Source organism: Pelobates fuscus, chromosome 11, assembly GCF_036172605.1.
Source record: "Pelobates fuscus isolate aPelFus1 chromosome 11, aPelFus1.pri, whole genome shotgun sequence".
Lineage (NCBI taxonomy): Eukaryota > Metazoa > Chordata > Amphibia > Anura > Pelobatidae > Pelobates > Pelobates fuscus.
This window is the reverse complement of record NC_086327.1, coordinates 38,111,473-38,219,905: the sequence shown is the minus strand read 5'-3', so window position 1 is coordinate 38,219,905 and position 108,433 is coordinate 38,111,473. Positions and strand designations below refer to the sequence as shown.

At 40.9% G+C, this 108,433-nt stretch overlaps 1 protein-coding gene across 1 annotated transcript; it reads left to right on the top strand.

The window, feature by feature from the left end:
- The first annotated feature begins 30,816 nt into the window (after nucleotides 1-30,816).
- Nucleotides 30,817-106,155, top strand: LOC134577894 (excitatory amino acid transporter 2-like). The gene is made up of 10 exons (XM_063436809.1): nucleotides 30,817-30,915; nucleotides 60,208-60,382; nucleotides 75,992-76,144; nucleotides 78,234-78,484; nucleotides 88,112-88,295; nucleotides 90,983-91,109; nucleotides 96,829-97,062; nucleotides 101,419-101,613; nucleotides 103,551-103,685; nucleotides 105,005-106,155. The coding sequence occupies exons 2-10, from the start codon at nucleotides 60,250-60,252 to the stop codon at nucleotides 105,267-105,269; spliced, it is 1,677 nt and encodes a 558-aa protein (XP_063292879.1). The 5' UTR covers nucleotides 30,817-30,915; nucleotides 60,208-60,249; the 3' UTR covers nucleotides 105,270-106,155.
- Nucleotides 106,156-108,433: the final 2,278 nt, after the last annotated feature.

The window sequence follows — 108,433 nt, the reverse complement described above, 5'->3', positions numbered from 1 at the left end:
CACCGCAAATTTTTCCTTTTGGATTACTTTGGTATGCTGGGACAGAGCTTGCTACATGTGATATGAGTAGCCTATGTAATATATTTTATAGGACCAATGCTTGAATGCATGTTAAATTATATAGTAGCTTCCATTAGGTATACCATTCTTAACAAATGCTTAACCCATTCATACCAGATTTCGTGCATGCATGATTCCAGGGTATTCAGCCCTACCCCAGAATCACTGAAAATTAAGTTCGTTTTTTGTAAACAAATTTACCCTTATACACACAAAGTCACTTATATAAACACACAGTCACCCTCTGACATACACAGGAAACCTCCCTACATAGTCAGCCTCCAGGGCTGGTGCTAGGATTTTTAGTTACACAGGCGAAGATGCATTTTGGCGCCCCTCACCCTCCTTTAAAAAATAAAATAAAATGCATCTTCACCTATGTATATTTCCTCCCAAGCCACAGGCATAATTTTTCAGTCACACAGGTACACTGTCATACAAACACAGAAATAATCATACAGAGACATACAGACACAGACACATACAGTCAGAGACATACAGGCAAAGACATACATGCATACAGAGACATGAAGGTATATAAAGACATGCATACATACAGAGGCATACCATCATACAGACACATACAGGCATACAGAAACATACATACAAAGACATACAGGCATACATACACATACATACGTACATACAGAGACATACAGGCATACATAAACATACATACAGGACATACAGACACATACATACAAACATACCTACATACAGAGGCAAACCGTCATACAGACACATACATACAGAAACATACATACAAAGACATACAGAGACACACAGACACATACATGCATCCGTACATACAGAGACATAAAGGCACAGAGTTACTAAAGTGAGAATTCAAAGTAAATTTGAAATTTAAGACAAAAATGGCTGAAATGAAAACACTTTCTAAGTTAGCTATGCTTTCAGATTGGCTATTCTGGTCTTTAATTTGAAATTCACTTTGAATTCTCAATTTAGTAAATAACTCTGTGTATGTTTGCGATGGACTCTGTTTTCAACACAGCTGTGTTTAACCCCTTAAGGACGGAGTCAATAGTACACGTTCTGATCAAAACAAAACGTAAACAAAACCTTAAATTTGCGCTATATGTCTGTTCAACCGTAGTTCACCTCTTTCATATTACATGCACCCACACTTATTATATATCATTTTCTGCAGAAGAAATGGGGCTTCCATGTCACATCAAATATGTATATAAGAAACCTAATTTAATATGAATAGAATATAAAGAATATGAGAAATTATGAAATGTTATTTTTTTAGTTTTGCATGGCAATTTAACTGTGGATGTTATAATATTGTTAGCAGCTACTGCAATAAACTACACATATTTATATTCAGCGAAGTCTCCCGAGTAAAACAGTACCCCCCATGTACAGGTACAGGTTTCATGGTGCCTTGAAAAGTTACAGGGTTATATTCGGGACTTGCAAACCACATTCTCCTGATGTTTGCCTGGGTTGTCAGTCAGGTTTCTCAATTTGTAATTAACAAAATGACTTAATTATGTAAAAATATTACATAAATATAAATATATATGTGTGTATATATATATATATATATATATATATATATATATATATAATCCAAAGAAAAGGGTGCACTCTCAGGTCTTTTCAATGCGATTTATTTAAACATTACACATAAAGTTTGTCCAGATCGATGTTTCGACCCTGGCGGGTCTTCCTCAAGATCAAATATACAGTGAAAGTGATACTGTTATATAGTAAAGTGTGTAAATGAACATACCAATTGCATGGTGCGTGCTGCCCAATCCCCCTCTAACCCAGAAGTGCACAGACGGGACACATGCATGCATAAAATGGTTGCTAGGTAATACAAGAAAACAGTGAATACGTGTGGTGCCCGATCATGTGTTCCTTTGTGCTTGAATTAAATAAATAAAGTCCATATTATATGGAGGACTAAAGTGAAATGTTGTTTGTATTTTTATTTATTTATATATATATATATATATATATATATATATATAGATAGATAGATAGACATATTTATAATATCATTCTAAATGTATTTTGATATAAATATATGTATATTAATATCAAAATACAGTTAGAATGAAATTACACAGGTATATAATTGTTTTTTAATGTTTTTACTATTCTTGTTATTTTATTTTTTCCATTTTTTACAATTTAATAATGGTATGTGTATATAAAAGTACTTTATATATATGATGTAAGTACTTTAATTTACTTTATTAAACTTTTTAATAACTTTTATTAACTTTCTAAACTTTTTTACATGCATGAGGGGGGCTGCTCAGGCAGTCCCCATATAGGCACTGAACAAGCCAGCTGTTCCGGCCATGTGATTGTAAGGACACATGGCCGAGAGGGCCAAATTGGATGGAGAGGGACTGCCTGAGCTCCAAGGCAGACCCCAGGTTTGCGACCGCTGGCGTGGGATCGGTGGGGACCCATTAAGTCCCCTGGGCGGCGGGGATGTTCTATCCTGCCCTGCGGCATTTAGGACCGCCCCAATAAGGACGCCATAGAACACTTGCCGCCCTTAAGGGGTTTGAACCAAATCGTGGGCTATAATACAAAAAGATCAGTGACCAAAAGCCAGCTATGGACTGCAGTTTCATCCTTGTGTCGTCTACACAATATGAGAATATGTAGGATAACATAAATGTAAAATATGTGGGGGGAAATGTCTATGTTACATATTCAGGAATGTTATTTATTTGCAACACTGTTTTCTCCTCTGTAGCTAATAATTATTTGGTAAATGATTTTGAAGTGTGTCTGTCCAACTAAATATTTTATTTTTATATTAATTAAATAATGCGCCATGTAAACCTACTGAAATGAAAAGTACATTTAAACATTAATTTGTCGGGACACCCAAAATACTCTTCTCCTGATTCTGGGGTTGTTTTTTGCAAATTACTTGGTAGCGAATATTAGCAATCTAGCACAGTATTCACTAAAGTGAATTTCTAATTTTAGGTCAAAACTAAATGGAAAATCTAGCTGTCTACAGTTCTTACAGTGTGACTATTGTGGTCTAAAATGTTAAATTCACTTATAGGGTGAATGAAGTGAACATTCGGAGCGAATTTCACATTTGAGGCCAAAGTAGCCAAACTGAAATAATAGTTGACTTAATGTTTCTAGTTCCGGTATTTTCCTTTTGAATTTGAAATTAATTTCAAATTCACTTTGACGTCTCACTTTAGTGAAAAATCTTTTGAGAATTAATTCTGAATTCTTGACATTATATACTGTAATGACCTGGGGAAAACAGCTGAGTAATAATGATTATACAAGTCTTTGCAGACAAAGTTCAAATGCAAAAGAGTATATAGATAAGGATTGTACTTTATTATTTTAGGAACACAGGATTCAGGATTATGTTAGTAATGCTGCCAATCAGTTCAGGTGACTCTTAACCCCTTAAAGGCGGAGCCATTTGTACATGTTCTGATCAAAACAAATCCTAGAATTTGACTATATGTTTGTTCAACCATAATTTACCTCTTTTGTATTAAATTTTGTATTAAATGCACCCACACTTATTATATATCATTTTCTTCAGAAGAAACATAGCTTTCATTTCACATTAAGTATCTATATACAAAACAGAATTTTATATTAATAAAATAAAATAAAAATTGAGAAATGTAGAACTTTATTTTTAGTTCTGCGTGACATTTTAACTGCAAATGTCATAATACTATTAGCCTTCACTACAATAAAATACACATATTTATGTTCAGCAATAAGTAGTATAAGCATAAGTAGAACGGTACCCCTTATGTACAGAATTTATGAGTTTTTTGGAAACGCACATTTCCTTTTTCAGTTTATAGACATTGAAATTTGACAGATTGGTTATGCTGCCTTTGAGGCTGTATGGCAGCACAGGAATGAAAACAATACACTATCATGGCATACTATTTGAAAAAGTAGACAACACAGTGTATTCAAAATGGGGTATGTCCAGTCTTGTCTAGTAGGCATTTAGTTACAAACCCTGACCAAAGTTAGCGTTCATATTAGTTTTTTTTAATTTTTCACAAATAAACTGCCCTTTTCACAGTAGATAACATTAGCATTATACATTTCACTGCTCTAAAACACTTATATTTGTGTTCAGTAATGCCTCATGAGTACAACATTACCCCCCCTAGTCAGATTTGATGGTGTTTTGGAAAATTACAGGCTCAAATATGAGACTTGCCCATTTCCGTTTTTGAAATTTGCCAGATTAGTTATGTTGCATTTGAGACCATATGGCAGCCAAGGAATGAGAATTACCCCCATCATGGCATACCATTTGAAAAACTAGACCATCCAGGGTATGCAAAATGGGATATGTTCATTTTTTTTTTAGTAGCCACTTAGTCACAAATCCTCACCAAATTTCGTTTTCTTTTTTGCATTTTTTACAGAAAAACTGCACTTTCACTGATGATATTTTCGTCACGATACATATTTGCGTTCATTGCAGTCTCTTGAGTAAAACAGCACCCCCGATGTACAGGTTTTATGGTGTTTTGGAAAGTTACAGGGTTAAATATAGGGCTTGCAAATTCAATTCTTTGGACTTTCTGCCTGGGTTGTCAGGCAGGTCCCTCAAATTGTAATTAATAAAACCACCTAATTATGTAACAAGATTGCATAAATATACACATAGAATTTAAATATGTATATACATATATATTTAAAGTCTACGTGTATATTAATGTAATTATCTATGTAATCATATATGTGTGTATATAGCTAGCCAGTAACCAACCTCATGCTGATGATTTGCATTAACAATGAAACAGCTGTCTATGAGTGGTTCACTGGCTTCGCATCTTTTCCTAAGTTGTGTTTCAAAGCTGTTGTATACAGCAAACACAGAATCCATGTTTAAAATGGAATGAGGCAAAAATGCATTTGCATATGCCATTTTTCATGCGCTGAACTCAAAGATCCAAGACTTTTTCTCGGTACACAAAAGGCCTATTTCTCTCAAATATTGATCACAAACACAAATCTGTCTAAATCTGTGTCAGTGAGCACTTCTCGTATGCTGAGATAATCCATCCACCTCACAGGTGTGGCATATCAAGATGCTGATTAGACAGCATGATTATTGCACAGGTTTGCCTTAGGCTGGCCACCATAAAAGGCCACTCTAAAATATGTAGTTTTACTGTATTGAGGGCTTTGGGGGGGAGGGGTGTCCGAAAACCAGTCAGTATCTGGTGTCACCACCATTTACCTCACGCAAGTGCAACACATCTCCGTCGCATAGAGTTGATCAGGTTGTTGATTGTGGCCTGTGGAATGTTGGTCCACTCCTCTTCAATGCCTGTGCGAAGTTGCTGGATATTGGCAGGACCTGGAACATGCTGTCGTATACGCTGATCCAGAGCATCCCAAACATGCTCAATGGGTGACATGTCCGGTGGGTATGCTGGCCATGCAAGAACTGGGATGTTTTCAGTTTCCAGGAATTGTGTACAGATTCTTGCAACATGGGGCCGTTCATTATCATGCTGCAGCATGAGGTGATGGTCGTGGACACAACATTGGGTATCTCTGTGCATTCAAAATGCCATCAATAAAATGCACCTGTGTTCGCTGTCCATAACATACGCCTGCCCATACCATAACCCCACCGCCACTATGGGCCACTCGATCCACAATGTTGACATCATCAAACCGCTTACCCACATGATGCCATACATGCTTTCTGCTACCTGCCCTGTAGAGTGACAACTTGGATTTATCCTTTAAGAGAACACCTCTCCAAAGTGCCAGATGCCATTGAATGTGAGCATTTGCCCACTCAAGTCAGTTACGATGACCAACTGCAGTCAGGTCGAGACCCTGAGGAGGATGACAAGCATGCAGATGAGCTTCCCTGAGACGGTTTCTGACAGTTTGTGCAGAAATTCTTTGGTTATGCAAAACAATTGTTTCCCCAGCTGTCCAGGTCGCTGGTCTCAGACGATCTTGAAAGGTGAAGATGCTGGATGGGGAGGTCCTGGTCTGGTTTGGTTACACGTGGTCTGCGGTTGTGAGGCCGGTTGGATGTACTGCCAAATTCTCTGAAACGCCTTTGGAGACAGCTTATGGTAGAGCACTACAGAATCTTTTGGCGTTATTTATATAGTGCCATCAAATTCCGCAGCACTTTACAATGGGTGGACGAACAGACATGTAGTTGTAACCAGACAAGTTGGACAACGAGGAACAGAGGGGTTGAGGGCCCTGCTCAATGAGCTTACATGCTAGAGGGAGTGGGGTAAAATTACAAAAAAGGTAAGGATAGTATTAGACTAGTGACAGTTTCAGAAGGGGAATCAGTCGGGAGCTATTAACAGTTTAAGTTATAAGCTTTTATGAAGAAGTGGGTTTTTTAAGATTTTTTTAAGGAGTGGAGACTGGGTGAGCATCTAATGGAGGAGGGAAGCGAGTTCCACAGGAACGGTGCCGCCCTCGAGAAATCTTGAAGGCGAGCATCAGAGGTGGGAGTACGGACAGAAGATAGACGTAAGTCTTCAGCAGCTCGTAAGGGCCTAGATGGGACATACTTGTGTATAAGGGAGGATAGATAGGTGGGAGCAGCATTATGTAGAGATTTGAAAACAAGACTCAGAATTTTAAATTGAGCTATATATCTTATGGGAAGCCAATGTAGGGACTGACAGAAGGGTGAGGCGTGGGCGGTGCGGGCGGTCAGGAAGGTGAGCCTCGCTCTCGCATTCATTATAGACTGTAACGGTGCAAGTTGGGAGCACATAAGACCACTGAGAAGCGGATTACAGTAGTCAAGGTGAGAAAGGACAGTGGAATGGACCAACACCTTAGTCGCATCTGGCGTAAACTAGGGGCGGATGCGCGCAATGTTTTTGAGATGGAAATGACAGGATTTGGTGATAGACTGAACATGAGGCTTAAAGGAGAGGTCGGAGTCAAAGAGAACACCTAGGCAGCGAGCCTGCATGGTGGAGCTGATGGTAGCACCGTTGAGTTGGAGGGAGACAGACACAGGAGTAACAACACTTGAGGGAGGAAAGACCAGAATTTCAGTTTTGGTCAAGTTTAGTTTAAGGAAGTGGGCAGCCATCCAGTTAGAAATAGCACAAACAAGCTGGTCATGGCCTAGAGTGGCTTACACAAGTAATCCTGTTAACTCACTATAGTAATCAACAGCCTCCCCCCGTCGTATCTCATGGAAGCCATGGTGTCCGACCAGCCACAGCTTAATTAACTGTTGGTTATGCAAAACTGTAAGTTGGTTCATTCAAGGCAAATTCCACTACTAGTGCAAATTCAGCCTATTTCAATCATACATAGCATCACAGCGATGCCTCTTTCCACTTACGGTATTAGGTCCTCTCTAGGCCATACTGACTTTTATCATACGCAATTCTATGTAGTCCCCTTCATGACTAGGTGTCGCAACGGACTGTATAAATTTATGTCAGGCTCAAGCTTACATGCGGTTAAAAAAACATTAAGATTAATTGGTATAAACATTCACTGTACACATTTAATGTAAGCCCCTCATAGGGCTCATCTGCTAAATCTGTTTTTACTTTGGTTTTAGTTTTTTACTTAGTGGTTGTTGGTGTTGGTTTACTTCCAATACATTTTTAGCATGATTACAATACTGCTGAACATATCTGTCCACATTTTACGTTCCATGTAAATACTTTCATCATATGTTCTTGTGCATACAACGTGTGCGGTTGGTCAAAACTTTATCCTGGTGGTAATTCGGCTGTATTTGTGGGATCTGAGCGCTATTTGGATATGTTTGGTGCTCAGATCCAGGCTATCCGAGGATATAATATTTGTGGGGGTTCTTCTATGTGTTATATATATTTTGGGGTATTTTATGTTTTATAATTTGTACCTCTAGTGCCTGGGAGATAATTAGTTTAAGCAAAGTACACTAAATTATCTCCCAGACACAGAGACGCCTGGTAGTGTCTTGTGCGTGTTTTGGACGTGTTGTTGGAGTGTTATACTAAGTCCTTGCTTGAGACCCCATGCTGGGGGTCTGTGTATATAAATGGGCCACCTTACCATATTAAAACATTCCAGTTGTACCCTTCATCAAGTCTCGACTGATGTTTGGGTATGCGAACGGCGAACCGATTGATTTTTTCTCACGATCAGCTTGGATTTAGAAAGTACGAACCAACGTACTATGCGAACAGGCTATAATCACTAAGCCTCTAGCATTTCGGGAGTGTGCGAATGAACGTACTTCACGAAGTACATGAGGTTCGTTACACTCGCTTATTCATCCCTTATTCATGTGACGTCAAGAGGCTTGTCTCTTTATACTTGACCCACACATGGTTCACCCTACTTTCCCTATTCCCTATTATCTATTCACATTTCATGCTAATCTTGTTGTCCGATCTCTGTAGGTGTGTACTCTATAGGTTCTCTCTTAGAGACCATCTTGTTTACCAAGATATGTACGTTAACCATTATGTTCAAATACGATATGTATCAAGCCCTCATATGGGGACAGAGAACTAACCTTTAGGTTCATGCGCTGGTCCAGGAGGGAGATAACATCATATCACATAAGCGCTAAGGAATCTGTTGGCGCTAAATAAATGGCAATAATAATAAATAATAATAATAATCACAGCAGACGCACTATTCCGATCTCAATTGCAACAATTTTCAACTTACACCCACCATCAACATACATCCAACCCAAATTCCAGCATTTCCAGCAGCTGGTTATGGATTTATGCTATTTGCATGGTCACTATCCCATCACACTCGTTCCATGAATACCAAAACATCTTACATCAGGGCATGAACAGATTTCCGTAGGTTTTGTTTTAGAGTCCCCCCCACAGAGAATTACTACATCGAGACCATGGTGACTTTTGGAACTTGCTACCATTTACAAAAATAGCACATAACACCATTAATCCTTATTTTACAGAAATACTACATCACAACCTCACAACTTTTCCTAACATACCCCCTTTCTTTCCTCATACCCCATTACAACAATCTCCTAAGGCATCACAAACAGACCATTCTCTTTCATCAATTAGACTACTCATAACCGAGCATATTTTCAGGAGCCTATGCGATTTATCGGATACCAAACCATTCGATAGTAAAGATAATGCAGTTAGTTACATAACAATTTCCATTGCCTTACACGGTTTCTCGAGGCCCAGAGAATTCACAGTGGTAAACCAATATGAAGTCAACTACATCCTTGTCAAATACAACGACCCCTACATTCTCCCCCTAAAAGACTTCCAAACTAACCATCCAACCACAATATCAATATTCCTGACAGACAACAGCTGAACCCCTGTTAATACTATATACATTCTGTAATGGAACGCCTGGCACCCTGACTGGGTACCTTCCGTTGACGGATGCTCCTAGTCCTTCCCGAGGGCTCCAAGCACTCCACCAGACACCATAACCACCGCAGACCCCACAAATTGCCACAGCTCGGTTGGGGTCTCGCCGTCTTCCACCCACTCTGAACCCAAGTCCAGGATCCAGCTTCCAGTAGGTAGACCTCTTTTAAATCCAGAGAGCAGGAACAGGAACAAGCTCTTACCAGAGCTCAGTGATTATACCCTGGGGAGTATAGTGATTATAGCAATCCCCAGAGTGTAGTTCTCCAATCCCCCAAACATGAGCCAAGACTTCATGAAGGTGCAAGATGATCTGTGTAATGGTGGCCACAGCTTGGCCTTTTATGCAAGTCTTCCAGCAAGGGATACTCTCACAGGGACCTTGTGGAGGACTGGAATACAATTACAGTAGCCAATCAACATACAATACAATGTGAACCACTCCCACAGAAACAGTAAAATCCCTGCTCTCTATCCTGGAGATAATTGGCTTAATTAGTTAAAACTAACAAAAACACAGTAAAATACATAACTTATATTTCACCGAACGGAACCCCCACATTCGACATATCCCCAGATAGCTTGGATCTAAGCGCTCAATATATTCGAACAGCGCTCAGATCCCCTGAGCACAGTCAAATCGCCATGGAGCCAAATAATTTTTCACCGACTGTTCGGCAGAAATCTGTCCATAATTAGGTCCATGACTTTTAGCTATCAGGGTCGGTCTATTTTCAATGTTAAAAGTGCACTATAGTACAAGGAAGGGTGTAGTCAGACAATAGCAAGGGCTGATGGGAGATTTAGGAGGGACAAATCAGCCAGTTTAAACTGGTCTGGCAGTGTCCCAAGGACAACACCCTGTTGAGGAAACAATAAGACAGGAAAAAGGGGGACGGGAAGAGGCACATTTTCCCATGGAAATCACTTTTTAACATGTGTTTTTGCAGGGCCCATAATCCTGGGGCAAGAGGCTGGCCAATATAAATTACACATACGATTGTTTTAAACATAACCATAAACCATAAATTAAACCCCAGCACGGCTCAACTTCAGGTTTAATTCACAATAATTTACATATCACATCAAGACCAACAGTGGTTCTATCAACACTGCCACCTACAGGTCTGTCAAGTACATTGACAATTTTCATGGGGTTTTACAAACACCAAAACACTGACACCTATAGGTCAATAGACAAACAACATTTCACATACCAATCAGTATCCAACTACACTGCCACCTATAGGGCACTCGGCAGATCTCCATGGCACTTGCATTTTGCAACACCATGTTCACTGACCCCTACCATTAAATAAGACATACAAAAATTCACATAGCAAGTACTATATAAAACATCTGGTATAAATACATATATTATTACACAGTAGCAGACGCATCTGTAGATACGTAACTGGTAATATAGTTCACATACATTTTTCACAGCACGCTGCTCACACAACAGACTTTCCCCTAGCAAGGGGCCATACAACATACAAGGTGGGGGCAGACCACTTTTTCACTTGTACATATGGCACGTAATGGGTTAAGATACATATTTAACCAGTATGGCTACGATGTTTAATATATACACATCACGGCACTTTACTTTTCCCATATACTGTACGTATTAAGATAAGCTTCGTCTATGCCACATTTCCTTATGCCATACGGTTTTATCCATTCAGGTTACAGTTACTACTAAAAAACCTATCCGGATTGTCAGGTTCAATACCATACTACCAGGTACATACACCTGCTCATGTAGTTATCCATCTCTTACCTTCCCTGGAATAGTAATAGTGTACTGGCAATTAGGGTTCTAGGGCCCAATAGGTATTACCCCCTTTTTTCTCTGCATTATGCTTCGGTTTGTGGTCCCGCGATACAGAAGGGATTTGGTCCCAAACAAATGGACGAGCACTCTCAGGCTCCAGGTACCAGCACCTCTGAACTACCAGAGACAATTGATATGAGTAGTTGCATTGCATATAGACTGTTGCATATATGTTCAAATGGTTCAGGGCACATGACAAACCATGTGTCCCAATACAACTTACAAATAACGTACTCACCATCTGTACACACCAATGCATTTTCAACACTCCTGACTCATCACCCTTCCAGACTTGTAGTAGATTTACTAAAGCTCTGGAACTTCAAAGGGCTCCCTTACAGGTATCATAAATACACCTTCAAGGAATATAGCATGCCCTCACTTACAGTCAGCACAACAGAAACATTGGCATTGGCTGTAAACACACTCATAGCCAAAATTTGCAGAGGGGTCTTCCAATCTCCACCATTTACAGCATGGCACCAAGCACAAACACATTGGTATTGTTACAAGGAAATCTTCCCTTAAACAAAGACTAACCATAGACTTATTGGCACCACGCACCTCCGCTACTCCAAGTCTCAACTCCCTCATACCCTCCAAGGAGTTTCCTTACTATACAACACCATTAATCTACCTTTACAGCTATCACTCAAGCATGGGTTGAAGCTTGGTTAAGTAAGACCAATATCATCAACGCAGTAAACGGCTACCATCTACCCTACACACTGGCACTTACATGGCATAAAATGGGCAATCCTTTCCCCGCTTAACTTTCGGGCTACAGGTTAGCTTACTATCGATATTCTCAGATACTCTGTGCTGGTTATGATAACATATCCAGAGGCCTTACAGTCATACACTATCTAGAAGACTTCTTGTTGATCAAAGATAACATATTTTTCACTAGAAGCCTTATGGCAGCTTAGTCTGGTTGACCACTTGGGCGTCCCAGTACCCCATAAGAAACAGAAGGCCCAGACACTATCATCACATTACTGGGCATACGACTTGAGTCGGAATCCATACACGCAAGTTACCACAAGACAAATAGGGAACATTCTCAACTACATCAATCACTACCTCCTGCTTAGTACTTATAACTGCAAGGAACTACAATCCCTTCAAGGTTCCTTAATTTTGCCATGCCAATCATACCACAAGACCACACCTTTTTTCCACACTTCCAACATGACAATCAGAGCATGTCCCTAGACACTCCAGCAACAGCAGACCTACACATGGGGGGGGGGGGGGGATTTCTTAACCACTTGGCATGGTAAAAGCATGTTCCTTTCAGGATTGTCTGACACTTCTCCAACCAGATGGTCAGACGCGGCTTTCCACCACCTCAGCCCCTTTGGGGGATCTACCCCATTGTAGCAGCTGCTGTGGCATGGGGTAAATCATGGTCAGGGTCATCAATCCGTTGTTACTCAGACAACTAAGCACATGTCATATCATCAACAAACGCCACTATTCATCCATAAGGTCATATTTCTGGGGAACTCACTTGGTTGGCAACTTATCACATTGCTTTTACTTTCATGTACCAGGCGGGGGTATACATCCCTGCCGACAATTGTCTCATTTATATTCCAGGCATGTTCATCATACGCTTCCTACAGCCGCCCATACAGTCATGGCCACTCTTTCGTTCCAGAGACAAAATCATGGATTAGACATACTCACGCAGCAAAGCATGCACTATCCCACCTAGCACTTTTGTCCCATACTTGTAGAACGCATAACACAGCTTTTCACCTGGCTTAAAGAATCTCATTGGAACACGACATAGCACAACCTATGTCATAACATTTCTCCTAGGTTTTGCTTCTTTTTGCCACCTTAAACTTAAACTATCTGACACACCATTAATCATATATTTTACAGGCATTCAACAACACAGGATAACCTTTGGCCAAAACTACCATAACTTCATGCTATCATACCAGACAAGAATATACTCAGAGGTTTTCAGGAATCCGTTCCCCCACGTTCCTCTCAGAGATTACCAATAGCCATCCAACTTTTCATCCTTATCGGACCTATTAGATCTACAACCATTCAATTATACTACCAAGTCGGCCATTACCAGCCATGCACATTGCCTTTTATGCCTTTCTCAGGCCAGAGAATCCACTACCATCACCACCACTCAGACAGATCATTGTCTTTAACGATCCCACGTACGTAAACACATATATCACTACCTATTGGCTCTACCACATTCCGAAACGAGTCAACACGCACCAACAGTAGAGATAACATACTATCCTACTCACAACAAATGGTGTCCACTTTCGGTCCTAGATTCCTCCCTTCAAAATCCTTCCAGGAATTAAATACTGTAATGCATTTAAGGAAATGTCTGGTTAATTTGTATATAATTGTTGACTGTATTCAGGGCCGGACTGGGAAAAAAATTCGGCCCGGGCATTTTTTTATCACAGCGGCCCACTAAGAAGGGGGCGGGGCAGAGAGAGTGTGTTTTGTCATCATTAATGACAAACACTGAAATACAAAAGAGACTCAGGTAGAGAGACAGTGTCAGGTTGCTAGTGGTAGTTGGGGGGTAACCCCTATGAGAAGTAAATTAGAAAAGTAGAGCCAAATACTCGTACCCCACATTAAAGGAGGAGAGGTGTCCTATAGGATAAACCACTCTCTCTTCTCTATATGGAGCGAGTATATAGTTAGCAACCCATTCACAGTATTCGTTGATTAACTAAAATATAACCTTTAATAAATCATTAAAATAAGTAATAGAGAAAAAATGTAGATCGAGTAGAAAAAATATATATATACACACAAAAATCTAAAAAGGCTGTAATCAACTAGCCTTTATTGCTATAAGGGCTAAATAGCCTCAGTCTGTTTGCAGCCGCGGTGGTTGCAGGTAGAGGCAAAAATGTAGTGGTTATTAAAGTTGTAAAAATTATCGGAGTTTTGACTTAAACACCATCCACATACCACAACAACTTGCCACTCTGGAGGTAAACAAACCCAAACAAATCCAGATTTGAACCCCCTCTTATTTACTGAAAAAAATGTCACAGCAGCTAGGACACAAAGTAGTAGTCTGTAATTAGCGTAACACACAGGGCTAAGTAGTGACCAGAAAAAACCTGATCAAAACCTCCACATCCCTAGTTTTTAGCGGTAAGTATAGTTGGGCTAAGTGTCCCTGCCGCCGGTTACAAAGAAACAGCTCCCTGCTTCAGTTTAATTATTCAAAGATTCTCTGGAGAGTAAAGGAAACATACTGTCGGTCCCTACTATTCAACTCCATAAAGTTACGATAATTAGTAAACAGGCGTCCCTGCGCTAGAGAATCAACTGGAGAGTATTTCAAAGAAAACTTCTATCTGTCCCTAGTTTTCAAGCTCCATCTCTAGCTAGTTTTAAACATAAAATAATCAGGCGTCCCGACGCGCGTTTCGCCAATACTTGGCTCGTCCAGGGGACGTCCCCTGGACGAGCCAAGTATTGGCGAAACGCGCGTCGGGACGCCTGATTATTTTATGTTTAAAACTAGCTAGAGATGGAGCTTGAAAACTAGGGACAGATAGAAGTTTTCTTTGAAATACTCTCCAGTTGATTCTCTAGCGCAGGGACGCCTGTTTACTAATTATCGTAACTTTATGGAGTTGAATAGTAGGGACCGACAGTATGTTTCCTTTACTCTCCAGAGAATCTTTGAATAATTGAACTGAAGCAGGGAGCTGTTTCTTTGTAACCGGCGGCAGGGACACTTAGCCCAACTATACTTACCGCTAAAAACTAGGGATGTGGAGGTTTTGATCAGGTTTTTTCTGGTCACTACTTAGCCCTGTGTGTTACGCTAATTACAGACTACTACTTTGTGTCCTAGCTGCTGTGACATTTTTTTCAGTAAATAAGAGGGGGTTCAAATCTGGATTTGTTTGGGTTTGTTTACCTCCAGAGTGGCAAGTTGTTGTGGTATGTGGATGGTGTTTAAGTCAAAACTCCGATAATTTTTACAACTTTAATAACCACTACATTTTTGCCTCTACCTGCAACCACCGCGGCTGCAAACAGACTGAGGCTATTTAGCCCTTATAGCAATAAAGGCTAGTTGATTACAGCCTTTTTAGATTTTTGTGTGTATATATATATTTTTTCTACTCGATCTACATTTTTTCTCTATTACTTATTTTAATGATTTATTAAAGGTTATATTTTAGTTAATCAACGAATACTGTGAATGGGTTGCTAAATATATACTCGCTCCATATAGAGAAGAGAGAGTGGTTTATCCTATAGGACACCTCTCCTCCTTTAATGTGGGGTACGAGTATTTGGCTCTACTTTTCTAATTTAATGACAAACACGCCCCCTCTCAAAGTGAGCATGTTGGTTCAATGCTCTTCCAGGGCAGACCATGCGCAGAGCTCTGCTGAAGTGCTCTAGCATGAGAAAAAAGCCCTGTATTTGTTCTGCACAGCGCAAGCAAATTTAATAACATGCTTGCACTGTGTTTCCTTGCAACTTGTCTCTGGTGTCTCTATAAATGGATACCAGGAGACAAAAATGCCAGGAAAGAGTATTGTGCATGTTTTTGGAGCCTGCCATTGTGTGTGTGCAGAGTGAGCTGATTGTGGTGTGATATTGTGTTATAAGGTCGGTTTTAGTCGTGTTGTGTTTGTGGTGTAATGTAATGCATATGTGGCTAGGGGCTGAAGAGAATGTGTGTATAGGGGATGTAGCAAGAGTGTGCATACAGGCTATAGTGTGTGTGTGTGAATATTATATATATATATATATATATATATATATATATAAATATGTTTGGAAGTATTGTGTGTGTGTGTGGTGCAGTGTGTCGGGGGGGTTCTGTGTGTATGTGAGGGGTGCAGTATGTGTATGTGAGGGGTGCAGTATGTGTATGTGAGGTGTGATGTGTGTGAGGGTGCTGTGGGTGATTTGTGTGTGTGGGTGCTGTGTGTGATTGATTTGTGTGAGGGTGCTGTGCGATGTGTGTGAGGGTGCTGTGGGTGATTTGTGTGGGTGGGTGCTGTGTATGATGTGTGTGAGAGTGCTGTGTGTGTGAGAGTGCTGTGTGTCAGAGAGTTCTGTGTGTCAGAGAGTTCCGTGTGTCAGAGAGGGCTGTGTGTGAGAGAGGGCTGTGTGTGAGAGAGGGCTGTGTGTGAGAGAGGGCTGTGTGTGTGAGAGGGCTGTGTGTGAGAGAGGGCTGTGTGTGTGAGAGTGCTGTGTGTGTGAGAGTGCTGTGTGTGTGAGTGCTGTGTGTGTGAGTGCTGTGTGTGAGAGAGTGCTGTGTGTGAGAGAGTGCTGTGTGTGAGAGAGGGCTGTGTGTGAGAGAGGGCTGTGTGTGAGAGAGGGCTGTCTGTGAGAGGGCTGTGTGTGAGAGAGGGCTGTCTGTGAGAGGGCTGTGTGTGAGAGAGGGCTGTGTGTGAGAGGGCTGTGTGTGAGAGAGGGCTGTGTGTGAGAGAGGGCTGTGTGTGTGAGAGTGCTGTGTGTGTGAGAGTGCTGTGTGTGTGAGAGTGCTGTGTGTGAGAGTGCTGTGTGTAAGAGTGCTGTGTGTTTGAGAGTGCTGTGGATGATGGGTGTGAGAGTGCTGTGTGTGATGTGTATGTTAGAGTGCTGTGTGTGAGAGTGCTGTGGATGATGGGTGTGAGTGCTGTGTGTGAGAGTGCTGTGGATGATCGGTGTGAGAGTGCTGTGTGTGATGTGTATGTTAGAGTGCTGTGTGTGTGAGTGCTGTGGATGATGGGTGTGAGAGTGCTGTGTATGTTAGAGTGCTGTGTGTGAGAGTGCTGTGGATGATGGGTGTGAGAGTGCTGTGTGTGAGAGTGCTGTGGATGATGGGTGTGAGAGTGGTTTGTGTGTTTGGGGGGGTAGATAACAACAAAAAACAAGTAAGCATTATGTCCCCACCTCCCTTCTTACCTTTTAGCCTGGGAGGGGGGGACCGGCATGGTGGTATCTGGGAGGGGGGGACCGGCACGGGGTAGAGTTCACTCTCGCGAGATCCGGTCGTTGCCATGGCAACGCTTCGGATCTCGCGAGAGGAACCCAGCGGAGCTGCAAGATAGAGCTCCGCCGGGTCCTCTCCTGGCTCCCTCCCTCTCTCCCTGCTGGCGGCCGGAATATACCTGTATGTGGGCCGGTGAGGGAGATCTTTGATCTCCCCACCGGCCCATCATTGAAAACAGCAGGGCCGGCGCTCGGATAGTGCCGGCCCTGCATAGACCGGCAGGGGAGATCCTGGGACTTCCCCTGCCGGCCTCGGCCCCACGGCCATCGCGGCCCACCGGGCATTTGCCCGGTGTGCCCGATGGCCAGTCCGGGCCTGACTGTATTCGATCTTTGATTATTCATTTTTGTCCTATTATTTACAGGCCTACCGTATCGTCGGTCTCGGCACACCACAACCGACTTGCTCCCTTTATACTATCCTACGCTTATGCTGGATCCTTAGTCCATATACGGCTATTTGCCCCTTACATATATATATTTTTTACATTTATTTATTTTTATGTATTTATTATTTTTAAACACTCATCTCCGCCGCGATCCGCTTCTGGGGAACTGCCTGACAGTCCAGGCATTCCATGCTGCCACAACGGCTTTAAAGTCCATTTAATTGCGGACAGCATGGAATGCCGTTACGGTGTTATGGGGTTAAAGGGCCATTCCAAAAATCTAAAGCTTGCTCAAATGCTTTATTTGTAAGAAGTATTTATGGAAATGTTTATTATTTTGAGAAATCAACACTTTATGTAAATGTTTATTTTTTGGGGGGAGAAATTAGCACTTTCAGATACTCTGGTTTTCTTCCTCTTACGTTATCCCCACTGAGTTAATTGAAGAGGCAAGCATGCTCCGCTAAAGCTCTCCTGCCATGGCCTCTCTCGGGCCATGGTGAACATGTGAGTGGACTTCCACAGGTCTCATTGTACCTCGGAATTTCCAGATTTTACTAGTAACATGACGTAAAGTCATGATTTTATTAAAGACACGGAGGCGAGTATTATGCATAACTCTTTCTTTATTTCCTCAGCAGCAAAGATAGAGGAATATAAATATTATCAAAAAATGAAAGAAAAAACTGTACAGGCATAACAGGTAGCCAATCACATAATAGAGGAAGTAGCTATATAAGTCCTGTGTCTCCCACAATCCCCCTCTTTCTTGCGAAACCGAAGACCAGGTAAGATAAAACGATGTCCCACTTGATCCAAACAGGAAACGGGAAACAAACGATAACTTCAAGCTAAAAAAGATAGAAAAATATGGTAATTTCCAAACTCAAAACTGTAGACTTACCAAACATAACCGTGAGGAGTCCTACATGAAACAGGATTCTGGAATAGAAAATATATAAAATTAGAAACCAATATAAAACTGTCAAAATCATCTAAACATGATAAAATTACATGATATAGATACACGATCCAAATACAGACCTAATTGACAACATACCTGCATAGTATCGAAGCATCTCCTATCCCAAATCCACACCGGGAGGGTGGGAGGGAATAATACTCGCCTCCGTGTCTTTAATAAAATCATGACTTTACGTCATGTTACTAGTAAAATCTGGGAATTTTATTAAAGACACGGAGGCTCATATTATGCAAGTTCAAAGCTGTGCTATCACCTGAGATGCGATGTGCTCAATTGGTCTGAAATAGAAGTCCCTGAAGGTCGATTCTCGGGACCAGTCCGCTGTGCGCATGATGTCTTCCAGACGGCAACCAACTGTGGATGCGTTCGAGGCCATAGCACCTCGTACAGAATGAGGTGTAAAGATAGACGTGTCTATACCCGCTAGGGATAAAAGCCAACGAATCCAACGCGCTAGCGTCGGTGTCGAGACTGGGCGATGAGGAGCCTTAAAAGAAATGAATAGGGGATGTCGGTCAGGCGGACGCAACGGTCGCGTAGCATCCAGATAGGCCTTCAAACAATCCACCGGACAGAGTGCCGGACATAACGAGAATCTAGGATATACGAAGGATTTGGATGCCGACTTAGTCCTCCTAGATATGTTGAAAGTAACGCCTTCAGGAGTAAACACAAAGGCACCCCAGTCAAGAGCCCTGACATCGGAGACTCTCTTACAAGAGATCAGGCAAAACAGCATAACCATCTTGGAGGATAGTTGTTTAAGAGTCAAGTCATGGTTAGGATACCACTCCGACAGGAACTGCAACATTATGTTGACGTCCCAAAAGGCCGAAAAACGTGACCTAGGTGGACGGACGAGGCGAATACCCTTGAGAAGACGGCATACAAAAGGATGTTTGCCGACGGGTAAACCTTCCAAACCTCCGTGACCGGCAGATATGGGCGAGCGAAAAACATTGATAGTTCTGTACGCCTTGCCCGAGTCGAACAGGGCTGTGAGAAACTCCAGGATCAAATGGAGAGGGGCAGATACGGGATCCATTGCCCGTTCCATGCACCAATCAGACCAAGACTTCCATGCAGCTCGGTAAGCTGATCGCGTGCCCGGAGCCCAGGCGTTATCGAGGAGCAAGAGAGTTGTCTGTGGAACGTCAGGGACAACCCAGCGTCCCCTGAAAGGAACCATGCTACCAGGGGCAACTGGTGCCGTAGCACCAATTCGTGCGAGTTCCCATCCGGATCCAGAAGGAGGTTCTGAAAGTTCGGTAATAGACGAGGGAAGTCTATGGACAACTCCATCAGTCGAGGGAACCACGGACGGGATCTCCACAGAGGGGTGATCAGAGCCAGACAGCAGTCGTGACGAACCAGCTTCGAGATCGTACGAGCAATCATGTTGAATGGAGGAAAGGCATACAGGCGGCCCGTTGGCCATTCCTGAAGAAAGGCATCCGTCGCCACAGCCGCCGGGTCCGGTCTCCAACTGTAGAACTTCGGTAACTGAGTGTTCAGTCGAGAGGCGAATAGGTCCATCTCGAATCGTCCCCACAACCCGGTTAGGCTGTGGAAGACCGAGGCGTGCAAGCGCCAGTCTCCCGAGTCTCTTAAATGCCTGGAGTTCCAATCCGCACCTGAATTGTCCAGACCCGGAATATGTTCCGCCGTCACCGAAACGTTGTTGAAAAGGCAGAATTGCCAAAAATCCTTCGCCAAGAGAGCCAACATCCTGGACTTGGTGCCGCCCAGGTGATTTATGTATCGGACCGCCGATACGTTGTCCAACTTGAGGAGAACACAACAGTTCGCCCTTCCAGGGGTAAGGCTGCGAATCGCAAAGGCTCCTGCCAGAAGTTCTAGGCAGTTGATGTGTAACGACTTCTCTGCGTCGGACCATCTGCCTCCTGTGGAAATGTTGCCACAACGAGCCCCCCAGCCGTGCAAGCTGGCATCTGATTCTATGATCACGTCCGGAATGGAACCGAAAATTGCCCTTCCATTCCAGGCTTCCATGTGTGCTAGCCACCATACCAGCTCGTCTCTGGATTCCTCGTCCAGACATATCCGAGATTCGTAGGAGTGACCCGAATGTAGGTGCGACCCCTTGAGCCGTTGGAGAGCCCGGTAATGCAGAGGGCCTGGGAATATCGCCTGAATGGAGGAGGCCAGTAGACCGATGATCCTTGCCAACTGTCGAACCGATAAGTCCGAAGCACGAAGAGCTTGACGAAGCTCCTTCTGGATGGCTTTTATCTTGGATTCCGGCAAGTACAGGAACTGCCGTACGGAATCCACCTGGAACCCCAAAAACTCCATAGACTGGGCGGGGTTCAGGACCGACTTGTCCCAGTTGATCAGAAAACCTAGGTTCTGTAAGAGATTGACTGTCCAGTCCAAATGCAGTCTCAGGCATTCCAACGATTGGGACATGATTAGGATGTCGTCTAGGTAAATAATCAGTCGATCCCCTCGGGTACGGAGGAACGACACCACCGGCTTCATTACCTTGGTGAAACACCAAGTGGCCGAGGAGAGACCGAACGGCAGGCATGTAAAACGCCAACGCCGTCCGTGCCAGGTGAAGTGTAAGTAGTCCCTGGACTCTACTGCTATTGGAACCGTGAAGTACGCATCCTTCAGGTCCAACTTGGCCATCCAATCCGACTGTCTCAGAAGGTCTCTGAGACAATGAATGCCTTCCATCTGAAAATGTTGGTAGCGTAGGAAGGCGTTGAGAGGGCGAAGATTTATCACTGGGCGGACACCGCCCCCTTTCTTGGGCACTAGGAAGAGATTGCTCGTAAAGCCTGGAGTGGCGAACGGCAATTCCTCGATGGCGCCTTTCGAGAACATCTCCTCGACTTCCGCGGAGATCATCGCGTCCTGCTCCTGTGGGAGAGACAATTCCCTGGGGGCATACATTTGAACAGGCAGGGAGACGAAATCTAGTTGATAACCCTTTACGCATTGCAGAACCCAAGCATCTGAGCTTATATCTGCCCACCTTAGGTAGAATAAAGCCAGCCTCCCCGCCACCCGAACCTGATCGAGAGGGGAAGAAGGGGTACTCACCATAAGGGCGTCTGCCCGAAGACCCACCACGGGGGTATCTGGAGCCCCACGATCTCCCTCTTGCCGGGAAGAAGGGAGGCATTTTCGGATCTTGGAACCCTCGAGAGGGGAAAAAGGAACCTCTGGTGGCACGGAATGAGCCTCGGAAACCACGGCCGGGTGGACGGTTCCTGCTACGCCCGGCCCCACCGAAAACCTTGGGCGCGAATACGCGCTTCATATTTGCCTGCGCCTTGTCGATTGCCGTAAAGGTTTTAACATAGGATCCCATGTCCTTCACAAAGGATGTGCCGAACAACACCCCCTCATCGGCTGAGTCAGGTTCAGCTACGGTCATAGCGGCCAGTTTAGGGTCTATTTTTAAGAGAATAGCCTTGCGTCTCTCGGAGGACATGGCCGTGTTAGCATTCCCTATAAGGCAGATAGCCCGCTGGACCCACCCGATGGCCACATCTACATCCAGAACTGAGTCACCATTACGAGCGGCATCAAGAAGCTCGTACAGCTTTGACAGGGGGCCCAGCGTATCTAGAATCTTGTCTTGGCACCCTTTCAGGGAGTGATCAAGACCCTTTTTAGGCTTCCACCCAGACTTATTCAAAAATTGGGCAATTTGAGGATCAACGTCTGGGGTTTTACAGGCAGCGCCAGGGAGGGAAGGTCGTGGGCATTCGGCACGCAATTTATTGCGGCCTTCCTTGGACAGAGGTGTGCGTATCCGTTTAGCCACATATTGGGTGATATGGTCCGGAGGGACCCATTCAGCAGACCTCGGGTGACGTAGGTCATCCGGATCGAACAGGGGGTTACCCTGTGGGTCTAAAAGCCCTTTATTATCATCCCCAGTGGGGTCTGGCACTTTTCCTCGTGTGTTGGCAGAGGACCCAGAAGGGGTTACACCCGTAGGGGGTTGATCCTCGCCTGACTCGCCCTCAACATAGGAGACATACTCCATAATATCGGAATCATCTTCCACACTCCGGTCGGTATCCGACCCATTATCCAGGGCTCTAGCCCGTTTCCACAACCTAGCCTTTTTAGCCCGGCCAGGGGCTCTTGTGCGCGTGGGATGCGCGCTATCTGCGACCGCCAGAGGCGTGTCAGTCATGGCAGGCAAGGCCTGCATCGAGGAGTGGGAGCCGATATGTTCAGATTTTGCCTTAGCCTTACGGGCACCCGGCACAGTTTGGGCAGGGGAAGGGGACCCCACACCCAGGGGGGTAGGGGTAGCCATGGAAGGCAAAAACACAGAGTGAAGTGACTGGGTGAAGGAGGATGAAACAGCTCCCATAGCGGAGGCAATAGCCTTCTGAAGGGAGGACGCCATAGTGGCCTCTAATAAGGCCTGGAACTCCTGAGAGGCCATAGCACCCTCAGGGTTATCTACTGGGAAATCCCCAGAGGGGTCAGTAGGCCCATCCTTATTATCCTGCATAATGGCGGTAGTCACTTAGGGTAAAACTGCACCAAGGCAAACCTAAAGAAAAATTGCCAGAATATGGGTTGATTAACCCAGCAGAACAGCAAACGGATTATAACCCGATCGTTGGTGTAGCAGGGGAACCCGGCAGAAACAGGGACCGACCGCACGGCAGGACAGGGCGATACGAGTGACCGCCCAAAATGGCCGCCGCACGTGTCAAAGTGCGCTCGCGGACCGGCTCCAGGCGGGGGAAGGGGCGCGTGCACCTACCCGCGCGGGCAGCCCGCGAGAGGGGAACGAGCACAACTCAGCCGCGGTCGCAGAAAGAGGACCGTAGCGGCAGAGTAACTACGCTGAAAAGCGATCAGAGAGAACAGGGACGGGATGGAGGGGAAAAACACAGCCCGCGATGGCGGGCAAAGTCCCAGGGGGGAACACCCAAATACACCAACGATGTGGTTAATAACAAACACCAATTACAGATAGTACCATAATAACAATAGCGATAAGCAATAACTGTAAAACACATGTAAATATCACAACACAAAATGTAATAAGTAGGAGAGCTCAAGTAAGATACTTAGCTGTCTGAGGAAGCAGCAAAGAAAGAGGGGGATTGTGGGAGACACAGGACTTATATAGCTACTTCCTCTATTATGTGATTGGCTACCTGTTATGCCTGTACAGTGTTTTCTTTCATTTTTTGATAATATTTATATTCCTCTATCTTTGCTGCTGAGGAAATAAAGAAAGAGTTATGCATAATATGAGCCTCCGTGTCTTTAATAAAATCCTCTTCTGCTCCCCTGACTATTAGAGACTCTTTACACTGAACACGTGCACTCTGCAGTGCATGATTATCCCAGAATCAGAAGCCTTTGATTGGTCATATGATGGGGCAAAAGGGGAAGACTTGCAAATGTTTCATGCAGAAGATCTGCAGCTTTTGCAAACTGAGTTTAAATAAACCCTCAATGACACTATTCATAAATAAATACATGCCTGCTTCCATTATAACTACTATATAGCAATATGTCTGTCTTATGATGAAGGCTCAGAGGAGATGCAGACAGGCAGAAGGCACTGTGAATTAAGGGAGCTTGTACATTTGCTTACCGTTAACTCAGATACTTAAAATTCCTGGTTTTGTTTTCTTAGCATTTAAATCGCAGCATCTCCAAACTAAGATATCTAAACTCATCAACTATGTAACCCATGTGCATGTCACAATTAAAGGGGAACTGTCGCTTCCCAGGTTTTTTTTTTTATATTATGATTATTTATCCCAACATTTAACAAATATGTATTTGTGAGATGCGAAAAATAAAATTAAAAGTAAAGTCTTTATCACATGACTGGGTGACTCCATCTTAGCTCTCTGTCAATCAATATTATAAGCTCCTTTGCACCTGGTAGTCAGTGTAGAGAGAGCATACACGGACGAGAAAAAAAATAATGTTTCTATGTATCTTTATTTACATTATTTATTTATAAAATATTTTACCAGGAAAGATACATTGAGATTTCTCTCGTTTTCAAGTATGTCCTGGGTCCACAAATCATTGTATTGTTACAATTAGGGTACAATAAAATACAAAAACAATATTAATACACAATAAATACAAAATGTAACATTGAACAGGTAGGAAATATATAATCAACCATGACAGGTGCATTCTGTTTTGAGGCATGTAGAGAGCGATCTCTTAAAGGACTTTAGGCTTAGGGAAGGTTCTGTTTTGTCAGAGCTGAATTATGATGTCATTTGTAAAAAATCTTTAATAAAAATTTAGTAGAAAACGGATCATTTCATGAAAAAGGTTTACCATACGTTATAGGTGATTTTCAATATTTTATTCAAACCAGAAAAGTAGCAGTTCCCCTTTAATAATCATTTGAATTTTTCTTGGCTACTTAGCTGCTTATTTCCATATACATTATAATCTAAGTCATATCTAGTTTCTCTGTATTGTTCCCTGTTCTATATTTCTGCCAACTCCAATAATTATTATTTATTTTTCAATGCTAGTTTGTTTACTTGTATCCAATTCTCTACCTCCATGTGTCTGTTATTTTATTGTTGGGCAATTCATTTGTTAACGTTTTCAAACTACTCATCCTATTAGAATTAGAGTCAGTTGGAAGACACATGCCACATTTAGGAGCATAGCTATTCCTGTCTTGAGTGCAAATAACGCTTTATTCAACTAATCAATTTACATAACAAACACGACTGACAAGCACTTCAAGGACAACACAATTTCCGTGTAGTTGATTCTCGGTTGAGTGTACATTTAATTGATTCTTGGTTGGATGTACGCAATTACCCAATCGTAGATAACTCTTTTAAATGGCAGTGCTGAGGGCAGAGGCGTAACTAGAAACCACGGGGCCCTGGTGCGAAAATTGACCCGGGCCCCCCCCATATGTATACCCACCCTGCTACTCCCTATATGTCTACCCTCCCATACATTGCCCCCCCGACACACATGCAGACACACACATAGACACACACACATATACAGAGACACATACAGAAACACACACACACACAAATAAACACACACATACTGTCACGACACTCCTTAGTTAATATGCCCTTGTGCAGTACTCACACTCACCCTGTTTCTGTTTGGCACTGTTTCTCATTTCTTTTCGTTAAGCACTTCACCTGGCCCTTGTTTAGCACCTATATAGTTTGGTTTCTCCCCTCACTCCTTGTCAGATCATTGTCTCTTGTCTCCTGTTTCCCTGGTTCCCTGTGATTCTGGTTCCTTGCTCCTTGATCCTGCATACTGTTCCTTTGTCCTGTGTCCTGCACTTCCTGGTCTTCGTCCTATGTCCCCCTGATCCTGCGTTCCTGTGTCCTCCTGGTCCTTCGTTCCTGTGCCCTCCAATCCTGTGTTCTGGTTCCGTGTTCTCTACCTTATCACCAGTGATCCTGACCCTGCAGCCTTGTTCATTTATACTGCTTCTGACCTTGATTCCTGGTGTCAGTATATTAGTCTAGTGACTCTGGATTCGTGCCCTACCTACTACTCGTGGTAACTGCACAATCCTGCCCTTATACCAAAGGACTGTTTCAGTATACATTGCCTGCATTATTTGTGCTTATCCTGATTATTGTATATATTTTGTAGCATTGTGTATATATATTGTTTTGTCCTTTTGGTTCTCTGTAATATATATATATATTTCTTTATTTAATCTATTCATTTGTGTCTTGGCATTTAATTATTTGCTGTATTGGTTCCCACATTTAAAGGGACAATGTTGTTCCAGGGCAGCACCCCTTCATGTCATTACACATACATATATATATATATATATACACACATATACACACACACACATACACAGACATACAAACAGACACAGACACACACACACATACACACATTCATACAGACACACATTCATACAGACACATACAGACACACAAACACACACACATACAAATACACACATACAAACACACACATACATAAAATGTTTTCGTCACCCTCGTGTTTCCTAATTTTTAGATGCAGGAGGGTGACTTCCCTAGGGTAAAGTATTGGCTCAGCCTGATGGGAGTCAGAGTTCCCACTCTGACTCCTTCCTCCTTCCTCACGCGCGGCTCCTGGTGTTAGCTGGGAGGAGGGACTGGGGCAGTTACTTCCTCCCAGCTCTGATGTCATCTCCGGGTGTGCGATGGCGCTGTTAAAGGGCCGCAACGCTAACCAGGCTCCCTGGAGATACATTTCCATCAGGTGGCCATAACAGCATGGGCCACCCGATGGGACCCAGAACCTGTGGCCCCAGCGGTTTTACTGTAACACATAGTGGCAGGCACCGTGGTCACAGCGGTCCGCAGGATGGCCGAGCGCTCTGGAGTGGCGGGCCCGGTCGCAGCTGCGACCCCTGCAACCGCGGTAGTTCTGCCACTGGCTGAGGGAGGGATCACCAAGTAATCTGACAGTTTTCTTTAATTTCATTCTTGTAAGTAAATCCGTTTCTTCAATGACATTGTCAAATTCCTACTGTGAAACGTTTTAGCTATAAATATTACAAACACCCCTTACACTGAAAAGGTTAACGTGATTAAATAAATATTTCAGTGAGCAGACCATTTAATGTTAACACCTTAATACCTCATGCCTCAATACCTCATTTTGTCAATTGCATTATGTTTGTATTTGATTTCTTGAGAAATCAGAGTGAAATATGACTGCATCTACGTCCGCTTCACTTACAAATTAAGTACCTATTTAAAAACGTTTCTGAGATAATGCCTTTACACTATCTGCAGGTGCAAAAATGTGTCCCACAATGAATAAAATAATTAACCTCAACACGACTTGGGTCAATTTAGTGATTAGAAATTGGCACGTCCATTTGTAAGTAGTTAAAAGTAAGCCCAGGGAGGGAATAGCGGCTGAGATCCAAAGTTCATTACACAGTAACCTCGCTGTTCCTTGAACTCTCTCTGTAGCACCGCTAGGAAGTCTATCCCATATTGAGAGAGGCAGCTGAACAAACTGGCAAGCAGCTGCCAGACTCGTTATTGCTCTGAGCACAAGAGCAAGAATTCTAATCCTGATACATACTTTTCCTTCTACCTTAATATACAGCTTGATTTTAGCAAGCGGACAGTTTAACCCTTTGTAATGAATACAGATACAACTCTATTCACTCTCAGCCTGGTAGAGGCATGAACATCAATAGTATCTCCATTTGCTATTCTACAATAAATTTTGGTGAGCAGTCGCCCTTCCACAACACTTATACATGGACCAAAAATATGAAAAATTTAGAATTCTTCACCAGAATTGTGCATTCTAGAAAGTATCAGTAGCCAAAGATTACCTCAAATGTATATAAGTGTGTTACTCTATTGAAATTAATTATGTTGTTTTATCAGGTCGGTACTTTCTTAAGTACTGTATATACTCGTGTATAAGTCGATCTCGTGTAATTCAAGTGCAGTTTTGTGACCAACAATTGTGAAATATGCTATGCCTCATGGATAAGTCGAGGGTAAAACTTGGGCCTATGAAATTCTGTGATTTTTATAATTATATACACACACACTCATACAAACACATACTCTGCATTATATACACACACACACTCTGCATTATATACACACGCATTGTGTGTATGTAATGCAGAGTGTGTGTGTGTTTGTGTAGAGTGTGTGTGTAGTGTGTGTGTGAACTGGGTGGGGGAGGGCATTTTTATTATTTACAAAAAATTATATTTTAATATTTTAATTTATTTTAATTTTAATATTATTATTATTTTATTATATTTTTATTATTTTATTATTGAATTTTTTTTTTAGTTCCCCCCTCCCTGCTTGTTGCCTGGCCAGGGAGGGGGGCTATCTTAATCCCTGGTGGTACAATGGCATGGGCTGTGCAGGGGGGGAGCCGGCAGGAAGCGTTTACTTACCTTTCCTGCAGCTCCTGTTAGCTCCGTGCAGCTCCCCTGACAGCGGGCAGTATAAGTCTTGCGGTCTGCGTGCCGCGCAGAGCGTTACCACAGTAACCTGTGGCAACGCTCTGACGCCCGCGGGTCTCGCGAGATTTACACAGGGAGCTGACAGGTGAGCTGCACGGAGCTGACAGGAGCTGCAGGAAAGGTAAGTAAACAGGACCGCTGGGCTTGTAATGAGCCCGGCGGTCCTGGTCTGTATAATGGCAATGTAAGTTGCCATAATACAGACAGTGACTCGAGTATAAGTCGAGTAGGGGTTTTTCAGCACAAAAAATGTGCTGAAAAACTCGACTTATACTCGAGTATATACGGTAGTACCCCAATGAAAGGACCAACACATATATAAATACAGTATAGTAAAAATTTGACATAAAATACTTTAGAATATCATAGCCCAGCATCCATTTGCTATGTACCTATAGCGACGTAATCGACTAATTCATCACATCCCCCAACAAAATGTAGGTAATTCAGACAATATGATAATTTAGATAACTGGTCAAGTAGAACCAAGCCTGAGCATAAGAATCATGGGAATGGTAAGAAGACCTCATTTTTCTCAGCTCCTCTACCCATCAGTCCTATGTGTTGGTTGTTGTGTTTCGTCCTATCATAGAACGCTATTAAGACCTTGTCTATGTATGAATGGTCTCTGAGTGAGGCAAGCCTAATACATAGCAAGCAGATGATTAATGCCTTAAGGGAAACAATATTCCAGTGTATCCAATATAAAGGACCAGCTACAACTATAAATACAAGTTAATTTACATGTAAAATAACTGTTTTTAATCAAATATATTGTATTATTGATTTATTTATTGCTCTTATATATATATGCTATGGCAATATTGCAATACTGCACTAGGTGGTTGTACATGCTTCTTTCTAACAGGTCCACAATTACCACAGAGACTTAAACAAGTATATTTACCACACGTTATACGTGTGTATACAATTATTTTAGATTGTATTTCATTATATTTATGGTCCCCCATTTTTATATGCTAACACGTGTTTTATATAAGATTAGTACGGCAACTGTAGTTGTTATAGTGCTTAGAATGTTTAACATCAATATATATTTTTGTGCATGGGCTCACATGAATATATGCAAAATGCATCACAGTTGAAAAAAAAAAGAATTAATCAAAATCTTCTTTCCTGAAAAGGGATGAAAGTCTTCAATAATATTCAATAACATAATCACAAATATTGCAGATATAGCATGCAACACACCTAGAATAGTACAGTAGCTTACCTCCTAAAGCTCGTTGTCATGCTTGCTGTTCCTTCTGTATGTGTTGTTTTTCATGCCTACGATGACGCTCTCTCCCTAACTACTCACCTATCCACAGGTGTTTTCTCTCCCCAACATGAAATGCTGAGGAAGCCATGTTGACAGAGAGAAATAGATTAAAAAAATAAAGTTGAGCATTTAAGAGAACATAAATCGAAGCAGGACATTTACAACTGCTACACTCCAGCTGTATGTGGCCTACAGCTTGCATAAATATCTCTACCAGAAATAATAATAAAGTATTTAACCAGGAAAGGTACATTCAGATTACTCAAGTACATCCTGGGGATGTTACCATTACCCAGTTTAATGGTACTCATTTTATCTACCTTGGAAGGATGAAGGGCTGAGTCAACCCTGCCGGGATTTGAACTTGCGACCCAAGGATTGAACAGATTCTACTGATGATGCACTGGCCCACTACCGTGGGTTAGAGCTGACCTAATGTATCAGTTTGTTTTAGATAATGATATTAGGGTTACAACATGACATCAAAGCCTTATCACATATTGAAGCGACAAATGCTGACTCATAATTGCGATGTCTCTGTATGACATGTTAAACATATATTACATAGACAGTATGAACTCACACTCAAGAAGAAAAAACAATCAGGGATGAGAAAGTAATGGGGTCATGCAGTGGTTTGCTTTGAGATTGTCCAGAATTACTACTTGAACCATTAATCCCCCTAACGGGATTCCTTTCAGAAAGATTTATTTGTCAGTTATCTGTCTTTACTGCTGTGCTTCATACCATAGAACACAGAGATGCTGGAGATTCCAATTCCCTTCCAGATGTGTATTTTTGGGTTCTATTTTTCTTAATCATTCCTTAGCCTGTTGATTATTTTTTTTTCTATCTACATCTGCTTCTTTTGACATTCTTTTGGAGTCACATTTCCCACTTGGCTGTAGTCACTATTGCGGAAGATAGACTGGGCTGCCCATTCAAGGTACCGTACGAATTTATGAGGGAAGCAGCTGTACTGTTGAATAGTATTTTTATTTGTTCTGTTGCAATTTGACACAAGCAATTTTGCAAATAGGCCAGGGTTAGGCAATCCAACTAACTGAATGCGATAGTTAATTATTCATTAACATCTGTCTCCAACATCATCTATTATAGTTATTTCTTATTGTTTAAAATAGTGGTTAATAATATAATAATATTTATATTGCTACATAAAATGACGAATGGCTTCTATGTCAACTATAAAATAATTATAAAACATAATACGAAATGGAAAACAAAATTACAAAATCTAATTTTATAACTGTACTTCAAACTGATTAAAATAACTTAAAATGCTATACGATTAATTATCCTATTAATAGCAAACATGAAAACCAAAAATTATGAATTTTATTTAGTACAGATGTCTGCATTACAGGACCTTGTAGTTAGAATTATGGTATGGTATGTATAAGATTTGCAAATGTATTTTTTTAACCCGAAATTTCAAAGTTCATATACTCAGAAGAACTAATTTACAATCAATCTGAGTTTATAGTAGTGCATCAAAGTACAGAATTTAACCTGGCAAACGTTTATATAAAATGTGATTGATTTTTATATTTAATTATTTTTAGGCTAGAAATGTGTTGTTACATAATCCTCCTACGCTGAATATAATAAGATACAAAAAGTTATATATAAAAAAAATTATCAGCATCTATATAAAAAAATAAATTAAATGTGGTTCATACAAAAAAAGGTTTTGGATAGGATTACAGACAATTCTAGGCTAATATTTTTTTTTTTACTTAAGGGTATATTTGATTTAAAAAAAAATGGACAGAAATATTTTTCTTGCATTCACAAGAAATAATAAAATCTAGAATACGATGTTCTCTATAATACTCTGACAGACCAGATATTGTATATTTCACATAGAATGAAGGTAACAATACAATTAACAACTTTGATGACTGAACAAATGTATGCTGAGAACCAAAATAGTAAAATGCAACCTCTTTATAAACTGAAATACCAGGAGATGCCTATTCTAGCTAAATGTCTTCTAGAGTTAATGTTCTAGACAGCTAATAGGCTGTGCAATAAATTCTCACTCATCATCTTGTTGCCAAACAGCTCTACCGAAATTCTGCATTTCATGCACCTCTGCATATAGTGCAGTTAAATGCCACAGTATATTTTCTCATCATAGTTTGCTGCATTTTCTGATTCCATGCCAATAACAATATAGAGCACAGAGACTGTCCCCGCAAATGTCCCCGCATAAAAGCATGAAACCAGAGGTGCCCAGATGGTAGATCCCCAGCTATTGTAGAACTACAACTCCCATTGTGCTTTGCATGCCTCTAGAATGACATAGCATCATGGACATATAGCTTTCATACATCTGGGGGAATCTACTTTTTGGGCACCCCTGCATTAAACATTTTGCACAGCCCTATTGACAAATAGAATTGAAGAGGTGATTCCAAATCCATAAGTCAACGAAATCAAATCAGTTTATTTTATGATGGCAACAATCTGACATCACATCAGATCACATGATAATAGTGTAGAATCATAGAATAAAATAGTGAAGAATGATGGCTTTCATGAGTCTGGCTCAATATTGATAGTTCATTAAAATCATTAAATATACATGGGATATAATGTGTCTTACATTATTATCACATAATGTATAATGTTTAGGAGAATCAATTAATTAAAAAAAAAGGGAGATAATTCATTTTAGAGATCAGCTGTGTTGAAATCTGTAGTGTGTGACACAATTTGAGGTATATCCAACAACTAATTTTCAAAGAAAGACAGTTTAAAAAAAAGATTCGGGGCAAATGCTGGCCAATATTCAGGTATTCACCAATTGCAAGTAAAGGGAAATAAGTAGACTTAAGAAAAAGGCATTTAAAGTCATTATTATTTGGTTCTGTGTTTTTGATTTCGACCGGCTCCCTGACTGCCAACTTGAAAAGGCACCAAACGTCTGTAAATAGCATAAGGACCAAAACTACCAACTGGCGAATCGTTAAAATAAACAGAAACACGTTGAAGAATTGAATGGAGACCCTTTGTTAAACTTTGAAGCAAAGATGCATCTGCCTCATGATGTCAATTGATGTCCTACATATGTGCCACAGTGGGGATATTTTTTTCTATAACTGAAACCCCCAGGATCCCTATTAATCAACGATTTGAGGCAGATGTTTCCTCACATCCCTGAGAACCCGCACTCAGTTTTTTCCATGTATTTGTAATTATTTATCATTATTTTGTTTTGTTTGTTTGCAGCTCAATGTCACAACTAACTTGCTGTTGGTTGAATAACCACTTTGCTGAATAGACCTCTATATGTTATAGGATTATTTGCTATGATCTTGAATCATTAATAAACCAAACCATTTTAAATTGGTTTAAGCTATATCCGTCTTGAAATTTATTTTAAATCCCATCAGTAATCTTAATTATGAATACCAAAACCCCTTCAACAAAATGTAGCAAGAAAACAGATATCCCACTATTTTTTATCAAACCAAAGTGTCCTCCAAAAATTGTAGCAATAAAATACATATAACATATAACATGCATATACATATCTGGCTGGTTATGCCGAGTCACACATTGAAGCCAGCAGCCAAAAGCTATTAATGAAAATATTCAATTTCATATATTTTCCAACGCATTTTATGCACGTTCCTGAGGTTTTACAAATTATCAACGAAAAAGATATTATGAAGATATAAGCACATTGAAACACAGTACTATTTATTGTGGTGTATATTGCACTCACTGTTGAAAATTTGGGTCAGGACAATCCTGTGCCAGATGCAACATATAAAATAACCCCATTCTACGTCTATCAATAAAAATCCAGTTTTATTTTTTATTGTGTTCTGAGACAACTTTGTACAGTCATTCAGTCAAAGATTAAAAAAAAATACAAAGAAAGAAAGAAAACAAGAATTATTTCATCTTTGTGCATAATGGATTTGTACAGATTAAGGGAGATTAAAACTTTTCAACTCATCAGTTATTTATTTATTTTTTGCAAATCTTTATGCGTGAATGTACTCGACAGTATAAAAGAGCCAAAGAAGAGACAGCTGACATAATGTTAACAGAACAGATGCTTGGGAGGGTATTCTCCCGTCATGATAAACCAAAGCAATACATAGCTGGAGCGTTTTAATAATGAGACTCCGGCTGTATGGTCCGGTTATGTAGCCAATATGGGAGTCCATCTCACTAGTGTTTGAAACAGTGGAGAGATGGATTCTCCACTGTGGGGGAGGGAAGGGGAAGACGGGGGGGAGGAGGGGGGGGTGGAACCCCCACGCCAAAAGCTAAGAGAAAATAAATGTACTAGCCTTATAGATAAGTGTGTGAAAGATATGAGATAACCTAACAAAGGAAACATGGTACAAAATAAATGATAGCAGGCAACAAATATAACAAGATTTTGTTTATATATATAATGGTAGAGTATAACAACACCAGTGTCATAGGGAATGACCTATAACTGCATTAGGATTTTGTGCACATATTTTTGCTACTCTTTATGACTTTGTACATTATACAGTACATGTTTATTAATTTATCAGCAATGAATTTAGCCTGTGGAATATGTTCAGAAGGTACAATTAATTTAAATTGCTAAATATCTTTTCTATTATTTTACATAGACTTCGTTTTAAATGTCTTTAAATTTATTACTAGATTTCGAGAGGAACAAGCGTTAAGTGTTGGGTGTAGAAATACTTCCAATCTCAGTAAATTAAATAAGAAAGATAGTAGTAAAATAAGCAGTGATGTAAAGACGAACATTTTCTGCGTTCATCGAAGCATAGCAGCAGGCTCCTCCCCCAGCATTTCCTTTTTTTATTGTCAGTTTTTGGTGTCAGCTTCTTACTATTGATTAAGCTATCTTTGGTAGTGAAATGTTCACAACCAACATTACCTTGACAGATCAGCTGACACTTCCATAATCTATATTTTAAATACTATTACTAATCCTTCCCTCCATGTTGGAAGTACTTGCTTCCAACACGGACATAAAAAATGATTCCCCTTTGGCTTCTCAAATCTCCTTCCTAATGACAAATAACCTTCCACTAGACTCCCTACTTGTAGACCAGTTGACCTTTGGGGTTTTGGTGCCCCTATATCTGGCTCTATGTGTGAGCTTTACGTTTAGCTTATACTCATTTTGCTTCTCCCATGTGTCAAGTACATGTCTATCTATCCACTAAGAGGCTACACCATATCTGCTGGTAAAGTTAAAGAGGCAATATAGGCACCAAAACAACTTTAGCTTAATGAAGTGATTTTGGTGTATAGACAGTCTTACCGCTCAATTATCTGCCAATTCAAAGTTAAATCACTTTGTTTATACAGCCATAGTCACACCTCCCTGCATATGACTGCACAGTGCTCCTAAATGCTTCCTGTAAAGCAAGCATGTCAATCTTGCGGCCCACAATGGATATATTTGCGTCCCACCGGCCCTGGGATCACTTTGTGTTGTGGCTGTGACCAGCCGCAAAACATGAAAAATATTTTCTGTCCAATGCTTGTCTTCCCTCCCACGACCGATTGCATGCTCCCGCAGGCCAGCCACTCCCCTTTCCCTCCTGCTCACAGAGCCAGCGGAGTGTCAGGTCTGCTTGAGCAGAGAAGAGCAGGGCAGGAACTGGAAGCTGGGTGGCTCATCTTAAGTTAGGAGAAGAGGGACTTGGGAGGCTTTCCTGTGTAGTGTGTTAAATTGGGGAGGGGGCGGCAGTGTATTAATTTGAGGCAAGGAGGGGCCAGTGTATTACAGTAGGGGAGGAAGTGGGCAGTGTATAAATTTTAGAGACGGGCACTGTATTAATTTGGGGGAGGGAGGGGCAAGAGTATTAGAGTTGTAGGATAGGGAGGCAGTGTATTAGAGTGGTGGGAGAAGGCAGTGTGTTAATTTGGGGGAGGAGGGGGGCAGTGTATTAAATTAGAATTCTGGGAGGAGGGACAGTGTATTCAATTAGAGTGGAGGGAGGAGGAGCAGTGTATTTGAATAAGGGGCAGTGTATTAGATTGGGTGGAGGGGCAGTGTATTAGTTTGGGTGGAGGGGGAAGCAATGTAATGCATTTGTGGGCAGTATATTAGAGTGGGGGAGGGGACAGTGTATTAAATTGGGTCTGCATGGAGGAGAAGAACGCTCCTCATGTTGATGCTGATTGGCCGTGCAGCTTTTTGCCTCACATGCACAATAGCCTCCCAATGCTTTACTATAAGAAAGCATTGGATTGACTGAGATCACCAAGTTTGATGATCTCAGCCAAAGTGAAGAAGAACACACTCATAGGACTCATAGGACACAACAACGCCATTTGTTTATTTACAGCTGTGCAACAGCATACATTCACCATTTCAGTCCCATCATCAAACTTTTCTTAATATGTCAAGGTAGTTGGACTGAAACATTGGTTATATGCAAATACACGTCTCCTTAAAATAAATTCGCTCTTTTGTTTACTTTGAAGTCTTATGAGCGTGAGGGTGTCCAGTGTCAGTTAGGAACCTTTTTTTATACTGTACTTTTCTAAATAAAACTCTGTTTCTATGAAAACTGAAGGTTTCGTTTTTTTGCGACCCACATAAACTTACATTTTGTTCACTTGGCCCGTGTTAGCCTTTGAGTTTGATATGCTTGCTGTAAAGAGTGATCTGATATTTAAACTTTTTCTTCTGCATATTCTGTTTAACTTGAAATTTCTTATCTCCTTTTCTGTTAATAGCTTTTTAGGCCCTGCAGCAGTCTCCTGTGTGTGATTAAAGTTCAATGTAGAGAGCAAGAGATAAAAACTTCTAAAGTAAGTTTAAAATGAAACCATTTTTTTCATGCAGGCTGTGTCAGTAACAGCCAGGGAAGGTGTAGCTAGGGCTGCATAAACAGAAAAAAGTGATTTAACTCCTAAATGGCAAAGAATTGAGCAGCGAGACTGCAGCGGCATGATCTATACATAAAAACTGATTCATTAAGCTAAAAGATGTTTTGATGCCTAGAATGTTCCTTTAACTTAATGTAACTTAATTTTCATGTGTATCAATTATGTGTCAGGGACAGCTCTATTACAGTCAAGCTTTAATTCTTAAATGTATTCTATATTGGGCTATGATGTGAACTATCCTGTTACAAACACTGGTATAGTAGATAGCCTGTTCGCCTATTCCTCCCGAACTGCTGAGCCTGTGTGATTATAGCTGCAGTTCGGGTGTAGATTCGAATAGTTCCAGACGAATGCAGCATCCAAGTAGTTTTTCACCAGCAAGTAGACAGTTACCCAAACATGAGCCTAGACTTCATGAAGGGTATAACAGGAATGAAGTTTAATGGTGCCACACTGGCTTTTATGCAAGTCCCCATGCAAGGAGCACTCCCACATCGACCTTGTGGAGAACAGGGACACAAAGTTTACAACCAATGACAATACAATGGCAAAGTGTGACACTCCCAATACAAACAGATAATTCACTCCCCTCTGCCTGTGAGATAATTGAGTCAGCTAGATTAATAACTCAATTATCTCCAGGCAGAAAAAATATATTTTCCCCAAAACTTGGAGAGTACCCTAAAACACATCACATCCCCATAAATGTCATATCCCCTGATAGCCCTGATCTGGGTGACCAACATATCCAAAAATCACCCAGATAAGTTTAGGGTTTTTTGAATTTTATGGAAGTCCCATTTGTACTGACCGCACACAAGGCTCCTGCCCAGAAACAGTTTCTTGAGTTAAGGCTGTGCGGTCGGTCTATTTCGAAAAGTCACAAAAATGAAATAATACATGAACGAATCCCCCTGGCTCATAGTAGCGATTGTTCCCCTTGGTCATGGGAACCAAACTATCGAACAGCGCTCTCCTAGCTGTTTGGTAAAAGGAAGCAGGTGTTCGTATAGTTTGACCGGTGTTCGGGAAGTCGAGTGTCCGATTTTAGTTCCAGACACTCGACGACTAAGTCCAGCTGCCTCCTTTTGTGCAAACAAGATGACTGCCGTTTTCTCTTGCACATGGCGTTTGGCTATACGAACGGCGGCCACACAAGGAGAGCGCTTAATTGACGGTTTTCCTTTGAAGATAATAAACCAGGGGGGTGGTCGGTGTTCGGTAGTTACAGCTACCGAACCAAAATACATAAAAAGTCCCGAATGACAGGCTATTTTCTTCACATATCCATTGTTTAATTGTTTTAGATTCATGTCCTGCATAAATCTCTGATGTTTTGGAACTCCAGATTTTGCATTTACCTCATCACCAGTAATCATAGATGGTCCTATGGCATTGGTGTTTTAATTCTTTATTGGTTGTTCTTGTGAAAGCACATGAAGGATGCCTTTGCTATGAATAACATTAAAGCGGCTGAGTCAACCCCCCTCTCTCCCCCCCCCCCCCCAAAAAATAATACTCACACTGATTGTGTTGGAATTTCACAGAAATTCTAACACAGTCAAAAGATAATATATATATAAATGTAGGCACTATTTTGTCTTGTGCATTTTCCCTATTCCTAAGAAGACTTGACAAAAGGAGAAGCTACCTCTGCCAACTTTTGTTATTTCCCCAAACCATCTCTAGTCACAGTTGTGAGATAAAAGGCATTGTCTATAGAGGCTCCAGCGGTAGCATTGGACCCTTCTTAGACATCGTTTTTGTAATCTCACACATGCGCAATAGTGCAGCACTGATGGAGGAGCTGAAGAGGACCCCCGGATGGACATGGAGGTTGTTATGAAGGATAGTTTCAAGTAAGTAAAACTTGCCATTGCACTGCAAGCAGTGAAGTTACCATTGTGGGTCTTTGCAAAACATGCACAGACTCCAGAAAGTGACAAGAGCCATTTTAACAGTGTTTAGCATTAGCTTGCTTGACACAGTGGCGCTGAATGTGAATGCCTGCAGTTTTCAAGATCTTCATGAGAAAGTGAAAACAGAACACCCATTTAATTGGAATACTGATAAATAATACTGACTGACAATCACCAGCTGATCTATGTGCGTATTGTGCACAGTACAAGGCAAGGTTGTTGGCAGGAAACTTACAATTCTAACAGAAAACACAAAAAAAACATAAATTGCACTTTTAATATGTAATATGAGGTATTATGTTTCAATAAATAGTATTTTAATTACTAATGTGTAGACTGTCAAAGGATGAAGCATTTTCCTAAATGGACTTGCTTTATATGTGAAGAGCCTGTACTATTTTTTTTAATTCTACAAAGAGTGCACATTTCGATAGAAATTGGCACTTTTATAAATTAACCTTGTTACACCCCCTACCTGTTAATCAGACAACAGGTCCTGTTACTTCCTGATTTGGTTAGCTCAGTGGAGGTAGGCTCAAGAGGATGCAATTGCTCAGAGCATCTGCCTTCTCATTGAGCTCTATTGGGAAGTCTGTGATTGGACAATCACAGAAATTCTGTGCTGAGTTCGAAGGGGAAGGTTTGAGAAGGATTCAGACAAGATATCTGCAGATTTTGCAAGCTGTTTTTAGATTTACCCCCAATGAAAAAGTGCATAATTAAATGTATGCATCTTTTTCATTGGGGGTTATATCCAATAAACATTGTTTTTATTTGGGCAATGGAGTGTCCATTTAACACAGTAGGTGCTAAGTATCCCGTGTACTTAAGCAGTGTTTATATAATAGCAGATTCTCTATGGGGTTCAGGTCAGGCGAATTTGCTGGCCAATCAAGCACAGTAATCCCATGGTCATTGAACCAGGCTTTGGTGCTTTTGGCAGTGTGGGCAGGAAAAGGAAGTCAGCATCCCCAAAAAGCTAATCTGCGGAAGGAAGCCTTAAGTGCTCCAAAATCTTCTGGCACACGGCTGCGTTGATCCTGGATTTAATTGAATCACAGTGGACCAACACCAGCAGATGACATGGCTCCCCAAATCAACACAGACTGGAAACTTCACACTGGACTTCAAGCATCTTGAAGTGTGTGCCTCTCCATTCTTCCTCCAGACTCTGGGTCCTTGGTTTCCAAATGAGGTGCAAAAGTTGCTCTCATCAGAAAAGAGGACTTTGGACCACTGAGCAACAGACCAGGTCTGTTTTTCTTTAGCCCAGGTAAGACGCTTCTGACGTTGTTTATTGTTCAGGAGCGGCTTGACAAGAGGAATATAACATCTGAAGCCCATAATTAAATGTATGCATCTTTTTCATTGGGGGTTATATCCAAATAAACATTGTTTTTATTTGGGCAATGGAGTGTCCATTTAACACAGTAGGTGCTAAGTATCCCATGTACTTAAGCAGTGTTTATATAATAGCAGATATCATGCATAGTGCAACTATATAGAGCCTGTGTAGTCGAATACCATAGATTGCTTAATCTAACCAAAACAAAGGCTGTAGTTATGGACAATTTAACATGTAGTCACAAGTGGAACCAAGTGGAGAAACTCATTTACTCAACTCTTCCTTTCTGAAACATGATCTCACACACATTAGTTCCACGCTCTCTAAAATGACTGCATACATAGGCTAACATTCCCTCAATGCTTAAGTAACCTGTTGGACAGATGTCAAGTGTTAATAATGATGGACATGTCCAGCTGAAGCCAGCCATATGGTAACCCAAGTTTAACACTTATGTGATTTTCCACAGCAGACCCTTGTGCATCAATATTTCTTTGTTTCTTTACTAAAAGAATGCAATGGGCTACAAGAGAGGAGCTACCTTGCATTAGTTACAAGCATGGCTACTTTGTGAAAATTATTTAGTTAAATAGTGATACTGCTGATTTTTTTTTTAATACATGGTTTTTATAACTGTAATAATGATATATGAAGATATGGCAGTTATACTTATGATTATCATTATACAATATGATTGTAGTGGAATGCTACATTCCTTTTGAAGATTGACAAAAATGCTAGCAAAAGTCATCTTGATTAGAGATGCATACAAATCAGGATAATATAAATAAATCAAAGGAACATGATAAAAACACATTTTTAATCAAGTAAAAAATAAACAAAAACCTAAAACGGTTTACTCACTATATAGTGAATGACAAATGTAAACATTTAGGCCAAAGCAAATTAATTTATTCTAGTTTTCCAACTTAGCAGTTTGGAGCAAATTTTGAGAAACAGTTTGCAATTAACCACAATTCAAATCTAAGCTGCAAACTTTGGCGCATTACAGCGGCTACTACTCACTGTACTGTTTCCTCCATAAGGAGCCAAACCATTTTGAATGGTTCCACAATGGTCTGGAGTTCTTTCTTGCCTTCAGGATCATTGCAACTTTTTGTTAATATAAGACTTCTAATATTGTATAAAAATATGGGTAAACTTGTATTTACATAGATAACTGTCCTTTATCTGTTATCTATAAGGGCACAGTCCCCATTTATATAAGAATTTCCCAGTATAAAGTTGTCCAAACATTTGAAAGTATTGGCAGAAGATCGAACAGATGTCATAGTAATACTGAGCTGGGAAGGCACAACACAATAAATGGTAGCAATCGGGATGAATGGGGAAAGTAAGGCTGCCACCAGTATGTTGGATTTCTCCATGAGACATTCATAATATCTACCTGACACCTGACAAAAGTTAGCTCTTCTTCAGGATGTCTACCTAACCCCACTGTCCTTTTTGTCTATTAAAATTTCCATAAACCAAGTGGAGTGGGGAATTATAAATGGGGGGAACCTAAGGACATACCGCCTTACACAAGCACATCTCTTTCTCCAAAGCCAACTTCTCAAGTTGACATAATATGATGTGAAAACAATAATAATAAGTCATATGGACAAATCAAAATATAAGCTATCATGCAGAAATGACGTTGTCTGTCCAATGGGACATTTACTGCAAGCAGGGGCCTACCAAGATGGCAAAAAGACTATGAGCTTCAGCCCAAACCATTGTCTTAAATAGCAGAAGATGTGCCTGAAAGTGAAAGGTGCAGACTGGCTGAGAATAGCCAGAAAAAGTAAACAAACAGAGGAGAGTCAATAAGCTAGTTAAAAAGAAAAGAAAACAAGACTAAAAACAGCATAGCAGGGCATGGAAATATATATATATAGCTGCATATATGTATGTAAATAAATTGATCCAATAAAGGTGAAACAGGAATATTGAAAAATAACTATATAAGACATTAAGATGTGTGTTTATATAAAGTTTTGGTAGTGTGTGAGAAAGCCAGAGTCTACATTAAGTCCTTCATTTCTGGTGTTGAAATGTGTGACCATTTTCATCTCAAATATCTTTCATTCATGAGAGTCTTTAAATTCCCTTTAAGAACTTTAATCCTGAGGTTTTGGATGGAGTGATCAGTTTGGGTGAAGTGATGACCAACCAGGGGTACAATATCCGTTTTCCTTGTGGATCTTGATTGCGTGTCTGTGTAGATTCATTCTTAGATGCAGCTTAAGGCGAGTTTCTTCGATGCAAAAACCTTTGTCACACACTGTACACTGTGTCATGTACACTAGATTCGCAGACGTGCACAAATATGATCCCTTAATGTTGTAAGTTTTGTTATTGTGTCTGGCTGTGTTATTGCCACATATATGTTGACACAGTGTGCAGAGTGATTTGTTGCATCGTACAGTTCCATTTCAGCAAATCCCAGTAGCGGTCACAAATCTGGGATTTAAAAATCTTTGTCAAACTTGGAGGGTCCCGAGGTCTTGTGGGATCCTCCATAGACCTCACTGTTGCCATCCATAGAGCTCATTGTTGTACTCTCGTGCATGCACAAGATTATACAGCACTGACATGGCTCCTGGCAACTGAATAACCGAGAGCTGAAAAGATCTGCAGCTCTAACATGATGCCAGCCCCAAGAGACAGTAGGAGGTAAGTAAAATGCACCTCCCCTGCAAAGCCCAGCCACTGGATCCCCTCCAGATCTGTCTGTTTGCAAAATATGCAAAGAACCCTGAAATTGACAGATACTCTTTTATGTATTCTGTAGAGATATGTTCATGGGTTATTCTACATAATGCAGTAGAGCTTTGTAGCTATTTTATAACTAATATTGTGTATTTTTATTGTATAGAGCATTGTGGTGTTATTCAATAGTTGCTCATATTTAAGTATAAGCATACATATTGAGCAATTTATCAGCATACGTTTTCTTCTGTTTGTATCTAATAACACCTGGCCATTGCAAATTGTAATAATTTTGCAAAAATAATAAAAGAGGTATGCAAGTACACCAAAGGTGACTATGCCTCCCCTGCCTGGAGATACTTATAGTAGTCAGTTTAAGATTATATAGAGCAGGGATAGGCAACCTTCGGCACCCCAGATGTTGTGGACTACATCCCCCATAATGCTCTTACACCCATAACGCTGGCAAAGCATCATGGGAGATGTAGTCCAAAACATCTGGAGTGATGAAGGTTGTCTATGGCTGATATAGAGGATATATAGCTAAAAAGAAAACAACAATAATAAAAAGGGTATATAGCAATATGTATCTTGAGAATTGCAAGCTATGAAACACACCCAGTCTGTGTAGTCATAACCCTATAGGGTTAATTCCTATGTCCATATAAGAAAAATCAGATAGTGGTCTCAATATTGTTCCTGATTAGGTAAAAAGAGCTTCATTGGTATGGCTCCAATGAAATATATAAAACAGGAGGATTAGAGCTAATATCTGAGTATATTAGTTACATGAGTCTGAGTAATCCTAAAGTACAGCTTCCAGTCAAATGTCAAAACAGACAGGAGTTATTTAGCAAGTTGTCAAAGTACTCCTTCTGAATACTAGTGCAGGGGTAGACAACCCTCGGCACTCCAGATGTTGTGGACTACATCCGCCATAATGTTCTTACACCCATAATACTGGCAAAGCATCATGGGAGGTGTAGTCCAAAACATCTGGGGTGCCAAATGTTGCCTATGCCTGTACTAGTGGCTTGTTAGGTTGTATAGATATATATCAACAGGTGATGGCAATTATAACAACTAGTCTAACAAGCTGTTTAATGGAACTATGGTGTTGATAGCCACAAATTGTGCTCAGATAGTCACAGAAAGCAAGTAATGGAGAGGAAGGGATAGCAAGAAAGTTCTAATGTCAACAACATATTGGCATAAATTAATAATGTAGCAAAGCCTCTTTCCCTGGTAATCTTGCTAGATAGACATAGAAACAGAAGGGAGGAAAAAAAGTGAAAGTAAGGAACTAGAACAACATGTTAAATCAAAAAAGTGAGTCAAAAAAATAAGGTGCCCAGTGAAAAAGTGAACACTCAGAGCTTCCAACGCCCAACGCACGTAACGTTGGTACTAGTGGGTTAAGCCCTGGTATCTCTCATCGATGCTCTGTTAGTTTGGACCACTGAGACATAACCTATTTATGGTCTGTCACAGTAGATCCACACTGATTATTTTCTCTACATTGAATTAATGTTGGCTGCATTCCTCCAGTAGGTGTGTTTTTGCTTATTTGATTCAGTGTTTTTTTGACAGGTTCCCATTTACTCTAATAATGGTCTAAATCATTAGTGTCTCAGCACGACTTGTTTTACTTTCCATAAATGCATCCTTTTTTATGTATCTCCTACACTTTTCATACGTGTGATTGCAATTCTGCCAATATTACTAGTTTTCTAGATTTTTTTTTCCTGTATACAAGCCAGAGTTCTCTTATTAAAAAAAATCCACAAATATACCGCAGTTTAGGATATATTGAGGATTATCATTTCCTGTAAAGATTATATAATGTTTAAAGCAAATTAAAAATAAATACATGTTTATATGGATTAGAGGTTATTTAGCAATGGCCAGATGCTGAGTTCAAGAAAATTGATCCTTAAAGAAACAGATTATTGCTTATTTGTAATCCCTTGAATAGTCTTACTTAAATAATCAAAGACAGAATGGAAGATTTTTTTTTTCTAGAGGATTCTGCGCAGTTTGAGTTTTTATATGTTATTCCTGGACTAGTTCCAGGTTTCTAAGTACATTATGCCCCTCCTAGTGCCCTCCTTTGCCTGCCAGATGTCCTTGTTCTGCTCTTGACATTATGTAGTGTTTTTATTTGATGGACCTGCCATAGTAAATTCAGTAAACTGAACAACTGTGTAATGAAACTGTCCGAAATGTACTAAACAGTAAATTGTAACCTGAATTTCATAATTTAAGCAAAATGCTGACGAAAAAGAGAATTTTGATAACATTGATTTTTGCCCCAAAACACATGCAGGGTTAATGATAATTGTGCTTAGGTTAAAAGGGGGCTAAAATCAGAATTAGATTATATAGAGTGTTAAGTGTTAAAAAGATTAAAAGCTTGAGGGGGGTTGTGGTATGAGGAGCGTTTAGAGTTATTTAGGTTAGGTTTAAGTTTAGGGTTAGAGTTAGGTAGAGTTAGGTTTAGGGTTAGATATGGGGTTAAACAGAGTATTTAAGTACAGGAGGTGTTTAAGATGATTGAGTTTAGGGTTAGTGTTGGGTTTAAATTAGTATTTGGATATATGGGGTGTTCAATCTTTAAGAGGAGTTAAGGTCAATGTTTTTTGTCAGGTTTAGGATTATAATACTTATATTTGGGACTAAGTAAAAGGTTTGTTTAGGATTTGGAATGGGTTCTGTTTGGGATTAGGGGAAAAAGAGTGTTATCGGCATGTGGAGTTTAAAGGGTTATTTGCTTAAAGGGATGCTCCAGGCACCCAGACCACTTCTGCCCATTGGAGTGGTCTGGGTGCCAACTCCCACTACTGGGGACTTCAATACTATCACCTTTATGTCCTTTCTTGAATATAATTCTTATTTTATTGTTTTTGAAGTATAAGTGTTTTTATATATTCTAATTGGCCATTAGAATTTTAAATTCAAAATACCTTAATAAAAATGTGGATTTTTTATATTGGGCTATTGGTTCCTGCTATATAGGTGTGTAGTCCTTAACTACACAACGCACTGTTAAAGAGCCTATAAGAGTGGCTCCACACTTGTGAGTATATTACATATATTTTTTATACCAATACGGATTCCAGACTATTTTGCACCATATATATTTCTGCTTGAGCTCTAGCCACAGCGTGAGATCCGTCTTTCGGATACAAGAAGGGGAAAGGTCGCCTTTACGGACCTGAGAGCGTATATCCCTGAGCTTGGCTGTAAGCTCAGTAATATGTGAGTGGTTCCTTATATAGAGTAACAATTGTAATAATTTTTACTTGCAGTTTTACTTGCACAGTTTTGCGCATGAGCATTTAATCTCTCTTTCAGAATAAGATTCTTATACCTTTGACTCAGTGAATTTTGTTCGGGAGCGACAACTAAAGAGTTTGAACATATTTAAAATTGTATGTAGCACTACACCTTTTGTTATATCCCACTACCCTTAACCCTGCAAAAGTAAATATTGCAGTTTCCTCTAGTTGACAGCCACTAGAGGGAACTTCTGGGTTTATAGCACAGATTTTCTGTGCTATAGCGTCGCTGGACGTCCTCACGCTATGTGAGGACCTTCAGCATCGCTAAATTCCCCATAGGAAAGCATTGAAAGCATTTTCAATGTTTTCCTATGGGGAGGTCTAATGTGCGTGCATGGGTGGGGGTGGGAGGGAGAGGGTAATGATATTAAACTGCAATAGCTGTTATACAGCGTGCACCACTAAACCCAGCTCCTCCTGCAAGGCATTTCCTGTGTGAAAGGCTGTTTGTGGGCAGATGGGAAGTGATCCCTTCCACTTCCTGGCCAACCTTCCACACAGACACTGGAGGAGCTTGGACAGTTTTACACACTCTATAATTGTTTATGAAGCTCTATCAAGCATAGGAGGCTGACAGGACTACTGAGGATCATGGTACATATTTCTCCCTGACCAGTCCTCTTAAAGATACATTATACTGAAAACAGGCAATTGCCTACTCTGCTAATGGGAAATCCGGCCTGTAAAAATTACATAATATCTAAAGCAAATTAAAAATAATGGCATGTTTATATGGATTAAAGGTTATTTAGCAGTGATCAGATGCTGAGATCAAGAAAATGAAACTAGTATTAATGATATCAGTAAAATGATATCAATTTCAATGTCAATTTTACTGATATCATGAATACTTTAGAACTGTGTATGCCTGAGACACCATGGTAAGTATCAAAACATTCAAAAACAGTTTAACTACTTATCGTGGGAAGGTGCTAGGAGACTCCTGGCAATATACCTACTACAGCGGGCTGTAGTACTTATGTGACTTAACCCCCTAAGGACACATGACATGTCTGACACGTCATGATTCCCTTTTATTCCAGAAGTTTGGTCCTTAAGGGGTTAAACTGTTTTTTTAAACCAGTTAATTCCTGCAACAATTTCTGTAAATTGTCTTATGAAGACGTGTTTTATTTGAAACCACAGGGGTTCATTTACTTAACCTGGAATTATGACGAATTAACAACTGAACATGTTATGACTAGATAGATCGATTGGAAAGAAATATGTGCACCTCTGCTATGTTTCTCGTTTAGTAATAGTTCACATGTTCCTTGTCAATGTCTGGTTTAGTGAATCATTTTACAAACGTTACCCCACTTAAAAAGAGATTGCATTCGGTAAAAAAAAATAAAAAAAGATCATGTATAATTCTGAACACACTATCAACAAACTTAATTATAAAATAAATTATTGCATGTACTATGTTACTCGTTTATATGGAGAGCGGGATCTATAAATATATATAACTCTAATGTCAAACTGTAGATGTGTGTTTCTGTTTAATGGATACTAGCTCAATGAAAATGTTTTTTATGGCACTGTTCCTAGAGTCTAATTTATATTGTACGTTATTATGTTAAACAACAATAAATCATCGTATTTAGTTATCACATCTATAATAATTTATAAAATGCTGTGCTAAAATTGTCAGCACAATTCTACTGTCCTTCAGACCTAGGGTTGAAGTCTTCCTCCTCTTCATATTTTGTGCTAGAATAATCATTTTGGTTCTGCGCTTTTTACAGTTACTGTACTAGAAGATATATGGATTTTTAGCATGGGATTACACCAAATGTATTTAATTTAAATGGTTTTACACTGTGAAGATACTCATTACACTAACACAAAAGAGGCGCTCAGACAGGGCTATCCGGTGATACCGCATTTGTGTGGTATTATATGTGTTTTTAGGGGTTTTCTCGTACTATGGGAGATAATTGTGTTAGTGTGTCTATGTGTATAAAATGTAATTAGTTTATTATACAATAGATTTTGTGCAATGTGTCTTGGTGTCAGGCATGTAATTCAGTTATGGAATGTTAAGCTAAAGGGGGCCATGATGGAGGGGGGCACTATTTTTCTGGCACTATAGTTTCCCTTTAATATATTTATGAAATGTTATATATCAATACTGCATGAATTAGAATACAATATTAATAAAACAATACTGTTACATAATATATTTTAGTATTGTGCTGTCAGGAAGCAGTCCAAAATTCTCACTATACTACTGGCCTGTGGGGGCCAGTTGCCCGTTCCTTTCCTCACTGCTCACACTCTGGGGCTTCGCTCCTTAATATTACTATGGTGACCATATACACAGTATATAGGTTGTCATATATCTGGTGATGGCACGGCTGGGTACCTCCACCAAGGATTGCTTCCTAGTTGGAACAGTGGAAAACCTCAGAAAGCCTCTCTGTACTAGAACAGGATACGGGGTGCTTCATCTGGCTCTCAGGTAGTGTTTGTTCCCCTTTGTCTCAGGCACCTTCCCTCCAAAAAGGACTCTCCTGGCGAGTCGCAAAGTGGTCCAAAACCCCGGACCAAGTTAACTGGGAACCGCAAGGTCACCTCATGCCAAAATTAGCTCTATAGTGGTTGCGACTGAGTACCACTGAGGACCATTTGTGGGTTTGTTCATGCGAACGGCTGCCAGGGAGCTAGCGTTTGGTTCCATTCAAATGAAGAGAAAGTGCCAAACCAGGGGCACTGAGGGAAAGCTGCTAATGGCGGCTGAGCAGGGTAACTCCCGAACGGGGTCTCCGACCTGGACCGTAATCGGTGGGCAGGAGGCTAGCTTCCACACTCCTTGTGGCAAACGTTTGTGGGACAAACGCCACGGGACAAATGACAGGGATGGAACAAATCTCTGAAGCCAATCACTATGCAGTGGATAATCTACTTTTGCCAGCTAGGAACTTTTTTTATGAACCTCCAACCATTGAGCCAGAGTGTCCACATTAATTTGTGTGTTGCAGATTGTAGTTTTTCATGTGAGGTTTGTTTTATTCTAAAAGACATGTCACAAATGTAATTTTTTTCTGCATTTTTAGACTGTCAGGAGACAGTTTTTTATGACCAACATTCTGTGTTTTTCACATATTATTTTTTTTAATATGTAATATTTTTGAATCTTCCCTTTCCAAAATTCTACTTCAGATAGAGAGAGCTCGAAGAGATATTAAAGGGACACTACAAGCAAAAAAAAAAGAACTTTAGCTTAATGAAGCAATGTTGATGCCCCTGCAGTCCAACTGCTCATGTCTCTATCATTTAATAAGTCACACCTCCCACCATGTGACACAGTGGCATAGCAAAGGGGAGCGGGGTTTGGGGGGAGGCGGACTGCCCCAGGCAGCACTTTTTGGGGGGCGGGCAAGGTACCTGCAGAGCCGGCGCTTCCTATATGTGACTTAGGCAGTCGCCTAAGGCGCACTGGCCCGCAAACAGTGGCAGCTCTCTAACTAGGCGGTTTAAGCAGCAGCCTAAGACATCGCGCTGGCTGGGGCCTCGCAGCCACCTAAGCCGCCTTAGGGCAGACTGTGTCGGGTCCTCGGTCAGTGACCTACAACCCAACACCAGGAGGTGGCCCGGCGGCTTACTCAGTATGCCGCTGGGTGCAAAGCCCCTACGTGCTGTCTGCCCAGGAGGAGAGCGCCCATGGCCTCTGGTCTGCAGCTCCGCAGTGTTCAGAGCTGCAGACCAAAGGCCATGTGTCTCGCGAGATTTGCCAATCAGAGCATTGCCACTGATTACCATGGCAACGCTCTGACTGGGTCTAACAAGATACAGGATCTACAGCTGTGTACACTGCGGAGCTGCAGACCGGAAATCCCCACCAGACCACCAGGGAGCCCACTGGGTTACCAGGGAGCCCACACTGGACCACCAGTGAATGACAAAAGGTATTTAGTCCCCACTCCCTCACATTATCACCCCCATCCCTCTCACCATCACCCCCTCCCTCTCACCATCACCACACTCCCCCTTCCTCACACCATCACCCTCTGCCCCACACAATCACCCCCTCCCTCACACCACCACCCCACCCTCTCACCATCACCCCCCTCCCTCTCACCATCACCCCCGCCCTCTCACCATCACCCCCTCCCTCACACCATCACCCCCTCCCTCACACCTCTTCCTCATACCATCAACCTCCTCCCTCTCACCATCACCCCCTTCCTCACACCATGACCCACTCCTTTACACAATCGCCCCCTTCACTCTCACCATCACTCCTCTGACCTCTCACCATTACCCCCTCCTCTCACCATCACCACACTCCCCCTCCCTCACACCATCACCCCCCTGCCCCACACCATCACTGCCCTGCCCCTCCCTCAGACCATCACCCTCTGCCCCAGACAATCACCCACTCCCTCACACCACCACCCCACCCTCTCACCATCACCCCCTCCCTCTCACCATCACCCCCTCCCTCACACCATGACCCACTCCTTTACACAATCACCCCCTTCACTCTCACCATCACTCCCCCGACCTCTCACCATTACCCCCTCGCTCACACCATCACCTCCCTTCCCTCACACTATCACCCCCTCCCTCTCACCATCACCACACTCCCCCTCCCTCACACCATCACCCCCCTCCCTCATACCATCACCCCCCTCCCTCATACCATCACCCCCTCTCCCTCACACCATCCCCCCCTTCCCTCTCACCATCACCCCCTCCCCCACACCATAACCCCCTGCCCCACACCATAACCCCCTGCCTCACACCACCACCCCTCCTCCCTCTCACCATCACCCCCTCCCTCACACCATTAACTCCTCCCTTACACATTCACCCCCTCACTCTCACATCACTCCCCCTAACTCTCACCATTACCCCCTCCCTCACACCATCACCCCCTCTCTCTCACCATCACCACCCTCCTTCACACCTTTACCCCCTTCTCTAACACAATCACACCCCTTTCTCACACCACCGCCCCCTCCATCTCACCATCACCCCCTCCCTCACACCAGCACTCCTGTTCCCCTTCCTCAGTCCCTGTCCCCCTTCCTCAGCCCCCATCCCCTTACTCAGCCCCCATCCCCTTGCTCAGCCCTTGTCAATTTTCTGAGTCCCTGTCCCCCTTCCCCTGTCCCTATCCTCAGCCCTGTCCTCTCCCTCAGCCCCTGTCCCCCTTTCTCAGCCCGTCCTGTAACAGACCGTTTTGCACACAAGAGGTTAAAGCCGTTTAGGCGATATTCCCCTTTTCAGATGCACAGGCAGCTACTGCAATCACCAATCTCCCGAATTGCAAACACATGAATTCACCAATCTCCCGAACTGGAACCAGGGGAATGCTTCAAACTCCCGAACAGGAAACACACGAATGCTGTAAACCGCCGAACAGGAAAAAGCATACGAACAGCTTACACTCCTGGCAGTTGCACTGTAACAGCATACGTCCGCAACTGCACCGGACATGACGTGGGTCGAGATAGGGGTGGCAAACTTAGGGGCAGCCCTGGGCGACAAAAGCGCTAGCTACGCCACTGATGTGACATACACATTTACTGTAAAGAGAGATTGAATGTTTAAACTTCCTTTGTTGCATTGTCTGTTTATTTTAAAATTTCTAATCTCCTGCTCGGTTAATAGCTTGTTTGAGCCTCCTGTGATTAAAGTTTAATTAGCAGAACAGGAGAGAAACATTTCTAAAGTGAACACACTGTGAACACACTGTGCAGGCTTTGTGAGTCACAGGGAGGGGAGTTTGGCTAGGACTGCATAAACAAAGCAATTTAACTTATACATTATACATTGCAGAGAATTAAACAGTGAGACTGCAGGGACATGAGCTTTACACCAAAACCACTTCATTAAGCTTAAGTATCCCTATAAGGGATACTAAGGTGCTGGTTCATGCCACTTTACTCTCTCGCTTTGACTACTGCAATCCGCTTCTCAGTGGTCTTAAGTGCTCACAACTTATCCCATTGCAGTCCACGATGAATGCGGCGGTGAGGCTCAGCTTCCTGTCCGCCCGCACCTCCCACGCCTTAACCCTCTGTCAGTCCCTGCATTGGCTTCCCATAAGATATAGGGCCTAATATAAAATTCTGGTTCTTGCTTTCAAATCTCTACACAATGCTACTCCCACCTATTTATCTTCCCTAATACACAAGTAAGTGCCGTCTAGCCCCTATGCTCTGCCAAATACCTACTTCTATCCACTGTGCGTACTCCCACCTCTGATGCTTTCCTTCAAGATTTCTCTAGGGCTACACCATTCCTGTGGAACTCCCTTCCCTTTTCTATTAGACGCTTAACCTGTCTCCACTCACAAAAATCATTAAAAACTCACTTTTTTCACAAAAGCATACAAATTAAACTGTTAAAGGCTCCTGCAACTGTAATAAAAAAAACCCTAAAAAAAAACCCACACTAAGTCTTCATTGAATACTATCCTACCAATCTACTTCCCTAATACTTCCCTTACCTTTTGTATCACTTTGCCCCACTCCCTCTAGCAGGTAAGTTCACTGAGCAGGGCCCTCAACCCCTCTGTTCCTCTGCATCCAACTTGTCTGATTACAATTACATGTTTATTAGTCCACCCATTGCAAAGCGTTACGGAAATTGTTGGCACTATATAAATATAATAATAATAACCAATTTGTCCACTCTCTGTTGTAGGTGGTTCTCTATTATAGAGAATGGTCTTGAGGAACCCCTTTTTTATCATGTATAAAAACAAAGGACCGACATAAATCAGACCCTCTAATCAGAACATTGTAGTGCTAATGCTAATTTGGGAGTACAAGTTAATGTGTCTGAACAATGCTAATCTTATCGGCTTTTTTACGGTTATGTGATATAAATTATAAACCATTTGGTGTAACTTGCCTCAATGTTATATATTAATATGCATTTGGATCAACTGAATCTTGGAAAGGAGCATTCCATTGTTAATGAACACAATGTCATACCTGGACCTCTGTATCCCAGGTGTGATATGTGTGAAAAACAAATGTAACTCGAGACACTGAATTCATACCCGGATCCAGATGCTTCATGTTCAATATGTAATTGTGGCAGTCTTGTGACACTTATGTGATATTGTTCCCAAGGTCTAAAACGAAGCCAGAGATTGTTAGTTTACAAATTACCCTGATTTGGCTGTATCCTATTAACCCTTAGAAAATAGAAAAATCTGATACATTACATTGTGAGGATCGCATAAAAGATGAATATAGAAGAACTTTGTTGTCTGGTTCAAGTTTATTTTCTGTAACATTATGGAATTTATGGAGGTGAATTATTCTGATACTGATTCAAAATGTTTAATTATTGACTAAATATTGAAATTCCCTTGTTAATTTTACATAAATCTTGGTTTAATAATTCAATCTTAAAATCCTATAATTTTCTTATTAAATAGGCTACAGCATTGTCTCAGTTATATATATTGCAGATTTTTTTTTCTGACACATTCCATTTTTTAACCATATAAAATATAGCGACAACTGCAAAAGACATTAAGATAGTTCCAATTCTCAAAGTGCACTGCATTTTATTAAATTAGTGATTTATATAGTAGAGATTTGTTACATGCATAATATGTTTATATTAAATGACTAGGCCCTGCACTATCGCTATGACTAGTTTTAAAGGAGCACTCCATGCACCAAAAAGACTATAACCTGCAAGGTACCTCTTACAAGAATTAAAAATACATGGATGTTTTCTTTTGTGGTTATAACAACTAAATTTTTTAAAAAAAAATTAAAATGAGAAGCCTCTGACTGGTGAAGAAGGGTGGGGGGAGGAGATCTGCTATATCTGCAGACAATTGGTCTGCAGCATTTGCAAGCTGTTTTTTTTCATATACCCCCAAAGAAAACATGAATTACAAAAATATATATCTATTGGTATATCTACTAAATAGCTTTTTTTTTTTTTTTTAAATCAATAGATTTAAGGTTTTGTCATGTATAAATAGGGACATAAATTCTCGGGATAAAAAAATATATAATTTTGTCTCTTTATAAATCGCTGTAAGACCACATATTTAATATGCTGTGTAATTTTGGGCACCTGTTCTAAACAAGGATATTATGGCACTAGAAAAAAGTGCAGAGGCGGGCTACAAAATTAATAAAAGGAATGGAAAATATCAGCTATGAAGAAAGGTTAACACATTTAAACCTCTTTAGATTGTAAAAACTTTGCCTGAGAGGGGATATGATAACATTATACAAATATATTCGAGGCCAATACAAACCATTGTGTGGAAATCTATTCACAAACCGGACTTTACATAGGACACGATGTCATGCATTTAGGCTGAATCACTTTGTCTAAAATTATTTTTTTAGTTTGGGTAGAACAATCTACATCCATATCATGGTTCAGCTTAGCTGAATTTCAACCAAGCAAAATAATAATAATGGAATATTCAAGGAAACAAGCCAAAAAGGATGGGGAAAATGGCACCTATTAGTGTGCTACGATGCAAAAACAGCTACAACAATATTGTCTATTTTCTTAGCCAAAAGACTGTGCCATATCATACCTTTTTTGTAATGCCAATTGTGAGTTGTTTAATTTTAAAAAAGGGGTGTTGTAAAAAAATATATTAAAAGGTAGAATTGCAGAAAGGGTCATCAATGGTCCACTCAGCTTTTACTTTTTTTTTTTTTTTTTTTTTAAATAATGGCATTTTTTACACTTAATTTTTTCCATATTCCTTTCATTGTAGTGGTTAAAAGAAAAAAATGAGTGGGCAAAAAAACGACAAAACATTCTCAGTCTGTATCATTCTCATTCTGCATCAGGAATTTTAGTCATTCAGTGCGGAAAAAAACAGTGCCCTATCAGCTTATACCTAGTGCGTCTGCTGAGGTAGCAGGTGCAGCCACACTGCAAGACTCAGCCACGTAGGGAGAAACCACTACAGTGAAAGTCTTTTCAAAACATTACAACCACCACTACCACATTTTACCAAGAGTTTAATGTATATTACACATATTGTATATCATTGAGGCAGGTAGCTTGCAATTTAAAAAGCAGTGGCACTTAAGCATACCACAAATCAAATAATCTGTCTTTCAGTAGCAACAAAAAAAAAACTCACAGTGAAACTAGTCTACATCGGTGAATTAAAGTTGGTGTAAGTGGCACTGGTTGTCACTAGGCAAAAAGAACGTCTGGTTACCTCCCTGAGCCTTTACACTATCAGTGAGTTGTGTAATGAATTGCTAATGGAAAGGGCGCTGGTGGTGGTGGTGATGGATAGATGGATTAATATTGGCAGTTTGTGAGCTAGTTGTGTCCCTGGTAACAGATGATGTTACAAGCGTGTCCATTAAATGAGATGATTCAAAAGTAGATAAAGATGGACCTAGTGTAGAAGATACAGCAGGAGAAGAATGCATTTACATACTGTCATTGGTCATAGTGTTATGCTTGAGGCTGGCATTTTAATGTTGATGGTAACTATACTAAAATGTGCAAATCAGTAGCTATGCACAGATAATCACTATACTACAGTTTAAGGTATTATTTATTTTCTATATCCAGTATTAAGAGGAGTTAGAATTAACAATTGTTGGGAACACATAGTGAGGGATACTGTTTGACAGTCAACAACACATACAGTGAGGGAAAAAAGTATTTGATCCCCTGCTGATTTTGAACGTTTGCCCACTGACTATAATTTTAATGGTAGGTGTATTATAACAGTGAGAGACAGAACAAAAAAAAAAAAAAAAAAAAAAAAAAACGCATGTCAAAAAAGTTATAAATTGATTTGCATGTCAATGAGTGAAATAAGTATTTGATCCCCTATCAATCAGCAAGATTTCTGTCCCCCACGTATCTTTTATACAGGTAACAAGCTGAGATTAGGAGCACTCTATTAAAGGTAGTGTTCCTAACCTCAGCTCCTTACCTGTATAAAAGACACATGTCCACAGAAGCAATCAATCAATCAGATTCCAAACTCTTCACCATGGCCAAGAATAAAGAGCTATCCAAGGATGTCAGGGACAAAATTGAAGACCTACACAAGGCTGGAATGGGCTACAAAACCATCGCCAAGCAGCTTTGTGAGAAGGTGACAACAGTTGGTGCGATTATTCACAAATGGAAGAAACCCAGATAACTGTCAGTCTCCCTTGGTCTGGTGCTGCATGCAAGATCTCAGCTCATGGAGTTTCAATGATCATGAGAACGGTGAGGAATCAGCCCAGAACTACATGGAGGGATCTTGTTAATGATCTCAAGGCAGCTGGGACCATAGTCACCAAGAAAACAATTGGTAACACACTAAGACTGAAATCCTGCAGCGCCCGCAAAGTCCCCCTGCTCAAGAAAGCACATACACAGGCCCGTCTGAAGTCTGACAATTAACATCTGAATGATTCAGAGGAGAACTGGGTGAAAGTGTTGTGGTCAAATGAGAGCAAAATTGAGCTCTTTGGCATCAACTCAACTCGCTATGTTTGGAAAAGGAGGAATGCTGCCTGTGACACCAAGAACACAATCCCCACCGTCAAACATGGAGGCAAAAACATTAGGCTTTGCGGATGTTTTTCTACTAAGGGGACAATGGACGAGGCCATGTACCTTTAATTCTTGGGTGAGCATCTCCTTCCCTCAGCCAGGGCATTGAAAATGGGTCGTGGATGGGTATTCCAGCTTGACAATAACCCAAAACACACAGTCAAGGCAACAAAGAAGTGGCTCAAGAAGAAGCACATTAAGGTCCTGGAGTGGCTTAGCCAGTTTCCAGACCTTAATCCCATGGAAAATCTGTGGAGGCAGCTGAAGGTTTGAGTTGCCAAACTTCTTAATGACGTGGAGAGGATCTGCAAAGAGGAGTGGGACAAAATCCCTCCTGAGATATGTGCAAACCTGGTGGCCAACTACAGGAAATCTCTAACCTCTGTGATTGCCAACAAGGGTTTTGTCACAAAGTACTAAGTTGAAGAGGTCAAATACTTATTTTACTCATTGACATGCTAATCAATTTATAACTTTTTTGACATGCATTTTTCTGGATTTTGTTTTGTTATTCTGTCTCTCACTGTTAAAATACACCTACCATTAAAATTATAGACTGATTAATTTCTTTGTCAGCGGGCAAAAGTTAAAAATCAGCAGGGGATCAAATGCTTTTTTACCTCACTGTACATTGCTTATGTTTTACTATATTGAACACAGTGGTTGGGAAATAGCTAAGGAAGTTATTGGCTTCAGGGAAACTGTACAAAGGTTTAGAGGGTCCATCTCAGGGTCTGTCTAAAACCCAGAGGAAGAAGTTATGTAACCTAGCAAGGAAATTTGATCCTTTTCAAAAGCACACTTCTCTAGTTTCCAGTATAGTCTATTTTGTAGCAACATGGTGAAATCTTGATGTACTTGTTGTCTACAAGAGACTAGATCAGTAGAATGTATAAGAATATTGTCAAGATAGACAATATCACAAGGTTGAAAGAAGAAGTATCTCAGTATGTCATTAATAAATTATTGAAGAATGGCTGGGGCATTACAAAGACCCAAAGGCATCATGTTGTATTCGTAATGTCTGCCACGGGTGTTAAATCTCATTTTCCACTTGTGACCCTCCTTAATTTTCACCTAGTTGTGTGCTCCCCTCAGATCTAATTTGATCCTAATTCTTATGGGATAGGCATTCTTGTGCAGGAGGGTGCTCTGGAGCTTTACACTGGGAAGGGACAACCTAATCTTCTGGAGGGAATGCTGCCACAGTGGGAAGGTAATTTTCCTGCTTCCACCTTATCAAATACGCTAGCTAAGTCAGTATAGAGGGCTGTTATCAAGGAATATGAATTTGCCAGAGTTGATCAAATAGGTACAGAAACTAGGCAGGACTAATGACTCAAAGAACCCTAAGAAGCTCTCAATGTAAGAGCTCTGAGAGGCAAGACTCACTCTACCCATTGACCAGGGGTGGGGAAAAGGGGGTCATTAGGATGCTCCTCCTCCATATTTTTTAATTTAATAGCCCCCACCACTGACCAAAGGTGGGGGACAGTGTTTAGACTGTGATCTGTCTATCACCCATTATTTCATTTAAAGTCCGTCCCCCCCTGCGATGGTCATGGGTGGGGGGGCACAGATGGGACTAGGCCCAACTTTTTGTTTAACACACCCCATCCCTATACAATGAGGCCTTTCTAGCAACTGGGCAGCAATGATTTATAAATCTCTCCCAGAAAATCTTCATTGCAATAGGGAGCATAAGGGCGAAATTTTGATAATTCTCCCCAATAATAATCTAGATAAACCTTGTACCTTTGCAATGTTTTCAGATAGAAATTAAAATGTAAGTTACTTTTATGATATCTTCTTTGTAACAGCTATCACAACCATACTAACAAGAATATTGACTAAACTGGAAATTGATCGAAATTCTAGATAATTTTGAAAAAAAATAAAATAGCTAAACTGAAAGCTTTGCTGAATAAAGTTTCCAATTTGTGAAAACTGTATTAATTGATTCATGTATGTTGTACCCTACAATGTGAAATTCACTGAATTACAGACAGTTCACACTTTAGTGAATAGTAATGTGTGAAAGTCTCAATTAGTCTGTGAATTATGTTTTTATGTTTCTATTATTTGTATTAGATTAAAGTTTTTAAAAAGGATGAACTAATTTAATAATGGGTCATTATTAAAATACACATGGTATCAGCTGATACGATGACTTTCAAAAGACTATTTTTTAAAATCACTTAATAATTGACATTTGGGAGCACAATTATCTCAAGTAATAAACCAACAGCAATGAGAACTACCAAACATTCATATATGATATGTAAGTGACATCTAGTGACCAAACATTAAAAGCACAATAAGAAACATCATTGAAAGCGCCGACTCTTTAGAATATATTCCTTATGGATTATAAGAACACTCACACAGACACATCTTAAGTACACGGGTTTTATATGTTTTGACTTTGTATTCATGCTTTATTTTATTTCCTGTTAATATCTATTTACGGGATTATTTAGTGAATTTCAAATTTAAGTCCAGAGTAGCCAAACTGCAAGTATCGGTGACTTAGAGTATTTTTCCAGCATGAAGACAAAACCTCAATCAAATTCACTTAAAGTGGCACTGCCAATTTAATTGATTATTATAATCTTATTTTAGCAGGACACCCCATAAGGTAAAGAAGGCACTCACCCAAGGTGCTAAACCGTGGTGGGTGCTATAGGATGGTTTGGGAAACCATAAAATCTACACTGGTTGCTTTTTGTGCTTGGTCTGCTGCCACTTCCAATCTTCTCAGAGCTGGTAAAGATGGATGTCAGTTTTGTTCAACAGAAGAGCTTGTTCAACTCATTCTTTGGATGATGCTCCAGGCCAATGAATGAAGGCCTAAATTAACATCCAGCTCTTCCTAGAATTGTGTAAAATTTAAAGATCAATCAATACAAACTTGTGTATAAAACAACAGCAATACACCATAGTGTGACAAATTTTGTGACAGCAGTACACGACAAACTGTTTGGTGGACATGTACTGCTGTACTGTCTATGCAAGATTTTGGGAACTTGGCTGGGAAACCCACCAAAGATTTTAGTAAGCTGTTTTTATATTTCATATGCTAATAACGTGTGCTGATACTTTACCATTTGAGTGCTGGTGTCACTTATCTCCCCCAGTGGAAGACCTGAAAGCTCAAGTGAAGCCATAAAATCCCAGAGCTAGGTTGGAGAGGGAACCCCGGATATAGAAATATTTTTTCAGAATATTATTATTACTTCTGAGTGGATGGTCTGCACTATTACCGTATGTTCTTGTATTATTTCACACTTGTGATTTTGAGAAAATATTTCTGTTAAATCATAATCTCTACAGAGGGCTGTAGTGTTACTGACTTTAGAGTGTTCCTTTAAATAGTTTTTACTCTTAATTGGCTTAGTTAGTATCCACCTTTGCGTAATAAACAGTTGCAGTGTGTCTCAACCATCATTTATTTGTGTTAGAAATGTATGTGTATTTTATGTTGTCTTTTTTTGTAGGTTGCTTACTGGCTTTTGCCATAGTGTTTGTGATATAGATATATGATGACCAATCATATCGAGGTTCCGATTTCTGATGGCCATCACTTGAGCCTAGAAGAACTACCCAAACCATGCTGGACACAGCATTGCGGTTGGCTGAGGAGGAATCTTCTTTTAATTTTGACAATAGCAGGTAAGTAGAAATTTTTAGAGTTCAACTCAGTCCATCTCTCATATGAAGGTGATGCTATCTATCTATCTATAAATCTATCTATCCATTTCTTTCTCTGTCTGTCTTCTAAAATGGTTAATTACTCTAATTAATGGCTAAGTCTGTCTGCCTGTCTGTCTATCTGGCTATTTATCTCTCTGTCTGTCAATCTGTCTGTCTATCTACTTCTCTCCCTGTCTGTCTTCTGAAATGGCTAATTACTCTAATTAATGGCCAAGTCTGCCTGTCTGTCTATCTGGCTATCTATCTCTCTGTCTGTCAATCTGTCTGTCTATCTACTTCTCTCCCTGTCTGTCTTCTGAAATGGCTAATTACTCTAATTAATGGCTAAGTCTGTCTGTCTGACTGTCTAGCTATCTGTAATACTGCTGCTCTGTAATACAACCAGTTAAACCATAAATTACTATGCCGCTTTGTTACTCAACCAGATAAAATATACATTACTGTAACTATAATATACACATTACTGTAAGTGTTAGACACATATATATTATTGTCAAGATTGTATCATTTGTATCGACCGATAATCGGGACATGTTGCTCATGGAAAAAGTTAATTTTTTTTAACTTTAGTTACCGGGGAGCTAGAGGGGATTAGGGCAGGGCGGTGTATGTGGATTGCAATTCAGGTTGTTGCAGACAATAGTAATTTCTCCCATGTGATCCCAGCTCTAACTAATGAGTTAGCCTCCAGGTTCCCTGACAGAGTGCCATGGCCGGAAGGAGTGATTATTGTGACATGGATACAAGGGAGTTTAACCTTTATTGGACCACCAGAGGTCCTGGTGGATTCCCACTAACCCACCAAGGAGTTTAATCCATCCTGCTGGAGGGAGGGGGGCAAAATACAGTGCTCCATACACACTTTACACAGAGCCAACACAGAACACATACAAGCACCACACACTGTCAGTCTAGACTATACACATAGCCAGCACATACACACATTACATACAGCCAGCACACACATTACACATAGCTCAAACACCTATATTACATATAGCACATACATAATGAACCAGGAATTGTAGCCCTCCTTCCCACTCACACACATTACAAATAGTTAGCACACACAAAACACACAGCAAGCACACACCACACACATTACATACAACAACACAAACATCGGAGTAGTCAGAGGGTAAGACACTCTGGATTATCCACTAAACTCAGATTAGTCACAAATTAAATATGAATTGCAACACGGACGTACACATTTGTAACTGCAGTTGAGTTGGAGAGTTTTTCCAGATCAGCTATTTTTGTCTCTATTTTTATTTCATTCAGCTTTAGTTTGTGAAAAATGAAACAGGGTTCAGTGAATAACCCTGTCAATGCTGGGGTTCTAAGCTCTGAAAATAACATAGAGACACAATTTTGTGTCCTAATCTATTTCAAATGCTTATCAACTTAACATCTTATGGATACCAAAATGTAATAACTTATTCAGTTAAAAACTGCAGGACGGCATAGAGCTGCCATGGATAGGCATTCCATGCTGCCGCATATCCACCAGGAGAAAGACTGTGATTCCTTCAAAGTGCAACATTTGATCCTTACGGGGCTAAAATCACATGAATGTGACCCAGGAGTCAGGCTAGGTCAGGAGTGGACAAATTTCAGCACTCCAGATATTGTGGACTACATCTCCCATAATGCTCTTACAGCTAGAATGCTGGCAAAGCATCAGGGGAGATGTAGTCCACAGCATCTGGAGTAGCAAAAAGTTGCCTATTTCTTGCCTAGCCCATTGGGGCACAGATATTTGACATTTCAAACCTCATTGCTATTATTATTATATGCCTTGTTTAAATAGTTTGAGTTTATCATTTTCTTGCTCGCTTTACTGTATTTACTCTGTCACGAAGGGATTAGTATACTCCAGGCAGATGGCTTTCCTGTGCCTACTGGCTCCCAGGGAGATGATGGCAAAGGCTGGTGAAAATTCATTAGTGTCTTAATGTTTCTCATACGTCACTGTCCAGCAGAAAGAAAATTAAACCTTGCTTAATCCTCTGAACTGCTGTTTCTTCCGTTCTCATTCTTCCTATTCCTCACACAGCAAAAAGTCAATTTAGAAGTTGCGTATTTAAACGTTTTTATAATGTCGAGTTTCTACATCTTTTGGAAACATTGTACACATTGTTTTTCTTGTTTCTTCACTCTTTTTTGTCTTTGTTCCAAAATCCTCATAAGTGAAATGTGAAGCTCTATCCTCGATCTTCTGCTCCAACAACCTGTGGAGCTTCACGTCACTTTTTTTGCACTCTCCCCTTCTCCATTTACTCTACCAATTGGTCTACCTCCTCTCCCCATTAATCTGTTTTACTTATATATACCTGACACAAGTATGTTCTATAGAGTTCTCCCCTAACTTGTCAATAGTTACCCTTCTAGTGCTTTCTCCTAACCCTTTTTTCACTGTATGTCATTATGTAGGTCTGTGTGTCTGTATGCATGTCTGTATGTCATAATGTATGTCTGTATGCATGTATGTTTATGTATGTCTGTATGTCATTATGTCATTATTTATGTCTGTATGCATGTATGTATTGTAACCTTTATGGGCAAAGCAACACAGTCCTCTAGGGTAACAGGTATAGAACAACAGTCTCTTATGCAAAAATGGTGTGGTTTATTTACATTGTGCACAAAAATCCATGCAACAATCAGTTTGTTCAAAACTTTAGCAAAACAAAATCCTAGCTCAAATTCGAGCACTAACTAAACATAAAGTAATGTCCCTTACTAAACCAGGGTAATAAACTAAACAAATCAACAAAATAAACATTGGTTTCACCAACCTTTAGCATTTTTTGCTGGTGCTGCTCTGCACAGACCTGCTCTCTCTGCAGGTCAGATTGTACCTCCTCCTTTCTGCTCTGAGACCTGCTAATTAAAGCCTCAGGGCAGGGGAATGAGTACAGACTATGGAGGATTCTGGGTCCTAAATACCTTCCTTCTATTACCCTCCCATAGACTCTGTCACATATCCTCCCCGCGAGCTTAGACCCATCGGTCGTAGCGACCTTTGACCACAAACAATGGACTCTGGATAAACCATCTGCATTCCCCTGGTCTTTACCAGCTCTATGCTCCATAGAGAAGTTATATGGCTGAAGACTAAGGAACCACCTAGTTACTCTGGCATTTGTTTCCTTGTTTTGTCTCATCCACGTCAAGGGCGCATGATCTGTGACAAGTTTGAACCTTCTCCCCAATAGATAATACTTAAGTGTTTCTAGTGCCCATTTTATGGCCAAACATTCTTTCTCAACCACTGAGTATCTCTGTTCATGGGGATTCAGCTTTTTGCTCAGGTACATAACGGGATGTTCTTCTCCTCTACGTACTTGAGAAAGAACTGCTCCTAGGCCCACATCAGACGCATCTGTCTGTACAAAAAATCTTCTTAGTACTCTCTCCCTGGTTTTTTCAATCCCAAGATGCCCCCCTAATACATGGCTGTGAGCTAGTTTTAAGATTAGGTTCCTGTGGGATTGAGGTACCAGTAATTGCTCAACCTCTTCAACCCTCCTCTTCTCTACTCGGTAAAGTAAATTATTTCTTTCTGCAAAATAGGGAAGGGACAATTGGGTTTCCGGGTTAACAGGAGTACCTTCCACTACCTGAACATTGTTACGGGCAGCTACCAAGGTTTGATCCTCCCAATGGGCAGCCCGAAAATTTCCTGAACTAATACCTAGATGATGGAACTCCACCTCTTCCCTTAGATTTTCTACTTGGGAGGAATCACTTTCATTGTGTTCCCCTTCCTCACCCAAACATACTACAGTGGATTCATTTTCACTATACTGCTCCAAATCAATCGTAGAAAAAGGGAAAACATTCTCTAAACCCACTGTTTCTGCCTCTACCCCTGTACGCTTATCCTGTTTTATTGCAGTATGTTCCCAAATTTTCCGAAAGAGGGGGAAATCACACCCCAATACAGCATCATAAGGCACTGATGGGACCACCCCAACTTTATGTTTTATCACCCCTACCACGGTAGCAAATTACACCTCGGCCGTGGGGTACGTGTGGGTGTCACCATGTATGCATATTATATCCAACACGTGAATTTTATCTACTTGCTCACTCTGAAGTAAAGATCTCTTTACCAATGAAACCTCACTTGCACACTCCTCCCCTCCATATTTACAGATTTGACATGGTTAATACCACCAGTATTTGTTAAAGCAGACATTTGTGTGTATACCAACAATGCACCATGTTTCTCCCCCCTCCCCAAATTACATTCCATCCAGTGGCGTACATACCAGGGTCGCAGGGGTCGCGGCTGCGACCGGGCCCGGCCCACCAGGGGGCCCGGCCGCCCCTGCGACCCGGTATGTAGCCACTGGGCCAGCCTCTTCTCCTGGGGGGCCCTAGAGCCGGCCACCTCCGGGCCCTCCCGAGGCTGGCCCTGCTGCCACCCGGCTGGCCGGTCCTGCGGGCGCGCGAGGGAGCACTCTCCCCTGAGTGCTTCCTCTTCAGCTCCCTCGCGCACCGCGTAGGGATGCCGGCGCCGGAAGATGACGTCATCTTCCGGCGCCGGTATCAGTACGCGGCGCGCGAGGGAGCTGAAGAGGAAGCACTCAGGGGAGAGTGCTCCCTCGCGCGCCCGCCAGCCTGACTGCCCGCCGGGTGACCGGACCCCCAGGAGCCCAGCAGCACCACTGGACCCCAGGGAATCCCCTCAGCACTCCAAAAGGTAAGGAGGCTGGGGGGATTAAATACAAAAAAACGTTAGTGTGTGTGTGAGTGTGTGTTAGTGTGAGTGTTAGTGTGTGAGTGTTAGTGTGTGTTAGTGTTAGTGTGTGTGTGTGAGTGTTAGTGTGTGAGTGTTAGTGTGTGTTAGTGTTAGTGTGAGTGTGTGTGTTAGTGTGAGTGTGAGTGTTAGTGTGTGTGTGTGTGTGTGTGTGAGTGTTAGTGTGTGTTAGTGTGAGTGTGTGTGTTAGTGTGTGTTAGTGTTAGTGTGTGTGTGTAAGTGTTAGTGTGTTAGTGTGTGTTAGTGTGAGTGTTAGTGTGTGAGTGTTAGTGTGTGTTAGTGTGAGTGTGTGTGTGAGTGTGAGTGTTAGTGTGTGTGTGTGTGTGTGTGTGTGTGTGTGTGTGTGTGTGAGTGTTAGTGTGAGTGTGTGTGTTAGTGTGTGTTAGTGTGAGTGTGTGTGTTAGTGTTTGTGTCAGTGAGTGTGTTACTGTGTGTGTCTGTTACTGTGTGTGTTTGTGTGTGTGTTAGAGTGTGTGTGTCTGCTAGTGTCAGTGAGTGAGTGTGTGTCTGCTAGTGAGTGTCAGTGATTGTGTTACTGTGTGTGTCTGTTACTGAGTGTGTTTGTGTGTGTGTTAGTGAGTCTGTTTGATGTCTGTTAGTGAGTGTGTGTTTGTCAGTGAGAGTGTATGTTTTGTAAGTGAGTGTGTATGTATGTCTGTCGCTGAGTGTGTCTCTGTCAGTAAATGTGTGTGTCTGTTAGCTAGTGTGTATGCGTCTGTTCGTGAGAGTGTGTGTGTGTGTCAGGGGAACCCTCCGCCTCTCAGCTCCGAATGCGCATGCGCGGCAAGAGCCGCGCACGCATTCAAACCACCCATAGGAAAGCATTACTCAATGCTTTTCTATGGACGTTCAGTGTCTTAGAATCGCGGAAGCGCCTCTAGCGGCTGTCAGTGAGACAGCCACTAGAGGCTGGATTAACCCTCAGTGAAACATAGCAGTTTCTCTGAAACTGCTATGTTTTCAGCTGCAGGGTTAAAACCAGAGGGACCTGACACCCAGACCACTTCATTGAGCTGATGTGATCTGGGTGTCTGTAGTGGTCCTTTAAGTGTGTGCATCTGTATGCACTGGCGTACATACCGCGGTCGCAGGGTTCGCAGCCCTGCAACCCCTGCGACCAGGTGCCCGCCGCAATGTGTTGCGGCCCCGGTCCGCCAGAGTAAGCGCGGGGGGTTGGGGGGGGGCCCACGGATCAATTTTCGCACCGGGGCCCCATGGGTCATGTGTACGCCACTGATTCCATAGGTCCATTAGTCTGTGGACAGTTACGTGCAATATGTCCAATCTCCTGAAACCTATAACACTTTATCTGTCTCTCAGTCTGGTCTTGTGGCCGGGTTGGGATCCTGGGAACCCAAGTTTCCATGTAGTCAGTCTGTCTATGGGTCTGTACAGAATCTTTTTTTTCATCTGTTTCTTTAAACCCTCCAGAATTCTTTGCAGGTTTCCTGTTACTTTGGCATTGAGGTAAGGTTCTTTACTCCGAGTTTCATTAGCAAACCGGTATCTCTCTGTCAAGTTCATAATTTCTACTGGGTCCTTTGGACTGACCCATTTCCGTAGCGCTATCGGCAGACTCCTAAGAAACTGATCCATAACCACCATTTCAATGATTTCTGCAGCAGAGTTGATTTCTGGCTGTAGCCACTTCTGGGCAAGTCTCAAGAGGCAGGGGCGTACCTAGAGCATTTGGCACCCGGGGCGGACCCTGAGTGTGGCACCCCCCCATAATAAAAATGTAAGAAAACACCCACATTTTTTTCAATATTTTCAATAATATTTATTGCACAAATTTGTAAACTGCTTGTAAAATTTGTCAAATGCGCCAGTTTTGTAGAAGGGGGAAGACCAGTGCTTTTGTAGAAAGGGGCTGGTGAGAACCTTCTAGAAAACTCCTGCCCTGCCCCTTTCTACAAAGCCCCTTGTCTCGCCCTTCATATAAAAACCCTGCACCCCGATCACATAAATTTCATACACTCCCTACACATAAAAACCCTGCACCCCGATCACATAAATTTAATGCACTCCCTACACATAAAAATCCTGCACACCCCCTTAATAAAAAAACCCTGCACACCCCCTTAATAAAAAACAAAAACGTGCACAACCCCTCTTAACAAAAAACCTGCACACCCCCCTTATAAAAACCCTGCACACCCCCTTAACAAAAAACAAAAATCTGCAGTGCACATCCTCCCTTAATAAATAGAATACTGCAACCCCCTTAATCAAAAAAACCCTGCACCCCATTATTTAGACCTCCCCCTTTAATTCTTTAATCCACAGCCCCCTTTAATTAATCCACACCCCCCTTAATTAATACACCCCCCTTAATTAATCCACCCCCATTAATTAATACACACACCCCTTAATAAATACACCCCCCTTAATTAATACACCCCCCTTAATTAATCCACACCCCCTTAATTAATACACCCCCTCAATTAATCCACACGCCCCTTAATTAATCCTCACTCCCCCTTAATTAATACATCCCCCTTAATTAATACACCCCTTTAATTAATCCTCACTCCCTTTAATTAATACACCCCCTTAATTGATCCTCACTCCCCCTTAATTAATACACCCCCTTAATGAATCCTCACTCCCCCTTAATTAATACACCCCCTTAATGAATCCTCACTCCCCCTTAATTAATCCACCCCCCTTAATTAATCCACACCCCCCTTAATTAATACAGCCCCCTTAATTAATCCACCCCCCCTTAATACACCCCCTTAATTAATCCTCACCCCTTTAATTAAACCTACCTCCCCTTTAATTCTTTAATTAATCCATTATCCACCCCCCCTTTAATTAATTTAGCCCCATCACATAAAATGACTACTCACATTTTGATGATGCCTTGACCGACTGGGTGTCTCACCGCCCAGATATTGGATCCTTCCGCTGAATATCCGTGAAGGCGGGCTGACGGCGCTGCGCACGATGTCATCACGTTGCGCGACGCCGCAGGCCGCAACACTCCTCCCCCTTCTCCTTGAAGTAAGTCCCGCCGGGCCGCAAAGGTGCTGTGCGCAGCCGCCGCAGCGTAATGATGTGGGGTGACACTGGATGTCATGGCACCCCCCTAGTCAGTGGCACCGCCCCCACCCCCCCCTTAGTACACCACTGTCAAGAGGTCATACATTTGTGACCTAGTAGATTTCTCTGTATCATAAACCCATGCATTATATCTTTGGGCTCGCACTGCAGGCGTAACTCCAAGCTGGGTTAGGATTTCTGCTTTCAATCTGTCATAGTCTTGTGCTTGACTGAGAGGTAAATCATCATATGCTTTTTGGGATTCTCCACTGAGGCAAGGGCTAATAATCCTGCCCACTGACCTGGAGGCCATCCTTCTCGGGTAGCAATCCTTTCAAAGGTTGTCAGGTAAGCCTCCATGTCATCAACCTCACTCACTTTATGTAAAAAGTCAGTAACTCTAATCCGGCGCCCCCTATCCATAGTAGGGGTAGTCACACTTGACAGTATGGTTTGTTGCAAAGCACTTGTTAGCTTTACTCTGTCTTCCCGCTGTGTTTCCATAACACAGTCTATTTGTATGGCCAATAAGCGGTTTGTCTCCTGTTGGGCCGCAACAGCCTGTCGCTGTGACTCCATGAGGCTACTGATCTGAGCCGCTGTTACACGGTTTGTGTCTTGTTGGGTAGTAGTAGCCTGTACCAAGGCTTTTACTAACTCTTCCATCTTGCTGGTTTTTGTTTTCACCTGCAGGCCTCTGTTTCAACCAACCAGTCTCTATACCCACAGACCATATAAATGTGCTTTAAATGCCCGCATTCTCCACCATCTTGTGACCTTAATGGGCAAAGCAACACAGTCCTCTAGGGTAACAGGTATAGAACAACAGTCTCTTAAGTGTCTCCCTGGACAAATAGGGAAGGGGGAGCATGACTGCTGCCCAGGATAGTGGGATGGAATAATGGGAGCAACAATGTTGCAAATATGGAAGGACTTATAAGGGGGGAGCAGGGGAGGAGACTTACCAGTCAGAAGGAGATTGTCATTCACCCTGGTTGAATTTCCCACCCTCCCTCCCTGGTTTGTGTGTGGTGTGTTGGTGGTTTCTCGTGTGTTCCCTGGACAGCGGAATAGAAAAGGAAAGGAGTATGACGCAAGGTCACATTGGGGAGACGACAGTCGGCGCAAGGCTGATGGCTAGCGACGGCTGTGTTGGGCTCTTGGAGAACAAGGAAGGAGAACTGTCTGTTGGGTCCTCACCCAACAGCTGGCAGGAATTAAGAATTAAGTTTTTTACTGTTTAATAAAGCTGTGGCCGTTGCCCTTAGCCACTTAAAAGGTGTCCAGTGTATTATTTGGGGGCAACGGTGGGGATGGGATATGGGTCAGCAGTCATGCAAAAATGGTGTGGTTTATTTACATCGTGCACAAAAATCCATGCAGCAATCAGTTTGTTCAAAACTTTAGCAAAACAGAAAGGAAAGTCTACAAACAAAATCCTAGCTCAAATTCGAGCACTAACTAAACATAAAGTAATGTCCCTTACTAAACCAGGGTAATAAACTAAACAAATCAACAAAATAAACATTGGTTTCGCCAACCTTTAGCATTTTTTTCTGGTGCTGCTCTGCACAGACCTGCTCTCTCTGCAGGTCAGATTGTACCTCCTCCTTTCTGCTCTGAGACCTGCTAATTAAAGCCTCAGCAGTTGCTAATTGGGCAGGTGAATGAGTACAGACTATTGAGGATTCTGGGTCCTAAATACCTTCCTTCTATTACCCTCCCATAGACTCTGTCACAGTATATATGTATGTCATTATGTATGTCTGTGTGTCTGTATGCATGTCTGTATGCCATTATGTATGTCTGTATAACATACATAATGGCATACAGACATGCATATTATGTAGGTCTGTATGTCATTATGTAGGTCTGTGTGTCTGTATGCATGTATGTATGTATGTCTCTGTGTCTGTATGCATGTCTGTATGTCATTATGTATGTCTGTATGTCATTCTGTATGTCATTATGTATGTAATTATGTGTGTCTGTATGCATGTCTGTATGTCATTATGTATGTCTGTATGTCATTATGTATGTCTGTATGCATGTATGTATATATGTATGTCAGTATGTCTGTATGTCAGTATGAATGTATGTCTGCATGTCATTATGAATGAATGTCTGTGTGTATGGATGTCAGTGTCTGTATGTTTGAATGTATGTCTGTCTGTCAGTATGAATGTATGTTTGTCTGTATGTCATTATGAATGTATGTCTGTGTGTCATTATGAATGTATGTCTGTGTGTATTTATGTCGGTGTCTGTATGTATGTCAGTGTGTATGTATATATGTGTCTGTATGTCCTTATGCATGTGTGTCTGTAAGTATGTTAGTATGTGTCTGTCTGTCACTATGTATGCCTGTGTGTCTGTATATGTGTGTATGTCTCAGTATGTGTGTGTCAGTATGTATGCCTATATGCGTGTATGTCTGTTTCAGTATGTGTGTCTGTAGTATGTATCTATGTGTGCGTGTATCTGCGTCCTTTTGTATCAGTGTGTGTGTTTGTGTCTGTATTCCTGTTGGCGGGATTTGGAGGCGGACCCTGTGGGTGGGATTGGAGGCGGGCCCACGGGGGCCCAGACCCTGAGCTGAGTAAGGGGCCCCAAAATTTCTGGTGGCGGCCCTGCTGGGATGAACTAGTGGACCAACTAAGAGGAATAAAGGATATTGGTCTACTGAATTGTCCTGCTTACACTGTGCTGCAACTGGGAATTCAGAAAAACTCAAGTACTGTTAACTATGGATTCAGTAGAAAACCAATTATATAATGAAATGATGTCAAATCTGTGGCTGTCCTTTTTCTAACATATTTTGCGTATGTTTAATGCACTTTTAAAGGGGTACTGTAGGCATCAAAACAACTTTAGCTTAATTAAGCAACTTTGGTGCATAGATCATGCCATTGCAGTTTCACTGCTCAATTCTCTGCCATCTAGTGGTTAAATCACTTTTGTTTCTGTTCTTACAGACATAGCCTGCATGAAAATAAAGTATGGTTTTATTTTCAATCAGACGTTAACTTGCTATAGAAGATTTTTTTCCGGATCTAAAAATTTAACTTTAAACACACACAGGATGCTCCTGCAGGGTTTAGAAGGCTATTAACAGAACAGGAGATAAGAAATACTAAATTAAACAGACTGTGCAATACAGAAACCTAAAATATCTTGGTTACTATTCAGGAAGTGTTTAGAAAGACTGCGCAAGTCACATGCAGAGAGGTGTGACTAGGGCTGTATAAATAAAGTGATTTAACTCCTAAATTGTCAGAAACTTAAGTGGTGAGACTGCAGGGGCATGATCGATACACCAAAACTGCTTTGTTGCGCTAAAATTGTTTTGGTGCCCATAGTGTCCCTTTAACAAAATTGGAGTTACTTGCAGCCTTGATAGTCCCTCTAATTAGATTGGTCAATTGTAAACTGATTTATTATCAATATATTATTTGTATGTTTCTACTGTGTATTTTCATTTCAGTTGTTTTTTTTTTCTTCAATGTATATTTTTATTGCAAAACAGGCAAAGCAATGCACGATAAGAGTATGAAGTGTAGGATATACAACACATCATAACATGAGTACAATGCACAAAATAGTCAGAAATAAAAATAAAATGCTAATCGTGTAAAAAGCATTTTGCCAAAATGTTTTGGTTATAAAAAAAGAAAAAGACATGAGAAAACAAGAAAAGAAAGGATTAAAAATGCCAAAGACTTGTGAGAAAACAAGTTGGCTATTTTACTATGGTAATCTAAACGCTGCTTTATAACAGTCTTTTTAATTACATTAATGTAATAACTATAATATACCGTATGTAGATAAAAGGATAGCTTTGAATAATGCCCCGTGACTATTTCACTGCCAGTTTATTTCCGTATGTTTAGCCACTTTGCTGATTTTTTGACACAGTTCCTTTTGGCCCTCTATTTCTCCTTGCTAGGCAACACTCATAACACGCCCTGGTAGCTGTTTCCCGTTAAATAAAATACCTCGTCATTCATATTTCCTATTCTCTCTGCTTCTTCCATTTTATTGGTCGCCCCTTTATTTTCCTTCTGTTTGTCTGACCACTTTCCCCACTTCCTATACCTAGACCTCTATACATCTTTCCATCTTCTATTGCCTTGGTGTTCCACCTCAGCACTTCCTCTCCCTCTTATAGTAGATGGTTTCTCCCTCCCATTTTTTGGTCCAGCCTTCAACACCGCCCAGTTTTCTCAGTCCCAGATAGTGTGCTCTCACTCCCCTCACTCTGCATGCATTCATCTTCCCGGGTCCTCTTTTCCCCTCACAGTATTTCTCCCTTCAAGTACTCACTCTCCCTTTACAACACTCTCTCCTACATGGCATAACAAACTTCCCAAATGTCCGTATTTAGGAGGTCAGTCCATATATTGTAGCCAAATGCCTCTATCCCTCTTTTCAATCCCAATGTTCTTCTTTTCCAGGGGCTCCATTCTTGGCATGTCTGTGTGTAAAACAGAGCTCTACAGCAATAATACTCCCTGTAATATGTCTTTAAATGACAATACATGTGTTTAGAACTTAGTCTTTGCAAATCAGATGCATTTTCTTGTTATAAATACATTTTAGTTGCATAAAATTGTCACCAAAAATTTCACAGAATACCCTGGCCACACCCGCACCCACAACCCCGATATGAAAGTATCCCTCTTTGTCCAATTGAAATGTTGGGTGATATGAGTCAGCCTCTAAGAAAGACTACAAGAAAAACACTATTTAACAAACAAGTGCCAAATTAGTGAAGATGTGTAGCGCTAAAAAGTAGATTACTTACTCCCAAATTGTTGGGGATATAATAGTGTGCAAATGGCTTATAGGTCCACGTGTAAGATGTTCCTCAGAAACATGTAAAACAAAGAGGTAGGGGGGGAGACAGGGAAACTTGCCCTGGTGCGGAAATCCTTAATCAGGTGAGGTATAGTGCAAACACATATAGATGGCTTCTCACCTTAAAAAGAGCCTATCACTTGGCTCTAAGTGTGTGGGTAGATGAGTCCAGTTCTAGGGTGACTCTACCCTTCTTTGAGCAGGATAAATGGTCCACCAATGTGTAGATTCAATAAAATTTATATTTATTCTATTAGTAAAAAACTTCTATAAAATAAGTTACAATACATACACAGTGGTGGTGAGTCCAAAGTCCAAAACGCGTTTAATAAACAGTGTCACTAGGTAACAAGAGTAGAAGCTTAGGTCAAAATAGTTTTAATAATAGTTTTTCAATTGGTAATATACTTCCTGCTCTTTCATACATATATATCCCTGTCTAAACACTGATTGGTTGCAGGAGATCCTGCATTAATCATTATCTATATTTATTTATTTTAATAATTTTTTATCCATAACAGTGGCTCATTCAATCATCTTGGGTCAAGATCTATTTGTATTCTAATCAGTCCCAGATAGTGTGCTATTATTGAAACTATTTTGTTAAAACTATTGTGACCTAAGCTTCTACTCTTGTTACCTAGTGACACTGTTTATATTTTCAGAACATGCGGGTTAAACGGGCTGGGAGAAAGAAAAAGGCATGACATGTGCACAGTCGTTATTCGGCATGTGCCATACTTTCCCACCGCCCTAATAAAACACAGACACCAAATATTCTATTGGAATATAAAGTCCACAGCTTTATTTATTTAAATATATATATATATATATATATATATTAGATTAACAAAATTTTGGTCATTGCCACCAAGTGATAATTTCGCTACAATTTCCCCCGTACAACAATAACCCTTACCAATTAACAATATATAACATTCCAAACAACACATCACATATAACACCCAGCCTACCAAAGAGGCCCCATTTCCATATGTTTAAAATGTGGGGGTGTACCGAGACACCCGTACACCCCCAGGTTCATAGCCACCGATGAGCTCGAACATACCAAACACTTAACCACTCCGGCCTAATCCAGCCTAAACCTTGGCATGACCACTTCCTACTCCACCCACATCCCATTTAACCAAGCCATTTCCCGCCGCTGTGACCAAACGGAAAACTACCTCTAAACCACAGGGAGGGTGGGAGGGACAACTAACAGGTAACTGCGGCTTATGATTTAAATGGCCACCTTCTAAAATGGCCGCTCTTTATTCCCTTAATCTCCACCCCATAAACAAATTATTAAATTCCCGCCACTATTATTAAAATCCACCTGCCCACTCTCTGGCCCTATCAATGCCCACTCCCCTATTGCGTTATTCCATGGGCTTCAGATATAAGGATGTCCTTTTATGTGAGGATTAAAAGCAAAAATAAACAAATACACATGCATACATTTATCTCTTTCACCAAAAAAATATTTGAAAAAGAACAAGTAATGTTCTTGATCAGGAATCTGTTATTTCTCCAGTGTAAGACACAGCAGTGAATGAAATGTGCCCAGGAAATGAATTCCCCCACTCTTTTTGGGAAACAACAAATTCTTACATAAATAATTCTAATTTACTTTCTTCTAAGTAGTTTACATGTTTACATCTTGTGGTTGTCTGTGTGAAGGAGGATGGTAAACTACAATATTATGTATTTAAACATGTTTAGCTTTTCTCTCCCCTTTATTGTGTTTTAATGATGTTAAGACACAACTACATCAAGTGCCAATCTGTCTTTGCTTATATAGTAGCCTTTAGGAACAGTAATGTATGCGCCATGATTGTACTAAAGGAGAATGGAGAGATCAGTTTAGTTCAGGAAAATTTGGTTCCAGTTCAGTTTTTAGTGTACTTCCCAGCTTCGCGCCCTAAGAATCGGCATACCGGTAGGAGGGAGGTAAAAGGGTGGGGCAGTTACACAGTTACACAATTGCACCTAGCATGAATGTCCATCATTTAAGCCACTAAGCTGAAGGCAGATGTGCTAATGTGGTATCTGTAGGGGACAGTTCTCTGATGCCTCAAAAGTGAAACACCACGGAACTAAGACGGGAGAGGACTCGAAAAATTGTGACTGTCCAGCCAAAATTGGGACAGTTAAGAGGCGTTTTCGAGAAATTCTTAAATCCCTGTTACTACTGTCATCTTTAATTTTACCACCTCATTAATCAGTTTTTGTATGAGAAAAAAAATAGGAGAGCGGAGTGTGGAGTAAATGTCAATCTCTATTAAGGGATTCTTCAAGCAGTTTCGGGGGAGGGAAGGGGGAGTGGTTCTATTTAAAAAGCCCTATTAAGCACTATAATTAGCACCCCCAAATTTTGCAATAAACCTGCAAAACTTTTTTACTTACCTAGAATCAAGAGCTAGGCGAAGCTTATGGAGAAGCCCGTAATTGGAACATTCATCAGCTTAGAGTGAATGTATGCATTGAGCTGGGGAAGAAGTGTGGTAAATTGGAAAATAAATAAGCATTATTGAGTCTATAGGTGGGAAAAAGGATCAACTTGGTGAGGGAGGGGACACCCACCCTTCCTCTTGCATCTGCCTGCAGAGGAGAAGTGCAATGCATTTGTTGCACGTGTGAAGTGAGCTCTGACGACAGAATACACAAATTTATAATTTTTAATTGTACCATGTTCCAATGTGTTACTTATATTCCTTATTATATTAGAATCTGATGCTGCTGTATATTTTAAATTGTACTCCAAAATTTTGCAAGAAATATTGTTTTTCTTCCCTTTTCAGTCAGGTGTTTGACCTTAAATCATATATTTCTACACTTCAAATGTTACATTTCATCGTAATAAAACATGTTTATTATGTCTCACTCGGTAGGTGTGATTTTTGGCTCTGTGTTTGGCTGTCTTCTTCGACTACTTCCTCCTTTGGATGGAAATATCTTGATATTGATATCATTTCCAGGAGATATTCTCATGCGGATGTTGAAAATGTTGATCTTGCCATTGATTATCTCCAGCTTAATTTCTGGTAAAACATAAACATTTACAATTTACACATTTCTCAAGATCACAACCATTTTTACTTCCTTGAAAAGTGAAAATATGACATCCCAGGTCAAATATGATAAAAACATTCTTTAACCCCTTAAGGAATTTATTCCCTTCTGGAATAAAATGGAATCATGACATTTCACACATGTCATGTGTCCTTAAGTGTCCCTACAAAGACACTGAAACTATGCTTAGTTTTCCAGCATGCTAGGGACAGGCAACTAAATGCACCCTGATTCCTGTGGCCAACATGTATCATTATATCTCGTCACTGTGATTGAATATGGCAGAGGTTAAATCTTCACCTCTGAGCTGCACCTTACATTTAGATCAGTGGTTGCTAACCTTGTGCACTGTGCACTCCATGATATTCTGGAGCACAATTCCATGATGTTCTGGGTATCTGATCACCACTAAGTTCTGTGAATACTTGACTTAGAAGCTAAGCTCACTAGAAATTTAGTTCACTTTACTTGGTGTTGAACATTTGCACTGAACTTGGCCAAGACAGGCAATTAAACAATCCTGTCACATGTAACATCTGAGTTAGCCCCAAGGTGGACTTGGAGATTTTTTTATGAAACCAAAAATGATAAATTAAATGCAATTTTCTGTACATGTAGTATTTATCTTATTCTGTATATAGTCTATTAGTAGCTGCAGTACAAGTGATTATTCATTTTTAGGGACATACTATCCTTTGGCAAACGTTTGCATTTTAAAACAACACATGTTCATTTCTTCTTACCTCCCCTACCCCTTTTCCCCAGCAGCACATAACTTCACCTTCCCAACCTACCTTTCCTCTTCCCAACATTGCTATTGCTTCCTTTATACCATGCCGTTTCAGGTGCTTGGCATCTTCCCCTGTTATCTCCTCAAACACATCACATATTAGCATTCTGGGCAAATGCTCTAAGGCTACCTGTCCATTAACAAGGTCAAAATTTAAAATATCCACAGTGTTAATGGTTATATGTGCTCAAACACTCCCATGGGGGATCACCTTAACCCACACCTTAAACACAACAAAAACAACACAAGTTGGGGTGGAGCTACAATTCTATATAATATATTGCATACATACGTACATGTATTATACACTGAAATTAGGTTGTATTTTGAAGTGTTATAAAATGAAACAGAACAAAAACCAATAGTGCAGATAAATTACGGCAATAAAGATAAAAAGGGAGATAATAGGAAACACTCACAAAGGTGGAGCCAAGAAGATGCACTTGGCTCTGACGTTTAGCGCTTGTGTATCATTGAGGGAGATCCAGCACCCTCTTCTTGTAGCCTTATGCCATCTATTTGTGTTTGGGATATCAATAGCCGATCACACCTGAAATAACGGAAAGTGTTTCATGTGAGCGATATGATCTTTCAGCCTTCATGGCTTTCTTTACAGCAGTCCGTATAGAAAATATTGATTTTTTTTTTACAACACTGCTTCACTTTTACCTGTGATGTGTCAAATGGGCACAACTTTTCTTAATTTTCTGAATATCCTGCTCAGAGTCATGGGAATTGCCAGGAGTCTTAGTAAGTCAGAGCCCAGAGTTGGCAGGAATATTGCAGAATCTTAGATACAAAGTAACAAGGAGCAGACAGGTGGACAGCTGGTCCATTGAAGGAAGCAGGTAATTCTCACTGATTCCCGGAGCAGCATAGATTGCCAATTTCCTGAAAACCATCAATCCCAGTGTATAACACTTACTTCAAAATACAACATAATTTCAGTGTATAACACATATACTTATGAATGTAATATATTATTTAGAATTGTAGCTCCACCCCAACTTGTGTTGTGTTTACCTGTCCATTAGTGTTAAATCTTCCCGTGCTCCCTCTTGTCTCAAGTCCTGTTTATAATTTTTTAGATTGTAAGCTCATGAGCCAGTGCTTACCTCTTCACTCACATATCCTTTCTAATGCATTTGACTAATTTCATATGCTGAAGGATAGTTTAATAGTCTACAGCATAATGCAGTAATTAAATATAAATATAAAGAAACAGTTTATTTACAAAATGGAGAGCATTATTTGAACAATGTCATCAACAGGTCTGGCTGGTCTTGATGCCAAATCTAGTGGACGGATGGGATCCAGAGCCATGATCTATTACATGTCAACCACAATCCTGGCAGCACTGCTAGGAGTTATTTTGGTTCTTTCTATACATCCTGGTAACCCCAAGTTGAAGAAACAAGTCACTGTTTCAACCAAAAATGAAGAAGTTTCTAGTATTGATGCTTTTCTGGATCTTATTCGCAATCTCTTTCCAGAGAATTTAGTACAAGCATGTTTTCAACAGGTATGTCTTCAAATACATTTTACAAACACCATTTACATCTGATTTTAGGAAAGACTTGGAGTGGTGGTGTGAACTCGAAATCTCTTGGATAGGAAGACTAAATTCTGTTAAAATTTATGTACTTCCGGAAATCTTTTATCAGAGCTATCCTCTCAATATTCCCAATATTCCTTTATCTTTTTTTTTAGAAAGGTTCATTCTGTCCTTTTGATGTTTGTTTGGAATAAGAAACCAAGCAGAATCAAGCTGCAAAAGCCCAGGGTTAGTGGAGGTATGGGTTTGATACCAATGCCAAAGCTACCATCAAATTTAGTCTAGATTATGAACGACCACACTGGCTTGAGATGGAGGCAGCCAAGATTCTTCCAAATCTTATCAAAGAGGTGCTGTGGCTGCCCTTACCTCAAACACTGCATTTTGCAAACATGTTACCATCCACAAAAGCTACAATCAAAGCTTGGGATACTTTGTACAGGAAAATTAGACCCTCTTCATTATGGTCCAGAGCATCTCCTATATCAGTGTTGAAAGTAGATATACCCAATTTTAACATAGACTATTGGTTATCTCATTTAATAACGCATATTGAACATTCATTTACCTCTAACGCACTTCTTTCCTTTTCTCAATTGAAAACGAAGTATGATTTGGACGGTTCGGACGAATATAATGTATGAAATAGTGATTGACTCTGTGATTGATGGGTGTGGCCTTTCCAGACAGGGCCAAGTGTTTATAAACTAGACATGTCTCTCATTGAAAAAGTCTATTTCTCAGACACTGCTCGGAAAAGGACAATTTCTATATGCTATGGTCTATTGGCTGGTATGGTAACACAAAAGTTTGAATCGATGACTAAATGGGAAAGTGAATTAGAAATGAATATGAGCTGAATGAATGATTAGATTTTTCATCCACTTTAAGGGACATTACACAGTGTGTGTCACATATAGAATCCCACTACAAGATTCTATACAAATGGTATTTCACTCCCTCCAGGCTTTATAAGTTACAATTGTCACCTACCAACAAGTGTTGGAGGGAGTGTGGTCAGGTGGGTTCCCTGTGCCACGCGCTGTAAACATGTCCTAAACTGAAGTCTTACTGGGATAGCATTCTTAGTTTGATTAGACTTGTTGACATCTCCACAATCACAGTAACACCTGAATTATGTTTGTTCAAAATGATTTCTGATAATTCACCTAAGCATCTACGCATAATTGTAGGCCAAATTCTCATCTCAGCTACTATGGCTCTTCCAGTTCACTGGATGTCTGCTGTAGTTCCGAATATTAAAGAAGTTATTAATCAATTGTTTGAAAGTATGAGATGTGAAATTGTGCTCAGATTACCATCCAATACACTTTCGTAAACACCTTCTTAAACACGAATGGGATATCAGAGAAAAGATAAGATTCAATTTTAGTTGGAGAAAATGAAAGGTGACAAAAACAGGGTGACATGGGATAACATCCAGTCCACTCAACATTAATACATTTAAAGATTATAACATTTTCGAAAAAGTCAGATAATGTAAAAAACAGCCGTAGAGAAATGACTGACACAGGCTCTGAGTTTGTATAAAAATCAATTGAAACAAAATAAACACAGTGAAGATGTTTTTAATAAATCACAGTTGTGGGCTAATTTATATGCTGTAATGTACTCATTGCAAAACTGTAATGTACAGAAAAAAACAAGGTTCAAGAGGGAAATGAGAACGGACAACAGGCTCATATAGCCTGCTCTTCTGTGGGTCCCCACTCAGATCTCAAGCTGGTTTTAGCTCATCTTGTAGAGAGCAAAAAAACTGATCTGAGTGAGACCTCACCAACGTGCAGGCTATTTGAGCTGTTGTCTGTTCTCAGTACTCTCTTGCATCTAATTTTTTGCTTTTCCCAACTATAAAGGGTAATTCAGACTTGCTCACGGTGCTTTGAGGCATATCGGCTGTACCTCACTGTCGATGCCTAACAAAAGATCATCTGGGGTTGCTGTATCTCATGTGCAGAGGGAGCCGGTCTGCATTTTGGATCTGTTGTGCCCTTTTGGGTAGGATCAGTCTGATATGCAAATGGACGGCTTCTTTTTGTAATGGCACAAGATCCCAACTTAGATCCAGCTTGAGATCTAAGTTGGGATCCCAAAAAGGGCAGGCTATTTAAGCTGTTGTACATCCTCAGTACTCTTTTTTTTAATCTTGTTTTTTGCTCTCCCACTGTTAGGTATAGGCTCCTCTTTTGGGTTATGGTTAGGAATGGGTTAGGCTTTATCTCCCCATCCAAGACACAAGAAGGAGACCCATATCCGTGGCATTCTGCACCATTGTTAGGCAAATCAATACTTAAAACCCACATGGGCCATTTGATTCAATGGATCCTTGTAGACTCAAGAACATAACCCATGATCCAATGACACCTTTTTACTATCTTTCAACCTGAGTTTAAAGATAGTAAGAAGTTACCTCTGAACTCAAATTTATTAAGTATTTTCATTATTAGACATGTGCATTTGGTTTCTCAGGAATTTCAAAGGGCAATGGGTGGGTCTTTCATATTCCGTAAATTTGAATCACCATGTAACCAAATTACAAAGCAAACGAACCAGACAATGGAGGAGTCGGATGGTTTAATCGAGATTTGGAGTTCCACCTGTGGCTCCAAAAAAGAAGATAATAGATGGATAGAGACAGCCACTAAATCAATTAAATGATAAATAAATACACAAAGTGTGAAGAAAATAGACGTTTATTTAACATTTTCTCCTTTATTTGTTTTTTTCCCCTCCATTTACTGCATGGATATTGAATATTGGTTCAGTAGTTTGAAACTACCGAACACCGACCACCTTCCTGGCTCATTAACTTCAAAAGAACTGACTATTAAGTGATCCCTGGGCGGCCGCTGTTCGTATAGCCGAACGCCACGTGGAATAGAAAACGGCAGCCATCTTGTTCGCACGAGAGGAGTCAGCGGGACTTGGTCGTCGAGTGTCTGGAACTAGAATCAGACACTCGACCTCACGAACCACCGCTGAAACTACCGAACGCCTGCTTCCTTTAGTTACCGAACAGCCAGGAGAGCGCCATTCGGTAGTTTTGTTCGTACGGACAAGGGGAGCAATCGCTCCTATGAGCCAGGAGGATCCATTTGGTACTTTGTTAATTTTTTTACCATTTTCTAAATTGACTGACCGCACACGCTGAATTCGTGGAACTGTTTTGGCAGGAGCCTCGTGTGTTCGGTAACATATGACTTCCATACTTTTTAAGAACCCCTGAACCGATCTAGGTGAAATTTGGATATGTTTGTCCCCCAGATTGGGGCTATCAGGGGATATGTGGGGATATCTTGTGGGGAAAGGGGTGTTCCAACTTTTGGGAAAATTGTGTGCCCTCTGCCTGGAGATAATTGATTTATTCCTTAACTTATCTCAATATCTCCCAGGCAGAGGGAAGGCGTGTATTACTGTAAAAATGTATGATGATTGGTCAATGTCTTTGTTTGCTGTGGGAGGATTTCTCATAAAAGCCAGTGTGTTTTCAATAAACCTCATTCCTGTTACACCCTTCATGAAGTCTAGGCTCATGTTTGGGGAACATTCTATTTTCTGGGGAGAATCGTCTTGGAAGCTGCATTCATCTACACTATTCCTCTACTCCCTGCTACAGCTATAATCACTTATGCTCAGCTGTTGGGAAAGGAATAGAAGACCGCAGTACCATTACCACTGCAGGTCTTAACACAAAGAAACCAAGAATCAGCCAGACCAAACACTTAAACGTTTCAACCAAGTGTTTAGAAGTAAGAAAACTCTCAAAACTAAATTACATTTTATTTACCATTCTATTTGTCCATAATTCTGTTGGAATATGCTGAAGCATATTTTGACCGACATTAACATCAGGAAATAAGGAAAAAATAATTTATATATATATATATATATATATATATGTATATATATATATATATATATATGCGAAGCCCCTTCTTGAAACCTCCCCAGAAAGGGGAAATTTGGGGTCATCCCCACAATAATGAGACTTCCACGTCTCCTATTTCACTTAAGATAAACCTCCTTTCGTACACCTAGAGGGTGAGCCCCTCTTATTTGGCACTGAACTCTAATACACGGCTATATTGTGCAGCCGGTTCCCAGGTGAGCCCCAGTTTTGCAAGGAGTCTGGCACCTTGCGTGCCTCTCCACTTATCCAGTACCCACTGATTGTCACTGTTCTTTACAGGACGGACCACAACACCACGGGCAACACTCCCCCACCAACGCAGGATTTTCAGGCAACGATTAATGCCGCAGTCACGGATTGCCCTACTACGGATCTTACCCCATACACAAGAGACGGGGTCGCAAAAGCCTAATACCACCCCAGGATCTGACACTGCTTAAGCAGACCCTGCAGGCATGACCCTCTCTTTTTGTCATGGTACCTTAACTATTTAATACATTTAATATTTCACTGAAGACCATTGAATTCATGCCAAATGTTACTTTTAACATAGTTGGTGTCCTTTGTCACACAAGACACACCATACTGGGTGAACCCCCAGATACCATATGACTCTTCGGAGCCAGAACGGGCCTTAGCACCATTAGAGGGGTTCCAGTGCACCAACGAGAACCAAGACTAAACGCAAGGCTCACTTGAAAACACCCAAGTGCTTTAAACTGGTGGATTCAGCTTCCCCCTTAACCCGGTCCTCAGATGACGAGTACTGTTGTCCGCCTCATGCTCTCAATGTGGTGGACGAATGGCAAGTGGTAGGATCTGCCTCCAACGAGGTGGACTGGACTAGACCTACCCCACACGGGCTACAAATATGTGATTCAAATCGTGCTTTGTGATGATTATCCAGAAAAGATACCGTACACCTCCACCAAAGACCACCAGGGATGGTTTTTTTTCTGGATGTGCTTGGTGTACCACTGTTAAAACGACCCATGCACTATAAGACACCCTAGAACATCCGAATGAACTCAGCCAGATCTCCTGGCCCAGCTCATGACACCACAGTAGTGAGCTTCATGTCCCATGCTGGTAAAGACCACGGAAGGATGTTGAAAAAGAGGGTCTATGCAAGACAAATTCCTAGATTTACTTGGCCCATTGACAAAGATGCTTTATTTTGGAGATCTGGCCCTTGCCCTGGGCACACGATCGGATCCAAGTGACGTCCGTGAATGGGCACAGCTCTCTATCTGCTTGCTGAGTGACGCCAATGCTATCCTCTGTTCTGAGAGACGCAAGTGGACACTGTTGTGGGTGGATTCTGAACTGTTGGAACTGGGTTGCAAAGAACTGGACCCTTGGCAAAGTGATTCCTATTCGGGGAACCATCTATAGTGAAGTTAGAGAAGCATGTGATCCTGTTCACTCTTTTGAACAAAGCCCAATCCTCCCTCAAGCAAGTGTTCCACCACCACCTGGCAGTGGTGGGCTGGTCGGCAGCAGGGCCGAGCCAGCAGCCGAATTTATTCCACTGGCCCCAGATCCTACACACAGCCGGAATAATTTTGACCAGCCATCAAGTTCTGTCAGCTAAATTATTATGTCGTCTATCGACATTCCAAAATAGAAGGAATCCATCTCTTTCAGGATCTCCTGTTGGCCAACAACTGGTTCACCCGAAATTTGTCGTTCACTTTCTGGAATCTTCGGGCTCAGTGGTGAACTGACAGAGGTCAGCACTCTCCCCGTCTCAGGTCACTCAATTCCTTGGCTTCAAGATAGACCCTGTGGACTGTGGTCTTCACCTGCCTGTCTCGAAGACAGCAACTATACGAAAGAAGATTTGATGGATCCTTAACATGGATGCGCTCCTCCTGCAACTCCTCGCACGGTTCATGGGTCTCCTGTCCTCCTTGATGTAGGCAATCTTTCACTACCGAGCTTCACAACAGTTAGAGGCGAAACATCTATACTTGGACCACTACTATGATCACTAGATATGCCTCTCGGGAGGTGGTTAATATGATTATGACACATGCAAGTCTGGAATGGCAGAGCAATATTTGGACAATGGCCGGATATCGTTGTGGAGTTTGATGCCGGCCTTTTGAGGCCCCTGGTCAGGTGAGGAGACCGAGTTGCACATAAATTGTCTGGAGTTGATCGCTGGATCATTTGACATACGCAGTCAAGCCAAACTCCCTTCAGATTGTTGCTTCCTGCTCTGCATCGACAATATCTCTGCAGTACAATACACGGACTGCGAGGCTGTGGATGCACTCCTGTAGACTTGGCCACCGTTATCTATGCTGACACAGAAGATCCGCTATTTATGCCTCCATGGAGTGTCTCTCCTTCTCGCCTCTGCCCTCCGGCAGGGCCAAGTGTAGTTTCCGGAACTATCTTGCGATCACTTCCTCCTCTTGCCATCCTTTTTTCCCCTTCTCCTGATGGACCACAAAGAGAACCTCACCCACTGGTGTTAGAATAGCAACTGTACCTCATGGTTTGGACACCTTCCAAGAAGCCTGGTCGGTCCACGGCTTATCACAAGCTACTAAAGACCTTTATGGGATTCATGGGCTCCAGGCATTAGACCTACGTGTATTAGATCCACTTACTTTAGTAAAGTGCCATTATGGTCATGTCATGTACACAAATAAAGTATGATTTATTTGCTGTTACCGCCTAGAATGCTTGGAGTAATTGGTGAGTGGAGAGGGGTCTGGACACCTTTTACAACACCTACTATTTCCAGTCTGAAATATATGTCTCACCTTTTCCGTTTGGTCGTTCTTACTGATCTATTAACATGGTGCACTCGGCTATTACAGTGGTTCACATCCCTCTTAAGGGTGTCCTGATGGTTCAGAAGGTTTGTCACCTTTTGAGTGAGATGAGTTGTCCAGGCCTCCCGCACCCAAAAATCCTGATCCCAGGGACGTCGATTTAGTGTTGCGCTTCCTTCAGGTCTGGCCGGACAATTCAGGTATCGGGTATCAGCTAAGCTCATGCTGCTTTTGTGTCTCATTTCTTTACAACAGGTATCCAATGTTCGTGCATTTGATATTCTATCTCACTCCATGCGAACTCAGATTCTACTTTGGTTTCTTATCTGTTTTTTCAGGTGGTCCTACAGTTGAGCTTTATGGGTGCGCTCTTACGGTACGAGGTTACCGCGCCATTACTCTTTTTGTCTTTGGGTCAACTTTTAATGTCTTTCATTATACCCCACAAGCTGGTCTCTACTACGACTTTGGATTTGCTGGCTTTTGTCTTTGGACGGAATAGACTTCACTTCAGGGCCCATTCAGTATGCGGTGCTGCAGCGTTGCAAGCGTTTTTTTGGCAGGCGCATCGGTAGTCGATATAATTTGTTCTTCTGTTTAGATCATGCTATTGTTCCATACTATACCTGTCATTAGCATTACTAGCATCAATTGTTGTTGCAATAATTTCACATAATGTGGTAGACAGTTGTTGTATGATGGGCAACATATTATTTCAGATGACTTCCACTTCTTTCTGTTTTTTTTCAGTGTGGTCGACACCTTATACCTCTATTCTGGATTCTATGGTTAATATGAATGTTTTTACTGTCGTAGTCTGGATTGCCATGTTTGTTTCAGGATTACCGTTTGACTTGTTTGATGTTTGACTTTATATTTGGACTTTATTGTTTTGAGTTGACTACAAAGCAAGAGGAAGTGACTATTCTGACAGGGCCTTTTGTGTAATGTTGAAATGTTTTCTAATTGGTTATTCTGTTATGATCTGTACTGCTGGGAGTTTTCAGTAAAGAGAGTTATGCAAATATTCGCCTCCTGTCATTACTAAAATTAAGATTAAAGATACACTCTGTTAGCATAATCTACAACACACACACATTATATATATATTTTGCAGCCTTTGAGTGGACAATTTTTGTACCCTACTGATTCGTCCAAAGTGTTTTTCTGAATTATTTGCATGGACGAAATTTGGTTGACCGAACAACATTTTTTTCTGGACAAATTAATTAGGCCAAAAAAAATATTTCTGCCATGCACAATGCTATTTATTAAGTAATGGAAACATAGAAACATAGAATGTGACGGCAGATAAGAACCATTCGGCCCATCTAGTCTGCCCTATTTTCTAACTACTTTCATTAGTCCCTGGCCTTATCTTATAGTTAGGATAGCCTTATGCCTATCCCACGCATGCTTAAACAGTTTTACTGTGTTAACCTCTACCACTTCAGCTGGAAGGCTATACTTCCTGATATTATTTTTAAACCTTTGCTCCTTTAATTTAAGACTATGTCCTCTTGTTGTGGTAGTTTTTCTTCTTCTAAATATAGTCTCCTCCTTTAATGTGTTGATTCCCTTTATGTATTTAAATGTTTCTATCATATCCCCCCTGTCTCGTCTTTCCTCCAAGCTATACATGTCAAGATCCTTTAACCTTTCCTTGTAAGTTTTATCCTGCAATCCATGAGCCAGTTCAGTAGCCCTTCTCTGAACTCTCTCTAAAGTATCAATATCCTTATGAAAATACGATCTCCACTACTCTGTACATTACTCCAAGTGAGGTCTCACCAGTGTTCTGTACAATGGCATGAACACTTCCTTCTTTCTACTGCTAATACCTCTCCCTATATAACCAAGCATTCTGCTAACATTTCCTGCTAATCTATTACATTTTCTTTCTGCCTTTAAGTCATCTAAAATAATTACCCCTAAATCCCTTTCCTCAGATGTTGAGGTTAGGACTCTATAAAATATTCTGTACTCTGCCCTTGGGTTTTTACATCCAAGATGTGTTATATTGCACTTATCCACATTAAATGTCAGTCGCCACAACTCTGACCATTTTTCTCGTTTACCTAAATCATTTGCCATTTGGCTTATCCCTCCTGGAACATCAACCCTGTTACATATCTTAGTATCATCCGCAAAAAGACACACCTTATCATCAAGACCTTCTGCAATATCACTAATAAAAACATTAAAGAGAATGGGTCCAAGCACAGATCCCTGAGGTACCCCACTGGTGACAAGCCCAAGCTTCGAATATACTCCATTGACTACAACCCTCTGTTGCCTGTCACTCAGCCACTGCCTTACCCATTTAACAATATTGAAATCCAAACTTAAAGATTGCAGTTTATTGATAAGCCTTCTGTGTGCAGCAGTGTCAAAAGCCTTACTGAAATCTAGGTAAGCAATGTCTACTGCACCACCCTGATCTATTATTTTAGTTACCCAATCAAAAAAATCAATAAGATTAGTTTAGTGATATTTAGTGATAATTTAGTGATATTTATCAGGTTAATTTGCATGATAAATAAATTGAGGCCTTCACCTGACCCTAGATAAAATATGCCTAAATTTTATGCACTCTGTCCTTTTAACTTTAGATTAACAGGAATGGCCTCTCAACTTGTCATCAAATCTACGGCTGTTTTTTCTATAGCTCTGTATCACTGAAATTTCAAATAATTAGGTATTCCAACTATGTCAAAGGAGTCACAGGTAATTGTACCAGCATATTGTTCTTGAAATATTTTGTTCCACAAACCTGGTCAGCAAAGCTTATGTTGATTATTCTTGGACTGTCTTCATACAAAACATCATCATCTACAGAATCACTTTTAAAACATGTCCTGGTGTGTCTTTCAGATACAGACTGTTTCCAAGAAGGTTCCTGCACCTCCCTCTCCTCTCGATCTAATCAATCCTGTGAATATTACTAGTTTGCAAAGTAATGTAACTCATATAAATAGCAGCATAACTGAGGGGAACACTGGACCTGTGATGATCACACAGAAGAAGCTGGAGTTCAAAGGTGGAATGAATGTACTTGGTAAGTAGAATTATGTAGAACTCACTGAAATAAATATACACTAATTACAGTATTTAGATGAGTACATGTACAAGGAATTCATTTAGTTAAGGACGTTTTCTTTTACCTTAATATTATCAGCTCTTTTGGCACTGTTAAAATATTGGACTGATAATACTAAGCAATTATTGTAAGTAATTACTGTATTAATATTATAATGGGTGGACCATCGTTCTATTCTCTACTATTTAAGAGTTAAATCACTTTTATTTCTGTTAATGTGGGCCTAGCTATACCTCCCATGGTTTTGACTCATGAAAAAAAAATGTTTTGCTTTCCATGAAATCTTACAGCTCGGTGTGTTTATTTTAGAATCTGCTCTGCTAATTGAACTTTAATCACATACAGGAGGCTCTAGCAGGTTATTAACAGAATATGAGCTAAACAAATCTAAATTTTCAATTAAGAAAGTGAATAATATTGATTTTGCATTACTGAAACCAGGCTGTACAAGGGTGTGTAGCTAGGATTGTATAAAGAAAGGGATTTAACTCTTAAATGGTAGGGAATTGACCAGTGAGACTGCAGGGGCATTCATCAAAACCACTTCATAATGCTAAAGTTGTTTTGGTCCTTAAGGTTTCCCTTTAAAATACCATAGTTACTAAGAGAGTTAAAACATTTGTATAGCTTTGTAGAAATATAACATAAAAAATGAAATAAATATAAAAATATTTTTAAGTGGGAAATGAAATTCATGTGTTAGTGTTTGCAGATGACACAACACTAGGCATAATAGCATAGTCTGAACATGATATTAATTCTTTACAGAGGGCTTTGAATAAATTAGGGGTTTGGGTAGACAATTGGGAGATGAGATTCAATATAGATAAATGTAAAGTCATGCATTTTGAAATAAGGAAACCACAAGCAATGTATACATCAAATGTTAAATGTGCTTGAGGTTCAGATAACATTACAAAGGACTTGTGAACAATTCTTGATAACAAACTAGGCCACAGTGTACAATGTCAATTTGCCACTGCAAAGGCGCAGTCCTGTATAAGAAAAGGTGTCCTGTAAAAAATAAAAAAATAAAATCACGTGATCAAAATATAGTTTTCCCTAATCATAAAGCAGTTGTAAAACCCCACCTTGAATATGCGGTGCAATTTTGGGCACCAGTTTTAATGAAGGATATTGCTGAAAAAATGCAGAGGATAGCTACAAAACTAGTAAGAGAGATGGAAAACATTAGTTGTGAAGATGGGCTAAAAAAGTAACTTTGTTTTATTTAGACAGAAGGATTACAATGTCATCATACAAATATATACAGGATCAGTATAATTCGCTATGTGCTCACCTGTTTCTTAACAGAAATATACAACAGACAAGATTTCAGGAATTGAATATGGAAGACAGGGAAATTGTTTATAACAGAGGGAAGAATTATTTTCTGTAAGAACGATAACAATGTTGAATTCTCTGCCAAAGATGTTGTCTTATCAGATTCTGTAGATAGTTTAAAGAAAGGCATGGATTTGTATTTGTTTTTGGACAAACAAAATATTCAAGGATATAATTGACATGTATGTGTCCAAGACGAAATCTGATTGCTATTATGGAGTCAGTAAGGATGTTTTCCACTTTTTATGGGATAGTGTTATGTCTTTTAACAGGAGGAGACCACGTAGCAGAAGTTAACCAAAGCAAGGTCCTAAAAAGGGACAAGCATAAGAGATGTCAAGGAAAGCCAAAGGTCAGGACAGGCAGCACAGGCTCATGAATGATGTAACAAGCAGAGTCAGATACCAAGTAATCAAATGAAGCAGGATATGCACACACTGAAGTGAACACCACAGTAGCACGTTTGAACTGAGCACAGGAGACATTGTTAGCTGTGGTTATATAGGGGACATGGCCACACCTCCCCCACACCATTAGTGAGATGGTGTCCACCTGTGGAAATTAAACAGCTTTCAGTCTCTTTAAGAGGCTGTCCCATAGGCGCATAAGTGTACATCTATTGAATATGTATTATGTGGGGATTCCCCCTTCCTCACTGTATGTGCTGCCTGCAGCTCCGAGCAGATGGAGGATGCCGACCTTCCCTCCTCGGTGGTGAGCATGCCAAATGACCCGGCATGCGCCGAAGAGGGATTGAGGAGTGAGGTACGGCGTGGGAACTGCAGGTGTGTGAGCCGAGGCTCTTGACACATAATTTGCCATCATTCTAAATGGGTTTTTTTTTGCCTTTTTTTTTAACTCAACAGCATAAAAATGATTATGCTTTAAATGTCGGACTCAATGGACTTGAGTGCATTTTCACTTTTTTCATAGATAACTAATTAACTAATATTAGAATGCTCAGTGCAATATGCTACTTGCGCATGGGGCTCAGAGTCTCTTCAGGTCATGAGAAAGATGTCTATTCTAGTTGTATATACGGCATGCTCATGCAACACACCAGTTAGTTAGATCTCTAAGATCTAAGGCACAGACTTAGAATGTTATGATGTTCTGGTGCTTAGGGTGGCCATTTAAGGCTTTTATTCAAATTTCTGCCAGGAGTTTCCAAAATTGAATAAAACAAACTATAAAATGTCTGCATTTTACTACCTGTAAATATTTGTGTGTTCTGTAAATTGTTGATATAATTGATGTGATCAGCCTCTTGTAGCACGTCTTTCATTTGATGTTTCATACAGGTCTCATTGGTTTCTTCATTGCATTTGGCATTTCAATGGGGAAGATGGGAGACCAAGCCAAGATCATGGCTGATTTCTTTAATATCTTAAATGAGATAATAATGAAACTTGTCAACATGATTATGTGGTAAGTAGCAAAATGAGAAATTCAATGGAAATTTGAGTCCAATGTGCTTTACATAAGCTCTTCTCATGTGTAGGTAAAAACATACTTTTTCACCAGTTTCTTGAGACAGTTATTTCATTATTTCCACATTCTGGTTTTATAGCTATTTTTCTTATTTTATATCTAAAACTGAATGTAACACTCAATCTTCCCTGAATTTGTGCTCTGGGATTTTTACAGAGTTTGAAATTTTGTAATACTTAAATATTTTTTTTCTCTCCAATCAATTATTTTTCTCTACCGTCAGTGAAAGTATTGAGAAGATTGTATAGGTTATTTATCATAGGGCAAAGGTTGTCATTTTATTCAATAGAGAGACTGACATTAATACACCTGGCAATAGTAAAGAATTTTCAGACACTTTTTGGGGGGCTTTTTTGCATTTAGTTTGTGCCGGTTGACATTTTGAGGAGTAAATTTGTACATTTGTTGACCCAGGACATACTTGAAAACGAGAGAAATCTCAATGCATCTTTCCTGGTAAAATATTTTATAAATAAATGAATAATAGATAAATGTTCACATTACTACAGATTGAGGGAAAACTTGTGATATTAAGTATAGGATCTAGGGTAGATTGACACGTCATCAGGGCCGGCGCTTCCTATAAGGCGAACTAGGCAGCCGCCTTGGGCACCATATAGGAGGGGGCGCCCTGCGCCCCCATCGCCGGCCCTTTAAATGCTATAGCCGCCTGAGCGCTCTATAGAGAGCGCTCAGACGGCTGCCGCACTGCCTCACCTCCCCTTCCCTGTAGCGTGGCCAAGCTCCTCTCCGGTCCGTGACCCGCCCAGACTGAAAGGAAGTGCACACTGAGTGTGCACTTCCTGTCAGTCCGGCCGGGTCGCGGACCGGAGAGGAGCTCGGCCACGCTACAGGGAAGGGGAGGTGAGGCAGTGCGGCAGCCGTCTGAGCGCTCTCTATAGAGCGCTCAGGCGGCTATAGCATTTAAAGGGCCGGCGATGGGGGCGAACTAGGCAGCCGCCTTGGGCACCATATAGGAGGGGGCGCCCTGCGCCCCCATCGCCGGCCCTTTAAATGCTATAGCCGCCTGAGCGCTCTATAGAGAGCGCTCAGACGGCTGCCGCACTGCCTCACCTCCCCTTCCCTGTAGCGTGGCCAAGCTCCTCTCCGGTCCGTGACCCGCCCAGACTGAAAGGAAGTGCACACTGAGTGTGCACTTCCTGTCAGTCCGGCCGGGTCGCGGACCGGAGAGGAGCTCGGCCACGCTACAGAGGAGGTGAGGAGAAGATTGGAGGGGAGGGAGAGTATTACAGGGAGGGGGGGGAATATTGCAGGGAAGGAGGGGGGAATATTGCAGGGAGGGAGGGGGGAGAATATTGCAGGGAGGGAGGGGGGAGATTATTGCAGGGAGGGAGGGGGTGCAGCAAGGGAGGGGGTAGAATATTGCAGGGAGGGAGGGGGGAGAATATTGCAGGGGGGAGAATATTGCAGGGAGGGAAGGAGGGGGGAGATTACAGGGAGGGGGAGAATATTGCAGGGGGGGAGATTACAGGGAGGGAGGGGGGAGATTATTGCAGGGAGGGGGGGAGAATATTGCAGGGAGGGAGGAGGGGGAGATTACAGGGAGGGAGTGAGGGAAATTACAGGGAGGGAGGGGGGGAGAAGATTACAGGGAGGGAGGGGGAGTGAAGAAAATTACAGTGGGGGAGAAGATTACAGGGAGGGAGGGGGGAGTAGAGAAAATTGCAGGGAGGGAGGGGGGAGTGAAGAAAATTACAGGGAGGGAGGGGGAGTGGAGAAGATTGGAGGGAGAAGAAGAGAAGATTACAGGGGGAGAAGAAGAGAAGATTACAGGGGAGTGGAGAAGATTGGATGGGGGGGAGAAGAAGAGAAGATTACAGGGGGGGAGAAGAAGAGAAGATTACAGGGGGTGGAGAAGAGAAGATTACTGGGAGGGGGGAGAAGAGAAGATTAGGGGGGAGGAGAAGAGATTACAGGGAGGGAAGGGGGGAGAAGAAAATAAAATTACAGGGGGGGAGGGGAGAAGATTACAGGGAGGGGGGAGAAGAAGAGAAGATTACAGGGGGGGGAAGAAGAGATTACAGGGACGGGGGGAGAATAAGAGGAGAACACTGGGAGGGGGGAAGAAGTGGAGAACATAGGGAGGGGAATTAAGAGGAGAACATGGGGGAGATGAGAACACAGGGAGGGGGGGTTGAGGAGAACGTGGGGGAGGGAGAGACCACTAAAGGAGGAAGGGGGTGGTGGAGAGACGACTAGGGGAGGGGGTGAGGAGAGACCGCTAAGGGAGGGGGGGGGTGAAGGATAGACCACTAGGGGAGGGTGGGGGGAGAGGAGAGACCACTCATGGAAAGGGGGGGCAGAGGAGAGCAGAGACCACTAAGGGGGAGACAAGATATCACTAATGTAATGATATCACTTAGACCACTAAGGGGCAGATCACCACTAAGGGGAGATCTCTAAGGGATGGAAGGGAGAGCTCTATAGGACAGGGGGCAGGACAGGGAGCTCTTTCACACTACGCACACACACACACACACACAATGCATCCCTTTACACACAGAAACACAACCCTTAGACATAAAGACAATGCATCCTTTGCACATATACACAGAAACACACAATGCATCCCTTACACACACATGCAAACACACACTGCTTCTCTTACACAGACACAGAAACACAATGCATCTCTTACACACACTCAACGAACCCCTTAAAGACACACACACTGCATCCCTTACATACACAGAAACACACTTTGCATCCCTTATGCATGCAAACACAGATTCACACAATGCACCCCTTACACACAACAAGAAACACACAATACATCCCTTATACACAAACACACGCTGCTTTCTATCCCTTACACAAAAACACACTGCTTCCACTACACACAAACACACTGCATCACCTACACAAACTGGTATCCCTATACACTACATTCTATAAGCACACACATTAGATTCTCTACAGTAACACATTACACATCCCCTACACACTCCACTCCCTGTGAGCGAACTCATGGGTGGAACATGTAGGTGGACTTATGGGTGGGCCTTATGGGCATACTCACCGTCAGGCCCTGGGGCCCAGACCTTGAGCTATGTAAGGGGTCCCAAAAAATGGAGCTGCTTCCCGTTCTCCCAGAACATTGAATTTTGTGACCACAGTTACAAACAGCCTCCAGAGATCCTGTTCTACACCAGACCAGTGGAGCCAGACTGCAGCCAGAGCCCATCACCATCCTCATCTGATTGTAAGTAGGCAATCTAGTATATTATTAGTGACACTAATCTATAATTTACCTCACATTAAAGGGACACTATAGTCCCCAGAACCACTGCAGCTTAATAAAGTGCTTCTGGTGTCTATAGTTTGTCCCTGCAGGCTTTTTAATGTAAACACACACTGTGTGCAGCACTGGCGTTAGTTCATATGGCAGATCATATGGATGGGGCATTGCGATGTCACTGGGGCGGTTGATTGGGGGGGGGGGGCGGCAAATCTTTCTTTTGCCTAGGGCGTCAAAAATCCTTACACCGGCCCTGCACGTCATGGCATATGTAAATCAACTTGAAGGAGTGGAATGGCCACCTCAAACTGCAGCTAAATTAACTTGGTGGTGGTGAATGACGTATTGTATTGTATGTAAAAAGAGTTGGGAGAGGGTGAATAACATATTATATTGTATGCTAATGATACTTGGGAAGATGTTTTCTCACTTTTTAGAACATTTCGGCACTTCGGAACTTAGACACTTCGGAACTTCGGCACTTCAGCAACTTTGGCAAATTCGGCTCTTTGGAACTTCGGAACTCCGGCATTTCGGGACTTTTCTTTTTTTTCTTTCCCCGCGGTATTAGGGAGTTATCTACCAAAAGGCTGAAAGACCTAAATTGAATAAAAAGAAAAAAAAATTAAATTACTTAGTATTAGTGAATTTTTCCCCTACTCGCCATACCGCAAGTAGGGGCATGTCTATTAAACAGTGAGCAGCCCTACCTATCCCCCTCACCCTAAAATAATGAGGGGGGACCTTTAACTAAGTACCTGTAAAAATAAAACTTACCATTCGATGTTTTCTTTCTTCTAAAAGCATGTCATATTAAACAGTGAGCAGCCTGTAGGGCCCAATTTTTATTTAGGGCCCCCTCCCTGAGCGGCAGGTGGGGGCCCTAAAGTAAAAAAAGTGGGGAGGACCTATTGTCCTCCCCACCGGCCCCCACCCCTGAGCGGTGGGTGGGGGCCCTAAATAAAAATTGGGGGGACCCTAATGTCCTCTCCTGGCCCCCACCCCTGAGCGGCGGGTGGGGGCCCTAAATACAAATTTAACCCCCCCAGGTGACTAGGGGTCCCCAAACCCCTAGTCACCCCCTCCCCAAAAAATAAACCCTACCCCTCACCCTAAAAATAATGAGGGGGGACCTTTAACTAAGTACCTGTAAAAATTAAAATAAAACTTACCATTCGATGTTTTCTTTCTTCTAAAATCTTCTTTTTTCAGCCCCAAAAAAGGCCAAATAAAAATCCATAATAACCGACGCAATTGAAAAAAAATAAAAAGAGCGCGAAAAAAAACTATCTTCACCCGGTGAGGGCTCCGCGCAGACTGAGCTCTGCAGGGCAGGGGAAGGCTTATAAAGCCTTGCCCCGCCCTGCAATTAGGCTCAGAGCACTGTGATTGGTGGGTTTAAGCCATCCAATCAGAGTGCTCTGACAGGTAAATGAAGAGACTGACAGGTAAGTCTCTACATTTACCTGTCACAGCACTCTGATTGGTTGGTTTGAAATCCACCAATCAGAGTGCTCTGTGTCATTTTACACAGCGTGGGAAAGTTCTTTGGAATTTTCCCACGCTGTGTAATTTGACTCATAACTCTCTGATTGGTGGATTAAGTAACCAATCAGAGAGTTATGAGTCAAATTACACAGCGTGGGAAAATACTACACTTCGGAACTTCGGTAATTTTGGCACTTCGGGACTTCGGCAATTTGGCACTTCGGCACTTCGGCAATTCAGCTATTCGGACATTCGGAACCAAGAATTTTAATTCGGACTGAAACGAATTGCACATGTCTAGTCATTATTTTATTGGTTGTTGAAAGAGATGATGGGCAAGGTCAAATATATTTTAATCAGTTTACTTGAATATCCTGCTACAATGTTTGCCTGGAATTTTTTTTTTCATATGTTGGCAACCGCTCACTCAGATTAAATTCCCAAATGATTCCTTTTAGACTGTGATAACATGCAGGCTGTATATTTATGTTATGACTGTATTGTACTTTGTATATGTATTGCACTTTATGAGCTCAGAAAGTAGAGGAATGATTGAACCAGCACCATGTGTTGTCAGCAATGACAAGGGATTCAGAATAATACAAAATTTTATATGAACGAAACTGTGCTCATAGTAAGTACATCCAAAAAAGCACCATAGGACCAGGTGTTTTGGACCAGATTTCAGAGGGAGTCCAAGATATGCTTTTCTCAATGTCAGTAAATAATTTGACCCTTATTGCTAAAATGATATGACATTTTATTAACATCAACAGAGGCACGGCTCAAGCTCTCCTGCATTCACATGAGCTACGCGTGATTGGTCACTGCTTATTCTGTTTTCCTAATTTAATAATGTACCTGGTTTTACTTTATTTTTCTAGTTACATTGTGTTTTTACTCCTTTAGGTATTCACCATTAGGGATTGCATCTCTTATTTGTGGTAAGATTGCAGCTATCAAGGACCTTGAGACCGTGGCCAGACAGTTGGGAATGTACATGGTGACTGTCATCGTGGGTCTTGTCATTCATGGAGGGATGATCTTACCCCTCATATTTTTCACAGTTACCAGGAAAAACCCATACGCTTTTTATGGTGGCATATTCCAGGCATGGATAACTGCTTTAGGCACAGCATCCAGGTGCAGTATTAAGATACCCCATATTGATATGTACCCTGATTTATCATTTCCATAGGCACAAAGACCTTATCCTTCTTCATAAGTTTCATACCTAGGTGGAACTGGTAGGGTTATTTGTTAGATATGTCTCTAAGTTTCATGTAATACCTATATAAATAATCTCAGCTTGCAGGAGTCCATTTTTGTCTAGAAGATATTTTTGTCTGGAGTTGGCAGTTTTGCCTTCTCTTCTGCTTACCATTTGTTGCAGCTGAAAGTGCCAATTAGTGTTTAGTACAGTATCTCTGACCTGTTTACAAGAATCTTAACTGCTACTCTTACAAATCTGTTAGAAACATTGTGAACCTCTCAAAGTCTGTTTTTGTTTTCTATGGTTATCAACACTATGTTCATAAGTGTTATTTTCTGACCAAGTAAGTCTTTCTCTAGTCCAGCATCTGGCAAGTGCAGAACACATTTTATAGGTCCATCATAAGTCATACACTGACAGATATTAAAAGTCATCCCATACTTGAAGAAAAAAAATAGTTTGACTGTCTACATGCAACATATGCTCAAATTCTACATTACCCTTACATTCTCTGTAGCTGTAGCATAAATTCAGTAATCTGTAACCTGTACTCCTCCTGCTTGTATTAATGAATAAATGGATTTATTCTTGTGTAGCCATTCATTTATCAGTCATAAATATTCTGCGCTGCATCGATAACATCCACTCTTGTCCCATTAGATAAACCAGCAGCTATAGGACACTGTAATATATGTAAGCAAACGAGTGACCCTGGCAAGTATTGCACCAGCCTATTCAGATAAAAAAAAACAGATTTTACTATTACGTGATGTAAAGTCATGATTTCATTAAAGGGCTACTGTAGCCACCAAAACAAAAAACAACTTTAGTTTAAAAGGTTATAGTAACCCTTTTGAGAGCGGGGCCTATCAGGTATAGTTTGAGCTACTGGGCACTTTAGGAAAGTCCCCCTCCCCCCCCACCCTTTCAATGCACTCTAAAATTGCAGATTTGTGGAGATCCTCCTAGCAGTACTTAGTGAAATAGTTTTGGAGGCCATAACCCTCTAGCTAATTTGTATTGAAGGTACATGTGTTAATGGCAGCAGACTCCACGTTCCACTTGATCCTGAGAGTGAAAATAACCATAGAAACTGGGCAATGCTGGCTATGTACTGAGTAAAAATGAATTGCAAAAAGAAGTATCTCTGAAAGAAGGGGATTGAATCTCATACTCACGCAAACAAGAAACGCAACAGAGTTTAGACTTTAGTTGGCAAGGAAAGATAAAACACAGACCTAATAGTGACCTTAGTACACCAAGACATATCAAAGTAGACATGCTGTAAAAGACACAAGGCAAAAATCATGACCGACTTTGCAGACAGTTGTCAAATTAATTAGTCCTGGTTGTCGGGTCAACACTCAGATATGTGAAAGACAAGATTTACAAACCATAGAGTAGAGCAGTGAAGCTGAGTAGGAGATTCCAACCCATTGGCTCAAAGGAGACAGCACACTTCTCTGATGTCTGCCAGCTTATGTGCAGTCAAATCCAATATGACCTGTGGAAATGACCGTACAATGTAAATACTGTAGCTGAGCTCAAGTCCTGACAAGGACTTTTCTCCACTGGATCTAAAGTAACTGGAACTCTGGAACAAGGCACTGTAAAGTGAATAGCTCTATCCCTTCCCAGTAACTAGACGACACACAGTTCTGGGAGTACAACAGTTTTTATTGTGCCAATCTTGGTCTTTTATGCACAGACCCCAGCATGGGGTCTCTATTCAACATAGTGCAAAACTCTCCCTGGCATCTGGGAGATAATTGAGCCAATCGTTAACTCAATTATCTCTCGGTTACAGAGGACCATACCTAAAAATGTCAAAATACCCCAAAATGACAGTCAAGATGTACAGGAACCCCATATATGTTATATTCCAGAATAGCCCTGATCTGAGCACCTAAGTTGTCCATACAGCGCTCAGATCCATCCAGTGTAGGGGAATCACCATTCCGGTAAAGTTCTGACCAGCTGCCCACGTGGCTGCTGCCCAAAATAGTTCCAGGAGAAAAGGGGTTTCAGCCGGTCAACTTTTGGGTGTTCCTGTGAGAACATCAAAGAATGTTTCTCCTGGCTCTTAGGGAGTGAATGCTCCCCCCAGTCGATAGTGTTTTCTCCTGAAGAGTGCTTTTTTGGACTTGTCTGGGAGCAGTGCACATAGTGGAACAATTTCCCTGTGGTTCATGAGATTGTGTATCTGAAATGAGTTCCAGGCGCTCGACAACCATGTACTGCTACCTGTGTTTGGGAGACAAAATGGCCGCCCAGGGTTTCTAAATACTTTCATTAGTCCCTGGCCTTATCTTATAGTTAGGATAGCCTTATGCCTATCCCACGCATGCTTAAACTCCTTTACTGTGTTAACTTCTACCACTTCAGCTGGAAGGCTATTCCATGCATCCACTACCCTCTCAGTAAAGTAATACTTCCTGATATTATTTTTAAACCTTTGTCCCTCTATGACCAGGCGTAGCTTACTTTTCTGGGTAAACATTTTCTACTTAGGTAGGCTATGGGATGTTTTCAACTTGGCTCAGTACTGCTCCTAATCCAAACATAGAAGCGTCTGTGTGAACAAGAAATCGTTTAGTTGGATTGGGAGGTGCCAAGACAGGGGCATTCACAAGAGTCTGTTTTAAATGTTGAAATGCCTGCTCACATTCCGGGGCCCAGACTACCTTTTGGAGAAGGTTGTTGCAGGTTAGGTCAGTGAGGGACTTGGCTAGGGTACTGTAGTTAGAAACAAACTTTCGGTAGTACCATGCTGTTCCTAAAAAGGCCATAACTTGGAACTTAGTTTTCGGGGTAGGCCACTGGGCTACTGCCTCTATCTTAATTGGTTTGGGCTTCTGCTTCCCGCTTCCTACTCTGTGACCAAGGTGCTGTACCTCGGCCATCCCTATATTACACTTGCTGGGCTTGAGCATTAAGCCCACTTCCCTAATCCTGTCTAAGACCGCTCCTATATGGACCAAGTGATCCTGCCAAGTATTGCTAAAAATGGCGATGTCATCTAAGTATACGCAAGGATAGTCTTGGAAACCATCTTGGAGTCGGTCTACCATCTGTTGGAATGTAGCCAGAGCTTTCTTCATCCCGAACGGCATGACTCAAAATTGGTACAAGCCGAACAGGTTGACTAAGGCCAACTTAGGGTCCCGGCCCCTATATACTTGGAGAGTAAGGTTGGTGGCTACCTCCCTCCCAAACTCAGTAGGGGTAGCCCAGGGGAGAATCTCTAGTACTGGGGAAGAGACCACTATTGGACTTGGGGGGGGGAACGGGGACAAAGAGACACACAGAAGGGATGTGGGGACAAAGAGAAACACAGAGGGTCTGGGGGAACAGAGAGAAACATATAGGGGAAACAAAGAGGCTTGTAGAGGATCTGTAGAGACAAACAGTGTAAAATATTCTATATTTTGGAAATGTCGCTTACATGCATTTCACACTGAGGTGTGGTTGATCTTGAGTGACATGAACAGATGACAATACGTGTTGTAAGCTCTTATGACCTAATAGGGTTATTAGAATAGCCAACAAGCATAATGTATCAATAGCATTGACTTGTAATGCTTATCATTCTGGTGGTATATATGTAGAATGTTTTATCTGTGAAAGGGGGTGTCTAGGAGAATGAGACACAGACACTGAGACACGGAACATCAAGGCAGAGTGTCTTCACACTCTGAATGTCCAGCATGTACCATGGGCTGTTGACCCTTTTAACATCAGTGATATTGTATGTACTGACTTTGAATTTGCGAAGCAAGAAGAATAAATCTCTTTTATAAGAAAAGCCAGGAAAGTCTGATTGAGTTATATGTTTAACCCCTTAAGGACAAATGACATGTGTGACATGTCATGATTCCCTTTTATTCCAGAAGTTTTGTCCTTAAGGGGTTAAGTGACACAGAAGAACTAGAATATACATGATACAAGGCGAGCCACACAACAATAAGAGAAGAATTTACATACATATGAATAAGTATCAAGCAGAATAATTATTATAAAAGTAATTTTTTTTACAATGAGACACACAGATGAGGTGTGGGGACAAAGAGTCACACAGAAGGGCTGGAGGAAAGAGACACATGGGGGGTTTAGAGGCAAAGAGACACACAGGTTTATGGTTAATCATCACAAATACAAGGTATTGATGAGAATGCACCGTGAACATTTTTTGTGATAGTCAAAAAGAATTAAGCATAATTAAATACATGTAAACAAAAGTTTGTCAAAAAACGATCACTTCGTTGATACTGGATTTGATATTTCAGTGCCGGCACTCTTCCTGTGACTTTCCGCTGTCTAGAAGAGAACCTGAAGATTGACAAGCGTGTTACTCGATTTGTTCTGCCTATTGGAGCTACAATTAACATGGATGGCACAGCTTTATATGAGGCAGTGGCAGCCATCTTTATTGCACAAATGAATGACGTGTCTCTTGATGCTGGTCAGATAGCAACAGTAAGGTAAATTATCAGCTTTGAACATTGCTATTGTCTGCCTAATTGTTCATTTTTAGATCTTAACTTGGGAATCAATCATAATTCATCATTTGATAATTATCTGCATATTGATGGCTGTCGATGTGCCATTAATGGTGTTGACTCAATCACAATTTTACAATGCTTTTCAGTGATATGTTTGGTTTGACATTATCGGTACACCAAAAATGATAATTCTGGCTGTTGATAACCTTCCAATTGTGATGTAATTGCAGAGCCTGCAAATATGAAACTGTGTTTCCCGTTAAACTTATGATGCTAGAATATGGATCTTAATAGTGTGTGATAAATGATGAATTGCAGTTTGTAATGTCCTTTGTACAGGGCCTTCTTTGCCATCTGTCACTGTTAATATGTTGCATGACAATTAGTTGTTAAATATACAAATTAAATAATTTTAAAGTGCTACAGAATATGTTAGAGCTATATAATTACTACTTATAATAATGGCAAAATTTAAACCTAGCTTTATATTCAAACAATTTGTATTAAGTCTTTAGTGAAGAATACAAGTTGGTCATAAAGTAAGCCATCAAATTTGGGGTTACAAGAAATAGTCAGAAGCTTTAATTATTTTTCACAATTAAACATCCAAAAATCCCTTTCCCCTGACCATAAGTGGTTTTCCAGGGGTTCCATATTTTCAGAAAGTAATCCATGCTGTCATTAATGATCACTGTCAGTTTTTCCATTTGAAGCATACATCAGATTTTGGCATCAGTTTCGACCTGTGAAGGCAGTCTGCCTTCCAAGTCTTGGTCATGCAAAGTCCAAGGGTGGCACATACTCTGTGTATAAGTTTGTGAGCTACATGGTGGCTATATAAAACCGTTACCCAAGAATTGGGGAGAAGAGTGACTCAAATATTTTTACATCCACAACCAATATGTTAACATAGACCTGAATGCCTGAAAAAACATTTTGATTATATCATATTTCTGAGTGGGGACCAACCAAAGGGCACACTCTTTGAGCTGTTATCCTTTCTCAGAATTTTCTTGCTCCCTGTTTTTTTGCTCTCCCCTAGCTCACTGGGTCTAGAGAAATATATCTCACTGATGAGGCCAAACAAAGATGAAACAATCATCTGGGGTTTGCTGTAAATCTCATGCAGAGGGAGTCAGCCTGCATTTTGGATTTGTACCATCCTTTTAGGTTGGTAAAGTGTGATATGCAAACAAATCTGTCATTACACAAGATGAGCTAAAACCAGCTTGAGCACTAAGAGAGGACCCACCAAACGGCAAGCTATTTAAGCTGTTATCCCTTCCTAGTTACCTGGATTCCAGTTCATTCTAAATGCATGAAATAATTTGGCCAATAAAGCAAAAGCTGGGGATTCATGGATTTCTTGACAGTCACCAAGACTGCGGGGAGAAACTGTGTCATTTTGAATGCTGGAGGTACCATGCCCAATATCGCCAAGGGAATTCAGACATCCAATATGGTTCACCGTAATAGCTGCCCAGTCACTAGTAGTATTAAATGACAGCAAGCAGCCAACATGCCCCTACTCACGTCATGCAGGAGAATTTAACCTCCCTTTTATTAATATGGTTAATGTTTATTACAAGGAGGGAGCTGGTAGCGCTGCTGACTCCCTCCTTGCTTTTTTTCTTTTTGAGCATGTGCAGTGCTATTTTTTACAGAATTTCGTCTGAAAAACAAATGGTTTACTGATGAAATTCGGGATTTACGAATGAAATTTTTATTAAGTACAAAATCATTCGTACGAAACAAAAATGTTACTGGTGCACATGTCTAGTCTTAATATATTTCTACTTCAGGTTTGGTAATACTGATCAATGTAATGGAATTTAACATTTGTATCGTAAAGGAACACTCCAAGGACCACTATAGTACGCTACTATTTTATTCTCCTTAAACTTCTTCTTTTATAGTCTAACAGCCACCTTGGCCAGTGTAGGGGCAGCAAGTATCCCAAGCGCTGGTCTTGTTACAATGTTACTCATCTTAACAGCTGTGGGCCTCCCAACTCAGGATATTAGTCTGCTCATAGCAGTGGACTGGTTGTTGTAAGTATTATTTTCTATTTGATTTATTAGTTTGGTAATCATTCACAAGCTTAATAATTAATATTGTAGGCTTATATCATTTAGAATTACAGGATGAGTGGTTAAACTTTGTGAATCAATTTTATATGAACATATATATTAGTGTTGGCTGATCTCCGGATGTGGTGGAACATCAGGTGTCCACATGTACAGCTAGTAATGCCGTTGCACTACACCTCCCATGATGCTTTATCAGGCTAGACTGTTGCCAAACCATGGAAAATGTAGTTTCACATTAGCTGGAGAACTCGGTGTTGATCCCCCATACCTCTTGACATATTGGAGGCTAAACAAGACCTTGTACATCATAGGTAAATGAGCAATGCCCTTCATTGATCATTAATTATCAATGTACCTGCATATTTTCTACATAGAGTGACTATATAAATCGAGAAAAGAGATAATTGTTGGCAGTAAATAGCCAAATCTAAGGTATGCAAGTAACCTTTGTTGATAATATGGGACACGAATTTAACTTGTCTTTTTATATTCAAGAAGCCCTGGCTATTTTCAAATTGCATCAGCATTAAATTAACAGATAAGCAGAGATTAAATTGTTTTGTCGTTATGTTATTTATTTAAACAAGCAACAGGAAATACCCTTTACATTTTTGGAATATTCCCTATCATCACTTAGAAGGATATGTAGGGGGTCTTCAATAAACACTAATAGTATTGCTGACATGATTTAAGTGCGATGCCTATAGTTTTAAAGCTAAAATTACATTGGGATTCTTAACAAGGAATGGAGATTTAGAACAACTACATTTAATGTCGATATGTAATCGGTGTCTTTCTTTAAGAAGAAAATTATGAATAAAGACACTTGCAGGGTTATTCACTACATTGAGAATTGTTGGGGATTCAACGTGAATTTAAAGTTTAAGGCCAAAGTAACTAACCAGGAAGAATAACTGACTTGGAAAATTTGGAATTTACTTTGAATTCCTAAAAATTCTCACTTTAATAAATAAATAATTCTCATCGATGTTGTCCAAATGGAGTCTAGAAGGATTGTTCTAATTGTGGCTATTGCATAATCCTCCAACCTTTCCTGAACAAATCATAGGTTAACAGCCATTCTAGCTAGTCTTTTGACTTCCATTTCACTTCTTACTGTCTCTCTCTCACTTTCTCTCACTAACTTGCTTGAATATAATGTTCATCAGAAAAACTAAGTTAACCCTCGTGAGATTGGGTAGAGAACATCTCTGATAGGTAGAGCTAAATACATATTTTAAACATTTACCAATATTTCTGTTTCGATTTTCCTTTCCTAGAGACCGTATGAGAACATCTATCAATGTAGTGGGTGATTCCTTTGGAGCTGGCATAATCTACCATTTATCGAAAGCGGAGCTTGCTGCCATAGATGCTAAACATGACATTAAAGATGGGACAGATATGGTCAAGATGCATTTAATGAACCACAAAGTCCTCCAAAAACCCGTCAGAGAGGACATAAACACCCCAACTTTTTCAGGTTATGCCTCCCTACCTACTGATGAATATCAAGTTGACGTTGAACCTCCTCTTTCTCTTTAGTTCTCCATATATTCTGCACATCAACACCAGCAGCTGGCCCTTGTACAACTCACAGTTTCTCCACCTTTGTGATACCAGCAAGAACTATCCAGTTAATTCTAATTATATTTGGGACTGATTAGTGAATAGAAGGACAAATTGCAGACCTGGTATTACAAGTGTGAAAGATCAAGATCAACATAGTTACCTGGTGCTATTTAAACTTCAAATAGAAATTGCTCAGCTGGTTACTTTAGAGTGCTCTTGTTTGTTGGAATATTATCCTATTACATGTGATAGAAACATGGATGTAAGGTATAGGGGCTGCATATAGAATGTCTACAAAAATCAAATTATCAAGGTATTTATGGAAATCTGGGGTCAATCATTGAATTTAAATATTGCAATTTGACCTTATGATCACTTCAAACAAACAAACCTTGTTGAAAAATTGTGCTGCCTATGAAAGATTGTGGATAATTTATAGTAGCATGAAGGGATTTGAGTACATATCAGATAACTATGATATCTTAAAACGATTCAAAATATTTTTCCACATTATAAGAGAATTTTCCATGGGAACAGAATCTCTCCAATATATCAGTGATGTGATCACCACATATATTTAGGTGAATCCATTGCTTAATCTGATTGCTATTGAATGAGCCTATTTCGAACATGATATTCTGAAAAAAAATTAACAATTCCAAACCATCAGTAGAACTGTAATATATGGTATCTCGTGAATTTTCTAAATGCTAACTAGAGATAGGCACCATCTTGCACTCCTGTTGCAGTGGACAACACTCCCCTGATTTCCAGCCTTCAGAAAACATAATTCCTTTTGTCAAATAAGGATCTGTCATGGATTGAATAGGAGAAGGGGGATACCATAATTTAATATTTTTAGCGCCTTTGCATAGCATTAAATTATTGTCTTCATTTATTAAGTTGCGTTATTGCGTTGTTTATGTATATATATATATATACACACATACATACATATATATATATACACATACATACATACATACATACATACATACATACATACATACATACATACATACATACATATATATATACATATATATATATACATATATATATATATATATATATATATATATATATATATATATATATATATATATATATATATATATATATATATCCAAGGCTCCTGCACTCCAACTTTAACAAAATAAATACCTGGTGCTCTGGTCACATAAAGTATAAATAATGAAAGAAATACCTGAACTCCAGGATTAAAGTATAAAAGTATAAAAGTATAAAAAAGAGAGGTTAGTTCTTCTTTATTCTTACAGTTCAAGTCAACGTTTCAGCTCTTGCACAGAGCTTTCATCAGGACATCAGGATATATATAAACCTACCAAGACTTTAGCATCATTCTTTTAATTAATGTGAAGAGGAATAGACTTCTAAAGTTCTATGTGAAAAAGTAATGAAAACGTTAGTCCACAGTAAATGGAATGCCATTTGTGCCTATCCCTGGTTAAAAGAACATGCTAATTGTTTGCATTTGCAGCAAATAAATACGCACAATCAGCACTCCCAGCATGATATATAACAGTTATTAAGCCTATATATGCCTGGAAAATACAATATACATGAAAACATCCATGTTCACAAACATTAACTCACGTGAGTATCAATATATTTATTCACCAGTAGGTGACAGCAGATGAGCACTACTACCACACCTCAGTAAGCTGTTTTATTCAATATAACATGAAAAGTATTAATAAATTAATTATTAAAGTAGATTTTCATTTTATTATTTCTATACCATGATGTATACATATCATAGCGAGTTCTCTGGATGTTGCATTCCATTGTATGTTATCAAACATTGCCTACACCTTGAATCCTAGATCACGGACCAAGATTGATTTGCCCAAAACCTCCATATTCTTTGACTTGCGGACATGCAGGAATATGACCAATAAGTAGAAAATATTGTTTCTTCGATCTGTCATAACACATTTTGTTTCCTGTAGTTTCCTTGAATCCAGATGGCCAATTAACCTAGAGGTTCTTACAATTCTTGCCCAAACTGCTTCTACTTCTTGTTTGGAGGAGTGTTTGGAGGAGTGTAGCATGCAGGCTGGTATTGAAACCTTGGAGATGTTTGGCCATAATGTTCCATGTCCTAGAACACTTGGAGAAGCCAGGGTTTGATTTATAAGATGATATTAATGTAATGTTACTGTTACTGCTAGGATCCTAAGGCTGTATTTGATTACATTCCCCAATGGTACAGCTACAATTGGTCATACATAATTGAGAGGCACTGTATCTCAGCACAATATGGCCCTGCATATTGGGTGATCACATACAGATCCAAATGTTACATTTCACATGATCCTGAACAATTTGTATGAAACTTTATCCATACAATTAATTATTGCTAACATGGACTTGGAGAAGAAATTGTGTATTGAAAAAAATATCAAAAGCTGCATGAACTTTCATGCTGCATACAACTATAAAACATAATTCGATAAGCCATAGAGCCCAGTATATTATATTTTTAAATATACAGATTATTTTACCGGTGATTTCTGTGTATTGTATCTCAGCTAATGACAAACTGAGAAAACCCCAGACCAAAATTATTATCCTATTAGAATTTTACCTTATTCTGTTTGGGCCACTAGGGGGCAACATCTACCACTGTAATTCTCCTGCGAAGGGGTGGGGGGAGGGCGAGGGATTTCATAGAGCATGATTATGTAATCTTCAAAGTGGCCGATAGACATTAAGTGAAATAATTAAAGCATGCATGCCTCTTTCATCTGTAGCACTCAAGTCGAAATTTGCCCTTGCACTTACTTAACCCCTTAAGGACACATGACGTGTGTGACATGTCATGATTCCCTTTTATTCCAGAAGTTTGATCCTTAAGGGGTTAAACAGATTACCTGGGACCATGGGAGGCAAATGGGTAGAGCCCTGTGTTTAATTCAAACACTCATTTTTATATTTTTTTGCCCAGATATCAATATCTGATATTGTCCAAGAGCCACAGACTTCCTACCTGTGCTACAAAGTCTTCTAGTTTATTTATTTATTTATATTTTTATTTGTATTATTATTATTATTATACAAAAAGGCATCTGTAGGCTTTGTGCCTTGGGGATCTTTGGATGTATATTTAGGAC

Coding starts and splice junctions, on each gene's coding strand:
- LOC134577894 (XM_063436809.1), top strand. CDS start 60,250: ATGATGACCAATCATATCGAGGTTCCGATTTCTGATGGCCATCACTTG. Junction 60,383..75,991: donor TTTAATTTTGACAATAGCAG/GTAAGTAGAAAT, acceptor CTCACTCGGTAG/GTGTGATTTTTGGCTCTGTG. Junction 78,485..88,111: donor TACAAGCATGTTTTCAACAG/GTATGTCTTCAA, acceptor TGTGTCTTTCAG/ATACAGACTGTTTCCAAGAA.